General features: G+C 35.1%; 3 protein-coding genes across 3 annotated transcripts; 1 reads left to right on the top strand and 2 right to left on the bottom strand.

Moving 5' to 3' along the window:
* Nucleotides 1-1,596: 1,596 nt before the first annotated feature.
* On the top strand, nt 1,597-13,660 carry LOC132544472 (F-box/WD repeat-containing protein 5-like). Its single transcript, XM_060208067.1, has 8 exons — nt 1,597-1,683; nt 3,739-3,871; nt 5,195-5,440; nt 5,820-6,003; nt 7,369-7,508; nt 8,047-8,720; nt 9,083-9,295; nt 9,870-13,660. Exons 1-8 carry the CDS (start codon nt 1,655-1,657, stop codon nt 10,075-10,077), a joined length of 1,827 nt encoding a protein of 608 aa, XP_060064050.1. The 5' UTR covers nt 1,597-1,654; the 3' UTR covers nt 10,078-13,660.
* A 2,090-nt stretch (nt 13,661-15,750) lies between these two features.
* LOC132544497 (leucine-rich repeat serine/threonine-protein kinase 1-like) lies at nt 15,751-61,349 on the bottom strand. The gene is made up of 28 exons (XM_060208100.1): nt 61,154-61,349; nt 59,059-59,348; nt 58,194-58,374; nt 55,400-55,576; nt 54,763-54,923; nt 43,529-43,746; nt 43,064-43,224; nt 42,691-42,869; nt 40,230-40,365; nt 39,662-39,818; nt 39,272-39,433; nt 38,139-38,245; nt 37,594-37,694; nt 36,359-36,478; nt 31,418-31,585; nt 30,821-31,025; nt 29,725-29,979; nt 28,499-28,790; nt 27,916-28,194; nt 27,238-27,464; nt 26,304-26,851; nt 25,652-25,909; nt 24,305-24,529; nt 22,310-22,438; nt 20,514-20,708; nt 19,411-19,572; nt 18,631-18,756; nt 15,751-18,363 (listed from the first exon to the last, which is right to left on the bottom strand). The coding sequence occupies exons 1-28, from the start codon at nt 61,347-61,349 to the stop codon at nt 17,212-17,214; spliced, it is 6,567 nt and encodes a 2,188-aa protein (XP_060064083.1). The 3' UTR covers nt 15,751-17,211.
* Nucleotides 61,350-76,550: 15,201 nt separating this feature from the next.
* Nucleotides 76,551-139,884, bottom strand: LOC132544490 (deleted in malignant brain tumors 1 protein-like). The gene is made up of 33 exons (XM_060208096.1): nt 139,797-139,884; nt 120,010-120,164; nt 111,222-111,387; nt 107,871-108,203; nt 105,284-105,598; nt 103,452-103,775; nt 102,847-103,161; nt 102,376-102,528; nt 101,992-102,156; nt 101,590-101,746; nt 100,887-101,047; nt 99,069-99,395; nt 98,245-98,556; nt 96,224-96,547; nt 95,666-95,977; nt 94,434-94,751; nt 93,361-93,753; nt 92,331-92,648; nt 91,379-91,702; nt 89,610-89,912; nt 88,762-88,875; nt 88,277-88,483; nt 87,843-87,998; nt 87,281-87,454; nt 86,615-86,935; nt 85,379-85,717; nt 84,671-85,000; nt 83,711-84,052; nt 82,857-83,171; nt 82,269-82,598; nt 80,777-81,127; nt 79,967-80,281; nt 76,551-79,529 (listed from the first exon to the last, which is right to left on the bottom strand). Exons 1-33 carry the CDS (start codon nt 139,882-139,884, stop codon nt 79,105-79,107), a joined length of 8,982 nt encoding a protein of 2,993 aa, XP_060064079.1. The 3' UTR covers nt 76,551-79,104.
* Between the last annotated feature and the right edge of the window lie 4,295 nt (nt 139,885-144,179).

Here is a 144,179-nt window from a genome sequence, read left to right as displayed (position 1 = left end):
AGAATTTTCAATTGTTAATCTTCGAATTTTTATTGCTTCAGCAGTAATCAATTGTTATGTTCAAATGTATTTTCACATTCTAAATCTTCTCACAATTTTGTTTGTTTTAAACCAAATCCAGGGGGGAGGGGGTGTCTTTATCATGCACCCCTGACCAAATCAGAAGTTTCTTCGTATTTGACAAAAGTAATGTGTAAAATCGTATAGGACACAGAGTCAGACGATGAGAAATCAGCCCATGAAAGAGATGGCTATAGTGCACGAGTGTCCTTTAAACCACAGGGGTTCTCAGCTGGGGTTTTACTGACGCGCCCTTCGAAATAACTGACCGTATGCACTCATATAATAAATCATTACGTTTTTATTCATAAGATATTTTTTATCTAAATTGTAACACTATAAATCTTATAATAATAATTGGAGGTGGTTATTTTTTGTTCGTGATTTTGATTATGGATATTTATGTTATTTCACTAATTTAAATGCAAAATAAGACCGAGATGTTATGTACCATAGTATTACGAGCTAGTAGATGTGTAACCTCTATGTATAGGCTAAAACAGATACCTATATAACCATGGTTGCACGTGTCTCCGACTCTAAGTCTTATAAAATCACTCATCCATGACTGACCCCATTCTGCCTGTGTGCTCACGTGCCATATTTCAGATTGTTCGTGAAAATATTGCTACTTAATTTGTTAATTGAAACAAAAAATACCTCTCGACAGGTGGGTTTTATTACCTGCATTGTATGCATATAAGCATAAACCCACCCCGACGACTTTATGGAACCCATATAAACATACACAAAACAGAGAATGGTGGGTGTGTCTCTGTTCCAAAAGGAGGCCTTCAAACGTTACTATGTCCTTTAATGAAAAAAAAGGTTAGATTCAGTATAGCCAGATAATGAATTAAGCTTCTCTTTGCAACAGTTTCGTCCTTAATCTTCTCGGCAGTGATATTAAGGGGCTAAAATTTCAAAGTCCAAGAGGCGACTAAAACAAATCCAAAGTGATCAAAAGACACTGGGCAATTGTCCCTTGTGTTGAATCTCTACTGTAAATTCTATTAGCATAGATAATAAGATGAAGAGACAAACATGATCCATTTTCTATTTTGAAAGAAACTTTGACATTTCAAACTTGTGTCCCTGCTTCCGAATGAAGCAGAAAATGCTAAACCTAGCAGAACATCTTGTTTTATTCACCTTGTACATTTTCAACGGCTTCCGTGTACATATTTTTTATGCTCATACGTTGTTCTCTTTTAATCTATTGTGAGTTTGAATTGGATTTTAACATGTCGTCAACAGAAGTTTGGATATTTCTTGTTTTTGTTTTTTTCCATATCATGAGAAAAGGTTTGGGGATGTGGCACTCTTGTATCGACTGTCTCTTCTTATCATTAGATATAAATATAGATATAAGCGAGAATCGATAAATAAGAAACACAATTTAAATTATTTTATTCTTATTTTAAATCTTCCTTGTGATAATTCCGGATATTTCGTCCGGTCTCAGTATTACGTTCTACATATGTAAGCGTCTAAATAACTTGGATTTGTGTAAGTCTCAATGGCCGCCCTAGTTAATGGGCATTCTTGTACTTACGATGATTGAAGACGAAGAACTGACATCTACTTGAAGACGATGCCGCTGCACTGCATCGGCGAGAGGAGGTAAGCATGTATGCCACAATATAGCATATATGCATTAAAAAATGACGTAAGAAGAGTTTCACACTCTGATTCGTTCAAATGATCATGTCGACCACAAGCCTGCCTGTCAAAAATCTCTCTTCTGTAGATATTCGTCTAGAAATGAAATTACTGAGGTTGACAGAGAGTCGCCACTGAGATAACAAATTAGATATTTAAGCAGTCTTCGTATTTTGATTTCACACACTCGGTTGTGTTCAATTTTTTTCTGACCCCATCGCCATTTTTAGCTGTAGTTATCCTGTACTTCAGTACTGTTTTACGACCCAAGATACAAGAAATTTTATTTGTTGTCGTATGCAATTTATCTCAGAAGAGCTATTATTACAACAAATATATGAAAAATATAACACAAAGAATATCACAGAAGAAATAGCGAAATGAAATTCAACAAGCATACACAATGTGATAGACATGGTATCAACATAAAAATTAACACAGTGAGTTAATGGTACACAGCACAACTAAAACATGCTATAGCTTAATGAAAATACAAATTTTAAAACAGAACTAATTCATTTAGAGATTGATTTTCGGTAAAATCAGGAAACAATCAAAGTCTTCTTTTGGTAGTAAAAATATTTTTTTAGTAAGAAAAAGAAAAAAAAGTATTGTTAAAACACATGAAGCAAGAGAGATATAATAGCAAAAGCATATCCTAGTAAGACAACAGTATTACTGAAAGGTCAAAGAACAGGTAGTTGGGTCAGTACCTACCAACCTTATTCCTTGACCAGACTAAGAAATGTTAAAAGAAGAATAAAAAATTGTAACAAATAACAGCCAAAAGAGATCAGTCGATTCATCATTGCACAGACAGATGTACAAATGGGATTATTCCAGGTGTAGATCAGCCTCTGGAATTCTGGATATAGACCAAAGATAAATTGATCATTTGGTATTGAATTTTTAAGTCAAAGCAGACAGAGAAAAAAACGGAATGGCTAGAAAACAAGCACACTGGAAGCTCTGAAAAGGTTAGGGGAATAATATATTTTTTTGCATTAAAATGAAGCAAATATTTCTGGGTTGTTGTTGGAATAATTTATCAATTTACAGTAACCATGGAGGACACTTTTCTTCCACTTTGATGAACACCGTTCTATTTCTGAAAGTGACCATAATCAGTAAAAATGTAATATATATCAATATTGGTTTACCATTATCCCACATCCATGCATATGGCTATAAGCTAATAACCTGACTCTAGCTATTTGCAAGTGATACTGTCAGCATCCTACTGGTAGGAAATGGAAAGAAAGGACACTTATGTATTGATTAATGTTACACTTTACATCATTACTAAATAATTTTATATCCAAAAATATTTAACTAAGAGCTGCTGTATCCCTGTTAATATGCATGATTCACCTAATTATAGAAACATTTCTCTGGCACTGTTGATAGGGTGGTTGGTTATGTGTTTGTTTTTAATGATGAGGTCAAGATCTATTGCTTATTTGCACTTATATTAAAAAAACTTGTAAAAATGCAACTGATCATCATAGCCAGGAAATCAGTATATTTTGAGTAAACGCAATGATAGATGAAAGAGATTGATTTATATACAGTACATGTAACTATGCACTGAAAATATTAGGAATTGGTGCAATAGTGAACCTTTTGCAAACTTTGCATTGGGAATGCAATCTGACATTCTACCGCTTGACTAAAGAGAATTCCTAGTAGTTGAGAGTAACCAGATGACCAGCACTCTCAACTTCTGCTTGTATATGTAGGTGCATATGTAATATAAATAGGAAACAGAAATTATCCTGGTCATGGTTTGGCATTATCACACCGTCTACACAAACACCCTACCACTAGGCTAAAAGGAAAATTCCAATAGCCAAAGGTGATGATTATGAAACAATCATGAAGTCAAGTTTTTGCTTATGATGTTTTCTGTGATTGACTAAGTCAAAACTTCAAGTTTTGGAGTTAAGATCCTGGGGCTTCGCCTTGGATGTTTTATAGAAATTTTTATGTAACTTGGTAATTTTATTTCGTGTACAGGAGTCCCTCTGAGATCGATAATGATGAGGAGACATGTCCCAGTATTTGGCAGAAGTCACCAGATTCCATTTTACTGGACATTTTCTATTCTCTGAAAGCTTGTGATCTGGTACGAGCTGCACAGACCTGTAAGGTAAGCGATTAAGGATTGTGGTATTTCAAGAATGAAACATGTCATCATGTATTTTTTTTTTTGTGACATTCTCTGTTATAAGGTATTTCAGAATTTAAAAGAAAAATAGTCTGGCTCATTTAAAGTTATTTTGTTGTGTATTAACATTTCATTTATCAGCTTAAGCTTCAAACATCAATTAAACAAATCATACCCAGATTTCTTCTGTAAAAGCCAACAGAGTCTAAACATAATGAATTAGTTAAAGTAGAGGAGTGAACTCATTTCAGGACAAACGTTTTTACTCATTGATGATGTATTTATTGGGAAAAGATTACCACATGATCTAGACAGTGTGCCAGAATGTCACTTGCTTCATTACGCTGGTATTGAAAACTGTTTTGGGATACTGCCAGAGTGTTAAGAAAAGAGAGTGCAGAAAAAGACAAACTATCTAGACTGTTTAGAAATACATTTTAAGACTGGTAGTTTCCAGAATTCCTCCTTCGGTTTTCAGATTTTTCACGAAGATAGACATCTTTGGATGCTTGAAAATTTCAAAGGCTCAATGATTCTTGACTAAGCAGTGGTTTTTAGATCTGAATCATTCTGGTTATTTATGATTGTTAAAATGATGTTTCTGATTGTCTGTGTATACACTGTCAAAGGTCTAGGCTTGGTGGGCAATCAATGATTTACCATGTAAATGGTGTTGACTCTGATTACGGAGCCTTTTAAAAGATGATTTAGAGGTCTGACTTGGTGTTGACGTTAGTTAGGGCTTGGCATCAAAGATGCAGGTGAACTGTTTATTGATTAGATTCCCTTCTTTGTTTCAGCACAATATCACAAGTTCTGTTGGACCAATTGTGCTCAGACTTTACTCAATAGCTCTTTTAAGGGAGTGTTTACTGTTACTACAAATAGAATATCTCTTTCTGCAAAATGTCTTTATTTCTGTTTAGATGACTACACTCAGGCTTTCTCCATTGCCTTTTCTCAAGAAGTGTTAGCTTTCAATTGCTTTTCATGTTCAAAAGTCAGGGTCACATTTACTATAAATAGAAATGGGAATGAATACACAGCAAACAATTGTATATCTGAATGTTAATGGTAAATATGTATTGTTTATAATGATGCGTAATGAAATGAAATTGATATTTTTTGTGACATAACTCCGTGATATTGTCTGAAATCAAACAAGAAATTGACCACCCACAACAAGGAGCCCTTTCTAACATTTGTCTGTACTCTAGTTATTGAAGGTTAAAAGCAGTTGATCACATTAACTTGTAAAAGTGAAATGAATGAAATGATATCATGATCATGATATATGTTAAACAGGACTGGCACCGTGTCTGTCAGGATGAAAGTTTATGGAAGGGCTTGATGCAAAGTCAATGGGGTGTGAAAACAGTTTGCCTTCCACCAGGGAAGGAAAGTTGGCAGGCTGAGTATCGCCGTCTCCACTACCTAGCCCCTACTCAGCTCAGTGAGACATTAACAGACCATAATGATGAGGTGCTTCATGTCAGCTTCTCTCACCGTGGTGACATGTTTTCAACCACCTCCAAAGATGCCACCATCAAGGTAGGTTGACTTCTCTCACCATGATGACATGTTCTCAACCACCTCCTAATATAAAACCATAGGTAGGTCAGCTTCTCTCACAGTGGTGACATGTTCTCAACCACCTCCAAAGATGTCACCATCAAGGCAGGATTTACTTTCTCGGTAATATATTCCATAAAACCTGTAAAGAAAGGACATGGTAATATACATGTATATAAGATAAGTGAGCTTCAGATGATTTTTGTATAAATAGGAATTGATGTTTCTATCACTTAAGTCTATACATTTGTACATGCATACCTTGATAAAACAGTTCTCCTGATAAACATATGACATGTGGTCTGTTATTTGACTCCATTGATAAAGAGAATTATTTTTCTTTTAACACATTTTACAGGTGTGGAGTGTTGGTTACCCAACTACAATCAAATACTCCAAGGATTTTCGTAAATTACTTTCCTGGGATTTCACTCAGTTCTCCTGTTTTAACCAAAGTGATAGCATGTTGCTGGTGTCAAGTGTCAAGACGAGGGACTTCATTGATAGAAGGGGATTTGTAGCTATCCTCTCCATTCTTCACGGTAAATCAAACTAAAATTTTACTGTAATTATCCTTCAGTAAGCTTAGGGGTGACAAGGAAATGTAGGTAGGATTTAAGCCGAGATTATTTTAAAAGGTATTTGGATCTAAAAAAATTTGCACACATCGCCAGCCCAGGGCAGGTAAAATCATTTTGTTCACTAGCCCTGATGTTCTTTTCAAAAGCCCAGAACTTAAAACCTCCAGTTTGCTCCTTGCAATAACAGTCCAGCCATGTAAAGTAGCTAGCATATTAGATACATTTTATATGGTCATGTAAAACTTTGTTAATACTGTAAATCACCTCTATACAATGATAAGTATGATAAAGTCCAAAGCAATGACAACCATAACCAAATCACTTATACTACATATGTAGTTCAGTGAAATTAAACATTAATGGAAATTATCAAAAAAAATTCTTGAAATAAATAATGACTTGAATTACACAATCAAATAGTAATAATATAACAAAACATAAACAAGTGAATTTACAGTAACTCATGCGAGCAAAATTTTGGTAGATACAACACACGCTATTCTCTAACAAGGGATCCCGACTTGCTGACAGATTGCAATCAGGCACCTCAAGTCCTATGGGCATTATCAGCTGTGTTGTATTCATTGCTTATCAGTTCGATTAGTCTGGTGTTGAATTTGGCATGTTCTGTTATTGAAAACATGCTTTTTTCGTTTTTGAATTACTTTTTTGCATTTAGATACATCAGAGAGATTCTTGTATTGTGACAGAGTAACCTATATCAGTATAGATTTATTTTTAGAAAATGTGACTTGGAAGTAGCCAATCAAAATAGAGTATAATATTGAATCATGATTTCTAAAAGTAGACGGCAAGTTTTCCTTTTCCATGACTATGTTTCCACCATGGCCAGGACGCTTACAATAAACAGACTGACAATGCAGTAGGCCTATAAACAAAAGGGAAATACACGCAAATTACAACAAGGAAGCGTTAATGATTGAAGATTTTAATGCACAAGTTTGAGGCTAACTGATACCAATTTTCCACGAGCCTGATCTCAAGCTAGCACTACATGTCAATCTAGTAGTTTTTTACAGTCCTACGGGATGTTGACTCTATGAGAAATCATATTCAAAACTCTAAAAGTTAGGTGTGGGCCTATTATCGGGCATGAGTGTATTGCTTGATAAATGCTGCATTCCAAACTTATTACTGTGCTTGATCAAGTACACTTTGATTGGCATCGCAATTTTAAGAATAATTCCAGTTAGTAAAATTAGCCGTAGTTGAATGTGAATGCTGATATTCTTGAGTATAATACATTTTAGACATTTAAGATAAGGTCATGCTGTCATTTGCCTGATGTTTTTACCTGTGTTTTAGATTTCCATATACTACGGGTGGTGGCGATGGACCCCTCCCAACTATTTGGAGCTTGGCTTGATGACAGTACATTTCTGGGTGGTTGTTTAGAGATCAGCCTTGACCGTTTTGCAACCACAGTACAGATTGAATCATTTGAGGTAAACAACCATTGTAAAGATGGAATATTACAAGTTTCTTTTCATTGCTATTTTCAGAAATAGAAGAATAAAATTGCGAAGAAATAAACATGTCATTAAAATAAATAGTGAAATCCATTCTCCTGTGATTGGTGATTCAACTTACTGGTTATAAAGTGAACATTGTGGGTGAGACTCACAAGTTGCAACTATTGTGGATTTTGGGGTAAAATATGTATTCAAGGTTTGAAGTCTGCAACCTTAACCAAAGGCATGCACTTGAAGAAAACAGCCAGACATTACTATTGATATCCTAAAAATTAATCTAACAAAATTTAATTATTTACTGTCTGTAACGCTGAATACTGTTAACCTTCTCACTAGTGTGTTTGATATACTTTTGTAAATTATAAGATTAAACAAATATTTTTGAAAGTTAAGCACCTCTTTGATAGAAATGATAAGCAATAATTTTCGGTTGTGTAGAGTTCAATTGTAGTATATATGGAATATAAAGAATCTACAAAATAATCACCAATTATGTTATTTATTATCTTAGGTCCAGGCGTCTCAACTGGCTGAGTTGTTATCAGAGGGCTGTTCAGACATGTGTGTAGAGGAGGGAGGAGGCAACAGCCTATTTACATTCTGTAGTGAGACTGCCAGTCTCATAAAATTCCTCACTGTAGCCAATGTCCCGGTGCACCCTAATGACCCTGATGACCTCAGTGACCACTACTCAGACTCCGATATGGAGGCTGAGGGGCCTGGTGACAGAGCTGCAGATGAAAATATGGAAGGCAATTTTGGATATGAAAATGAGGCAGGTTGTTCTTCCTCTAGTGGAGTCAGGGCTTCGGGTTGCTGTGTGGACTATAGCAAATGTGGATCTGCATGTGGTTCTGTAACAAAGGACCAAACAGCAAGTACACAGAATATGATATTTGTGACTGGTGAGTTTGCTGTGGCATTGCATCAGGTCGGATTTAAAAACTTATCTCCCTCAATCTCACTTGACAATACAAAGGCAAAGCCATACCGTGACAGTGACCTCAGTTCTAACTCGGACCTAGATGAACTAGGATGTGAACCAAGCCAAGAGGAGAGTCACATGGTTGTCAACTTCAGCAATAATGATATACAGCTACGGCGAATAAGGAAATCTGACAAGCCAGATCACCTGATAGATCTCTATGGTCATGTTACAGGATTGTGTTTGTCAAATGATCACAGGTAAATAGCTTATGTGTTCAGCAATAAACCTTTCTAGATCTGTCAGTGACGATTTGCATCACAAACTAAACAAATTTCTATCAAGGCCATCCACAGATTTTTGAGGCAAGAAGTTATCAGCCCACTTGAACTTTTGCAGATGAATAACTCAAAAATGGTAAACCTCTCCCAATCCCCCCATCACACCCACCCCCATGAGGATGAAAAAAATGTCTTAGGGTCCACCTTACAGATACAAACTATTTCATGGTCCTAATAGACTTTTCTTGTTGTTTTTCCTGTTGTTTAATGGTATATTTTGATTGATTTCTATAAATGACATTGTGCTTGACCTATTCCGATACGTGAATGTCTTTTTTTAGATATTTGTTCCTCAATTGCCGGCCATGGATTGGGATGGTGGATCGTACCGACCCTTGGGCAACCCCTGACCTCTCACCATCAATAGAGGTCAGAGTAATTGACCTTTGTACATTGAAGGACACAAAACTGAGATACACTGGCCACAAAGGCTTTTCTCCTTCAACTATGTGTTGTTTTGTGTTCCTTGATGTCAGTCAGGATTATGTTGGCAGGTAATAAGTAATTTTAAACTTCAACAAGGAGTTAGGAAACATATTTTTTTCTCAATTATGATATTATATTAGAGTAAACAATATATGACTCCTGTAAAACCTCTCTTAAAGGTCATTTTGAAAGAAAAACCTGTTTATAAAGACCAATTGTCTGTTTTTCTTGTAATACAGTAATACAATAATTTGCTTTGTAACGTCTTTATAAAGACCACTTGTCTGTAAAGGCCACTTGTCCAATTGTATATTTGATAACAATGAGATAAAAGGATCATTGATTGGAACTTTAAGCGAGGTCTGAGAAAAGATGCAATTTACCTCTACCGTGACTATATAACAAAGAAATCTCAACACTTTGGACGAGATTCTTGAATATCTATTCTGAGACTTAGAATTCCACTTTGGCGAGATGTTCATTATATAGAGTACCTTTTCTGTATCCACCGAAGATATTTTAACATATATAAGAGGAATTTAATGTATTACTGTGTACTTACGTTTAATAGTGTCTTCATGAACAGATCATCCAATTATTCAAGTTTGGCTGAATATGATGTGATCCCTTTGTTAATTGTAGTGGAAGTGAGGATGCTAAAGGCTATATCTGGGACCGTCACTACGCCACTCTTCTGGCCACTTATCAACATGGGGAAGGTGTCGTCAACGCAATCGCCTTCTGTCCTAATAATCAGGAGTACCTTGTCACAGTTAGCGACGATAATACAATCAAGATCTGGAGATCAAAGCATTTAATGAAAGGTTTGGAAGTGACAGGACACAATTGAAATGTACTGAGGAAATGTACTTGTAAGCATGCATGGGTCTGCAGCTGTTGTCATGAAAATTATCTTTAAATGACGGAGAGTTGCTAGCCAGCTGTGCACTCCTTTAGAAAAATAGTTTTTGACTTCAGTATTATTTGCTGTTTGATTGATGGCTCCTTTTCACATGTATCAGCAAGAAGTGGTGCTGCAAAATCACAAAAAATAGGAAAAAAGATATGTGAATATTTCTGGTACTTGAGGTATTTACTGAAATAGAGATTTTACAATGATTTTTGTGAGAACTGGAACTTTTGAAGCATTGATTTAGCAAAAAGAGATTCAGACAGGATATGATTGTAAAATAGCTTTTCAATGAGGTATGAATGCATTTGCTTGCTTTGTATCTCGATTCAGAATTTTGCTGTAACAAATTCAGCTGCATTGATGCTTGTTTGATACAGCATTACCATATTCACTTTGTAGTAAGCTGAGTTACCAACACATGAACTGTGATTCTAAGTAGGGGACAATGTAATATTTACAGGACAATGTAATATAGTATTTGTGAGTAATTTTACAGATTTGCAATAAAGACGGGTTGACTTATTACCAGACCTAGGCAAGATAATATGTTGTATAGGATTCAGTAATAACAATAGACCTGGATTTTGTAAACACCAGATAGGTCTCAATCAATATAAAATGCTGCCAGCACTCAAGGTTCTTAAAAATCTCATTTTCATCATGATTTTTTCTTGAATATGGAAAGAAATAACTACCATGAAATCCATTAAGGGGCACATAGACCATTGGTTGTGAGAGTGCCATGTATTGATTTATCAAAAATATATCAGGAAAGTTGAAGTTTGTACTTGTGTTCTGTACATGATAAGGTCTTTCATATTGTCCCACCCTTTCTGTAAACATTATAAAGATTTATAGGCCTTTTAGGTTAAATTTGGTGTGTTCATTTAATGTTGTAAATATTATCTGTGTTGACGTACTAATTTATTATTTCTTGTGTTGTTTTTTTTCATCAATTTGATGGACTTGATATTAAGAATTCTGTATAAGAAATGAACATCATGTAATAGGAATATGTAATTGGTATGTATATTCGAGAGTAATATATAATGTATTTAATAGTTTGGGTAATCTATTTATAATATTAGATATCATTTATATATTATTTATTTATTCCATATCAGCATAGTGCTATATTTGACACATATAGCCGACATGGTTGATATCTTACAGTTTTGGTGAAAAGTTTACATAATTTTCATGTCTTTTACAGGAATTAATTACAGGATGTTTACTTATTTTTTATGAATTATAATTATATGATATGTTGAGTCTTTTATCCCTTTCACTGTGTCTCTGTAATATGGAATTTATCAAACTCAATAAATGATTTAATGTCACATTCCTGGTGGCTTGTGACGTATTAAATTAGGACTTGAGAATAAGTTCCATATAACAAATACCCATTTCGGATCCTCAATACTTCAGGTTTGAACTATAAGGGCATATTGTGTCTCTCTTTCAAATGAAGGGAAATGCATTAAAGCACTAGTTCTTCTTGCTCAGGTTGAAGATTTGAACTGTTAGAATTTTCTTGAGACATGTAATATACCTGCATCATTCAGAGGCATTGGGAAGTGCAGTGAAATTAGGTCATAGTGACCTTCACTTCGATTAAAGGTCAGATAAGTTTTTTTTAATCAATTTTTTGTGAAGACAACAATTTTCAAAAGTCAGTGTATACTGATAAAATTTGAAGGTCACCTGATCACCTGTCAGTGTCGTCAGGTCAAACGATAAGATCAAAGTAAAGTTTTCAATCTTTTACTGGCTTGTATTTCATTTGAATTTTCTCAAGCAAAGTTGAAAAAGGCAATTTACAGGTCATTCAGTTAATACATGTTGGTGAAACATCAAGATATGAAATATGTTCTTGTTAGTTGATGGTAGACATTTTTCTAGATTCATGATTGAGGAAACTAAAATAGTGAGAACCAACACTATGGACATTTAGGGAAGCGGTAAGTTCCTGAATGTGTGGTATTCAGTGGGCATTCAATAGAGATTCTTGATGTAATTAACATATGAGCACTGTTCCATGCTTGTTAAGTTGTTAAGAATTTTTGTTAAAATTTAAAACTCAAACTGCAGTATTTCTCTGAGAATTTCTGGGCTAATTCCTTTGTAGATAGAATTTCTGAAGGTATTGAATTGGAACCCCATAACATGTATTACATGTATTGATGTATTGTAGAACTGATGTAAAGACAACTGATATGGATATGTTAACTATGAATATATATACTATTTGGAAAGAATAGATATTCTTTACAGATCATATGAGATATTTCTTTAATATTGTTCACATTTATGATCTTGTAGCATTTAACACAAGTTACTCCCTGTTGATTTTATGCATTACAAAGTTTAATATAACCATGTTTGTACCAGTACAGTACTCTTATTTATACACATATCCTATTTAATTGGACACATATTATTTCTCTGATGTTAAATCAATTCAGGTTCTATTAATTTTAATAAAGATATTTTGTGTTTGATTTCATGTCCAGAATGACATAAATTATCTGCTGTGTATGTATATTGCTTTCAATATATTTTTACCGAATTTGCTGTCAGTTGCAGTGAAAAAGACTTCAATGACTACAGAAAGGACTAGATTCTTTCATTAAAAAAGGGAGTGTCAACAAAGCAAGGCTGAAATTGATACCCATCTTATTGGGGACCATTGAAAATGATATGAAGTATGATATGATAGGATTGATGTGAATAATATTAGATTTCACTGTGTGTAATATTATGCAAAACATGATTGAAAGACAATTTAGATACTTGGCTTCATGTAGCAAGAGTTGTAGATGCTTCTGTGTTGGTTATGGATTTATAGCACTTAACATGCATGAATGAAATAGTAGGTCATTTTGACACGGTTATATAATAAAATCTTCAGATATATTGTGATGTCATCAAATCATGTAAATGTGCATGGTCATCAACTCTTGTGTTGTGATGTCATCAAATCATGTGTATGGTCTTGATGTTTTGAAAGGTAGTAGTGATTCACACAGATCATGTTAGCGGTAAATGCTTCAATGCACCATAGCTACTGAAATTAAGAGAGAGTTATTATTTGATATAAATTTATAGGGTTGAAAAAACAGATGCAAATCACTTAGATACTTTATCCTGAAAGAAGTCTCAGAGGTGTTGGAGATGGAAGAGGGAACATCACCAGTCCTTGGAAGACTGGTGATTAAAATCAACAGCATGAAAAATGTTTGATGTGTTTTTCTACATAAATAAGGCATTGTAATAAGGGTAATTAGAATTTACTCTTGTTTTTATATGCTTAGTCAACTTACATCATAAAGTTCTTCAAACAAATTCAATACGCTAAACAGTATACACTATGTGATGGAGGTATGACATATTTGATGGGTTAAGTCATATGTCAGTGTTACAAACAGAACATACTTTAGTATTGAGTGTATTTTGTATATTCAGATAACACTTCAAACATAAACAGGGATGAACAATAAAGACATCTTTTAGCATATGACAGAGTATACTTTGTTTTTTTTTGGTCTTTTTTTTTAAGATTCAACCATGCAAGTAATTTCTTAAATTTCATCGGTCAGTCATTTCCTTCAAAACTTTTCTCCTGAAAGGCTAATACAGTTTTGAACAAATATGAAATGATGCATCATTGAGTTGATGAAACTAAGCATCAATTAAAGGAGTGTGTAACCACAATGAGGTTTGACATAGGCAAGAATGGGCAGATTTCAGTCCTCAAAAGACTACCTGGTATTGACATAGGCTAGAATGGGCAGATTTCAGTCCTCAAAAGACTACCTGGTATTGACATAGGCAAGAATGGGCAGATTTCAGTCCTCAAAAGACTACCTGGTATTGACATAGGCTAGAATGGGCAGATTTCAGTCCTCAAAAGACTACCTGGTATTGACATAGGCAAGAATGGGCAGATTTCAGTCCTCAAAAGACTACCTGGTATTGACATAGGCAAGAATGGGCAGATTTCAGTCCTCAAAAGACTACTTGGTATTGACATAGGCAACAATGGGCAGATTTCAGTCCTCAAAAGACTACCTGGTATTGACATAGGCAAGAATGGGCAGATTTCAGTCCTCAAAAGACTACCTGGTATTGACATAGGCAAGAATGGGCAGATTTCAGTCCTCAAAAGACTACTTGGTATTGACATAGGCAAGAATGGGCAGATTTCAGTCCTCAAAAGACTACTTGGTATTGACATAGGCAAGAATGGGCAGATTTCAGTCCTCAAAAGACTACTTGGTATTGACATAGGCTAGAATGGGCAGATTTCAGTCCTCAAAAGGCTACTTGGTATTGACATAGGCAAGAATGGGCAGATTTCAGTCCTCAAAAGACTACTTGGTATTGACATAGGCTAGAATGGGCAGATTTCAGTCCTCAAAAGGCTACTTGGTATTGACATAGGCAAGAATGGGCAGATTTCAGTCCTCAAAAGACTACTTGGTATTGACATAGGCTAGAATGGGCAGATTTCAGTCCTCAAAAGACTACTTGGTATTGACATAGGCTAGAATGGGCAGATTTCAGTCCTCAAAAGACTACCTGGTATTGACATAGGCTAGAATGGGCAGATTTCAGTCCTCAAAAGACTACTTGGTATTGACATAGGCTAGAATGGGCAGATTTCAGTCCTCAAAAGACTACCTGGTATTGACATAGGCTAGAATGGGCAGACACCTGACATAAAGATGCTGAGATAGACACCTGGCAAAGATTCTGAGATAGACACCTGGCAAAGATTCTGAGATAGACGCCTGGCAAAGATTCTTAGATAGACACCTGACATAAAGATGCTGAGATAGACACCTGGCAAAGATTCTGAGATAGACACCTGGCAAAGATTCTGAGATAGACACCTGGCAAAGATTCTGAGATAGACGCCTGGCAAAGATTCTGAGATAGACGCCTGGCAAAGATTCTTAGATAGACACCTGACATAAAGATGCTGAGATAGACACCTGGCAAAGATTCTGAGATAGACACCTGGCAAAGATTCTGAGATAGACGCCTGGCAAAGATTCTTAGATAGACACCTGACATAAAGATTCTGAGATAGACACCTGGCAAAGATTCTGAGATAGACGCCTGGCAAAGATTCTTAGATAGACACCTGACATAAAGATGCTGAGATAGACGCCTGACATAAAGATGCTGAGATAGACATCTGGCAAAGATTCTGAGATAGGTAGACACCTTATAAATGAGATTATAGGTTCAACACAGCACTTGTATGAAAGACCCTTTATCCCAGCATGCTGCTTGCCAAATATCATGATTCTGAGTCATTCAAAAATCATGTAAATGAATTAAGTGGATACCAAACAATTGAACAATGGATGTTTATTGCACCATTAGCTTACTGCAAAGACTAGAATCACACATTTGAAGTGCAGATCTTAATGAAGATTTTTTTGTTGTGATGAAGAATCCTGCACAAATAGCTATCATGACTAAAGATACAGTTTATAGTATCAATAAATACAAACAAATCGAGGAAAATAAAGGTTTTGATACACACAATGAGGAAAACAAAACAATGTGAAATCTTTTAATGTTCAATAATTGAGCAATAATATGAGATGATGATAAATCAGAATGCAGCTTCTATACTCCAGTATCTATGTATTTCTACATATAATATTTCGAGAAATTGTGAGACAAAAACTAAATGAGACTATCATGTAATTGAACTGTTCATAAACAAAATAAATTGGAATGGTTTAACTGCTGTATTTACACAGTGGTATGGTCATATCTTGTAGTAAATCTTTTTACACAATTTTAGCAGAAATGTAAAAAAATTCTGTCTCCTGTAAAAACCCATCCCATAGTTTTGAGTCTGAAGCTATATGTTATAATCAACAATCTACAATGTATGTCGCAATACACCCTAAGATAAATAGTTCTCTCAACAAATTATCACAGCTTTACAATATCAACCGTATGGAGCGGTGAGTCACATCAACTCCGCTGTTAATTAATAATGGTGGTAAGGCACAGAAACTCCACTGTACATTAACACAAATGTATAACCACGTGGAGCGGAAACTCCACTGTACATTAACACAAGGTTACAACCACACAGAGCGGTGTGGCACAGAAACTTCACTGTCCATTAATATAAAGTTAAAACCACACAGAGCGGTATGGCACAGAAACTCCACTGTACATTAACACAAAGTTACAACCACACAGAGCAGTGTGGCACAGAAACTCCACTGTCCATTAATATAAAGTTACAACCACACAGAGCAGTGTGGCACAGAAACTCCACTGTACATTAACACAAAGTTACAACCACACAGAGCAGTGTGGCACAGAAACTCCACTGTCCATTAATATAAAGTTACAACCACACAGAGCAGTGTGGCACAGAAACTTCACTGTCCATTAATATAAAGTTACACCCACACAGAGCAGTGTGGCACAGAAACTTCACTGTCTATTAATATAAAGTTACATCTTCACAGAGCGGTGTGGCACAGAAACTTCACTGTCCATTAATATAAAGTTACATCCACACAGAGCAGTGTGGCACAGAATCTCCACTGTACATTATTATGAAGGTACAACCTCATGGCACAGAGTGGTGTGGCACTAAAACTCAACAGTCCATTCTAACAGACAGTTACAACCACATGAATCGCTATGGCACAGAAACTACAAATTTTATACTAACACAAAGGTACATAAAACACACATGGGACATGTTACATGATGTAGCAAAAACAAAAACAATTTCTACAAGAAACTGTTCTAATGGAACAGTTAGATGCCTTGTGCATTGTTATATTACCTGGCACACTTTCACGTATGTATTGTATCTATTTGGCACCGAGGCCATGTCCAGGGATAAATCCATTGGCATCAATAGCAGAGCTATAGATTATAAGTCTGCCTCCTGGTCTTGTTGCGGGAATAATCAAGTAACACCTGATGGTCACAATAATATCTCTTCACTTCATCTTTCCTGAAAATCTGATATATATATATATATATATATATGTACCACAAAGAAAGCTAAACAATAATTCAAGAATTGCCTTCAGAAATTTGACTTGGTATTTGTAGTTTCTGAAGTCGTGATTTCCTCTTTACCATCTCTTCCCTTGCTCGTACCTTCCAGTATCTCCGAATATTAGCAATGTTTGTACAACTATAGGCTTCCCAGCCAACCAGATGTGAGCGTGTGAGATTGTCTCGAATCACAGTCACCACCAAATCATTGACACATAACAGAGATTCCACCACACAATGACCTGTTTGAGATTCCTGGACAGTTTCAACCTTTCCTTTAACTTGATAATGGTCATTTCTACAATTCAAAATGGCTATTACCTCCCCTTTCTTGAATGATTCGTAGTTTAATGTACAGATGATGAGGATATCACCACGGTTACGACTGATCCAGATTGTGTCACCAACAATACAAATTGAGTTGATGACAATGTTGCTGAGTGAATACCGTCGCGACATTGAGGGAAGCGTACCACCTTTTTTATCTGGTACTGTGTTCTTTTTTGGAAATGCTGGTATACTGGTCAGTCTAGGTCGTGGAGGGCGTTGTGGTGGCCCTTCAACAGTATTTGAAGGTGACCTTCGTGGCGGTACTTTGGGACGAAAATCAATGTCAATGGACAGAGAGCTGCCAGAAGAATCCTCATCATCATCTTCAGTGTCCTCATCTTTTCCAACTTTTTCAAGAATATCCATCGGCATCTTTTTAGCCATGTTCATACTGTGAGGATTGTCAAGATCACAGCTGTAGATATGTGTGGCTATGCCCATATCTGTATCTAGTTCTACAATAAAAGCTGTATCACACATCAAACACCACACACGGCCATCTCCCTGCACCAACATCTGTACACTCAGACAACTGGTGTAATCACATACATATTCTTGCAGCATTTTCCCGATATGGATTCTATTTTCAACCATTGATGTGGCTACACTGTACACGACTATGTCTGGGCCACAACCAACCCATAATTCTTCTCCGTTACAGGACATGACATGTACTGCACAACAAGCCTCTTTGTCAGAAATCTGCTGACTGTTACGCTGACAGGACCATCCACTTTCAGAAACTTCAGTCTGGAGTGAATCCTGATTGGATGGCAAGGTCATCGTGTATGTGCGTAACTTCCCATTATGAAGTGTCACATAAAGTTTATTTCCAGTCTGAAAGAAAAGACCAGTTTCTTTATGTAGCCTTTAATTAATCTTTGATTTTCATAGATAATGGAATATTCAATTTCATTTTTATTTCCAGATGTAAAGGTCCTAATTCACATGTGAAATGTCCACACTCACTAGCTATAATTGTGATGTACATTTAGACTGCCAGAAGAATTTATCATTATTGTATAGAAATGCATAGGTAGTGGCAGAATGTTTTGAAACATTTAGACTTTGAGGTAGAAATATATTAACTGAAGATTTGCTTACCTTTCTGCTACCTTTGAGGTAGATGATGTTTGTAGGAATACCATCACATGCAAAAGTGATCTGGCGTTGAAGCTGTCCAGAGGTCAATTGTTTCCATACTTCAACCATTCCCTCATCACTTCCTACCTGTTGTTTTTAGGAGTAAAAAGGAACATTTAGTTTTACATATAAATACCTTGCCTCATCCTCTGCCCTGCTACATACTAAAGAGACCCCATGTGACCTTGTATTAGAACAGTCCCTATGTCATCTGTAACTGGGCAAATCTGACATCTAATATCCTTTGCCTCATCCTCTGCCCTGCTACATACTAAAGAGGCCCCATACCTTGTATTAGAACAGTCCCTATGTCATCTGTAATGGGGCAAATCTGACATCTCATATCCCTTGCCTCATCCTCTGCCCTGACCGCATACTAAAGCGGGCCCATACCTTGTATTGGAGCAGGCCATATGTCATTTGTATAAGGGCAAAACTGACATCGTTTATCAAAATATTGGTAAGTATCCATACCTAGATTTGTAATTTAAAGTACTTCAATTGAAAAATAGTAAATACAGAAATGGGACTTCAGATATTTAGCAACAATTGTCGTACACTTTGTTCATGGTTTCTTTCAGGGACATGCTTATTTCACTGTAAAACTGTAGGGAGTCATTTTATCTGCAGTAATATTTAATCTTGACAGATTCATATCCATACAAGATATAAATTGTATGGCTTGAGAAGAAAACAAGTGAAGAAGAGGAATGTGTATGACATGGTACAATTATTACTTACATCTGTGCCAAGCCACACCTCCTGATCAACCTTACACATACAGGTGACTGTGGGGCCAGCCAAAGGCTTCTTTTCATGGTACATGCAGGTGGTCATGTCTACTATGGTGTAACTTCTGTCTGTATCTGTCCCTTCCCAAATCCAAACCAAACGCTTTTCACCCTGCAAAACAACGTTCTAACTAGAGATTCACACTGACCTAATGACTATGTACATAATGCTTTAAGTGATAAAGGTGTGAAAGGACTTTCATTAATTCATTTTCAACAGTTTGCCTGAACAATAATAAAACAAATTCACAGTTATTAAACTTCGACCTCGAGGTCAAGGTCACAGTGACCTAATTGGCTTTAGGTAAGTGATGTATCCTACAACTTTCATTAAGATACCTTTTATATATGAACCAGGTTAAGAACCAGAAGTACTAAATATATCTTCTTCCCTTCATTTCAAGGGAAGACATATTTACAATAGTGTAAGTACACATTTACAAAAACGTTGTTACTTTTTATTTCGTAATTATGATAAATTTCAGAGTCACATTACAACGTACAGTTTCTGTATTTTATGTTTTTTAGTGTAATATGTCATGTTCATTAGAATTTGAAATATTTGCTTTCTAATTAAGTTTGCATATGGGAACTTTTGCTTAATTCACCCTTTTGTTAATAAGGTGAAAAAAAATGGTGGGTCAAAATCTGAAGTTTAAGTTTAAATATATCTTTATTATTTTTTGGGTAAATTTAACACAAGTTTTATGTTTTATGTATAAAAGGAATACCATTCAGTAACTGATTAAGTTTAAAATCACAGCTGTTGTTTATCTTTATAATGAAGGTAGTGAACGTTTCTCTACTGTCTGTGATAATATCAGTGTTAGAGTCTTTAAATGTTAAATCTTATAATGGTCTCAATCTATACATTGTGGAAGAAAAGTTTAAATGGTGCCATTTTAATCTTTCATTCCTTGTCCTATTCAAGGTTTTTTTTATGTTTATATAAAATACAAAAATTTATATCCAAAGAAAGCTTTATTTTGTAACAGTTCCTCTAGCTGAAGATATTGAAATATGAAATGTTTGATAAAATGAAATATGACTTACATCTGTGACAGGTGTGATCAAGTCTATTTCCCCATGGCATTTGTCAAAGATTTTGTGTTTACAAAGGAACTGGACACTGCGCAGGTGGTCACCATCAACAATATCCATTGTACTGGGTCGGTCAGTCCCCTTGTCTCTCCAGCATTTTTCCATCAGCTGTTCTAATTGTGGAAAACGTGTGTCTAAGTTGAAACTCTGAAAGCAATGATGTGTATACATAATTGTTTGTTTCTTGTGATATACATAACCCTGGTATTAAATACTAATTATAGTATACCTCCTGGCACACCCAAGGAGAAATTCTTTCCTGATTGGAATTGTGTAACCCTGCATGTCGCCATATATTACTTGGTTAAATACTAATTCTCTCTAGCTCAACTGGTTGAGTGCACACCTAGGAAACCAGAAATCTAGGGTCTGATCCCCAGAGGAAGCACTGAAATAATGGCCTCTATTACCGTTTGGTTTGGTTAATTGTTGCTTTATGTTCTATTAACAGTCAGGGTCATTTAAAAACACGCCAGGTTCAGGTGTGGAGGAAAGCCAGGGCACTTAGGCCTTAATGGTCATCTGACTACAAAAACTTTCAGCAGGGAGAAAGGTTATTTTTTCTTCTTTGAATGAAAACTTACTAAGAAGCTCTTTTCAAAGATGCAGATGGTAGTTTTGGTGAGGAGTAGGTAACTGTAATGTGTGTTTTCTATTATTTGACAATAAAGTTGGAGCCAAATCTAACTGGTGAAACTTAAAATGTTTGAAATAGGTGTTGCACAGGAAAACCATGATTGTGCAATCATGTTACAACATGGCCTCCCTGACAGCCGTTTCAAAGTTTTGATGTTGAAAAATAACAACACTTTGTAAGCTACCTTTCCTTAACATTTTCACCAATTTTTAGCTCAATGGCACCAGTGAAACTGGAGAAGTTTAAAATGTGTTTTTCAAGATGGCGGTCATCTTAGACAGACGAGGCACAATGGCTGTAGGTCGTTATGACCCTTTGGGTCAGATGACCTAAAAAACCATCAACCTATGGCCAGTACTTGACCCTATGTAGGCCCCAAACCTTCGACCGAGAGGTGGAGGGCTACTGATAAAGACAGCCTGGCACTTTAACCACTTGGCTGCTGCGCCATTCCTGTCTCAGATGGCTATGTCAAGGTTCCTCAGAAAGCAGACTCAGATCTAAACAGGCTTATCCTACAGGACAATTCAATTACTTGAAAGCAGTGTAAGATGTTGATTCCAAATTCCTTTAGGTAGAGCAGAGACCATGGGCTGAAGACTTTGTATGAGAGAAACTTTTTACGAAGAGCTGACCTGAGATGTGAACCCCAACCTCCCGTACACTTGACATTTATAGAATCTAGTCCATTTTCCTAGACAGTTTGGCTACAGTGACAAGTATGTCTCTATCAATAAGGTTATTTCCCTTTAAGTAATGCACAGTTATTTCCCTTAGTAAAAAAAAATTCCCCTCCATGTTTAATATCTTTTCTATCTTTCTTCAAAAGGTTGACAGTGTATCTCTCTGCCATTGTAGTAATTAGTATTGGCAATATTGTGGCGATAGCTGGATGTAAGTATTTAGTTTTTAGAAGATACAACAGGTGATTCAGGAATATATGATGTCAAATTCAGCTTTTTATGTGAGAAAACATCAAGCAAGTCAGTAATTAAAACATATTACAAATATCATCATACTGATGGAGAAAGCGTCACTAGTGATATAGGGGTTCTGTGACTAAAACAGGGAAATTTTGCTCCATTTTTCAGCAATTTTGATAGTTACATACCTTAAGACTAGGACGCTTCCCTTCCTGTTTGATGGCTGTGGTAATTTGTCCAATATTACGAAGGTCTCCATACGGCCTTTCTCCCGAAACCACTTCATAGATGACCATCGCAAACGAAAAAATATCCACCTGAATTGCAGATTTTTATTTATAATTTTTTACAAATTAAATTAATTGTCAATTACCATATTCATCCAAAAACAAGCCCATGCCTGGTAATAAGTCCATCCCTTACTCTGAGTAAAAGCAGATGTTTTGGCCTCTTGGTCTTATTACAGGATAAATGTGGTAAATGAAATAATTTTGGAATGTGCTTCAGCCTACAACTAAAATTTGATCCCTTATGATACACTAAATCAAATGAGTGTTATGTACTGGTGAATATATTTGTATATATATGGTGTTTGGTATATTTGCTGAACCAGAAGCTGTGGCAGTCATGCCAAATCTTGTGGTTCCAGAAAACCATATCAATATTTGGGATATGCAGTCAGATGTCTTCAAAGAAAAAGATATCTGTTACATTTTTTACCTAAATGAATCTTGTTTGTATATAAAAATATATGACTGACTGAAAAACCTTAATGAAACAAGAGATCCCAGAGGGTTCTTGGGGCCAACCATTGTTTGATCTTTATTTGCCATTTTAAAGTTGGATCTTTTCTCTTCTTTTCTTTCTAATGTCTGTTTTTGCTCTTAATGATCAGACATTTTGAACATTCCTTTGCAGATATTGTGATGATAATCTTTACCTGCCAAATCCAAAATGGTTGCCTGGAAGTCATTTTGTGTCTTCTGATCAGTCCCAAAGTCAAAAGGGCATAATGAGAGACCAAATGGAGCATACATATGAAATTTAAGAGATATCCATTCAGTGCTTTTTAAGATATAAGGATCACAATCTTTACTATGCAAAATCCCACATGGATGCATGTTGGCCATCTTGTTCTTCTGATCAGTCCCAGACTCAAACAGGCACAACTAGGAACCAAGAGACACATATACATGAAATTTGAGAAAGATCTATACAGTACTTTTTAAGAAATAGTGATAACAAGCTTTCAAAGTCAAAATCCAAAATAGCTTCCTGGCCATTTTTTTTCTGATCAGTCCCAAAATTAGATGGCACAACTAGAGACCAAGAGGAACCTATGTATGAAGTTTAAAAGAGATCCATCCAATGCTTTTCAAAAAATAGCGATAACAATCTTCATTGCAAAAATTCCAAGATGGCCACCTGTTGGCCATTTTGTTTATTTGATCAGTCCCAAAAATTAAACAGACACAACTAGGGACAAAGCGGAACCTACATATGCAATTTGAGAAACATTCATCCAGAACTTCTCAAGAAATAGCAATAACAAAAATTATTCACTGATGGACGGACCACGGATGTAGGGCAAGTTCAATAGCCCACCATCTGATGATGGTAGTCTCAAAAAAAGAAAAGAAAAAAATCTGCCAGGTATTTACACTAAAAAGAACAGTGGAATCTCCAATTATAACAATACTATAATGATTACTGGCGATGGTCTACTGCAGAAGTATTTTGTCAGTCATCAGCACATTTTTTGGACATCCATTTTGAACCAGTTCAGTTTACAGTAGGAAGTAATACAATGACAGGCAATCTTCAGGCTGTTTTAATGACCCTTTATATATCTTTGAAGTTTGAGGTATTTTTTTATAATCTTACAGTACTTTTTTTTAAAAATATTTGACCTTAAACTTCAAAATTTTTCAAATTTCTACTTCAAATCTACAACATATTCAGAATTTTGCACTTTTTGAAATCTTTTGGAAGCAACTATGACATTTGAATCTATTTCCATGAATATTCCTTCTCTTAAAATCCTTAAAGAGAGTTTTAAGATTAAGGCACATTTATGACACCAGTGATGGAGAGACGTAAGTAAACTGATTTCAAAGAGACAGAAGGACAAAGTAATTACAAACAGAGGGACAGAAACTATTACCAAATGAAGAAATGTTTACTTTTTCGTCATAGAATTGAGCATCCATGATCTCTGGGGCCTGGTAACCAGGAGTTCCCACCATGCCTAGGGTTCCACCAGAGCTGTAGAACTTTGAGATTCCATAGTCAGACAACTTCAGATTCACCGGGGCAGTAAGGTCAAGCGTGGTGACCAGGATGTTGTCAGACTTGAGATCACGGTAGATAATTCCATGCTTGTGTAGATAGTCCAGACCAGTGGCAATCTGCAAGATTAAGGAGTTATCAAAGGTAAGGATTTTTTAAAGATTCAAATTAAGGATTTATCCAAATTAAAGATTTATAAAGATTAAAGATTTTACAAGATTAAGGATTAATGAGGATTAAGGATTTATCAAAAATAAGGATTTATCAAAATTGAAATTAAGGATAAATAAAGATTAAAGTTAAGGATTTATGGAAATTATTTCAATCATCTATAGTTATTATAGTAATAGTAAGTTATAACAATGGTTGGAAGTCATGGAGCAACCATTTCATGGTATCTCTCAAGAATTTCACATCATAGATCTTTGTTTTCTAGTCAAACAGACATTTCCTAAGATGTTGATTCTGACACTGTAAAAATATTTGCTGGGCTTTTTGGACCATGAATAAAGTGAAATTAAAGAAAATGAAAAAAAAAGTTATTTATTTTACAACCATTTCCAACCAAGTTATTTCAACTTCAATTAATCACTCTTGTTGGAACAGCCCAAATAGTCTTATTTCGGGTAGAAACTGGAGTACTCAGGGAAAACCAAAGTGGTCAAGTACCCAAACCTTTACATAAATGTTCAGGGAATTGAACTTAGGACACCTTGGTGAAATCAAGTGCGTTACCACAGCACCACTCAACCACTATAGTAAAATTAAATCCCCCACTATGGAGTATACAATTTCCTAATGGTCTTTTACCCTCGGCCTCAAAAATTGCAGAAAGTTCAAAAAGATTCTCCTACTAATATACCAAACATGCTATTAATAGGGAAGGTTTTGACACAGTTCAATCTTCACCTATAAAACCCTTTTATCAATAGGACTGATGTTTGATCTTAAAGCTCTGAAGATACATATGTATATTAGGACTATTCCACACTATGCTAAAATAATTGTATTAAAGGGCCGTTGTAGAATACTCTCCAAAATATACAATGTACCATAATGGTAATAACGTGGGTCAGATCAATAAAAATTTATACATAATAAGGAGTTTTGTAAGATTTCAAAGCTATTGTGCTCACAAAGTATGAATTTCAAAATAAGAAAAAAATAATTGCATTACACAATGTTCAATTGTTGATCAATTTTATTAAAGATCAGAAGTTAAATAAATAAATATGATTTACCTGAAACACCATCTTGTACGTCAGGTCCTTACTTAATATCATTCTGAATACCTTGTCCCGGTCACGATGTTTATTGAACGGTTTCCTGTTCACTTTTTCAGCATCCAGAACGTTCCTAAGACTGCCAAGGGCAGCGAACTCCAGACACATGAGAAGCTTTGGTTTGACACAGATACCAATAAATGAAATGACACAAGGGTGTTGAAGCTTGCTTGTAACTGCGACCTCTTGTCTCATCTCCATAAATGACTTCCATGCCTGAAACAGCAAACAATCATAAATAAACTTGAAAGTGTATATAAGACATGATTAACTTCTATAGAAACTAGAACATCTTATCAGGTATAGAACTTGATATTATGATTCTGTGACCTAGGTATAAACTCAATCTGTTGATAGGTTTTCCTGATATAGATAGTACCAGGTATACGCCTCCCCATAGATTAGTTAGAACACAATAACTACAATTATTGTACTGCATATCTTTTATATTTGAAAAATGAAAGCAGTTGTCTTGTGATGGTTTGCAACTCAAGTTCATCTCCTCATAAAAGTTGAATCAGTTGAACTGCACATTTTGGCAATCAACAAAAAAAAAAAAAAAAAAAGAAAATAACTCACCAAAGTATGTCACATAATAAAATCGACAAACCTTCAGACTATTGGCTTCGTCTGTATCTAAAGTGGTGATTTCTCTTAAGTCCTTATAGTTTCCATATGGGTTGGCTTCATCTTGGAAATCAGAGCTAGTTTTTTCTGATGAGTTATTTGCCATACCTTTGGGCCAGGATGCTTTCCCACTGTCCATGCTATCTATCCCCGAGGATTGAAGACCAGTGGGCATGCCATGATAATACTTGACTGCTACGTCAATGTTGCCATACCGACCTTTGAACACTGACCCACTAACACCTCGTCCAAGAATGGCATCAAGCTGGACCTCTAAATTGGTCTGATCCAAGTGGTACTCTTGAGGAATTTCCTTAACAAGAAGTTCTGGGACAAGCTGCTCCAGAGGAATAAGTGATCCTGTTTTACACAGCATTGTGTCGTCTGTACGGATAACCCGTGCGCAGTGTTCCACTGTGAAGTGATCATAGTCTGGTGGCAGTGATGAAGTGGAAATATCGTCATAGCAGCGCTGACATAAAGCATATCTCTGGACTCGCGGCTCACCAGAGTTATCCCATTCCAACAGACCTACAATTAAACACCCTGATACTTACACAACATTACATAAACATTCCAACACTAACATTACATAAACATTCCAACACAACATTACATAAACATCCAACACTTTCATTACATAAACTTATATTACATAAAAATTCCAAATACATAAACATTCAAAAACCAAAAGTTTATAAAAAAACGCAATCCTCTTCATCAAAGGATGCTTCTGACCAAATATGGGCAAAATCCAATCATTCCTACAGGAAGAGTAGTATTTTAAGGAATTTGCTCTATTTCCAATATTGGGTGTTGTCCCTCTCAAGATTAAACAACTATAAAGTAACAAATGAGAAATAGGCGACAAAGTGGTCAGGAATACCTTTATACCAAAGTAGTGTTTGGATCATTACCTGGATAGTGGTCAGTCAACAGATCATCAATCTCATCTACTATAGTGCCCAAAATAGAAAACTCATCCACCGTAGAATGGACCACAACTAGTATACCCATCTTAGAAGGTCTTTCTCTTCTCTGAGGTATACGGATTGTCTCTAGTTTGAAGTACCCTGTAGTGTGTCTCATACAAATGCCATCCTGCCAGTAGATCATATCCTTCTTCTTAATGTGTAGTCCATTTCTATCAAAGGTAAGAGAGTAAAGTTTGAATTGTATTGTGCAGGCCATTTCTATCAAAGGTAAGAGAGCAAAGGTCAAATTGTACTGTACAGGCCAATTCTATCAAAGATGAGAGAGTAAAGTTTAAGTTGTAATGTGCAGGCTAATTTCTATCAAAGAACAAATTTAAAGAACATTAGGAAATCACAGGTCACAGGTTTAATCCCAAGTGGAAACATTTCACTTTGTAGCCTCATGGCCATGGCACAATTTGTAATATGCTATACAAGGGCTGAAATTAGTGATCTTCAGCTTTCAAACATGACTTCTGAGTGAAAGGGAAAGAGTGAAAAGATGAGTGCCTTCCTATTTGTAAGTAAAACATGATATGTTTGTGATGATATGGAAATATAAGATAAATAAGATTTCTATAAAATTAATTTAATACAGAGATAAGTATATGAAATACACACAAATGTCCAGAGAACTGCCTTCCAATGACAGTGTGCTGCATACGGCTCTGACCAACAGTTCGTGTCCCTGTCTGCTTTGCTCCTAACATTGAGGACTGAAATTTCCAATTTGGCTGCTCCAGCAGTTGAAGGCGAGCCATTATACGCGACAGAAGACGACTCCAGAAACCCGTTGGTATGAAGGCCATCTGATAGAGTCGATACACATTAGTACCACTATACTCTTGAGAATGAAGCTGCAGGGCTGGACTTTGTGACAAACGACCCGGGATAAACAATCTGAAATATAGAAAATCAAGTTATAATAAACAATCTGAAATATAGAAAATCAAGTTATAATAATGTCCTGTCCTGACATAGACAGGAAACTCATGTCAACAGCTCATACTTACAAGTTGAATTCATTTATTGCATCAATCATCATTTTAAATCAAGGTTATTTTTTTTTAAATCCACAATTAAATAGTTAAAAAGTTAACTAAAAAATGATAAATAAAAGATAGTTATCAAGTAGCTGATAAATTAGATTAAAAACAAGCACAATAAATATCTCATTATCTCATATATCTGCTATAGTAACAACCTTCTCCCATCGTCCACTGACAGTGCAATTTCAAATCGCTCCAACAGCTGAAGGTATTGGCCAATGTATTCGTCAGGGAAACTTGGGTCATCCATGTATCGTTTTGTCACGTCTGCAACACTGATCTTTCCATCACGCCCAATTTGTCCATCAATACCATTGTAGTCATCAGTTAAAACTTTTGCCAGCAGGTCACACAGCCATGAAGGGTCGAGGATGTACAATGTACTTAGACCACGTAACTGGTCACTGTAGTGTAGCAGTGAGCCTGTCTCCACCAGAAACTGGGTCACTGTCACATGAAAGGGGTATATTTGTTAATATACTTAGGTTTGGGTTGATTAACAAATGTAAAATAAAAGATTAATTTTGTTGTCGTCTTTAACAATATTTGTGGAAAATGTAAACATGTACTGACACAAGCTCGTGTACAATCCAGTAAACAAAAACAATATTGTTTCTTCAGGAATGAAATTGGCCAAAAAAAAAGAGAACACACACACTCACACGAAGAAGTGACCTACGCAATGCTGGTCTCACTAGAAAATGTCTTGGAAAAATAATTTAACTACAATCCATATTCACCCACAATAATGTCCCAGAACTGGGTGTATTTGGCCAACAGCTAAGTGATTCTGAAGAGCAACAAATGCTTCACTTTTCAACATAAGAAATATTTTTGAAAATAATTAAGAATCAAGAAATAAAAATTGCAAATGTTTCTGTACAACAGAAACAATGTAAATAACATTTCAGAAAATCATTTTCTTCAGATAACAATGGTGACCTTGGTCTTTCAACTTTAAAGAAGATTATGGTTATTAGGAAAGGACACACAGCACAAATTTAAGTTTTAGTTTGGTTGGCCAAAAGAAACTCTAAAAAGTGTGTTGGCCTATTTTCTATCTAATGTAACCTTTGACCTAGAGACCTAAATCTACCTTCAGTAATAGTAACTGTAACCTTTGAACCTTTGACCTTTGTAATTCCAAACAAGCATTTTCAGCAAGGAGGCATAGTAGAAAGTTCCATGATCAGGAAAAATAAGGTTACTGCATAGAAATCAATATATTTCACTTAAAAATACTTTTAACCTTCAGACTTTGACCTTCAGACCTAAGCATAAGTTCAAAAGAAGACTTATATCATACACTTGGTAAGGTGATCAAAGTTATGAACATCAATTAAAATGAAAATTGTTCTTTTGAATTCCATCACACACTTACCAGCAGTGATGTCATCCTCGGTAGTGATGTCGTTGTTAGGAATTGATCTAATGAGCTCCTGGAATTCTTCCTCTTCCATGAAGGGTGGATCTCCCTGACTTAATTTTAAGGCTAGTTTCTGTTCTATAGCCTTCTCTACTGATAGGTAGGATAATGGTACTTTGCGATTGAGAAGTTTTCCGATACTAGACCCCTTCACAGGATCATACATATTCGAGACAATTTCAAACAGCTTCTGTTTCAGTAGAGGAATTCCTGAAGAGGAAACATATTTCTTTGATGTATCAGTCAAGATGTAAAGAAAACATTGCAGAATTTGAATATTCAGTTTAAAATACAGAGATTTTAAAACTGATAAGGAATTGAGTGAATACCATGGTTTGTTGATCTGGGTGTTCATAACCCTTCAGTTAGATACCTGAAGGTATGCAAGGTGATTTGATTATAGAAAATTTCAATTATTATAAATGTTTTTATTCATATGGTAACCACATCTAGATGAGACAAGCACCTACCAGAATTATAAGTCAAGGCTTACCTAATATCCTACCCCCTTCACTTATGATCTACAAATTTAAAAACTAATGGACAGATGGAAAGATGGATATGCAGACAGACAATGTGACTTGTGTAAGCCTATCAGGTACAATGTCAACAGTCTTATCATATTATATATGTAGTTCCATCAGATCTGCTATTGTCATTTTCTAAGTACAGTATAAAATGACACTAACTAACTCATGGAAGGATAGTTAAAATCACATTTATCAATAAATAAGTTCCAAAAATGATACTGAGGTAAACACAAGATACAAAGAAACTTTTACACTGAATACTACATTTCAGAACTAATTTTTGTTATCATTGTTTATTGCTTGGACCAGGTGGTCCAGGGTTGTTTGTTCAGGAAGCGACATACTGATCATGTAATTTGCTCTCTATCAAGCCTCACAATAACCTTTCAAGGCATTATGTAGTCATATTGTAAGATCCATCTAGATTTATGCTTGAACCATTACACATGAATGAACAAGTGTCAGAAGAATCTGGCCAAACATAGTTGTTGTAAATAATAGACCCTTAAAGGTTAACTAACCTTCCTTTGTAGTACAGGACACAGGTATGATGTTGTTGAGGTCAAGCTCACTACAAAGGGAACTCCTCGAACTTCCTGGTCCATAGCGTTCTATTACCAGGCTCAGAATACGGGACACTTTCTCATCACGCTGAGCATCGGTCAAGTGTTTGTTCTTGTCTAAGAAAGTTGTGACAAGAATGACCCTGGAGTTTGGTGTCCTTGCCTTGAATGCATCCAACAGTCAAAACTTATAATCATATCATGAGATTATTCTCAAATTTTAAACGCAGTGAATGTGTCACAAACTATCTTGTAGATCATATCCAATAGGCTGATTGGAAGGGCAAATTCTAACTTACCTTTACACTGTACAGCCAGTGTTCTAACTCTTGTTTGTACTGTACAACCAGTGTCCAAACTCACCTCTATACTGTACAGTCAGTGTCCAAACTCACCTCTATACTGTACAGCCAGTGTCCAAACTCACCTCTATACTGTACAGCCAGTGTCCAAACTCACCTCTATACTGTACAGCCAGTGTCCAAACTCACCTCTATACTGTACAGCCAATGTCCAAACTCACCTCTATACTGTACAGCCAGTGTCCAAACTCACCTCTATACTGTACAACCAGTGTCCTAGCAAGTCCAGTTCAGTATCAAGTGACCATATGTCCCACACCAGGATGTAGAGTGAGTTCTTAGTGAAGAAACATTGCTGAGCAGGGATGTATTGATCTGAGCATGCCATGTCCCAAACAGACAGAGTGATTTCAGGGCTACGCTGTAAGTGACAGAAAAAATACAATAGTAAGAAAAGTCAGGGCTGTGCTGAAAATTGTGACTTCGGGATTATCAGTAGCTATCAAACAGACAGTGTATGTCAAGACTATGCTGTAACTGACAAACAGTGGGACCTCAGTGCTATACTGTAACTGTGAAACAGACAGCATGATGTTATGACTGCTGTAACTGACAAACAGACAGTGGGAACTCAGTGCTATATTGTAATTGTGAAACAGACAGTAAGATGTTATGACTATGCTGTAACTGACAAATAGACAGTGGGACCTCAGTGCTATACTGTAACTGTGAAACAGACAGTAAGATGTTATGACTATGCTGTAACTGACAAACAGACAGTGGGACCTCAGTGCTCTACTGTAACTGTGAAACAGACAGCATGATGTTATGACTGCTGTAACTGACAAACAGACAGTGGGACCTCAGTGCTATACTGTAACTGACAAACAGACAGTATGATGTTATGACTGCTGTAACTGACAAACAGACAGTGGGACCTCAGTGCTATACTGTAACTGACAAACAGACAGTATGATGTTATGACTGCTGTAACTGACAAACAGACAGTGGGACCTCAGTGCTATACTGTAACTGTGAAATTGACAGTATGATGTTATGACTTTGCTGTAACAGACAAACAGACAGTGGGACCTCAGTGCTATACTGTAACTGTGAAACAGACAGTATGATGTTATGACTATGCTGTAACCGACAAACAGACAGTGGGACCTCAGTGCTATACTGTAACTATGAAACAGACAGTATGATGTTATGACTATGTTGTAACTGACAAACAGACAGTGGGACCTCAGTGCTATACTGTAACTGTGAAACAGACAGTATGATGTTATGACTATGCTGTAACCGACAAACAGACAGTGGGACCTCAGTGCTATACTGTAACTATGAAACAGACAGTATGATGTTATGACTATGTTGTAACTGACAAACAGACAGTGTGATGTTATGACTATGCTGTAACAATCATATATACAGTGTGACCTCAGAAATATGCTGTAACTGACAAACGGTGTGACTTTAAGTCTATGCTGTAAATGACAAATAGACATTGTGACTTCAAGACTATATTGTTAACAACAAACAGACAACATGATGTTAGGACTATCCTGTAACTGTGAAACAGACAACATGATGTTAGGACTATTCGTAACTGTGAAACAGACAACATGATGTTAGGACTATCCTGTAACTGTGAAACAGACAACATGATGTTAGGACTATTCGTAACTGTGAAACAGACAACATGATGTTAGGACTATTCGTAACTGTGAAACAGACAACATGATGTTAGGACTATTCGTAACTGTGAAACAGACAACATGATGTTAGGACTATCCTGTAACTGTGAAACAGACAACATGATGTTAGGACTATCCTGTAACTGTGAAACAGACAACATGATGTTAGGACTATCCTGTAACTGTGAAACAGACAACATGATGTTAGGACTATCCTGTAACTGTGAAACAGACAACATGATGTTAGGACTATCCTGTAACTGTGAAACAGACAACATGATGTTAGGACTATCCTGTAACTGTGAAACAAACAGACAACATGATGTTAGGACTATCCTGTAACTGTGAAACAGACAACATGATGTTAGGACTATCCTGTAACTGTGAAACAGACAACATGATGTTAGGACTATCCTGTAACTGTGAAACAGACAACATGATGTTAGGACTATCCTGTAACTGTGAAACAGACAACATGATGTTAGGACTATCCTGTAACTGTGAAACAGACAACATGATGTTAGGACTATTCGTAACTGTGAAACAGACAACATGATGTTAGGACTATGTTAGGACTGTAACTGTGAAACAGACAACATGATGTTAGGACTATCCTGTAACTGTGAAACAGACAACATGATGTTAGGACTATCCTGTAACTGTGAAACAGACAACATGATGTTAGGACTATCCTGTAACTGTGAAACAGACAACATGATGTTAGGACTATCCTGTAACTGTGAAACAGACAACATGATGTTAGGACTATCCTGTAACTGTGAAACAGACAACATGATGTTAGGACTATCCTGTAACTGTGAAACAGACAACATGATGTTAGGACTATCCTGTAACTGTGAAACAGACAACATGATGTTAGGACTATCCTGTAACTGTGAAACAGACAACATGATGTTAGGACTATCCTGTAACTGTGAAACAGACAACATGATGTTAGGACTATTCGTAAATGTTAAACAGACAACATGATGTTAGGACTATCCTGTAACTGTGAAACAGACAACATGATGTTAGGACTATCCTGTAACTGTGAAACAGACAACATGATGTTAGGACTATTCGTAACTGTGAAACAGACAACATGATGTTAGGACTATTCGTAACTGTGAAACAGACAACATGATGTTAGGACTATCCTGTAACTGTGAAACAGACAACATGATGTTAGGACTATCCTGTAACTGTGAAACAGACAACATGATGTTAGGACTATCCTGTAACTGTGAAACAGACAACATAATGTTAGGACTATCCTGTAACTATGAAACAGACAACATGATGTTAGGACTATTCGTAACTGTGAAACAGACAACATGATGTTAGGACTATCCTGTAACTGTGAAACAGACAACATGATGTTAGGACTATCCTGTAACTGTGAAACAGACAACATGATGTTAGGACTATCCTGTAACTGTGAAACAGACAACATGATGTTAGGACAACATGACTATAACTGTGAAACAGACAACATGATGTTAGGACTATCCTGTAACTGTGAAACAGACAACATGATGTTAGGACTATCCTGTAACTGTGAAACAGACAACATGATGTTAGGACTATCCTGTAACTGTGAAACAGACAACATGATGTTAGGACTATCCTGTAACTGTGAAACAGACAACATGATGTTAGGACTATCCTGTAACTGTGAAACAGACAACATGATGTTAGGACTATCCTGTAACTGTGAAACAGACAACATGATGTTAGGACTATCCTGTAACTGTGAAACAGACAACATGATGTTAGGACTATCCTGTAACTGTGAAACAGACAACATGATGTTAGGACTATCCTGTAACTGTGAAACAGACAACATGATGTTAGGACTATCCTGTAACTGTGAAACAGACAACATGATGTTAGGACTATCCTGTAACTGTGAAACAGACAACATGATGTTAGGACTATCCTGTAACTGTGAAACAGACAACATGATGTTAGGACTATCCTGTAACTGTGAACTACAGACAACATGATGTTAGGACTATTCGTAACTGTGAAACAGACAACATGATGTTAGGACTATCCTGTAACTGTGAAACAGACAACATGATGTTAGGACTATCCTGTAACTGTGAAACAGACAACATGATGTTAGGACTATCCTGTAACTGTGAAACAGACAACATGATGTTAGGACTATCCTGTAACTGTGAAACAGACAACATGATGTTAGGACTATCCTGTAACTGTGAAACAGTGACAACATGATGTTAGGACTATCCTGTAACTGTGAAACAGACAACATGATGTTAGGACTATCCTGTAACTGTGAAACAGACAACATGATGTTAGGACTATCCTGTAACTGTGAAACAGACAACATGATGTTAGGACTATCCTGTAACTGTGAAACAGACAACATGATGTTAGGACTATCCTGTAACTGTGAAACAGACAACATGATGTTAGGACTATCCTGTAACTGTGAAACAGACAACATGATGTTAGGACTATCCTGTAACTGTGAAACAGACAACATGATGTTAGGACTATCCTGTAACTGTGAAACAGACAACATGATGTTAGGACTATTCGTAACTGTGAAACAGACAACATGATGTTAGGACTATCCTGTAACTGTGAAACAGACAACATGATGTTAGGACTATCCTGTAACTGTGAAACAGACAACATGATGTTAGGACTATCCTGTAACTGTGAAACAGACAACATGATGTTAGGCCTGTAACCAACAAATAGTCAGTCATTGCTCCAAAATCTGATATCTGATGAGGATTTTGAAGGATGCAGAGACTAATTCTAAGTACATCCATTCGCAATAAAATCCTCAAAGATTCTTTTCATCCTTGAAATGATTTATCAGGAATTAATAAACTATTTGTTTGTTTAAGTTGTAATAAACTATTGATAAATGAAGTCAAATGCCATCAAAATTTTAGGTAAAAACTTTGAAACTTTAACAGCAGAAATATATGATTTCACAGCCTTCATTTTTATCAATTCAAGACATAAATCAATACGACTTTACGTGAAGTATTGAAAAAAATTGATACATTTTCTAATATTGATATTCTATGGAGGAAAGGAGGCAGAAGTGGTCAGTTTATGGAGACTAATTGTTCTTCAATACTTTATCAGGAGCATTACAATGTGATCCTTATCCTGCAGTCTGCTGTAAATGAAAATAAACCAACTCAACTACAGATCATGACTATGATACTGGGTTTCTTTCCCTTTTATTAATCTGACGGAAAAAGAAAAACACAGAATGTTAACAGCCAGTTAGTGGTCAAAGTATCCAGTTTATTTTTCTCATTCTTCCTAAAAATAAATGCCATTGACAGGATTTGATCAGGATACATTTTGCCAGTGGCTTCTTAAATCTTGATGACACAATCGTATACAAAAATGATTATTGAAACTTTTACGATCATTTCATGAAAAATTGTCAAAAACAAATTTATGTGAAGATGTGTCTATACCATAAAATTCTAAACAACCTTTAACAGCGAGATTCCTGAGGCACCCAACTTCATTTCCCATCTGTGTATTCCAGTCCCATGAAATGTAGCCATCTTATTTCCACGTAGCAGTCCTGCTAGAGTTGTCTTTCCTTTATCCTGGAAAATATACAGTGTCTTTATTTTATTTTTTTTTTTTTGGAAACATCAAGCAAGTTCAATATATAATTCTGGTATTTATTAGCTAGGACTCTTTCATAATGTGCTTGATTAGCATATCAGCATACAAGAAGTCCAGGGGGGAATCATAATCACATCATTAATTGAAATTGTAATCATCAACACATGACCACTGATCATTGTCTCCTAATAATTGACTCCTAATAATTGAACTGTAATCATTGACTTGTAATCACTGACTCACTACATTGGCTTATATTATTTGACTCCTATTAATTGACTCATAATAATAGATGACTCATAATCACTGACTCATTACAATGGCTTATAATAATTGACTCCTAATCATTGACTCCTAATCACGGACTCATTATATTGGCTTATAATAATTGACTTGTGATTATTGACTCCTAATCACCGACTCATTACAATGGCTCATAAGAATTGACTCATAATCACTGACTCATTACAATGGCTTATAATAATTGACTCCTAATCATTGACTCCTAATCACTGACTTAGTTTATACAAATGAATCTGCTTTTTCATCTTGATAAGTAACATAATGTTTACAAACATATTTTAAGCAATAAGCCCACAGACGGTCATCTCATTATCACAAAGACTAATGTTATAGCTTGTGGGTATAACAAATTCCCTGAGTAGGTTAAATACAATAAAACTTCAAACATGGAAAAGTGTTCAACGTCACTTTAACATCAATCTCCTAGCATCTTGTACCATATAGCGTGTCTTGGTATTTCACATTTATGAATTTTTTTTTGTTCAAACAGAAATTATAATGACCTGGCTGATATTTTGATAATCAATACAAAAAGACATTTTTTTTTGTTTAACAGAGTGATAAACATTGCTATATATTTTTCTCTCTCCATAAATCAATCTTTTATGATTATATTGATAAACTTAATACTGCAGGAATCAAATATACACTTCCTTCAAGTAAGTATGATTTCCTTTTGAACAACAATATCTCTGGTTACTAAAATGGCTATAATTGTGAAAATAAAATAATACTTTATATCATCCATAAATGACAAAGTGAGTTGAGTATGAGAGCTGGACAGCTGTACCTTCTTTCCCAATATGACAAGCTTGATTTTGTTATATGGTTTACACTTCCTGAATTGATGTTGTAAATTTAGGATTTTGTCCTTGGTCCACTGGTACAGATCTGTAAACAACATTTGTACATGAACTAAAGGAATTATGGATCATACACAATGATAATTCTTACAACTAGTTAGTAAACCTCACAAATGTTGGCATTGATTCTTCTACAACCTGTTAAGAAATTTTGGATTTAGTATCCAGGAGCGTTTAATTAGAAAAAATACATGGTTTCTTTGTAACGTTTTTCCCCTTCCATTTTTACATCAAATGACTATCACAGACAGGAGAATTTCAACAAACTTTACTTCTACTTCTTTCTTTTTAATAAAAGAAATTACCAGGCATAGATTGATAAAAAAAAAACCCTGAATAATGAATTTGTTTAACTATCCACCAACTGATGGACATATGAATTAATGGAAGACAAAATCAATGTAAATAAAGCACCACAAATATTCCTAAATGATTTTTCAATATTTTAATTGACACAAATATGTTGACTTACCATCAGACTGGACACACATGTGCTTGACTGAAGTTTCTTCCAAATGTAAACTAGTAAGTGATGTTAGCCCACCCATCTCATCTGGCAGGATTTTAATGCCTGGGTTTCTGAATAAAATCATCACCATTTACAGCAGTTGTCCATAAAACATCGCGACTTGACAATCATTCAAAGTTTTCTTGTGACAGTCTTTGTGGCATGAAATCTTATACTTTCAAAACTGGTTATTCGAAAGACTGCTATTTCTAAAAGTCAGTTTAAGATATCAGCAGCGTTCTGTATGATGTAATAGACTCATAAAAAGCTGAGTGGCCACTCAGTGATAAGATTGATTTTCACAGAAAGACACTGCAGAGTAAGCTGCATATTCTGATATTTTAAACATCACACAAAGTGGAAAGTGAGGTGATGGAATAATCAATCTTTTGTTGTATAAGTTCTTACAAACTGACTACTAGTTTGACAGAGTTTGATAGGTTGAGATACATGAGTGAGTGTGACCTACTTTGGTAGATAGAGATATGTGAGTGAGTGTGACCTACTTTGGTAGATAGAGATATGTGAGTGAGTGTGACCTACTTTGGTAGATAGAGATATGTGAGTGAGTGTGACCTACTTTACTTTGGTAGATAGAGATATGTGAGTGAGTGTGATAGAGATATGTGAGTGAGTGTGACCTATTTTACTTTGGTAGACAGAGATATGTGAGTGAGTGTGACCTACTTTGGTAGATAGAGATATGTGAGTGAGTGTGACCTACTTTGGTAGATAGAGATATGTGAGTATGTGAGTGAGTGTGACCTACTTTGGTAGATAGAGATATGTGAGTGAGTGTGACCTACTTTGGTAGATAGAGATATGTGAGTGAGTGTGACCTACTTTGGTAGATAGAGATATGTGAGTGAGTGTGACCTACATTGGTAGATAGAGATATGTGAGTGTGACCTACTTTGGTAGATAGAGATATGTGAGTGAGTGTGACCTACTTTGGTAGATAGAAATATGTGAGTGAGTTTGACCTACTTTGGTAGATAGAGATATGTGAGTGTGACTATTTTGATAGAAGAAATATGTGAGTGCGTATAACATACTTTCATAGACTGAGAGTAAAAACATCAGTAAGCATGACCTACTTTGACAAATTGAGGTTAGTTAGCAAGGATAGATGACAGATGCCCTCTGGCACACAATCTAAGTGATTATCTCCGAGGTTCAGGTCGTGTAGACAGTAACAGAGAAATTTTGGGAGTACTATTCTAGTGGCACTGGCAGATGGAATTCGCTGTAGTCTCGGCCTGTTAAAAAAAAACAAAACATATATAACATTCATGTCTCCTATGTCTGAACAAAATATCTGAAAACTATTGAGGTCAGAACTACTTATGTGAAAAAATATTGTTGCTTAAGTGTTTCTGAGCTTTAATTTTATGACAAAATAATTGAAAACCACAGTTGGTAACTTGGCTGCATTTCTTTTTAGGACAACTGACCTTTCATAAACCCATTTGTTTGAGAAAAGCTACCTGAATCTGGTTCCTGGTGCCCCTGGAGACAACCCTTGGGCCTGACCCAGTTGGTTGCCATAGAGATTGAGCAAGTAGAGTTGTGGACAATCCCACATTTCAGGTTTGGGGAGCATTGATAACCGATTGTTGGACACGATCAGGTCAGTCAGTGCACCTGGATTTATCATCGTCATGGAAACAGATTAAAAATAGTGTTACAGAAAACAATATACATTTCAAAAAGTCTTAACTTATACAGTGATGTCAACAATGATAATGTACAATATAATATACAGTTTAATATATAACAAAAATAAAAAACCATTAGATCTAATGACATCAGCATTTACTTCTCATTACATCTTGACAATCTTTAACCAATTCTAACAAGGGAAGGAAACCATGTATCATCAAGAACTCATATGACAATCTCCACAACTAAATTTGTATCAGTGATTATGAAAACCTATCAAAATATAACACTGAAATCTGTCCTGCCTCATTTATATAACTTTGGCCATTGTAAGATAGGGACCTGGCAAGAGAGTGAAAGACAGACACATTTTGTAGACCATGAGAGACTTACAAAGTTTAACAATGCTCCCTGCCAGGAATTCCAGTTGATTGTGATCAAGGTTTAGAAATTGGAGACTTCCACACCAGAACATCTCAATGTCTTCAGGAAACCGCTCAAGCTCATTGAATGATAAGTTCAAGTGACCCTGAAACATTAGCATAAATAACAGGGCTTGAATAAAGAAACTGGTCTGATGACCAAAAACATGTCTCATATTTCTCATAATTATTCTAATTAAAATTCTCTATAGACTCAGTTGGTACAGGTATAATTACATGTATTTATCAAACAATAATTAATGCATAGGACTTACCAATTACCTCTGACTTAATGTCAGGGGCAGTCTTATTATAGTGAAGGGAAACAGCATTGGTTAGCCATTTTTTACCCAACAACAATATGTATATATAGAGGTGGGCTTATTGATAGTTCATGGGCATATTACCAGAGAGAAACTGTAACAGACATCTATAAAACAATAATAGATTCACATTTATCCAAACATGTCAGTGTTTTTTTTCTCCCTTAACTGTACAGCAGCTTGTGCCTTTAAAAATTGGGGAAAACTTTGCTCCACTTTGAGAAAATAACACATATTTTCGCTGGGGAAACATACAAAAGACAAAATATCACTGCTTATGCATCTTGTAGATTTTAAATTAAAGCATTCCCATCGATAATGACCTTTATCATTCATTGTCTTTAAATATAGCAATACACAAGTTATGGCTGTAAGTCAAGGGAATGTTACATTTGACTTAAAGATAGGGGTTCGACTTATTACAAAACAACAAAATACAGTTGTGGGATTGCACAATGTTACACAATGTCTGCATGATGTATGTATAATATGTGGATAACAAGAAAACTGGATGAAATTAGCTTCTGCACATTTGTGTGGCTTTATTGCACAGATGCGGGATGCTATCAGGGTTGATATAAATTTAGAAATGACTTACAGGTAAGTATAGGGTGGAGTTTATTTATTTTCTAAATATATAAGAGTGAAACTATATATACTTCCTAATCAAGCCATTAATACATTAATGTGTATAGGTTGGGCACTAATAGATCTATCAGATACAGGCTAAATAGTTATATAAACTCGCATTTTAAAGTATTTTGTCTACAAAGAGCCAAACGTGACTAGCCTTAGTGTACAGAAACTCAGTATATAAACATTATATATGTAAACATTAAATGGACGTCTCATTATTATCTCTATCATGAATCATCTAAAATCTTGTACTGTCATAAAAGTAAATTTTATTTTCATTACTTTTGTATTACTCTCATTTTCTGTCATTGTGTAAACAAAACGTATATACTCAGGTAAATCTGAAGTGTTGTGTTTGTTACAAGCGTGACTTAGCCAGTATAGATCCAGACTTGTAACATTAATACCCATATACAGGTAAATCTGAAATGTTGTGTTTGTTACAAGCGTGACTTAGTCAGTATAGATCCAGACTTGTAACATTAATACCCATACACAGGTAAATCTGAAGTGTTGTGTTTGTTACAAACGTGACAGTATAGATCCAGACTTGTAACATTAATACCCATATACAGGTAAATCTGAAGTGTTGTGTTTGTTACAAGCGTGACTTAGCCAGTATAGATTCAGACTTGTAACATTAATACCCATATACAGGTAAATCTGAAGTGTTGTGTTTGTTACAAACGTGACAGTATAGATCCAGACTTGTAACATTAATACCCATATACAGGTAAATCTGAAGTGTTGTGTTTGTTACAAACGTGACAGTATAGATCCAGACTTGTAACATTAATACCCATATACAGGTAAATCTGAAGTGTTGTGTTTGTTACAAGCGTGACTTAACCAGTATAGATCCAGACTTGTAACATTAATACCCATATACAGGTAAATCTGAAATGTTGTGTTTGTTACAAGCGTGACTTAGCCAGTATAGATCCAGACTTGTAACATTAATACCCATATACAGGTAAATCTGAAGTGTTGTGTTTGTTACAAGCGTGACTTAGCCAGTATAGATCCAGACTTGTAACATTAATACCCATATACAGGTAAATTTTGTTGGCACACTGCTAGTCACTCTCTGAGGTGTGAAATTATACATACGATAAAACTAATCAACGCAGGATCCTGTGTTATTTCGAAAAAATGTGGAACTGAAATTTTTTTTAATTACCAATCAATTTTAATGTTTCTGTGATCCATATTAAGACATTACTACACATGCAGTCTGTTTAATATTCCATTCCTAATATTAGCCAACCATTTTCACCAAACCGTACAAAATGTACAATTCTATTGCACAGTTGTGCACATGACATGATACTTTATAGTTTGTGTGTATGTACACGACGTCCACACTTTTTGGTACATTGTGTGATACCACAACTGTAGCATTACTTTATAATTGAACTCAAAAGCAAATATAATGACTAGGTCTGAAAATTCTAGCAGCTTCAGATTTATTACCAAGTTACAATCCCAGCCTCCACAGAATGCAGTCATACAGTTGTGGCTGGCGTCTAATGCCACAAGTCCAGAGCACTGTTTGATGGCACCAGGTAGCATCTTCAGCTGGTTGTGGGACACAACAAGGCGTGTTAGCTTATCACATGACCAATCCCTACTTTTGGGACTAACCGATGACACTGTAACAAATATGGGTTGGAAACATGTAATGTACAATGTATGATATAAAGGTTGCTATTGTCTGTGGCTCAAAAGTTTGCCAAAGTCATACAAAGTGGAAATTATGATGTATCACGGTTTTTATATCAGTGGATTAAATATTTGAAGAAAAAAACACTTAATTCTGAGAGAAGGAAACAACTTTACATATTACCATCCTCACTGACGGAAACCCTGGAGAAAATGAACTGGTGCTCCCGTACTAAATACTGTAGTTTGTTGTGGCTGAGATATAGCTCCTCAAGTCCTGCGATCTGGAACAACTCAGTACACACGGTTTCCAACTCATTGTGGCTTAACTGAATCCACTTTAAACTGTCCAGGAAAGAAAATATGATCAACAAAATCAGTGCTGCTAATACTATAGTCAACATATCTTCATTTATTGTGTACAGTTGCTTATGTTAGTTTTTGATGAAAACACCAGGAAATTCAGAAGTAATTAAAAGAAGTAATAAAAAATTTAATCATCAATTAAAATGTCATTTGTCTCTTTATATTTCATTATTTTTACTGTTTATTTGTAGCATTTACCAGGGACGTATATAACATATTATATATCCCTGAATTTTTCAGCAACATAGAGGGGAGACAATCCATAATCCTGTCACAACATTACCATTGACACACAGGGCGTGCCGAACCACATGTGAGGTGTACGAGGGAGTTGTGTGAGGCATTGAACCGCTGGAGATTTGGGAAAGACCATGGTATTTCTCTAGGTAGCTCCTCCAGACAGTTCTCACTGATATTTATAGATACTAAAGTCTCAGTGTACACTCTCAGCCAGTCACCATGAAAAGCTCTCAACTGAATTTTTTTGTAATCTGCAACATGCTGAAATGTAAAACAAGGAGGTGGTGATTATTTTATGCATAACAATTCAACTGTTTATTGATATCACACAATGGGGAATTCACTCTTATAACATTTATGCAATATCTGTTACTATTTTTGTATCCTTGAGCATTTTCCAATGGCTGCAGCAGTCAGAAATTTATTATGATGTTATGATATGGACAATAATGCTTCGACATGAAATGAACATGGCACAACAAAACTGCTGCCCTCGTTTGCCTTTTTCCTCACATTTTGATTTCAAAACCTATGAAAATTTGAAATAAACATTTTTGGGTTATGTGAGAAAAAGTATTTTAAATTCATTTTTTTTCAGTAATATCTAACAATAACGATGACATATATAATGATACATTAATACATAATTATCTAAGATTGTGATGACATTAAAGAATTCATTACATTATGAACTATACAAGACAACAATTACACACCATATACATTTTCAACAGGGTTATCATAGCCTTTGTTGGAAGAAAATGCCATTCATCCCTCCTGATCCACTATCTGATGTTCCATCCCTGTCGCTGCCATTCCACCCCTCCTGATCCACTATCTGATGTTCCACCCCCTGTGACTGCCATTCCACCCTCCTGATCCACTATCTGATATTCCACCCCCTGTGGCTGTCATTCCACCCCTCCTGATACACTATCTGATGTTCCACCCCCTGTGGCTGCCATTCCACCCTCCTGATACACTATCTCATGTTCCACCCCTTGTGGCTGCCATTCCACCGTTCCACCCCCTGTGGCTGCCATTCCACCCCTCCTGATCCACTATCTGATGTTCCACCCCCTGTGACTGCCATTCCACCCCTCCTGATCCACTATCTGATGTTCCACCCCCTGTGGCTGCCATTCCACCGTTCCACCTCCTTTGGCTGCCATTCCACCCTCCTGATACACTATCTCATGTTCCACCCCTGTGACTGCCATTCCACCCTCCTGATCCACTATCTGATGTTCCACCCCCTGTGACTGCCATTCCACCCCTCCTGATCCACTATCTGTTGTTCCACCCCTGTTGCTGGCATTCCCTGATCCACTATCTGATGTTCCACCCCCTGTGGCTGCATTCCACCCTCCTGATCCACTATCTGATGTTCCACCCCTGTGACTGCCATTCCACCCCTCCTGATCCACTATCTGATGTTCCACCCCTTGTGGCTGCCATTCCAACCCTCCTGATCTACTATCTGATGTTCCACCCCCTGTGGCTGCCATTCCACCGTTCCACCCCCTGTGGCTGCCATTCCACCCCTCCTGATCCACTATCTGATGTTCCACTCCCTGTAACTGCCATTCCACCCTCCTCATCCACTACCTGATGTTCCACCCCCTGTGACTGCCATTCCACCCTCCTGATCAACTATCTGATGTTCCACCCCCTGTGACTGCCATTCCACCCCTCCTGATCCACTATCTGTTGTTCCACCCCTGTGGCTGCCATTCCCTGATCCACTATCTGATGTTCTACCCCCTGTGGCTGCCATTCCACTCTCCTGATCCACTATCTGATGTTCCACCCCTGTGACTGCCATTCCACCCTCCTGATCCACTATCTGATGTTCCACCCCTGTGGCTGCCATTCCATCCCTCCTGATCCACTATCTGATGTTCCACCCCTGTTGCTGCCATTCCACCCCTCCTGATACACTATCTGATGTTCCACCCCTTTTGGCTGCCATTCCACCCCTCCTGATCCACTCTCTGATGTTCCACCCCCTGTGGCTGCATTCCACCGTTCCACCCCCTGTGGCTGCCATTCCACCCCTCCTGATCCACTATCTGATGTTCCACCCCCTGTGACTGCCATTCCACCCTCTTGATCCACTATCTGATGTTCTACCCCTTCTGGCTGCCATTCCACCCCTCCTGATCCACTATCTGATGTTCCACCCCTGTGGCTACCATTCCATCCCTCCTGATCCACTATCTGATGTTCCACCCTGTTGCTGCCATTCCACCCCTCCTGATACACTATCTGATGTTCCACCCCTTTTGGCTGCCATTCCACCCCTCCTGATCCACTATCTGATGTTCCACCCCCTGTGGCTGCCATTGGTTCACAAATTCCATGTTACACACATTTTAAGTTTTGCTCACCAAGGTTCACAAAAATAAAAACTTCAAAATATGCTTTATAAAATCTCATATCAGCTAATATCCAAGTTAATATATACAAATTCTGTCACTGTACTGCTTTTAAAGAGAAGTGGTAAACAGTGATTTGTAGTGGTGTCAAGATTAATTAATTTGCATTTGATGTCAAAAAGAAACTTTAAGATACTTTATCTTGCATAAAAAAACCAAAACATAAATACCCCAAACAAAACACAAAATGCAATCATACTATTTCAATAACAGTTTAACCCAGTACATATACATAACAGGAAATTATAACCTAGACATATAGATTCCTTGTACCAGTATGAACATATGACAGAGATCAAAGAACACACCGTCAGAACATCAACAATGCCACATGACACACTATTCTGCTTACCAATGGGGATATTCAATACAAATATATATCTTAATGTAGGGTTAGCTGTGTATATCTTACTGAAGGGTTAGCTGTGTATATCTTACTGAAGGGTTAGCTGTGTATATCTTACTGTAGGGTTAGCTGTGTATATCTTACTGTAGGGTTAGCTGTGTATATCTTACTGTAGGGTTAGCTGTGTATATCTTACTATAGGGTTAGCTGTGCATATCTTACTATAGGGTTAGCTGTGTATGACTTACTGTAGGGTTAGCTGTGTATATCTTGCTGTAGGGTTTACTGTGTATATCTTACTGAAGGGTTAGCTGTGTATATCTTACTGAAGGGTTAGCTGTGTATATCTTACTATAGGGTTAGCTGTGTATATCTTACTATAGGGTTAGCTGTGTATGACTTACTGTAGGGTTAGCTGTGTATATCTTACTGTAGGGTTAACTGTTTATATCTTAATGTAGGGTTAGCTGTGTATGACTTACTGTAGGGTTAGCTGTATATATCTTACTGAAGGGTTAGATGTGTATATCTTACTGTAGGGTTAGCTGTGTATATCTTATTGTAGTGTTAGCTGTGTATATCTTACTGTAGGGTTAGCTGTGTATATCTTACTGAAGGGTTAACTGTGTATATCTTACTGTAGGATTAGCTGTGTATATCTTACTGTAGGGCTAGCTGTGTATGTCTTACTGTAGGGTTAGCTGTGTATGTCTTACTGTAGGGCTAGCTGTGTATATCTTACTGAGGTGTTAGCTGTGGATATCTTACTGTAGGGTTTACTGTGTATATCTTACTGAAGGGTTAGCTGTGTATATCTTACTGTAGGGTTTACTGTGTATATCTTACTGTAGGGTAAGCTGTGTATATCTTACTGTAGGGTTTACTGTGTATATCTTACTGAAGGGTTAGCTGTGTATATCTTACTGAAGGGTTAGATGTGTATATCTTACTGTAGGGTTAGCTGTGTATATCTTACTGTAGGATTAGCTGTGTATATCTTACTGTAGGGTTAGCTATGTATATCTTACTGTAGGGTTAGCTGTGTATACCTTACTGTAGGGTTAGCTGTGTATATCTTACTGTAGGGTAAGCTGTGTATATCTTACTGTAGGATTAGCTGTGTATATCTTACTGTAGGGTTAGCTGTGTATATCTTACTGTAGGGTTAGCTGTGTATACCTTACTGTAGGGTTAGCTGTGTATATCTTACTGTAGGTTAGCTGTGTATATCTTAATGTAGGGTTAGCTGTGTATGTCTTACTGTAGGGTTAGCTGTGTATATCTTACTGAAGGGTTAGCTGTGAATATCTTACTGTAGGGTTAGCTGTGTATATCTTACTGTAGGTTAGCTGTGAATATCTTACTGTAGAGTTAGCTGTGTATATCTTACTGAAGGGTTAGCTGTGTATATCTTACTGTAGGGTTAGCTGTGTATATCTTACTGAAGGGTTAGCTGTGTATATCTTACTGTAGAGTTAGCTGTGTATATCTTACTGAAGGGTTAGATGTGTATATCTTACTGTAGGGTTAGCTGTGTATATCTTACTGTAGGGTTAGATGTGTATATCTTACTGAAGGGTTAGATGTGTATATCTTACTGTAGGGTTAGCTGTGTATATCTTACTGAAGGGTTAGCTGTGTATATCTTACTGTAGAGTTAGCTGTGTATATCTTACTGAAGGGTTAGATGTGTATATCTTACTGTAGGATTAGCTGTGTATATCTTACTGTAGGGTTAGCTGTGGATATCATACTGAAGGGCTAACTGTGTAGATCTTAAAGTAAGGTATAATCTTACTGAAACATACAAATATGGTATAGTGGTATTCCTATTGTAGCTGAAAGTGTTGTTTTTAAAGATGATTGGACTAATTTCAGTTTGTATATGCTGTTAATAATATGGAATTGATCATCACACTAATTTACCAAAAAATGATCATTCCCCCAAGTTTGACTTTGCCAAATTGTTTACTCTATTCCTGAATTTCTCTAGAAAGACTATTACATGACCAGTTAGTTTTACAAGGAGCAGCCATTATTTACCACTATATTAAGTGCAATGATAAGATAAATATGTAGATACTGACGTTAATAAATAAATCAAGTTTCTTTGATGTATCAAATGTTGTGAGTTTTGATCAAACACAAGTGAGAGGAGTGAGGAAGATTTAATCCTATCTGATACTTCATGTATGATAGATATAAACAATACAGGTCACACCTCCAATATTTTACAACAGCCATGTTGATTAGACCAGGCATCACCTACCACTGCTCGCTCTTACTGAAAGGTAAAGTTACAAGGTGTTTAACAGTGATTCAAGCCCACGTCTGGTAAATGGGATGTCTTGTAATAAGCCCATCCCTGCCTGTGAGTCGGAAGTAAATTTTGGCCGATAGGGCTCATTGCAGAGTAAAATAGGTAGTCTATAATCACACAAACAAATACTGGGAAATAAGTAAACAAATAAATCCCCCAGAATAATAAATTGTTTAAGATAGATCAAGTTTAGCAGACACTGTTGTAGTAATTGGAGAACAGACCATACATGTGACTCCATAAATTTTCATCTGAAAAATTGCGTCATCATACTTGTACAAACTTCCTAAATTTTAAGACTGATCGATTAAAAACAACTAACGATATTGAGAGGACACTTTTGATAATTCAATAAAGGGCCATAACTCCATAAATTATTGTCCAAAACATGACATCAATCATTCTTGTCCAAGTGATCATGGTAATGAACCTTCCTATGAATTTGAAGTTGACCTGTTGAAAACTACTTTCAAAATTTGACTTGACACTGTTTCTGTAAATAAACCAAGGGCTATAACTCACTGAATCACAGTCTGAACATTATGGTAATCAAACTTAAGCAAGCTATCATGGTAATGAATCTCCCTATGAAGTTTGAACTTGATCCTTTTAAAAACACTACTCAACTTATCAAATGAACACCACATGTGCCCACCCGCCTGCCTGCCTCCTGCCCACATGATAACAAAACATGAGAGATGAATAATAAAATCTATCATTTGAAGCTAGAATTTCAAATATGATTAATCCGTAGTTCAAAAATCATCAGTGGTATGTAGAAAGTACAAATATTGGTATAGATTCAAAGTTTCTAATAAACGCTTATTAAAAAAAAATTCAATATTTTCAATTCAAGATACATCCAGTTGTATACGATTTAATTCGCAGTTAATGCATGATACCTATTATAACGGATATTTGATTATATGTATTCAACAACTGATTATAAAACTATAACTCAATGACTAAAACACAAGCTGTCATATATGCCAGATTTCAGAACAGAAAACAGTCTGAGAAAATTCAGTTGGGAAATTATAAAATTGAAAAAGCTTAAAACATACAATGAGCTAACATTACAAAGAGTACATCAGTAAATTTCATTGATTTAAGCTGATTTAAGAAAGTAAGATAAATGTGTTCTCAGGCTTTCAACAAATGATCAACAGAATCATTCCTCCTTATCAACAAAGTGTGTACCACTTGTATGTCAGTAATTGAGCACAGATTCATTTACAATGAGTACCACTTGAGGATAAAGTTGTGTGACCCTCAAAAACTACTGGTCTAATTAGTCCTAGTTTCTCAGAAAACATTCTAGAAATTGTTCAGGAAACACAAACCTCCCAAGAAATTGATTTTTCCAGAAAAATAGTACTTCTGTGAAATAAATTTATAAATACAAGTGACAATTTCAAAATCTAAAACATTGATTTGTCCAACTTCATATGCTGTATATAATGCAAATTAGACGAAAAAAAAAGGTGAGAGATAATCTTTTAGAATCTTCACACACGTTTATTTATTTTCATTTCAATTCACTATTGGTTGTGTTGACTGAATTCAAACTTAATATTAAAGCTTATTGGACCAAGGATTTTTTTGGTTGCCAGAACACTGATGTTCATTGGTGAGACAATGCCTAGAGACAGGATGAGTAAAGGCGACGGAAAACCTACAACCAATCAACCAAGGTTTTTTTAATATTCAATGCATCTGACCTTTACAACCTTGAAAGTGAGTCAAGGTAATTTATTTGAGCAGAACTGACAAACCCTGTACCTCAGACTTGTTAAAGATATTTTAGTGCTTTAAAGTGAAGTATGTTTGATGAAAATCCCTCAAGAACTAAGCCCAAAAAATTATTTTATAGACTTGACCCAATAACCCTTAAACTGTTGAAGTTTGATTAAAATTGTGTGAAGAATGAAATGACAGTGCTTACAAATTTTGATCTTATAAACATACCGGTACATACAAATACATGTATGTAGAACAGACCACCCATACATACAAATACATGTATGTTGAACAGACAGTTCATATATACAAATACATGTATGTAGAACAGACCACCCATACATACAAATACATGTATTAAGAACAGACCACCCATACATACAAATACATGTAAGTAGAACAGACAGTTCATATATACAAATACATGTATGTAGAACAGACCACCCATACATACAAATACATGTATGTAGAACAGACCACCCATACATACAAATACATGTAAGTAGAACAGACCACCCATACATACAAATACATGTATGTAGAACAGACAGTTCATATATACAAATACATGTATGTAGAACAGACCACCCATACATACAAATATATGTATGTAGAACAGACCACCCATACATACAAATACATGTATGTAGAGCAGACAGTCCATACATACAAATACATGTATGTAGAACAGACTACCCATACATACAAATACATGTATGTAGAACAGACAGTTCATATATACAAAGACATGTATGCAGAACAGACAGTTCATACATACAAATACATGTATGTAGAACAGACCACCCATACATACAAATACATGTATGTAGAACAGACCACCCATACATACAAATACATGTACGTAGAACAGACAGTCCATACATACAAATACATGTATGCAGAATAGACAGTTCATATATACAAAGACATGTATGCAGAACAGACAGTTCATACATACAAATACATGTATGTAGAACAGACCACCCATACATACAAATATATGTATGTAGAACAGACCACCCATACATACAAATACATGTATGTAGAACAGACCACCCATACATACAAATACATGTATGTAGAACAGACCACCCATACATACAAATACATGTATGTAGAACAGACAGTCCATACATACAAATACATGTATGCAGAACAGACAGTTCATACATACAAAGACATGTATGTAGAACAGACCACCCATACATACAAATACATGTATGTAGAACAGACCACCCATACATACAAATACATGTATGTAGAACAGACAGTCCATACATACAAATACATGTATGTAGAACAGACCACCCATACATACAAATATATGTATGTAGAACAGACAGTCCATACATACAAATACATGTATTAAGAACAGACCACCCATACATACAAATACATGTATGTAGAACAGACAGTCCATACATACAAATACATGTATGTAGAACAGACCACCCATACATACAAATACATGTATGTAGAACAGACCACCCATACATACAAATACATGTATGTAGAACAGACAGTCCATACATACAAATACATGTATTAAGAACAGACCACCCATACATACAAATACATGTATGTAGAACAGACCACCCATACATACAAATACATGTATGTAGAACAGACAGTCCATACATACAAATACATGTATTAAGAACAGACCACCCATACATACAAATATATGTATGTAGAATAGACCACCCATACATACAAATACATGAATGTAGAACAGACAGCCCATACATACAAATACATGTATGTAGAACAGACAGCCCATACATACAAATACATGTATGTAGAACAGACAGTTCATACATAAAAATACATGTATGTAGAACAGACAGTCCATACATAAAAATACATGTATGTAGAACATACAGTCCATACATAAAAATACATGTATGTAGAACAGACAGTCCATACATAAAAATACATGTATGTAGAACAGACAGTCCATACATAAAAATACATGTATGTAGAACAGACAGTCCATACATAAAAATACATGTATGTAGAACAGACAGCCTGTACAGAAATAAAAATAATAGTCTCTCTAAAGTTTCAGTAGAAGGGGACTAAAAATCCATGATATCTCTGGCATGCATCCAAGCAGGTTACATCTCAAATATGATAATGAATTAAATCTTCATGATTCTAAAGAATCTAAACATACCGACTCCTGTAACCTTAATATAATTGTTTTTTAACAAAAACAACAATGATTTACCCATTTAAAAAAAAGTCAGGGCCAAAGAAACAGATATACAATGTGCATTAATCCATCTAAGTGTAAGCTTAAAGGTTGAGATAAATTTGGATATTTTTTTGTGTACATGCTGTGAAATTGTTAGCATGACAAGCAAAATCTTATTTACATGTTATATACAACCTTTGCTTTTCAATGAAAGTATGATTTTCCTGGAAAGACAGCCTTTCTATAAATAAGCTTTTCAGAGAATTTATACCGTAAAAACCCACGTACTAAGGAGGGGAGACGTACACAGACAACACATCTCCAACAATAAACATGTTATTTAAGTAATCACAATTCTCAATTTTCAGTGACAAGGATAAAAAATAATTTGAAAAATTTTTTTTTTCAGAAATACCACAGGATCTTTTCTAATGTTATATAGTTTGAACTTAAAGTAGTATTCACAACAGATATGATTTTGATGTATAGATACTGACTTTTTAAAAAAGGGTTTGTAAGTGAAAATTCCCCAAATGTCATCACAGAGTAGTATTACTGATCACATGATCAAGTTTGAGATACGGCAAAATTATTGGATTTTGTGTGCCTTCATCTTATCAAATCGTGTTGTAAAATGGCCACACTCTGTGTACTAAACACTTGAGAACCTCTTTAGTCATATCTGGATTGTCACTAAACAGGAAGAAACAGCTCTGTGATTACATCAACATTTATATACACTTTTGTTTACTGTTACAACACGAAGGTTTATTGATCTTTTATACCCGTTCTTCATTCAAAAGAGATTTAATAAGAAAATTAAATAACTTGATAATAAGGATTTTTTTTGTAAGTATTTCACACTCCACTTTATTTGGGAGAATATATATCACACGCAAGGATCTATGGTGATAACTGGCAAATACACACAAAAATGTACTCATGATAACCACCGACACGACACGTTCTCATACAGACTCCCTGTAATTAACATGATTCCACAGGGATCCTGGCATCCACCATATATATTGTAATGGTTCTTAGTATAAGCTGGGTCTTTTCATTCTTTTATGATCTTTCATCTTAATTTGTCTTTTCTCTAATTTAATCTTAATTTGTCTTTTCTCTAATTTAATCTTAATTTGTCTTTTCTCTAATTTAATCTTAATTTGTCTTTTCTCTAATTTAATCTTAATTTGTCTTTTCTCTAATTTAATCTTAATTTGTCTTTTCTCTAATTTAATCTTAATTTGTCTTTTCTCTAATTTAATCTTAATTTGTCTTTTCTCTAATTTAATCTTAATTTGTCTTTTCTCTAATTTAATCTTAATTTGTCTTTTCTCTAATTTAATCTTAATTTGTCTTTTCTCTAATTTAATCTTAATTTGTCTTTTCTCTAATTTAATCTTAATTTGTCTTTTCTCTAATTTAATCTTAATTTGTCTTTTCTCTAATTTAATCTTAATTTGTCTTTTCTCTAATTTAATCTTAAATTGTCTTTTCTCTAATTTAATCTTAATTTGTCTTTTCTCTAATTTAATCTTAATTTGTCTTTTCTCTAATTTAATCTTAATTTGTCTTTTCTCTAATTTAATCTTAATTTTCCTTTTCTCTGCTTTTCTCTAAATTGCCTACATATCAGCAATCTAGTGTTTTTTCCCAATCAATAAAACAGAATCAGAGACCACGAGGAATCTACATGTAAGCGAGATCCATCAAGCACTTTTCAAGAGGTGTTGACAACAATCTTTAATGGCAAAATATGGTGACCTCAGTGATTCCTTTCCTTTTTCAAGGTGCTACAAATAATTTGGCTGTACATGTAGATAACATGTCAGTTTTTACATGTATTCCCAATAATATGAATAGCAAGTGGTACAGAGTTTTTATACAAACTGTATATACAATTGTATCAGAATTTTTGGTAAGATTTTTTTCAGTCAGATCCAGAATGCCAAAATTTGAATGACTTCTGTGGGACATTAACTAGGAAAGATAATGATTTCTTAAAATTTTGGTGAATATCAGAAGAAAAGCATAAGTATAGGATTCAAATGCATATATGAGTTCTGAAAACCATGTACATGTCATATTACTGGAACATATTAAGATGTTAAAATGAAATTAAAATTTATATACAAATATACAACAATCAGTAACTTTTAAACAACAATGAGTCTTTACATAAAAGACACGAGGGAATTAAAGTCACATCATAACTCAAATGTTTACATACTATTATTTTTGTGACATCCGAGTCCAATATGTCTTCCGATGTTGCCTGCTGAACACACTCTGATAAAATTCTGCCAGTAATCACCGGAAAATCGGTACACACTCTATGTGTGAGACGTGCTCCCATCTCAACCAGGAGCTGAACCACCTCAAAATGACCACCTGAAAGACCCAAGAGATACAATTGAGGATTTCATTTCATTTTCAGTATTCATTAAAAAGATTTCCGATTCTCTTGAGATACAACACCGGAATCTGCTCATATTGTATGTCATATTCTGTTGACATCAAACTCTTATTTATTTATCTATTTACCAAATTGTTTGATGTGTTTTACAAACTCCAAAGGAGGAGTGCCAATTTGGGCCTTCTGGTGGCCATGACGAATACATTTTATTTTTTTAAGATTCCAAATAAAACATGTACTATCTTGTATCCTGTCAGATCATTCAAATTGCAAGAACAACATCAGATGAAAAGGGAAGTAACTCTGCTCAGTTTTTGAATATTTACATAGATTTTATCATTTTCAAGCTTCACATTTCTTTGAATTTTATTGCAAATCACTTATCATCAATTATGTAATTTATACAGATATGCTAAACTAAAAAGATAGGGAGAGTAATAACTTTTTGTACCTGCACAAGCTGCAAATATAGGAGTGTTGTCTCCTGAGTTGTCTAGGGACTGAATGTATGGCTTTGGTTGGTTTATATCCATCCCTGGACAATACCACTTACTCACAATATCCTTGTTACCACCTGCACATGCTGCATACAGCAGACAACTTCGGACATCTTGTTCACGAATTAATCCTGAAAAGTTTAATGTTTCAGATCTTCATGTTTTCTTATTAAGCAAATATTTCTTGTACCTATGCGTCATAATACCAAAAGGAAATAATTTTCTTTGAAGTAAAATAAATTCTAGCAAAATAGAGATTTTCATGGTAAAAATGAAGTTGTAATTAAATTAAGAACTCTTTTATACAAAACAAAGTGTTTAAGATTTTAATATAATAATTTTTTTATTTTATGATGATTTTGGAAATTAAATTTCATTTTTATTGACATTTCTTTAATCAAATGACCAAAAAATTAACCTAAAATATTTCTATAGTAAAGAAATTTTGAAAATGATAAAATTACTACATTAAATTTCAGTTTTACAATCAACATTTTAAAATTCTTGTATTTTATTTTTCTTTATTTTCAAAAACACTCTGTTCATCCTTTGATCCATCACTTTTAGGACAGGCATTTTCAACCCAAACTTAAACATGTGCATCAGTCACAATAGAGGAGATCCAAGTGGAGACATCCTAAAAGACTATATGATATGTGAGATTTCATTATAAGTTATTAATCTATAATTATTGTATGAATACATATCTTTCCATTGTGCCGAAACAGATCCCAGAGGGAACATGACCCTGCCATGTTTTTATCTTCATATGTTCTTTTAAGTTTTAAGTTTTTTCCTTCTTTTCTCTTCTTTCCTTTTATTTGCTCTTATTTAGAAAACTCCTCTCAAGAAATAGCAATAATAATCTTGGTTGCTTGTCTGTATTGTGTTTTTCTGACATTACCAAAATCAAATGGACAACTCCTATGAAAAGAGAGGACCCTACATATGAAGACTAAGACAAATCCTTCCAATACTTCTCAAGAAATAGTAATAACAAGCATTCAATTTCAAAATCCAAGACAGTCTCCTGTCAGTGATTTTGTTTTCCTGATCACACTCAGAATTAAATGTGCATAAGTAGAGATAAAGGAAAAGCTGAAATTTGAGACTGATCGGTCGTGTATTTCCCAAGGAATTGTTTTCTGATTAAAATGGACTATGCCCAAATAAGGACCAAGTTAAGTCTATATAGGAGGTTTGAACATCATACATTGGTTACTTCTCCAGAGACAGTGTAAACAAACTATTACCGTCAAAATCCAAGATGGCCACCTGACTACCATATTGTTTCCATGATCAGTCCGAAAATGGGGCAATGCATAATTAGGGACCAAGGGTCCATATATATGGAATTTGAAAAAGATCCATTCAGTGTTTCTCCAGACAAAATGATAGCAAAGTTTTATTGTCAAAATCCAAGACGGCCACCTGTTGGCCATCTTGTTTTTTGCAAACAGTCTGAAAATGTGACATTGCACAACTAGGGACCAAGGGGAACCTACTCAAGTGTATAACCCATTGAGTACTTCTTTAGAAATAGCAATAACACGCTTTTACCATAAAAATCCAAAATTGATACTTAAATGTAAATACACAACAAGGGACTAAGGGGAACCTACATAAAAAAAATATCCATCAAGTTCTTTTCAAGAAACAGCAATAACAAGAATTGTTTAAGGACTAACAGATGGACTATAAAGGATGAACTACAGAGGATAGCCTATGGACTACGGACCGAAGACCAGACGCAGAGCCATTTGAACAGCTAACCTGCTGCTGCTGCTGCTGATGATGATGATGATGATGATGATGAAATTGGGTAAATTTGATAGAGAAATAAAAAGAAGAGGCCTAACATGCCTGTAGCATTCACCTATCTGTATTTAATGATCAAACCAAAAATTGATAATCTGAAAAAAATTCTGAAAGCTCAAGTCTATGCATGGTGGCCATGTTCGATTTTCAAGCTTGAGAATTACAGTGAGAAAAAATATTATATAAACGCATTAACAATAACATTTGTATTAAATATGGGAAACAATAGCTTTTTAAAAAATTTTGAAAGTTTCTCTATTACAGAACAAGGAAAGTCATGCATAGTTGATTATGAGAGAAAAATTTGTTATCAGATGTAACATATTACAGTACTGTATTATCTTGCAATAAACCCAATTCCATAATAAACCCAAACTTACATTTGCATTTCAATGCTTTCTTATTGATATGCGAAAAGTCCATCTACAGTTTCTTTGTCTGTTGGCCTTAGTGTGTGATACAAGTCAGGAAAGTAATTCAAATAGAGTCAGTTAAAAAACTTATTAGAAATTAGAACTAATTAGAAAGTTTTTTGTCACACTGCCATCTGGGATTTCTTTGGATCTTAGTAAATACTGTGATGGACTCATTTCTTTTATTTCATATGACTGGAAAGATGAAAGAATCATATGCAAGGTCATGGCATATTCTCTGTCAGTCCTGTTAATTAGCCATGTGAAAAAAGAAATATTTGAAAATTTGTCTTAAATAATAATTGCCATGGTAATTAAACACATGTATTGACTTTTGCAAGTGAGATAAATTTTCACTTTCAAATTTGACTTTTACCAACCGTAATCAGAAATCTAGATTTATAAGAAATCTGAGTGTTAGTTTGTGAGAGATGAGTTTTCCGCCACAGTTGCAGTGCTCAGAAACCATTTGTAAAACATTCTCACCAAGTTGTGGAAGAGATTCATTGTTACATACTTGGTTGGTATGAGAACAGGATACTGATAATTTCAAAATGCCCACAGAGTGAGGACACATAAAATGGTGAGTTTTCCTCCCAAGCTTGTTCTCCCGCCTCCAGAATTTTGGCACCATACTCCAGCAACACCTTTAAATTTTCAGGACAGTTTCTAGAACAAACAATGTGAATAGGTCTGCCCTGGAACAGAAAACAACATGAATTCAATTAACGACTGAAAAAAGTGAAATGAAGTGAAAAAAAAGCAAACTCTCCAAAAGTAATTGTATGTATGTATACAGGGCACATCAGGAAACCTTGGGAACAAAGCCCTAAACTCTGACCTTAAAGGTGGGGCAAAAGGGTCAGCATGTCCAAGGTTTCAATAGATGTTCTAAGGCTTCATCTGTTTAAAATCCTAACAACTTGAGACATCTTTATCACGCATATAATCTGCTTCTCCTTCGGTAATACATTGTCACAAATATCACCCACAGATAACCATCCATCCACCATATTTTATAAATAATAAATAACCGTAATTAGCTCCCCTGCTTCTATAAACTCCTTTTACAAGGATATATATATGGATAAGCTCCCCTTGCTCACCCTAAAAACATCAGGTCAATACAGTTTATAAAAGAACATAAATTACATCACATTTTACACATCAACAACCTTTACGTGAGTTGTTCAGTCCATGGTGCTTTGAAAATAGTAATGAACAATCTCTTAGTCTTTTATCTCTTATGTCAAGACAAATAAAAAAATCAAAGCTGTTTTGTTATCCTATACAAAGTTCTCCTACTGACTGAGTCAGAATTGAATGACTGGTCCTGGGCTTGTAATACGCAGTATTAGATATGGCAACAGAGTTTAACTTACATGTTGAGGACAAGAAAGGTTGATATCGATGTTTTTGTGCAGAAGGGCTTTGATAAATGTCTTATCAATATCTTGTATACTGCAGAGAAAGTGAAGTAATGGCATGCCGTCACCAAAAACAGCATCATTCAGGGCCTGAAGGGAATTTCCCTCTTCCTGCACTGGATTTTCCTCATCAAATGGCCCTGCGGCTGGTCCAGTCATCCCCTCCAACGCATTGAGCAAGATTAGAAACAAGTCTATGTTACCATCTTCTACAGCCCTAGTGAAAGCACCTGGGTCAAATATCTCTGAAAATTTCAATAAATTTGACATCAACCAATCCATTTATGTTTGTTTTGAGAAGTTGATATTACAAGAGATTGGAGATTGGTGGGTGTATAGGGGAGTCATAATTTAAACTAAATTACATTAAATTATAAAATTTTTATACCACTACTACAATCATTATTAAACGTCATTTTGAAATTAAATTATGTTATGAATTTTAAATCCAATAAAACAATCATGATACTACACCTGATGCAACGTCCATGTTGGCTGGCTGAATTTAAGGATTTTCCATCACTAGAGATAAAGGGACAGGCTTGGTTTTAACCAATACTTGGTAATGTTTATCTGTAAATTCGGAGAACAGATTATATAGATGAGAAGTTATCACACCTCTATTTAGGCAGGTGTACTTATACATGTAGGTAATAAACATGACATTTACTAAGCTGTAATGATTCATTATATTTGGACGCGCAAACATTCAAGTTTACACACAGGTATATTTACATAAACATCATTAAACAAAAATGACTCTTGACCTCATTATGACTGATATCATTACAGAGTTGTTGTGAGACTAAATTGTATACCCGGTATATAGATTTTAAGAATCACACATATATAATAAATATAAATTTATTTTATATAGCTCTACAAAGAATTTAGTCATCATATACATTATCTTATAATGGTAATTTTTAAAATGTTGCGATGTTTGCACAAACTCAGGTATGATTTTAATGTTATCTTGTTCACACTTCTAATCTTCACAGTTTGTTCATGTAGTATCTCTGCCCTCGTAGCTGTTAAGCCACTCTTGTTATCAGAACATATTTAAAATTACAGGCAATGTCTCAATATAAACCAACTAGAACAAAGTGTGATTTAAGGTATGACTAATGCCATCCATCATGTGACCATTCCAATATCACAAATATTCACACAGCAATGACTTGGAATCAAAATGCCGTTTATTAATTATTATTCACATAAGACAATGCCATGTGAAAGAAACGTAAACATAAAGATTAAACTATCTTGAGATAGCATTAAAGGTTTGATATAAGCGACACAGCTGTGCAGCCAAACACACCATATTGTGCTAACCAGCAAACAGTAAATGCTTAACAAATCAAAGATGTTGTTATATTTGAAAACTGGGAAATTAGATTGAAGTGACAAACTTATGATATTAAGCAAACCAGCAAATAGTTAATGATCAAACAATCAAAGATTTTGATATAATTGAAAACTATAATATTGAATGTGATTTTAGGTCTTACATTTGAACTAAACCATATGTCTTTTTGTGTCAATCTTCATGCCTCTTGTCATTTTATCATGACGGTCAATTTTAAGAGGTTGCTGAACATTCTAAAACATCTGACCTCTGTGGACCTGAAAGTAAGGTATTTATTGCATGCTGTTGCCCTTCTTGGGTTTAAGAAGAAGTTGTGAGGGGTGCATGAATACATTTTCTCCGTTTCTTTAACATCATGTTGATGGAAAATTCAATCACTGAGTCAGTCATATACCCAATAGTCACCTTGGGGGAAACCACATGCTGGTTGCTAGTTGCCCAAGCTAGCTTGGAAAATAAGAAATAAATACAAGAACAATCAAATGACTTAACTCTGGTGAAAAGGTTATAAGCACTCACATCAGAATATATAACTGTGTTTGCAGTGATGTAAGGTTATACAATACCTAATATATGCAAAATATTTCATGAATATAAAATTTTAAACTTTTACTTAGAAGAAATGGCACATAAATTGTGTCGGTGACAAAAGTATCAAGGGCTATAATGCTGGCATCTCACTGTTCCGAAATTGAGCAAAGATGGATACACAATAAATGAAATGTTGAAACTTGGCTCCGACTGTAAAATCGTTGAGCCATTTGTAAAGACATCTCCAGCCGTTGTATAACCACTGGTGGAGGTTCTCAGACCTCGGCAATAACCATGTTAGCAGTGGCATCTTTTCTGGTGTGCCAAAATCATTTGTGGAAGACATTGCAAATTTTTAAATCAGATATTAAAGATGTTCCAACTACATTGAACTCAATTTACTGTTCTTGCATTTCTGAATGTAAATGTTCAACAGGACAATTATTTATCAAGGGTGCGGCTGACTAGTGTATCACCATTTCTCATTCCTATCTCTATACAACTGGTATGTCACTCACTCACAGTGACATTGTTAGTATTCACTTCTGATGTCAAAATGGTTATAGAGAGTAGTTCCATGTACTAAATATTGTGTCATCGAAGAAAAATTCACACTTTGAAAAAATGGTAAAGTAATGTGTTGCATTCATGAGAGAATTACTAGAGTGAAATGCTTATCTCATGGTTTGTCCGACATTGATCAATTACCAGTACATATCTCTCATGGTGGTTTTTCTATCTGAAATATTTACATACTGATCTTTATTGTCAATACGTAAGATTCTTGATACTAATTCATTTATCACATAAGAATCACTAGGTTAATTTGTTAATGAAAAACTCTTTTTAAAACCAGCAGATGTACAATGTACTAACCTATGTAATATCAGTTCTGTACAGTATGGATCAGAATGTAAATGTTTAGCTGAAATCTAATACTGGTCTAAGAGAGAAAACACAATGTTGTACATCTAAATACATTGACTTCATTTTCTGTCTGGCATTGATATAGTATCATCCTCTGGCAGAACTGCCATCATGTTTCTTCAAATCTGGTATTTTTCTTTCATAGCATAAATATCTTTTCAAATTCAGGTACATATGAGTCTACAGTTTTACAGATTGATAAAATTAATAATCAAATACTGGTTCTGACTTCTGTCTATGTTATGATGTCTATTTTACAAGGACAACCCTGGAAAGACAAGGACCCTGAACTCCACAAAACAGATTAATAATTTTTAACATTTTCTTTGAATTTAGATATGCAAATTGCTCTCAGCTCTCTGGAAATTTCCTGTCTTACCAGAACACATCATCAATTTTTCTTCATATTTCTCAGCTCTCTGTTAATGTGGAAATAACTGATATCCAATTTTTGTTTTGTTTTGTTTTCTTTTTTATTTGAGTTTGATGGCAAGAAATCATAAAGTTTAAAACGAAAAAGCAAATCAAACTAATATGAAAAGTGTTACCTATAGTAATAATGCTAAATTTACACAATTGGCACAGAATCTAGGCCGTTGTTTTACTGCAATGATAATTAGGTGAGACACAGTATCATTGTGGGACCTGTCCATCTCAGACCATCAAATTTTCATTACTTGCAGTAGTGACAAGTTTTCAAAGGAAAAATTTATTTATTCAGAAAACTGAGTTAGGAAGGTAGTTATGTTGATGTATGTGAAATGATATCAAGTGCATCGCCATTACGCTGCATTACTACTGTGTTGTTGTGGAAATGAACAGAATGCTGATTAAGGTGACGATTACGGTATATTTCCCAATATTCTAACAAATTCTGATATCTGATTTCAGACTTAAATAGTTTTATCACTTATTTTTAACAAGCGAATTCCCGTCCCAGTTTGAACAAAAAGTGCATGTGTAAGGTAATGGAAGTATCTCTGTTCTGCCATCTTGGATCCCAGTTGGTACTCTTCACCAAGCAATCCACCTGAACTGGTTCGGTTCACGAGATATGGTGCATTCCATTATGAGTACAGTAGATTTGTTAATTGAAGGTCAAAGGTTGTTTACTAAAGGCAGGTCATGTGATGCCTTCATGAACCTATTTCCAATGTCATGTACTCTCAATACATCATTTAGTCATTGTGTGACTTTCAAGTGTCTTCCTCGGTCTATTTCGCATGAAATTAAAATTTTCATATTCATTTGACTATCTGATGTCAATATGGAACAGTCTGATGACCACATTACAAAACGACATTCAAAATGGCATTGGAGTTACAACATTCCATTTACAGACAGACTAGCTGATTCTCTGGATATCAGGCACTTATAAGTACTGCAGCTGTGACAATTGACATCTGACCACATGACACTCAAAATGTTGTCACTGTGTATGTTTCACCAATGCCTTCAATACTTTAATGTATCTTTGTATACAAAATACCTATCATTTCCAAGAACTTTAAACATCTCAATATTGCAACACATCTGTGACCTTTGAACTTAATCATATGACCTAAAAGGTTTCTCAAAGAAAAGCTTGCATCAATTCTTACAGTAATCTAATGCGCTGTTGTGTATACAACACATATCCTTTGTGAAATAAGTGACCATTTCAGAACTGTGACCTGTGACCTTCGACCTGATGACCTGATATTTGTTATTGTGTACCTTGCATCAATGCCTATAATTCTCTAATGTATAATGTATACAAATAAAAATCATTTTTGAGATAATTAGCCATTAGTGCAAGAACTGTTCCACTTAGCGGCGTCAAAGGTCATAGCTCTCGTAAAGAACTGACAGAATCTATTGGCATTCAGCAAGACACAGAACATGTCATGTTTAACAAACGTGTGCAAAGTTTTGTCAAAAAACCATGCGCAATCCTGGAATGAGTAAGCAGTACAAGATTATGTTCATGCACGCCTGCCCATCCTACAGAAAGACAGACAGACAGACAGACTGATTCTAGTATACCATCCATCCCAACCCCACTCACTTCGTTGTGGGGAACATAAATATATAATTGCTAACAAACTTTTGGCAGTTGATAAGTAATACAAGCTATAAATCAGTATATCAAAGATTCAGATTGAATTCCTAGTATATTCACAAGGAATATGGTATTCTCTATTCTTTCACAACAGTATGGGGAAAATGTTCTTCCTGGTGCAAGTGGGATGATAAATCTATTGGTACACTGAACCTCATTTTTTGTGTCTCTTTCACACAGATGACCTGATACTGTTATCTGGATTTCAGTATATCTGTTATCTAATTCTCTGTAATACACATGCTAAGCTGATATTGAAGTCAAGTCTAGTTTAACAATAAACATTTTTAACAGTAGACACAAAACTTCCGTCTTAGTAACATTCAACACCTACTTAAAGAACAATGCAGATGTCTTTAATATAACATCTACAAGACTTAATAATATATTGTAACGCTAGTGAAATATTCTCATCTGTGACTGTGTATATACTTAAGTTACATCTCGCTATAGTTTGTTGTGGTCTAGTGTGGATTTTGGATCTCTGTGCACATTTTTTCATTTAGTTTTCTGCTTTGATGCGGGTAGTAAAAATTCTGTTGCCTTGATGCAATTGCCTATGGATACGTGGCCGAGTAGCAAATCTTCCTCTTCATCAATCAAGCTTCTTTCGTCCTGATATGCAAGTTGAACCGTTCTTCAACGATGCATATCTGGATTGTGCCAGCATAGATCTGTATTTTTCTAGCTAGCTCTTCCCGCAGTTTACTTATCTCTTTGCTTATACATCTTTGGGCACTAGTCATCGATTTAGACGATGACAGTTTCAAAGCGGCATGTCATTCCTGGGCCTTTGTTGATTCCATACGGTGACTTTCTAGAGATTTAAACTGGACATAGTTCTTGTCTTGGTTTTTCCTACATGTTACATTCATCATCCACGAGTGTAACAAATGCACACACATAAGTAAAATGTGTAATTTGAAATAACCGCCACTTCCGATGTAATGCCGAACCCAAAGAAACACAAACATGATAGTGTGTCGTACAGTTATTTTCATTTCACAATTTCCATTCAACAATTACAAAAAATAAAAATCACATATGTTCAACCTCAAACTATAGCAAATGAGGCTATAGAACAATTACCTATATGTCCGCTTCTCGCGTTAGAACTGTGAGGAAGACAGTGCATTATCTAAAACCTACAGGTAAGTTAAGGGGAGAACCTAAATTCACCAATGAAATAGTGGCAGCTCATGCCAAGTAAACACATGACTGTTATCGATAGAATTAATTTGATCACTGTTTCGGACACTAACAAATGAAATACAACTAAAGAGTACAGTCACCGCCTTGAATATTTCACAAGCATTAAATATTTTTCAGTAGTGTGGTTCATATTAAAATATTCAATGATAAGCCCTTTCTGATAATACCATTGTAAAATATTGTACCTAATTTCATTGACAAAACATTTACATTATCTTAGTTTCTACCTTCAGAGCCTTCTTCACAGAATTCTTCTTTCACGTTTGAAAATAATGATGATATTTTTTACTTGAGCACCTACGTGTTAACCAGGGAAATATTTGGAACAATACCTAGCCTAACAGTACAAGTAGTTTAGCTCCAAGTCCTAGGTATTTTGTGGTTTATAATGGCTGTTGCTAGATAAATACATATCCCACAAAGCTATAATGTACTCAGTAAGTTAAAGTTATCACTCAATATGGTTTTCCATTAAGGAGATAAAATGATGGCAAGATCTTCCAGATGGCTAACCATGTTGTATGTGACATGTGTCAAATTCTCATTCAGGACCAATTCTGAACCATGTCCTTCCTATACACTAGTGAAGGTCATGTCTCATTTATATTCATCCACATTTAGGGAGAAGTTTAGAACTATATAAAAGATTTTCAAGGTAACTACCAGAATGGCCATCTTAAATGACACTGAAATATTTCAGAACAAATCTTAATTACCACCAATGACAAGTCATGCCCTACTCACTTGAAATTTGCCTTCATGTGATTTTCCATTAAGAAGATCTAGAGGAAAATACTGTCTTGATAAGAATTTCTGGTCAAAAGTTCCCTTAACATGTTCTAGATGGTGGTCATCTCGGATACCAAACTATGGTGGGCTTATCTCTGTCCCTATCCTGTGAAATATATACAGTCAAAGCACCTTCACATTACTACTTTATTAATGTCAAACCAAGACAAGAGGCCCACAGGCCTTAAAGGTCACCTGACTACATACCTAGTTTATATGATTGGGTTAAATAGGCCTTAGATAAACTGTTTGACTACTCTACAGCTTCCAATGAAGGCATTGTTGGTTCATAAAGACATTTTCTACAAACTTGAAATAATATTCTTTATACATGCAATACACAAATGCCATTACTCCAGACATGTAGCTTGCTGAAAAAGCATCCTGCAGGCTGAATATCAAGACATTTGGCCTTTTGGTTATAAGGAAAACGCTGCTTAAGCATTGCAAAACATTACACCCCTGTGACCTTGAAAGCTGGTCTAAGTATTCATTTAAAAATATTTGAAAGTACTTCGTCCACAGGATCAATATCAGCACTCTGGGCCTTTTGGTTATTGAGGGAAAGTTGTTCAAAGATTTAACTTATTTGACCCCTGTGACCTTGAAAGTAAGTCACCTTGAAAGTAAGTAATGGTGGTTAATTTTAACAAACTTGGTAGCCCTTCACCGATTTGAGAAAGTTGAGTCTGGTAAGATTCACACTGTTATCAATAAACAACTGAATGTTTTATCAAAATAAAAAAAAATCCCGTAAATTATAGCCTAAATTTGTGCTTATTTTCTTGCAGGAAATATCTATTCACATGACTATCACTTTTAAACATGAATCTTTACCTAGTTCAAGTGTATTGCCCTAACTCTTATATACATATATCTGTATCTGACATGCTTCTTCAGCTTAAATTTGTATGTCTCATTTTTCAAACAATCATTTCAATGAAAAAATGTCTTGAAATTATTTAAATAAATTTGTGTATATTAGTTATCTAACGATTTCAAATCTATGAAAATAATTATTAATTTATTTTTTTAATTATGTCATAGATACCACAGAGTTTTGCTAACCTTACTGTATCATTAAGCTAACAAGTCTATACAGCTGAACATCCTGTTTTGCTGTGTAGATAAATAGATTTAATAACTTTAATTATCAAACAGGAATAAGAATGTACCAAAAAGGACATCACGATCACGATAACTGAAATTTACAAGTGTACAAAAGTGAATACAATATTTCTAAGTCTGGGACCCAGTTAATTTTTGTATCTTAGAAATTCACAATCCAACATGTACAGCTTATATAGAAAGAAAAACACAGACTTGTATAAACTCATATTGGCTATGATATCTTTCATCAGATTAAATTCTATCAATCTATACCTGGATATCATTACATGTTTCTGTTTTATAGGTGATATGATAAACATACACATGTATACAGAATTACCAGGTGTATATACCAGCAAAGGGATTTGACACTCTGTGTGGTTTCTTTATATTAAAAACCATGTAAAATTAAAGAACAAGTTTTTGTCACGCACCTGCACTAGATATTAAACACTTTTATGTGGACAAACATTTTGCTTCCATAATCGTCCATTAAAATCATTTACATCTGGTGCAGGAGACGAAGGAAACTTGAGCTACCGTTACTAGTTAGGGTAGAATATTCTACACATTTTGTACTGTTAAGGAGGGCTAAAAATATATTATCTCAGCATATTTTTGTATAAATTGTATATTTACATTCGGAGATGTAAGGGTTGTGGGCAGCAGTAATAGTAGGCAAGTTGTTAAATGATTAAAGCAAGTTCAGAATGTATTAACTGTAATTCAAAGCAAAAAAGAAAACAAAAAACACCTTCATTTCACTTTTTCAACATCCCCACAAAATTTCAGCTCAATGGCACCAGTGAACCTGGAGAAGACGTTTGTTTGAAATTTTGTTTTTGAGGATGGAGATCATGATGGTGGAAAAATAACAACACTTTGTCAGCTTCTTGTCAGCTTCCTGTCCTTATAATCTCCACCATCTTTCACCTCAATGGCACTAATGGACGTTGGGATGAAGTTTAAAATGTACTTTCAAAGATGAAGACTATGGCGACCATATCAGATTTTGAACTGACTTAAAATGTAACACTTTGTAAGGACCATCGCACGATCATTTCATTCAAGTTTGGACTGAATTCCATACATAGAACTTTAGAAAAAAATTAAACTATAGGTGTTCTTCAAGGAAGACATGATAGCACAATCATGCCATGCTGAACTTTTAGCAAAACCTTGTCAGTTTCCTTTTCTTAACATCTCCATCAGATTTCAACCTACCAATACCGATCGAAGTTGAAAAGAAGCTTCCAATGTGTTTTTCTAGATATATCTTATGGCAGTCATTTCAGCCATATTGGATTTTGGACTGATCCAAAAAAAATAAAAAAAAAACACTTGGATTGTCCCAGAATCATTTCAGGCATGTGTCAGATAAATAACACAGATGGAATTTGAAAAGAAGTTTAAAATAGGTATTCTTCAGAGAAATCATGATTGCATAGTTATGTTACAAAACAGCAATCTGGCTGCCATGTCAAACTTTTGATGATGCAGAAAAATAATACTTTATCAGCTTCCTTTCCATAAAATACCAACAAATTTTAAGCTCAATGTCACCAATTGAACTATTGTGTCTTGTCAATGCATACCAAAGCAACATATTTGTCATCTACCATAAAAGCTGCTAGATTTTCCCCTGTACTTTTTTGTCAATTTCTAGTTGGTCTTTAGTTCCTTTTATCAACTTTGTAGGAAACATCTTACAAAACTGTGTTACACTTCAGAATATATAAGTGCATGGGCCTCGTGCATGTGATAGCATTAACGATATTTTTATCAAAGGAAGCAATATCAAGTGTTGATTTTGTTTTATTTTTTTTTGAGAAATGAATTTTTTTTTGTTTTACAAATGTTTCAGTCACAAACATATTGAAAATATTCAGATCACTTTTGTCATTTAATTGAATGTAAATAAAATGATAGTTTCTTACGGATGGGCTATTGTCATGTCAGCTGTAAATAATTGATAGTTCCTTATGGATGGACTATTGTCATGTCAGCTGTAAATAAATTGATAGTTCCTTACGGATGGACTATTGTCATGTCAGCTGTAAATAAATTGATAGTTCCTTATGGATGGACTATTGTCATGTCAGCTGTAAATAAATTGATAGTTCCTTATGGATGGACTATTGTCATGTCAGCTGTAAATAAATTGATAGTTCCTTACGGATGGACTATTGTCATGTCAGCTGTAAATAAATTGATAGTTCCTTACGGATGGACTATTGTCATGTCAGCTGTAAATAAATTGATAGTTCCTTATGGATGGACTATTGTCATGTCAGCTGTAAATAAATTGATAGTTCCTTACGAATGGACTATTGTCAAATCAGCTGTAAATAAATTGATAGTTCCTTACAGATGGACTATTGTCATGTCAGCTTTAGATAAAAAGAATTCTTTGCTGGAGATATAACAGTCAGTGGCCAGTATGTTCATCTTTATAAAAAAAATAATTCAAAATATTATCATTTGAGGTAGAATTCTACATTGAGTATTATTTTGTAAATCAATGTTAAAATACCTTAATCGAAAAAAAATCGTTAAATTTTTAATTTGATTTGTGTTCCAGCTGAACGTCGAATCCCCTTAGCTGGTTCTGTAATTGTCACGGCCCATATAAAGGTGTTACTCCCTTTGTGTAGAACCATTGATTCTACATACATTGCAATACTAGTTTTCACATTAGGCGGTGAGTTTGATCTCTCTAGGAAGTCACTCTTCTCAGATGATTGATTTCTTGAGAGTCAATTTGTTTATCCGAAATTTCAACTTCCACACGTGTGTAGGACAAAATTGTAAACAAAACTAATGTCAACTTACCTTTAGTTTGGAAACTTGCCGTTGACGATTGATTTCATCACATCTCCGCATTAAAATTGTGTGTTAATTGTAAAATAAAGCTCTAATTTATATCACTGACCTTAAGATATTCAATTGTACACCAGGAAACGAAAGGAGAACCTCTTATCTGAAGTTAACCCGGAAGTATAAGTGGTCACAGTCCAATGAATACTGCTACACGAAGCTTGCGTGGGGAACGACATGTAATATACTTAAATAACTTATTAATGTTTTCACATGGCTCAAAACACATTTTATAATGTCAATATATGCACGTGACATTAATTCAACACTACAGTGTAATTTTGGTCGTAAGAAAGTATAGTACAACACGGACTTGGATATATAGTCAAGTAATATTCCTAATATATGAAACTGGATGGGATTTTGGGGCCGTCGCCAAACGCCGTTCTCCTTTTTCTTAAGGTTATTAAGTGGTCAGTTTCTCGATTGACATAGGTCATTATCTTATCTTACTGCATCCACTGGAATTCGAACCCGGAACCCCAAACTTACCAGTCTAATTCTCTTCTCGGTTGAGTGTCAGACTACACACATATATTGGTAGCTAGTAAGCCAGATGATTTTCTGATATCAATATATTGATTCTAATATAAAAAAAAAATCGCTTATAATAGAAAAACAGGAAACAAACAGTGAAACATCCCATAGTTTGGATGAAAACTAACTAAAAGAAAATGCTCATGCAAATAAATTAATATTTATCTCTTACTATTATTTTTGGACCTAATGATTATCTCTTACTATTATTTTTGGACCTAATGATTATCTCTTACTATTATTTTTGGACCTAATGATTATCTCTTACTATTATTTTTGGACCTAATGATAATCAGTAACTTAACAAAACAGTGCAATCTCACAGACTAGTTTAAACATTATCTCGAACCATATGTTTCACATTCAATATCGACTCTGTACCCAGATATGAAGTTTACGATATATGTAAGCATAGCAGAGTTATGGTTCTTGGTTTAACACCCAATATTCGAGGCAAGTCGATAACATGACACGAGTTTTACTGCGCCCTGGTGTGATGCACGTGTTCGCCCAGGAATCTGGAATATATCCTTCTATTTGGTCAATAGGTAATATTGTACCAATATATAAGAAAGGAGATACAAACGATACTAATAACTACAGAGGAATTACCCTGGTAAGTTGTCTAGCCAAAATATTTTCTGCAACCTTAAATAATCGATTGATGGAATTCGATACCGCTTACTCAAAAATATCTGATGCCCAATTCGGTTTTAGAAAAAAATATGTCTACAACAGATGCTATATTTGTTTTACAATCATTAATTAGTAGAACTTTGAAAAATAAAAGGAAACTATGCTGTTGTTTTATAGATTATAAGAAAGCGTTTGATTATGTAAATAGGCAAAATTTATGGTACAAGCTTATTAAAGAAGGTGTGGAGGGTAAAATGTTAAATATTATAAGTGCCTTGTACAATGATATAAAATGTTGTGTTAAATCGATTTCTTCAGTTGTAAGAACGGATTGTTCCAAGGCGAAATAATGTCGCCGATTTTATTTTCCTTATATATTAACGATTGTGAGATGCATTTTTTAACAGAAAATTGTCCTTCAATTGAACTTCAAACTATTAATCTATTTTTATTAATGTATGCAGATGATATGATATTATTAGCTGAATCGGCAGAAGGACTGCAAAAAATGTTGGATTCATTGTTACAATATACTTTAATAAATGGAATTTAACTGTAAATGTTGACAAAACTAAAGTGATGGTTTTCAGAAATGGTGGTAAGTTGAAGGACAGATAAATGATTTTATAATGGTAGTTTGTTAGAAACTGTTGATAGTTTTAATTATCTTGGAATAATGATGAAAAATGGTAAATTCAATTTGACGCAACAGAAAATAGCTGAGCAAGGAAGGAAGGCGTTATTTGGTATAAAAAACATTAGTAAGAAAAATTATTTCAATATTGAAACTCAACTTAGCGTTTTTGACACTTTCGTATGTAGCATACTGAACTATGGATCTGAAGTTTGGGGTTTCCATAAGGCGTCAGATATAAAAAAGTTACATGTAAATTTTTGTAAGAGAATCTTAGGGGTTAAGAAAAGTACACCAAACGTAATGATATATCAAGAATTGGGCATGTTACCTTTAAGTATAATTCGAAAATTTAGATTGTTTAAATATTGGATTAAACTAAGAAATTCAGAAAATTGTATTCTTAAGTCTTGTTATAAAGAAATGCTTGATAGGGGAAGTGAATGGACAAATAGTGTAAAGGACGAGTTATTTAAAATGGGATTAGGATATTTGTGGGACAGTAATTATTTTAGTAATGAAGCTTTTATTCTGAATGTAATTAAATGTAGGATGTGTGATGTTTTTCAGCAAGAATGTATGGGTTTGATTGAGTTGTCTTCAAAGTGTTCATTGTATAAATTTATCAGTGGTAAATTTTGTCTTAAACAGTATTTAACAAAATCTATTGGTTCACAAAATATCAAAGAAATTGCAAAAATTAGATTATCATCGCACAAATTGTATATTGAAACCGGTAGATACAATAACGTTGAAAGAATTGATAGAGTTTGCAACTTTTGTACGAGTGGCGATATTGAAGATGAGTATCACTTTATTTTAAAATGCGAACATTATAGAGATATAAGGAAACGTTTTATTAAAAAGTATTACTATATGAAACCAAGTATGGCAAAATTTATACAACTTTTGGAAACAAAAAGTACTAAAGATCTGTCGAATTTAGGAAAATTTATAAGTATTAGTAACAAAAGGAGAATAAATACTGTTTAAGACATTAATTTAATTTATATGTGTAGAGATAGATATATGGACTTATTCTCTACACTTTGATCCTGTGTACGTGGTCTGTGTGTGCTGTGCGCTATGTATTTCCTATGTTTGTTGTTGTGTTTGTACTTGCACTGTAAATATATGCACTGTACTGATAAACCGTAAGGTTTAAAGTAAATAAACTGAACTGAACTGAACTGAGCCATGAAAATTTATTTTGATAAGATATTTTTGTCAGGGCAAGGTGCTTACACATGGTCCAAACTCCAGTTGCATGACCTTGTTCGATTTTTCATCGATAGGGCTCCGCTGTTACGCAAGGATGCCGTGAATTTTTAGTTACTCGCGCTGAGACAGACGAATGAGTAATATTTCTTTTTAAAATTTCCATGTAAAACCGAAACAAAAGCTGCATGTAAAATATTTTACTAAAACTGTATGTGCAATATTTTACTATCCAGCAGCATGACTTTGAAATTAATTACAAGACAGTTCTGACTTCATTTTGCAAGGTGGTGCATGATAAACATCCAGATAACGTTCTCTCGACCGAAATAAAATAAAAAAAGTACTATTTTGTCGCACTTGTTACTATACTGGTAGCGTCTGTACACAGATTACACGTATTGCAATGAAATATCATGAAAATAGACATTATTGTTGTGATTTACAGAAGGTTTTGACTTACTCCACTGTCAAAGTAAATATAACAAATTTGGATTTTGTAATAACAGCTAACTGATAGAAACTCAGTCTTTAGAGGAGACAATACAGAGACCGATACACCTAGGTCTTATCATTGATTCTACCAACGGTTAGGACAAGGGACTGAATATGTGCTAATTTGTACAAAGATTTCTGTGTAGTCTGTCGCAGACAGATTTATCCTCTGACTGTATGACATTAGAAAAGGGGTAAAATGGAAAAATTTTCCCTTTTTTTTCTCCAGAACATATCATACTCTCATCGTGACGTGACGGCCATAAACGGTGACAAGTTCCTGCAAATATTCAGGAGCTGTTCCATTTATTGCCTTGTATGTATACAATCAAAATCTTGTACTGTAACTGCCTACGAAGACAGTTTGGTGTTACACAGAAATATAAGGCACCCCTTAATTACTTAATGTAATGCATTATTAAACGACAATGGTGGCAGCAGGTGTGGTATTAGATATCATATATTTGTCGATATTATCTAGATAATGACTTTTGACAGTTGCTTGTCTCCTCGATATCAGTTAATCTGTTTTAGATTTTCAAAAACGGGGTTTATATTTGTAATAAAATAACAAGCAGATTCTTATATGAGGTTCCATTTGTTAAACTTATGAAACCTTTTGAGTATTTTTTTCATTTTAGCGAGCTTCTGGCAAACTATAAAAAATACATATCTAATTACTTAGATATGAAACTAAAAACGACTAAGACCATTTTATCAAATGATCATGTGTCCATTATTTTGGGAAATACATATTTTTCTGTCTCTATCACAATAATATAGTCGACAGATTTGTGAAGTCATTCTCTAATCCTGACGTAACAATCATATGAGTTGAGATAACACGACAATCACGTCCTTCCGTTCACGACCTCCCTGCCTTCCGATACACAGGAATTTAAATTTGTCAGAGAACAAAGGAGATCAACAGTAAACAAGTTGTTTACAGTAAACTTGTTGTTTACAGTAAACTTGTGAAATAACTTTCTGTCTCTAAGTTTGATTTGTAGATCACAGATGAGTTGAAATGCTGTGAAGTGGGCCGAGGTGGTGCTTGAAAAAAAGAACAATTATTGAATATGGAGAGCTAAAGCTCCTCTATAACTCGGAAATGATTTTGAATAAATTATATCGAAGAATTAGCTTTCGTGTACCGTGTTGGTAAAAATGTGTCCATGCTATATTTGTTCATACCATTTAATACGTTCAATTGAGATGTATAACGAAGTTCGTTTATGGTCTTAGTTAGTTGTTGGATCAAAAGAAGATGGCAACTTTTGTCAAAGGTATTAATGTAGTTCAAGTAAACCATTAGCATCAAAGATTTTGCAATACAGTCCGTGTCTCTATGGCTGCGAAAAAAGGGATATAAAAATTTCTGGTGGCAGGCTGGCTGTTGACACAAAATCAGGCCATGCGAATTACATGTAGTAACATTTCTAGTCTTGTGTTTAAGACGTAAGGAATCTGGGATTTGACGCGACACGGACAGTGCATTATAGACGTCACTGCACAAGCGAAGTATTTTTTATTGGTCTAGAGCGGGTTTCAGAAGAAAAAAAAGGACCAATCACAGACAGAGTGACAATCAACTTCAAAGGCAGTACAACATACCATTATGTGACTTCGAGATCAGTTTGATGTACACCAACGAGAGTTTTCTCGTCAAGGTGTCGCACACTGCACCTACAGTTTTGCTGTAAGTTCCAGCAGGGATGTATAATATATATAAGTCCCTGGTTCCAGCTACCCTTTGAGTATCGAGAATGTGGACAGATTGAAATAGATAAAAAAAATAATGACAACATCGTTTGTTGCTTTTGCATTTAGCTTCCATCCAGAATGCCGTCCTGTGTCTTTATTATGTGCCCAGGCAATTAATTAATAAAAATTTTCAAATACACCGTTTTGCATCTGTATTTTGTTGTCAAAATAATGCACGTGTAGTCGGCTTTGTATCTCATTATATATGATGTATGTGTCACACTGCTAAATGTTTATGAAGAAGACCATTATTTGTTCAGTTAATAATTTCTGTGGCACTGTGACCTGCTGCACTTACGAATGCTTCAGGCAAAATGTTGACTAAATCACAAGAAGAAAACTTTCAAGAATTTGCTAAATATCCCATATTCAGGCCGAAGTAGGGTCAGATCCAATTCATTTCCACCAAGGATGCTTCTCACCAAATTTGGGCCAAAATCCACTCTGTCTTTCATGATCAATGGTGATTTTTAGGCAAAGTTGATGGATGACAGATGCTGCAGTATCCCATAAGCTCATCTGGCCATTTGGGCCCAAAGAGCTAAAGAAATACATCTATCAAAGTCACTTTGTGTACTTTACAAATCACATGTTTGTCAGGTGATCAATTTTTATCTGTTGTTGCTATTAAAGCAGACCTCTTAATAAGGAATGGGAATATATTTGAACATCATCTCTTCTGAATCACACAATGTAGTTTGTGAATACCATTGTCGACCACGAAGAGCAATGAAGGATTCTTCATGTGAATTTATGACCCAACTACCTAATTACCTTTAAATGTTCTGTATAGTTGGTTATATTTTGTAGGGAATTTAATTTAGCGGATATGAAAGCTTTATACCTTGAAATTAAATACCAAGCAATGCATCTGATACAAATTGATAAGAAAATATGGCATTAAATATCTGTGAACTAGTCCAAACTGAACCACTGTGAAATATATGTCCTACCAAATATACAGGAAGATCAACAGATGCAATGTAACAAAACTTGTGTATTCAATTAATTTAACATTAAGGCTACTTTGTCAAAGAATGTCGAACAGTATCATTAATATAAAAAAAATTACGGTTTGTAATGTGAGGAAACCTTTTTTTGTATGATCATGATTCTAATATATTTCGGCTAAAATATATTTTGTACATCCACAGAATAGTTTAATTCCCTTCATTGGTTTCAGGTGTTCCCAAACAGGATGTGAACCTTTCACAAACAAAATACACAGAAACAAAAATATAGTCAAGTATTTATTATGATATAAAACATACATATTTAATGAAGGAATGTTTCGTTGTGTCAAGTACATATTGAGAGAATGTACATATAGCATGTTTTATGATTTCTTGAAAGTAAAATAAATTGACCCGGTGGCCATATGTCAATACATCCTGTTTCGCCTCTGTCAGCAGTTTTTTATGCCTCTACATTACCATATTTCCACAAATCACCATGACATGTATTTTAATATCTTTCCTTCTTTGATCAAATGTATTGCATAAAGAAGTTGACCTGTCACTCTATAGGTAAATCATACAACCACTATTTAAACCTATGTATTTCCTAGTTTTACAAATCGTGTTTATCTATAATTTGATGTATCATAAACATTACACTTCCCAAGTTAAGTCTTGGTGACTAAAGTTCAAGTTCAAGGTAATATATTTTCTTCCTTAAAACTACATGTATTCATGAAGTTATAAACAACTAGTTGGAAAAAATGACTTTCTCATTTTAATTGATCTAACATAAATTATTCTGAGCCTGAAACTGAAATCAAAATAAACTTCCTCATGTATATTTGTTTTGAGCATGGGTCTACTGTCTTTCAATCAAGAAATTTAAATGTTTTTTAATTCAATAATTTCTTGGTGAATCCACATATATCATTACAAAATTAACCAACTTTGTGGTTATTCAAATTTTGTTATTAACATTCCTGTAATCAAATTGCTTCACAGACTCACAACATGATTAGTACTAGATGTGAGGTATAGATAAGAAATAAAGCTAGGTAGTAACAGTTTTTAATTATGTGTCATCTTAAATCTTTCTAATAACAAAAACTTGTGATAGTTACATTTAATTAAGGAAAACAAATCTCAGCTTCTGACCTACAAACAGATTTTATTCTCAATCATTTGAAGAATGAAAACATGGGTTTTGTTGGAGGGCAGTAGTGATTTAATAAAATCATAAGATATCACAGTATTGATATATATAAATGTAAGTTTGGACACCACCTTGATTATTATAGTTATGAAAATTGGAAAGTTTTATGAAATATTTGAGACTTTTAAAATCTCTGAAATTCTGAAATTTGTAAATTGAATGAAAGTTACCAAGCAATTAATATTGGAATTAAAATATCTGTATCTTATTGAAACTGATCACAGTAACAGACTATATATACGGGTAAGCACCATTTCAGAAAACAAAACCATAGTCTGTTGTGATGATTATTAAGGCACATCAAACCTTTAGACCGAGACTATTTCTTAAATGTTATCAAATATAAAATATGTACAAGACTGGAATGGTATTAATTTTACAGACCAGGAAACGATATATAGATTATTCAGAAATAAAATTGACACTAAAAAAGCAAGAGAATAGAATGGAAGAGAATGAAACATACTACACTACGGCTGGATTATAGCCCAAACTTTCTACAGTATCACAGCAGTAGAGTATAAAACACATCTTCCACAATTAACATACATTTAATCCTGATGATAAAAATCCATTCATAAACATCCAGCACAATCATCTTTTACACTGTTTTACACAACCTTTACTGTCAACACAGGGTAAAAGTAGACATTTTCTGTGTTCAAAACACTTCACAATAAACGGTCTGTATCATGGCACTATGCCCCATACAATAGGAGAAGGAGGCGGGGTTTGTTAAAAAAATTACAAGCTGATTAATACAAATGCTTACAGCCACATTTGATGACCAGTTCCAAGACTAGATACAACATTCAAAGTCATTACGAGATCCATGCAGTTTGTATTTTACTCACTTGAATACTGAGCATATAGACATTTGTAGAAATGTGAGACAATATAATTCATTTGGACAGAAATGATGGACCTTCATATCAGCAAGCTTCAGGCCAAACACAATCATTTTATCACTTAATCATTATAGGGTGACTGAAGATTTTAACAGTCCATCTGATCCCTAAAAGCACAAATAGTATTAGTTCACATGATAATGAATGGATAAATGGGTGATGACATCACATACTTATCATACTGTAGACTTGGTAAAGTTCGCACCAATTAAAGCTAGTTTTTTTCACTAAATCAGGAAAAATTTTTGGCCATTAATTATTGTGGATTGAATGCTTCCCTTGAACAACAGAAGAAATTAATATTAGTGAAAATTATGTTTCCACTTAGTGGTTGTGTAATTGATCTTATTATAATGAAGTATGTTCACACATAAAATGATCAACTTTTACAGAACTGACAGATAAGGTCGTCGTAAACTGACATATAATTAACGTTCGGCTATCAATTGACGAAAAATAAATTGTTCTTTGAAATACAAAAATAGAATATAGCTCTAATCAATCTTTGTGATCAATGTACCTAGCCTAGCAATAGCCTGTTACTAATAAGGCAGCTTTGGACTGTCTACATATCTGTAGACCTTTGATCACTGACCATTGTAGGACCTTTGATCACTGACCATTGCAGGACCTTTGACCACCGTATATCATGGACTGAGGTATCTGCTGAACATGGTGGGCTTATGATATGTAACATATGTGTAGTAATAAAATCTGACACCTACATCACTGACTCGCCACCTCCTTGATGTTCTATAGAAATGTCACCCATGTTTGCATAATCCGGCATGTTATCATAATTTGGATTACTCATACCCTTCACAGGTGTGGCACTTTTCTCCTTGCTACCATTTTGTATGGATGGCTTCGCTTTTGTAAAACGGGCTTTTAGTTTTGAAAATGTCACATGACCTTCGGCTGACGCTGATGCTGAAGAACTTGCCGCAGCCTGAGATCCAGGCTCCATTGTTTCATTGTCTACAAGGACTTTTTTTATTTCTCCACGAGGTTGGACTTGTCTATAAAAAAAGAATCCTAAGCCTGCCACAAACAGAAGGAGTAACACGATCACAGGTATGGTCACCGCTAAAGCCAAGTTCTCGTCAGATGACAGCACATTCACAAGTGGTTTACTAGTCAAAGAACCTGCAACACAAAAAAACAAGTAGGCAACAAAACTCATTTTGGAAAATAAACTTTTTGGTCAATGAGCATGAGAATAAATGAATGTACAGTCTGATCATAAATGATATATGATTTATGGTAAAAATGAATTTTCATGATGTTTAAACAAAAAATATGATATATTTGACCCAGCTCTCTTATGAGTCTAGTTCCATCTTGCATCACCATTGAGTTTTGCAAGGGTTTAGGCGGTTTTTACTGACTTCAATTACCCCTGATAACAAAATTAAATTAATTGTAGTTTTTATTTTACCAAACAGCAGCAACAAATCCTGTGACAGAACAGGTCACTGGATGGCAATATACTATTGAACGTTACTCTGCTACAGAGATCTATCAACACCATCTACAACAATCTTCTACTTGCTGACTACCATTAACAACCAAACAAGACTTACCGTTACAGATAACACTGGCATCCTCTGCATGGTTACAGTTCTCAACATTAAATCCATTGTGTTTACAATCTGTAATTTTAGATTCGTTTCCAAAACATCCAAGGTTGTCCATCCAAATGGGTCCATCTCCACGACCAAAGTTTGCCATTTTCTTGGCATATCCTTGTGCAAATCCAAGTTGACGACATATGACAGTAGCATCTTTGTCATCAAAGTAATCATCACACACAGTACCCCACTGTTCTGGTCCAGTGAGGTACACTTCTACACGTCCATAGTTGTCCCCTCCATCAGCCAATCGTATTGCTGTCACATCTGTGTGTAAATCATTCAAATTTTATCAATAATTAATCATGTTTATCAATATCAATGCAATTACATTTGTACTACCAATTATGCAAAAGAAATTACGAAGTAAGACACAGTGCAGAAATTCATCAAATCTTGTCATGAGAACCAGTATCACTCAAAAACAAGTAACTACAGTACAGTTTTGTCTACTTAAACGTCTCAGTTCCAATAAATTTGTATTTCAACATCTTGTTTAATCTGTCCTGTCCTACAAAGCATCAGATTACTGTAAACATGCTAAATTTAGCAATGAAATTTTAGTTCAGTATCAGTTTTTGGTAAATTATCGGTACCTGTAATGCAACGATGAAATTGTGTGTATACAATGAGCTAATATGAAAAAAATAAGGAAACTACAATTGATGCAATACTTTCAGCATGAAACAGTATCACACAAAATATGATAAGCATTAAAATTGTATTGTTTCTTCACAAATTTAATACTTATCAGACACTCACCTACATCTTTGTTGTAACACTGAGCAGCAGCGTCATGGGATCTACGCCTACATAGCCGTTCATATGTGCTTTCAGTCTTCCCTGACACATTGAATCCAGAATGATTACAGGTGAAGAGACTGTTTTCTTTACCAGTACAGGAAACACGTGTGAACCAGACGGGTCCTTCACTACGGCCATATCGGCCACCAGCTACTTCTATGCCACTTCGGAATGACATACTACGACAGAGTACGTTGGCATCATGCGTGTCCCACAGGAAGTTACACACACCACCCCATTCTCCCTCGTACTGGATCTCCACTCGTCCTTGACTCCTGTCCTTGCCACCATTTAGTCGGTACTTGATGCCTGTCCATCATTTAAAAACAATATGATTATATGTATGCTTATATTATATTATTAGTAGTAGCAACAAGCCGCTTACCTGAGACTTTTGAAATTAATTACTGATTTTCATTACATGTACACAATCAAATCAAAAGACAAAGACAAATTAGAACAAAATAGATAATTGTACAATGTATATGAGTTATCTCCCTTTTTTAAATCAACAGAAGATACTGTAAGATCATATCATGTCAGATGACCTAAAAAATAAATATTTTCTTGACACCTGATTTCGTGAATAAATAAAGCTTTATAAATTTCTCAGTTGATTAAGAGTAACCACAGAATCAACAGAAATAATTCTCCTCTGAAAATGATTTAACAGAAGTCACTAATAGAACAAATCAGAAGGTAATAGCTAATAGATTGAAACAATCTACTCTGATACTCTTGTGATGGATATCATCAAGAACTCTTCCTTTTACTCAGAGATGTATTGTACAGCAAAAACATTCACCTTTCACTAGTAAAATCCCTAAACTCTTAAGTATTGATATAGGAAATACATGTAAATTCAATATAAAATAATGTAGATATGACAAATAAAACAAATATTGGTTTAAATCACGCCTGTATTAGAGATACTCCTGTAGGTTGATAGTTGGCAGATCTATTGTAGGATAACATTATACCTGTAAATGTTTCTGTTCATGTTTATTGTTTGATATTGTACAAGTAGAACTTGAGAAGATGCCACAAGCAGCAACACTGTAGGCTTTAACTGCCAACAGAAGGTAAATCTAACTTATCATCAGATGCCTGTCCTTTATTGTTTGTTTTCATGTTTTTATACAAGTTCTACTGATCAAAGCTGAACACAGAGTTTATTACATATCATATAGAATATTGAAACTGTAAGGGAAAAAAAGGACAATTCTGAATCGAAAGTAAAAATAGTAACATGTAATTCTGCTGTTTTCACCTAGATATTATTACACTTTGTGGATTTTTTTTCACAGCTGTTTCAGTCTTTGTTACATTTAATTTGCATCTTTAATGTCAGTCTTATAATTGCAACTGCAGAAAAAGACATGCTATGGAATCCAACATTTTAGTGATTAATAGGCCTGAATTCTACACAATAAAACAAGCTCTAACTTACCTTCCTCTGATTTAAAACAAAGCACCCCAGCTTTATTACTGTCGTAGTTGCAGCTGTTCTTCTGTCCAACCTTCACAAATTTGCACTGATCCAGGCTTTCCTCATCCCCTTTACACTGCAGCTCACTCATCAGTATTGGATATTTTGTTTTACTTGCCTTGGCCAAGTATGGCTTACCACCTTTGAAGTTTAATTTTTGACAGATCATGTTTGCCTCCATCTCATCAAATTCTTTCAAACAAACACTGCCCCAAATTCCATTTAATTTAACAAGAATTTCTCCATGTTGCTTACTGAACTCATGATCAGAAGATATCATCACTTCAAAATCTGAAAAATATATTAAAAAAAAGCATTGAAGTCTGGTTTAGATAATTTCAAACAACATGTTTTTCACCATACTATAATACTGATATGATGCTTCTGATGAAATATTTTTTTATATCAAAAGTTTCAAGAACGAATGTGTACTTTTAATATTTCATTATATAAATGTATAGAGAAAATATAGATGCATCACATTTTGCCAATTTAAATGATCCATATACTCTGTCAAATATCAAGTGATAGAATGAAACACAATATTACCTGTGTTAACAATAGACTGGTTGCTACAGTATACAGATGCATAAGTTTTCTTCTGACATCGCTCGGTTGGTATAAAACTACAGTCAAAGAAACTGCCTTCACGACCCTCACAGTTAACGTTTGAGATGCCGATAGGATCAGATACATTTCCAAAGGAAGATCCTGGTACAGAAACCCCATCTCTGTAGCCTAGAGTTCTACATACAACCTGAGCATCGTCATTGTCGAACGTGTCATCACAGATGTGGAGCCATTTCTTGTTGCTGTATATCTGAACTGCCCCCATGGACGCGTTCACTCCTAAATTTAGACGAACTGAAAGGAACAAAATAACACAATGTTGATTTAGCATAAATCCCAGGGACTAGAACCAACACCGTGGTTCTTGGTGTTGGGTGGTCCTGCTGATATCCCTCACTCACATACCACTCGGTATGAAGGACAATTGAGGAATAGGAACTAACATCACAAGTATCAACCGCAACAAGCTCAGAATAAGTTGGTTATAGGTTAATTAATCTCGTCTACCAGTTTCGCCCAAACTATGTGGGCTTCATCAGCTTTTGATTTAAAACAAATTATTCATCTTAAGAAAATAAATTGAGGTAAAGCTGAAATATGAAAACATTCTGTATACATCATTGTTACAAAATAGTGCTTCACTTCCAGATTTTAATTTAAAGAGTTTCAGATTAAGAATGTGGTTAGGACTTTAGTTTCACAAAAAATTCAAATTGTAAATTCATTCAAGAGTCAGTGTCTAACCAGTTGATATTTCAAAAGTCTTTGTACTGTTCAACATGAAAAATGATTTGACTTGCAAAGCGTGACAATATTTATATCTAATAACTTACTCTTATCTACACAAAATACTGATGCATCATCTTTGTGTGAACTGCAAGTTTTCCAATCAGAGGTGGACGTCACAATATCTTCACTGAAGCCCTGATGTGGACAGGTATGTAAATTGTCCTCACTGCCATCACAACGTAAGTGGCTAATCCAGATAGGTCCCTTGCCCATCCCGTAATGAGCATTACCAACAGCATAACCATCCGAGAAGTTCATGGCACGACAGAATACTGCTGCTTCACGATCATCCCATGATGCATCACACACTGTCCCCCATAAGCCATTGAAGGCCATCTCTACCCGACCTTGTCCTGGTTTTGGTCCAACGATTCTGTATTTTATGCCTTTTAAGAAATTTAAAACGATTTACTTTGACAACACTTTATATATACCAGGAATCTTTATTAAACATATATTAAGGACACCAAAATTTCTCAGCAGGAACCCTTTATTCTTTATTATTTTTGGAAAAAATGTTCTCATTTGATAATTTAACTCACTAACTAGAATGAAGGAAACACAAAATTTGACTTCAAATTTTAACACAATACCTTTACCTTTGGTCACCAGTTTGATTCCTTAAAACTTTGCTTTACAATGTCATGAAATATGAAATTTAAAGAAACAAAATTTGACTTTGATCCTTTACTTGAAGACCTCAATCCTTGACCCAACAGGTCAATTAATTTCTTGTTTGATTCTGACCAACTTGGCTTCATATTATCTGACCAAAATGGTTAACACTATCATATAAACAAAGAGCATGAAAACTCCTAGCTCAAACTTTTGTCAATCAACGTTATAGAAGTGAGCTAACTCTAACATTCTTTGTGAATTTGTACTATCTGAACTTTTCCTTTCTCTAATATATGGCCAGAAAAATTCAATCATAGTCACAATTGTTTCAATGATTTTGTGTTTGATTAAAGCTGCTTGTTTGAAATAAAATCCTGGACACTTACCACTGTCATTGTAACAGACAACAGCAGCCATGTGTTCCTTTGTCCCATTTGACATGGAAAGACGACTTTCATATGGACATTCTAACAGGGATTTTTCATTGCCAGTACAGTTAAAACTACTCAGGAAAAATGGTGATACAGTTTCAAACCGACTTTTGGCATACGGATGAGCAAAACCATATCTGAAGCCAGCAGAACGACAAAAAACTCGTGCCTCCATATCGTCCCAGAGTGAGGCCATAATGCGACCTTCTCTTCCAAACTGGTGGACAGCAATTTGTCCTCGGTGAACTGCTCCATTTTCTGTCTTGGCAAGATTGATTTTCATATCTGGGACAAAAGAATAATAGCATTTATTTTACTGACATGCTGCAAAAACCAACATGTAAATTTAATGATCAATCATTAATTCAAATAGAATATCTTTCATTTTACATGCCTGTACTTACATTTCTGCAAGTGCATCTAAAATAAACAAAAATGCTCTCACTCCAGCATTGATGGAAATGGAGCTAAACAAAGTCTAAAGCTAACTAAAAATGTAGGTCACAATGACTCTCATGTCTAAAAGTAGGTGCAATTATAAGATATATTGACTTGGGGTCAGCAACATCAGAGGCATCAAATTTATGGCAAAACTTTATATTATCAGAATTATAAATTTCTCCCATATGTTAAAATTGTAAATTCCAAGTTCTATATTTGTACCTCCTCTACGGATTGATGAGTTGTTGAAGTCGGTCTGATTAAGACATATGACTGAGGCATACATGTCATAGGGACCACATGAAGATGGTTTCAAACAGTCCTCAATGGAGTTCTCCTTGCCGTTACAAGACAATGAATAATTGACGAGGATTTTCTGATATCCAGTGACATAGGCAGAGCAGCAAACAGCTCGTCCATCTACAAACCCAAGCTCTTGGCAAACTTTGCGTGCAGAGATATCAGTAAAACCCTTGTCACAGATGAACTTCCATGTGTTGTTGTGATAATACAGAACAGGTCCATCCTTGACATCAGTGCCGACACCAGAATCCAATTTAACTGCAACCAAATATGGTAAATGTATCAATTAAAACAATTACTGTATCTGTAAGATAATAAATACCCCAACTTCTATTTCTGTAAATATCAATGTTTGACAAATTTTATAAATGTTGCTAATCTCATTTGAGATGCATTTATTTCATTGCAGTTGACCTTTGTACAAAGTTAGATTATAGAAATCCCTAAAGAAAAGAAATTCTATCCCATTAAAACCGCAAGAAGAATAACAAAACATAACACCTTCTTTAGCTCTGTCAAAGTAAACATCTATTTGGTATATCATGCACAGTTCCTGCACCGCAGTTGATCATCACAAATCAGTTTTTTCAAAGACATTTTTGTTTTGTGTATAGGACACTCTAATGGTCAATACAGATTTAGTTATTTCCATATCAAATATGTACTGACAGCTATGCGCATAAAAAAGTAAATAAAATACAGATGATTTACGATTGACAGACTGCAGTGTATCTTATTTTAAGTTTGGTTGCCTAGTTCTGTATGAATTCTTACTTTCAACTTGTAGAAACGCAGGGATTAAACTTCTAGAGAAAATTAAAACAAACCTCGTTAACACAGATTTGGACCAAAACCAAGAAATTTTTACTTGAGACAAGGTGATGACTGAATGCTCAACACAAAAAAGGAAATTTTGGTAGAATTTAGAAGGGTTGGTCTATAAAATATATATTTGACACAAACACAGTATTCAACTCAACAGTGTTCAAAGTTACTATGATAAAGAAGAAAAAAATTGGAACCAAACAAAACATTCAGCACATTACTATATGATATAACATATGATAATCATCTATCAGCACCAAGATGCCAGTGTTTCTCTCTCGTCTTATGAGAAATCATAATTGTACAATCTGTCATTGCTGTAACATTTACCAGTATTATAACAGTGTACCACTGCATCTTTATCATGTGACATGCAGCTTCCCGATTCTGCTACTTTCCAACCCTCATGAGCACACTCGAGGGGAGATTTCTCGTTCCCATTACAGTGCATGTCCGGTTCATACACCCTGCCTTCTTTTATACGGTACTTATCAGTGTTGTATGGAAATCCAGCAGCAAATCCAAAATAGCGACAGAATGCTGTGGCATCTGCTTTGTCCCAGTAGCGGTCACACATTGTTCCCCACACTCCATCAACAGAAATCTCCACACGGCCTGCCGACCTTGAACCATTGATACGGAAATTCACACCTGTAACAAAATGAAACAACTTAATAAGTATTGCAATAAAGATCACCTAAGAAAACAAGAATGTTGTCAGATCATGGAAAACATCTATTCCACTAATATTTAGCTTGACTAGTGATAAAATGGAATCCAAATTTAACAAATGCTGAATACAAGATTTAAATCTAATGACCTTCAAGAACATTAAATGGAAATCAATTTGCAATGGTTGAATCATCAATTATAAAAAATGCTTTACATACATCCAACAAGTGCTCATTGCCTAATTAACCAATTAGAACTGACCCTATCTTGTACAGAAATATTTCTTACATAGAAATTCCCACTTTTGCAATAGATCTTTTTTACCTCTGTTGGAGTAGCAGAGAATTCCGGCTTCCTTTCTAGAGTTACATTGTTTGACCTGTCCCAGTGAGAAATTAGCACAGTCTTTGAGAAAGTACTCAGATCCATTACAGCTGACGGAGGAAGCCCAGATAGGATTGCCTTTTCCAAACAGCACCTTGTGTTGGTATGCTATACCTGTATCAACAAACAGGAACACAAGCTGTAAATGCAGGTCAATATTATCTACACATAGAAATTGAAAGCTATCTAACAGCTGTTTATTTCCGTAAAGCGAAACCAGATGTCAAGTGATACTCTACTGAAATGAAAAAAAAAATCTCTTTGTCTAGTTTCATAAATCTCAAATGAACTGAAGTACAACTTTTTTTCCATCTGACAATAAGCCAATGCCTAGTAATAAACCCACTGTTTAAAGTATATCTAGCAAATTCTATGCATTGTCCTGTAATAAGCCCATCATCCTGAAATTTGAGTCAAGGGTAAGTGTTCGTCCCTTGGGTTTATAGCAAAACAAATGCAGTAAGATGCTTTAAGTCCTCCTGTGTAATAATTATTAAATCACCTTTACTATATCCCAGCTCTCTACATACTACAGTGGCATCATTGTTGTCCCAGTCATCAGCACATATACGACCACTGATGTTGAGGAATTTCAGCTCCACAGAGCCTGAATTAGTAGAACTGTCTTTGGTTGAACCTTGAATGCCAAGACTGTAGTCTATGGAAAAAAAGAACAAAAAATTAAGAATTTAGTATTTTGCTGAAAATTAATTCAAATTTTAATCAAAATTAGAGGGGTGGGGGGGGACTTTACACAACACTTTTTACATTGTTCATGCAAGTAAAATATGTTTACTAATACAGGTACATATATAGAAAACATGCCATGTGCTTGATATCAAAAGAATATTCAATCATTATTCCTACACTTTATGTATACTAATAGTTTTGAAAATAAAAGTTTAGGTAGCAATCTCATCTGCTTTGTAAACTTACTAGAGGATAAGGAGCCATTATAACAGGCAACAGCAGCATAGTCCACAGAACAGGAACCATATGGATTGTCGGATCTACAATCCTGGAGTTTGGTTTCATTTCCAAAACACTGGATTCGCTCAGCCAGACTCTGTGAGTAAAGATATCCATAGGCTCCACAACAGATGGACAGTCCATTCTCAAATCCTAGTTGTTGGCAGGTCACACCTAAGAATTTTCATATTATATTCAATATCATAAACTAATTACACAACATCACATACTAATCATACAAATACCAACTGTTGGCTTGAGACACTGAAAAAAAGTTGTATACCGATTGTGTAACATCCCATATGGGTCATAACAATTCTAACCCTTGGCCTTCAAACTCATCAACAATTTTCAAAATAAATGACAGGAATTATACTAAAACATCAAACTTTGGCAAATTTAAAGATTCCACTGCCTTCTCTGACAAGCAATAAGCAACCATGTGGACTTACGGAGGTTTGCTGGCCTGTCCCAGTCATGATTACATACAACACCCCATTTATCAATCTTGTCCATGTACACTTGTACGATACCATGACTCAACATGTCTCCTTTCTCTAACCGCACTGAAATAAAGAAAAATAAATATTTAATCTTCAATAATGTATATATCTCTCATGTCTAGGGCAAGTGGGAAAAATAACAGTAATGAATATATCTGGCAAACTTGTCACAAAGAATGAAGTACACCTGGCGTGGAAAGTAAGATGCGAAATCTTGACTTTTCGATTACTTTAGTTTTTTCTTAGTCACCTGTTAGGCTTAAAAATTTAGGCCCTTAGCATCACTGACGAGTCCTAGAAGGAAGAACAGCTGTATGATGCAGTTTAATTCATTGTTTGGCTGTATCAAACTTAATTTGTATTAAAACGTGCTATTCAGTTGTGTGTTTTTTGTACAATCTGGAGAAAGATGAAGTGATTACAAAGGCGATATATATTTCTACCATAAAAGGTGGGCGTTATTCAACTCCCAAGGACTTGTTTATCATCATTATATTATTATTATTGTTGTTGTAAATGTATTGTTGTATTATTTAGGGGATATGGTTGTTTTTATGTATATGCTGGAGATAAGATCATGATATTGGTTTTAACACAAGATGAATGAGAGTTAAAAGGACAAAATTCATTACCTAATCTCCAGTATGTGCATAAAGAAAATCTGAGCCTATAGTGATGTAATTATCGCAATATCAAGGAAATTCAACTTAAACATAGAACTGCACAATTTCAATTTCTGGTTGAGCACAGTAAAAGGATACTCTCACTACAGTCTGGATGAAGAAGAAACCACTTACCTGAATCTGTACATAGGACAGTGGCATCATAACAGGAAGCGTAGTTCGGGTCCCAGTTTACTTTACACTCTAGCAGAGACTTCTCATCTCCGTTACAGCTCACATAATCCATCCAGACATGTCCCTCTCCTTTCTCTGTCTTGCTTTTTCCTACCTTTCCATCGACAAATTTCATTTGCTTACAGAAGACAGAAGCATCCCTGTCACTCCAGCCCCTCCCACAGACTCGTCCCCATTCCCCGTTGTATTTCACCATTACTGAGCCACGATTCTTCTTACCCTTGATACGGAAGGACACACCCTCTGCAAGATGAGAAATTCTTAACATTTGGATAGTGACTCTGATTCTGAAAAATAATACATTTCCAGGTGCTTGAATTTCATGATTTTCAAATAAACCGAAAAAACCACACACAACAAAACAAGAGGCCTAGGGGCTTAAACTGTTACCTAAGTGAACTCACAAATGAAAGTGATCACAACGAATGTGTATTACAGAGACAGAAGAATTCAACCTGAAGACTCTTCCATCCTTGAAAAGTATTTGATTCTACCATAGAAGAGATTTTTAATGGAGTAATCCATGGTCAATATCTTCATATGACATCAAACTGTCAGCCTATACTTACAATTCTAAGCAAGTAAGATCTATTTCCATAATTTCTCAAAAATGCAATTTTCCCAAATAAACTATAGTAAACTCTACACTCTCCGCAGGGGAAATATGAAACCTTTTGAGTCATGAAATTTACGATTACCAAAACGCACCTTAAGACTCTTCCATCCATGAAGAGCATTTGAATCTACTGTACCATGTGTGGGTATTGAGAAGAAAATTGTTTAAATTTCAGTCAATTTGACTCTTTTTGACCCTGTCCCTCAGGTGCCTGGGAGGTGGGGACTTCATCAATTTACAGTTTTGGTTAATCTTTGGTCAAGACTGATTTCTGCCAAATTTCATTGAAATCAGTTCAGGACTTTTCAAGAAGTCAAAAATGTAAAAAGATTAAAGATGCTCAACAGACGATAGATGACGGATGCAAGACGATGGATACTGGACGACAGACTAAGGGGTATTGCAATAGGTCATCACAAGACTTTGTTTCAGGTGTCCTTAAAACCCATTTCACCAGCACCTGACTTTCGGGATTAATTGAAGTCACAAAATCTTCAAATGACTTAAATTCACCTAAATTTTTAGCTTTTCATTAACTGGACATATGAACTGGAAGAGTAAAAAGAAAATTGATGACAACGAAAACCTCAAGAAAATGACTGGCTTTGCAGTAATTGTAAATAATGCCACCATCCTCCCTAAATATAGATGATTACTCCCTTATCACTACATAGATCCATGAATAGCAAGGAAACAAAGTAATTCATGTGCATTTGTAAGTTTTTGAAGGAGGTTTTACTCCCTGTAACCTTTCTGATACTGTGTTAATGTTTCCATTATAGGGCAGGAAGTTGCCAATTATAGGATAAAGAAAGAGTTTCCTAAATTTAGAATAAAATGGAAATAGCCTTTTGTGTCCTTTTTCATATTCACGAGATAAAACACATATTTTCTCTCATCAAAGTTCTGTATCATCTTTCATTATTACCACTGATACTTAATGCTTTTGTTGGATGTGGTACTATGTGGATATATGGCATAAAACAATAGACACTTAACAAAACTGTTACTTATACAGAATCCACCAACAACAAAAATCCTAGCTATCACCAAAAATGTCACACCTATAAATTCCTATAATATTTATACATACCTTTGTTGCTGTAACACAAGACTCCAGCAGTCTCCCTGTAGAAAACAATTTTAGATGAACATCCTAAATCATCACCAAGGAGTTTGTATTGGCAGTGATCGAGTCTTTCCTCTTTGCCGGTACAGTTAAAACGCCCTACAGCCACAGGTGTTTTCAGGATGGTAGTGCCACGGTAAGAAACGCCTCCAGTAAACCCAAGCTGGTTACAAGTTACATTAGCATCTTTATCATCCCAGTCCTTGCGACAAATTGGCCCCCAGAAGCCATACAGGTTAGCTTCTAGAGAACCGTAGTATTTGCTTGAACTTATTCTAATCTGCATAGCTGAAATTTCAGAAAATATAAAGTTTGATCATGGAGTTTTATTTATCGATAACTGACCTGTTTGGCCATGAAAAAGGCCCATGTCATAAATACCAAAGGCAGGCAAATAATAAAACTACTGTGATCCTATAAATTAATGATATGTCATTGAGATGTTTCAGCAGTGAAAAAAGTTTCATTTGGGTCGAAATTTCAACATCTTAGAGAGAATAAATTGAGATTTTTGGGAAACTTATTAATAATGATGATAACTAAATTCAACATTCAGAATGGATCAATTCAAATACATTATGCAATTTATTCTTTCAGTTACGTTATTTTTCCTCTTTGTCTTCCTGGGTATATTGCCCAATGAACAGCCAGGATCACGCAGAGGCAGTGTCACCTAGTATTAGCTGGTTGCTATCTAACTGAACAACATGCAGAAGGTCAAATAAAATTCCATCCAAAATAAATGGATAAAGATGTCTTATCGAAAGTCACAACCAAGACTGTGAGTGAAAGACCAATCATTACCTCTGACTCCTCAGAAAAAACAAACTGTCGTAAGTAGGGATCAGAACACACACCATGTAACTTTACCTGAGGTTTAAACAGAAACAATAATATTTATCTAAGAAATCCTTACCTGTTGATGGGATTATGGCCTTTGCTGAGCAGTATACAGACACATAGTTCTTGGATGGGCATTCGCTTATTTCATAGTCACAGTTGTCAAGCTTGGACTCATGACCCTTACATTGGACGTTACTGATCGTTATGTTTGAAGCTGCGATAGAACCAAGTGCAGAACAACACTGCTTGCGACCAAATTTATATCCCAACTGTCGACACACAATGGTGGCCGATACATCCGTAAAACCATCATCACACACACTGCGGAAAGATTTATTGGCATAGAGTTCTAGTCGTCCATAGAATACATCATGGGAATCCACAAGTCGTACTGGAATATCAATCAACATATTAAGTCAGAAAAACAAGAATCACAATAAGTTTTATATCATGCCATCTAATTAAATCCTCGGAATATATATATGACATCTCTTATTAATCTTTTCTAGTCACAGATGCTAATACATGTTATGATGTATGTATACAATACATGAAACTAGATATATTGTATATGCTCACTGATCCTCTAGACAACTGCATGTATATGTGCCTTGTACATTCATCAACAATGAGATATACCCTATATTCCCTCAGGAAAAGAAATAGTATATGTAATTTCTTGAAATACAAGCTTTCTATTTCAAAACTGGTCAACTATGACCTTTGACCCTTCAAACTTGAGTAATGATCACCAAAATCTCATAAAACATAGACGTTATTGTTATAATACTACAGAGTGAATATTACCAGGCAGACAAAGATACACACATGCATACATATAAAGATGAATTCACAGTTTGACACACTCCGTGATTACTTTGCACCCCCTAAAATGGAAGTGTTATAATGGAGAACACCCCATCTGAAGCATCAACACGAAGTCAGATACATGTATATGGATAATTTCCTGTGTGAAATAGAAAACAAGTTCTACACTAAGCAGAAAATATCCCAACCTATAGCCTTAAATTTACTATCCTGATACATGTTGTGGTGTCTTTAATTTATTCTAATTTGTAGGGATAAACTACATCATACATTACCTGTATCATAACACTGGACGCCTGCATCTGTGTGATGTGATGTACAGCCAAATTGTCTGATCACCAGTGATCTACTGACCAATGATCTGCGATAGAAAGGATCAGAATTTTCTCCTCGAGTGTAACGGCTATTGAAGTTCATTGGGCAATGGAATATAGAGTCCTCATCCCCCTTACACCTCATATGTCCTATCCAGATAGGCCCTTTGCCACTGCCATAGTGACCATAGTTAAGTGCACGACCACTAGAGTGATTCATCATGCGGCAAAGGACAGAGGCATCCTTATCATCCCAGTAGGAGGCTCCACAGACTGAACCCCATTCTCCATTGATGGCAATCTCCACTCTACCAGACAAACTGTTGGAGCCATTCACAAGGCGAATAGGCACATCTGTTTATACAAAAAAGTTTGTATTACAGTTGAAACATATAACAAAAAAAAGTTATTTAATATTTTACAGAGAAATCACAATAAGGATATTCATTTCAGACAATGTATGGGTTACTTCTTGGTAGTTCAAATTTTCCTGGATTTACCAAATGCTTCAAGCCAACAAAAAGTATTTTTTACGGAATTGATAAAAAAGCCTACAGTTTTCTTTATTGATTTAGTATAATTTCTATGTTTGCGATTCTTTTTCAACCTCCTTGACAGTAAGTAGGAAAAGTGACTTGAAAATAACCATTAACATTGCAATTTTTATCTATTGCTAAAACTAATCTGAAATTTATGCTGACACTTTGTATAGTTAGCAATCGTAGTAGAGACTGAATTCTTTTTCAACCTCCTTGACAGTAAGTGGGAAAGGTAACTTGAAAATAACCTTTAAAATAGCTGACACAAAAGATGAAATCTGTTATATCCACACTCTAGATTTCTTTTTATGATGATATCACGTTGCATACAACACAATGAAGTTATGACATCACAAAAAAAATCAAGTGATCCTTCAGCCAATCACAGCTCTGGTAAGTCATATTACACACGAGTCATAACGCAATTTATATAATGATGTCATTACACTGAAAATGGGGTATTTATGTGATAATAATAAATGAAAGTTGACTTACTGGAATCCGATGTACAGTACACTGCTGCTTTGGTATTGAGTGAACAGTTTCGAACATCTCCCCAGCGGAGATTACCACATCGGGCGAGATATCCCTCTGAACTAGAGCAGTTAAGATTGGACAGCCAGGGCAGGCTCTTCCTAGGTCCAGAATTAAACTCATGTCTATAGTAGGAAAATCCATCCCTATAGTTCAATTCACGACACAAAACTTTTGCATCACGGTCATCAAATCCTTCAGGACATATTGTCCCCCAAACGTCTAGATGACGGACTTCGACTGCCCCCATGACTCCTTCAGTAAGACGCAAGTCATACTCTGTTGAAGAATTCAATACATTTAGCAATGAAACACTAAACAGTAGGTTATTATTTTGTGAAGTGAGTTTAAGTGGAAAGACTGTCACCAAAACAAAGATGGAACAATCTCTTAATCAGGTCTATACACAATTTTCAAATTAACACACACTATCTTCCTACCTGCAGTATTTTCTGGATTATAAGCTGCAACTTTTTTCTCATGACTTGGTATGCCTATTGCACCTTGGGATTGATAGGTCATCAGGTGATAGGTCAACTCCATGCTTGTTTATGATATGAATGGCTTTGTGTAAATTACAAGAAATAAAATTGGACTATAAGAATTTTGTCAGCATGCATGGGCCTTCGTTAACAGTACAGACCCAGATGGAGAGATTGTTCAGTAAATGTAGGTAACATCAGGCCCTATATATGTGTGTAGACAATCTTTGTAGGTCCCAAGCCAAACAAATTTGATATTTGCTATTTAATGTATTTTGAAAGATCAGAATAATTCTTAAAATACATCAATAAGATAAAGGGTTATTTATGTATAAATAATTTGCAAACTGTATTAAATGTACGACTAACAACCTTGATAAATTGTCTTCCACTTTCTGTTATATTTACAAAACTTGGTCAACATAATGGTTACATTGCAAGAAAGGGTGCAGCTTATATTCTGGTGTGGCTAATATATAGATCAAATTGAAAAAATTGATAAAAATAGGTGGTGCAACTTATAACCTGGAAAATACAGTAGAATTTTTCAAGAGCTTGTATTTACCTTTATTAGAGCAAGTCTGATATTTTCACAAGAAAATTTTTTTATGATTTTATGAAACTTGTTTATTCAGTTTTTTCTAAGAATAACTTTTTTTATTGATTATTACTGAAGCATTGCTTATCATCAGACCAGAGACCAAATTATACCTCCACTAGATGCTGTGTTGGAGCAGGCAACTGAGGCATATTTCCCACTTGGACACACGTCAAGACGATAGCTGTATTTACACTGAAGAATGGATGCCTCTTGACCATTACACTGGACGTTGTTGATGGCTATTTTGTATTTGCTCATGTTTCCAAATACAGAACAACAGATACTGATACCGTTTTGGTAACCAAGCATTCGACAGGTAACTTGAGCATCAACATCATCAAAGTCGTCGGCACATACCAAGACATACTCGTTATCCTGCCACACTTCCACTGCACCGAAGGTTATGTTTGGCTCCAGTCGTACTGTCAGACATACAGATATAAGAGACTAAACAAACATAGACAGAAAAAATAGCTACTACGATAGATCACATATAGAATTCCTGTAAAATCTGTCATAAATAGCAGATTTGTTCAACTACAGAAAAAACCTTTGTGTGAATTATCAGGCCTTATTTTTCTGCATATCACAAAAAGCAGTTAAAAAATTTCAATACCATCTTAGTTTTGGAATTCATTTAGTAAACTGGAAGTTGCTGACGAGAATACCTTTTCCTGTACAATAGACGCTGGCATCATATCTGTGTGTACGACATGATGTATGTGTGACGTTCCATCCCGTACTTCCACAACCCCAGACAGCTTTCTCATCCCCAGTACAATGAACATAGTACAGCCATGACCTCCCGGTTCCAGGGGGAAATGTTCCTGATGACAGAGCCACACCATCCACAAAACCAAGCTGGCGACACACCACCTTTGCATTGTCGTTGTTCCAGAAAGAGTCACAGATTGTACCCCATTCACCATTGTAGGCCATCTCCACACGACCACTGTACTCGTTGTCAGAGCCTCCCAAACGAATCTGAAAACCTGTATAAGGAGAACAGGAAATTTGTATCAATGTTTATGTGCTGGAAAAACAAGTGATTTCAGTGATTTTTGTTATGACATTTTTTTCTTTAAAAGTTTTAAGTTTAGTGTTTTGTAATAAAATATACAGTGAAACCTCACTATTAAGACCACTTTGGGGACTGGACAAAAGTGGTCTTAATAGTGAAGTGGATCAGATTGACCACAAAGAACCATAACTCTGTTTAAAATAAAGACTACATATATCATTAAGTAATGTACATGTATATTATTCAACAATAATAAACTGTATTTAAAATAATGAATTTTATTAAATGCATGTAAAAAAAGATGAAATTGGTGAATTGACAAAAGAATATATATATATGTATAAATTCCTTCGATAGTTTATATCATAATATACATGTATATTTACTACGGTAAACATTGAAGTTATTATTATTATCATATTACGCTCAACAGGAACTTAACATTAATTTTCATTTTTTCATGAAAACAATCAATTTTAAGTTCAACAGGAATTTAACTTTAATTTTTCAATTTTACTCTTTATTTGTAACAACATTAATGAAGTCACTATAAAGTCTTTCAACGTTTCATTTTTCACATGAATTCACACACACATTAACTCAGTCAGTGTATCACTCAGTACAACACATTTGTCTTTTTACTTAAAATGAAGTCCAGTGCACAATGTTGCAAAGAGCTATGGATCTGGACAGCCTATTCTTCCATAAGTCCTTTTTAGCAATCGCGATAGCTCGTTTCGTTTACATGATTTTGCCATTGATTGATAAAATTCATCTGAGTTTTGTGACAGTGAAAATATGTCGTAAAAAATTTGGAACATGTACATGGTTTTTTATTGTTAAAATGATGTCGAGAGTGTAATATCGCTACAAAAACAGTTAAAAACCGTCAACAATGAGTGCGTGTGAGAGCAAAGGAATATCACCTTTGGGTATGCAGGGATTCTAAGGTGTTGAACAGCATACCTACCGATCTATCAATATGTAATTAACCAACAATAGATCGCTACTAAAACGTGTATGGCATGTAGTTTCACACAAGTTAATCCAACAATGATGTTTACTTTGTGTAATGCCACCTGGTGACATGGTCGGTAACCCGTGATGAAAACAATGGTCGAGAACGACACACATGCTCGTGGCTCACTGCCCATCAGGTAATCACTGGTCAGAACTTTTGTCGTAATTGTGAGGTCACTTATCGTTAATTAGTGGTCGTTGGGACTGTAAGAAGTGGTCGTAATACGGAATAGCGGGGTGGTTGTAATACTGAAGCGACCAATACAAAGATATATAGTGGAAAAAAACGGGACTGAAAAAAAAATGCCCGTAATAGCGGGGTGGTCGAAATTTTGAGGTGGTCGTTAGCTGAGGTTTCACTGTACGCTGAAAGTAACCACTTGAGATGTTTGCAAGAAATACAAAGAGAAGCAAATAAAGTGTCCTTCCCAAGTACATGTTTGAAATATTAATTGACTATGGTCATGATAGTTCAAATTTTCATGATACATGCAGTGTTAATGAAATGAAATATTTTCAAACCCTATTTCTAAATGATGTAAAACCATGAGGAGAAATTTGACCTTAATGTCATGCGATGATTGATTAATTATACATTACTATCATACATGTGATGTTTGACATGATTTTTCGTCGGAGAAAACTTACCAGAACTTCTGTAACAGAAGACTCGAGCTGCCAGACGGTTTGACCGACAAGAGGTCTGAGCAGCAGTCTCGTTGTAAGGACATTGATTAATGTTGGTTTCATTGCCAAGGCAGTTGACATTGGACATCCAAATAGGTGTTCGTGAGCTGTAGTACCTGGACCCAAACATGGCACCGCCCTGGTAACCCATCTGTCTACATACCACCATGGCATCTTTTTCTGTCCAACCATCAGCACAAATAGTGCCATTGATACCATGTTTTTCTACTAATACTGTCGCAGGGAAGTCACCAGCAGGGATAATCCTGACTTCTGTCATAAAGAAATAGAATTACCATACTTATAGTTTGTAGTAGAGCCAGGGGAAAACACATAAACTCTGACTTATTGTGGGGAGACAACTCCAGGATCATGAAACATAATTGAATAAAACATTGCCTATGTTTTGACTTAGCCAATCCTAAATACTGTCACAAAAATTCTATATGATTGGCTAAGTTAAAGCTTAAGTCTTGGAGCTTGGTGGGTTTATTATTGAACAAAGACTACTAAAAGTGGGCGATTTATTCCCAGACATGGTCTTTATAATTGTCAGACATTACAATTTGCATAAAATATTTTCTTACAATACTCTGTAAACCATACACACAAGTATACTTGTTTAATTAAATGTTCCAAAAATTTCCATGTAAAAGGAAATATTGAGAAAAAATATCAATGAAAATAGAAGTAGATATGGAGATGTGGATGCCAAAAGGAAAGTAAAACAAGGGGCATTTTTAAAACATTTAGCGTTAAACATCTGCTCTTGTCAAAATATTTACCATTGTTATCGACTGGGTTTTTGGAACAAAGGACACTGGCATAGTTATAGGACCTCTTCGGACATGTGCCCTCTGAGAAAGGACATTTGGATATGGTCTGTTCGTCACCAGTACAGTTGAGCTGTAGGATGGAGTTCAGATAATACTTAGAGCCAAAAGCCCCAGGCATGAGAGGCTTGCTGTATGGGAAACCAAGCTCTTTACACACAACCTTGGCGTCATTCTTGTCAAACTGGTCAGCACAAACCGTGATCCATTTGCCATCGTTGTACATTTCTACCCGTCCAGTGGTAGCATGATCCTGACTCTCGCCGTTACTGATTCTCACTAAAAGATAAAGAAATAACAATTATCATTTCACACCTAATTATATATGAAGCAACACTTATGTGGCCCTATTTACCTGCCTTTATGCCCATGCCTAGTAATAAGCCCACCCATATCTATTGCTGCTCAGTATTAAAACTATCCACAAATGTTATTTCATTGTCCCATAATAAGCCTATCCCTCAATGTTTGCCTACTGTTGAAGTGTTGTCTCCCTGGGTCCATTGCAGGAAGAAAATATGTTATAACACATTCTGATTTCGACAGCATGAAAATATACAGCTTTGTTTTTATATTTTACAGGTCATGATTTAGCGCTTGTGGTTATTTAAGTATCAGATAGTGACCTTGGAACATAAGAATCACTAGTGTGATCGGGTTAACTCCCAGTAGACTAGTTTGACGACAATAACGTAAATCACACATGTTTGCTGATGAAATGTTTACAAGATGCTAAGAAATGTTCATAAATACTTTCCATCACAGTGAAAGGCAAGACAAAGTCAGTGAGATAGGAATGCATTTCATCACAGTAAAAGGCAAGACAAAGTCAGTGAAATTGGAATACTTTTCATTATAGTAAAATGCTAGACAATGTCAGTGAGATAGGGATGCTTTTCATCACAGTAAAAGGCAAGACAAAGTCAGTGAGATAGGAATGCATTTCATCACAGTAAAAGGCAAGACAAAGTCAGTGAGATTGGAATGCTTTTCATCACAATAAAAAGCTAGACAATGTCAGTGAGATAGGGATGCTTTTCATCACAGTGAAAGGCAAGACAAAGTCAGTGAGATAGGGATGCTTTTCATCACAGTGAAAGGCAAGACAAAGTCAGTGAGATAGGAATGCTTTTCATCACAATAAAAGGCTAGACAATGTCAGTGAGATAGGAATGCTTTTCATTATAGTAAAGGGCTAGACAATGTCAGTGAGATTGGAATGCTTTTCATCATAGTAAAGGGCTAGACAATATCAGTGAGATAGGAATGCTTTTCATCACAGTAAAGGGCTAGACAATGTCAGTGAGATTGGAATGCTTTTCATCACAGTAAATGGCTAGACAATGTCAGTGAGATAGGAATGCTTTTCATTATAGTAAAGGGCTAGACAATGTCAGTGAGATTGGAATGCTTTTCATCACAGTAAATGGCTAGACAATGTCAGTGAGATAGGAATGCTTTTCATTATAGTAAAGGGCTAGACAATGTCAGTGAGATTGGAATGCTTTTCATCACAATAAAAGGCTAGACAATGTCAGTGAGATAGGAATGCTTTTCATTATAGTAAAGGGCTAGACAATAGCACAAGAAAGATATAGACCGATATCTAGTAAAACCTAAAGTACAAATATATCAGAGAAATGAATTCTTGTGACCTGAGAGGCAAAGGACAATGTTTAAAATTTTATGTGATTTTTTTAGAAAATTTTGTTGACCTAAATGTTGAATTTTGATTGGCTAATATTTTGTTTACAAGGTTTCATTACTTACCATTGTTGTAACAGAAAACACCAGCATTGTGGTTGGGATTATTACAACGAGATTCTATTCCTCGTTTCCAGCCAGGATTCTTACACATGAATATACTCTTTTCAGCACCAAAACAGTTCATTGATGTCAGAAACTTTGGCATAGGTGGTCCAGCTAAACCTCTAAGAAAAATTAAACAACTCTTTCATCACTTTTGAAAATTAAAACATAATTTAAGTATTTACAAATTCAAGTCCTGAATCAATATGGTTCAAATTTACACAGTAAAATATCCAGACATATCCAAGAGCATTGCAATGAGGTTTCAAAGAACACTGAAACCAAAGTCACTGATTCTGTAATGACAAAGGTTTCAGCTTACTAGTGTCAAGTAACAATTCTAATGTACAAACAAACCATAGACTGGTTAGTTTCTACGTACAGGCAATCATATTGTCTAGAGCAGTTATTCTAAGTGTATTAACAAATCAAAGTTTTTAGACGAACAGCTTTGGTGTACAAACAAGCTAATATGTTCAAAAAGTAGAAAAAAGTTTCTGCATACACAAACCTACGTATTCAGATTAGCAGTTTCAACATAAATTGAAGTGTTCAGACTTACAGTTCCATTATTCAAACACACTAAGTTACAGTTTCAGTATCCAATCTGATTCTATACAAAAGATATTTTAACGTAGAAAATATATGATGTAAATAACTCTACCTCCTGTATTCACCATCCCTAAATCCTAGTTGCTTGCAGGCCACCGTAGCATCATATCGTGACCAACCTATGTCACAAATGGACCCCCGCTGATCATCCATCACAATCTCCAATCGCCCAAAGTTGTCCAGTCCCCCAACCAAGTGTAACTTAGGAGCTGTGTATAATATTCATAAAGCATAACCAATACAAAAAATATACAGAACACTGTACTGTTATCATTATGTCAATCAAAGAAAAAATTTGCTACAAATGAAGTGATGAGGTGATAACTGTTATCAACAATATTTCAATGTTTTGTATTGATGACATGGTTTTTTAGATCACATTCAATAAAACATAGTTATATAATGCACTGACAGAGTTTAAACTGTGAAATACCATATTCAAACTCTGACTTACCTGTGTTTTTGTAACACAATACACCAGCAGCACCAGAATACTGGGAGTCACATTCATCCCCTCCCATAGAACAGTTAAACAATGATGACTCATTTCCATGACAGTTAACCTGTCCCATGAAGAAAGGTCCGCTTCCTGATGGAGTTTCCTGGAATGCCACGCCCCCTAAAATGTTCAGGAAAGATCAAATGGTAATGGTGTCTGTATTGCTTCTCCAGGATGCACATCATTAAGTTTTTAGGTAAGACATTTTATGTTACACACCAATGAATATCAAAAATCAATATAAGTGATTTTTAATTTCAAGTACTTGTATTTTCCATTAAGTCCTTTCGGTAACTTTTTCATTGCAAAAAAAAATTATCTTGCTGTTAATGGGTATACCTCTGAACTTGAGTGAACGACAAACAACGTCAGCATCTTTATCATCCCACGAGGTAGGACAGATACGTCCCCAGATGCCATACTGTTTTATGCCAACGCGACCTGATTGTGATGGTGCACTCCCAGAACTGTTCTCTAGACGCATCTCACTGGCTGTAACAGAGTACATGGCATTAAAACATCAATAAAATCTTTTAACATCAAGGAAAAGGATTTCAAAGTGAGTATCTGTATAAAAAACAAAAACGTGGTTGTATTTTATCAAGCATTTTCATTAATAATTAATGTCAGAAGTTCACAATTACATAAATTAAATCATTAAAACAAATAAGTTGAGAAAATCTAAATTATTTCTCGTCTGATTCTAAAAATGAAAAACCGATCGTAATATCTGACAATTTCTTCAACATGACAACAAATGCAGTATTTTATTGAAAATAATCCTATTTGAAATTTGTGACTTTCACATACAGATACTTAAGGATCCATTATAACAGGACACAGCAGCATATCCTAGATAGTTGTCTCTTTGACATCCTCGGAACCGGTCATATCCACAATCTTCAATCTGTGTCTCGTTTCCTGTACAGTTCAGGTTTGGCCATGTGTAACGTCCGTAAAATGTACCAAATGAACCTGGTGGAAGGGCTCGTCCATTTGTAAAGCCTAATTGCCTACAGATGACCATTGCATCCTTGGAGTCAAATCCTTCTCCACATAAAACAGACCAGAACTGATCCATGACCTTAACTACTCCGTAAGAATGATCTCCTCGTGACAGCCTCACTGTGGGTAAGATTTTAATAAGATGTAGACTAAGCATTTTTTCTCAATGAATTCCAGAGAAACATGTCAATTTTTTTGCCCCATTTTCAAAGCCTAAAATAAAAACTGTGTTTCAACATGTCAACATTATTCATCAACTTTTGTGTAATTCTTGCCCTATTGGCAAACCAAGCAAAAATGATACTGTTGTGAAAATGTCCACAAATACAGCTTATAACTTAGTGTAGGTAAAGATGTTATGATACACAGGCATTGGGTTATTTACAAAATCCTTAAGTGTGACTTATTACCATTTTTGTAGCAGATGACAGAAGCATCACGAGAATGATCTGCACAGTCACTGTTGTTGTAGACATTCCAGCCATGGTTTCTACACTGCAGTATAGATTTCTCTTGTCCGTAACATCCTAATCCACTCATCATGATTGGGCCAGTGCCTTTCCCATAGTAAGATTCAGATATTGGTTCGCCATCTGCAAAGTTCATAGACTTGCACAACACCCTGGCATCACTAGATGACCAGGACTTATCACACACTGTTCCTGTAACTCCATCATATGTGATCTCTACACGTCCAAAATAGCTTCCACCTCCAGCCAAACTCACCGACACACCTGGGATGACACAAATTGAACATTAAACATAAAATCAAACATTTAATATGATGTCATTGAAATGCTGACATGATACTGAATAAGGTGAACTATTCATGTGTGTTTCTTCTTGTGATCTTAAGTCTTTGTAAGGTAAACATTTTGATGGTTACCCCATATATAACACTGAAGTGGAGTATTTAAACTTAACTGTTGTAGCTGATTTATAGTTCTCTATCAACAATAAAAACAGGGAATATCTATTCTCAACAAACTATGTTGTACAGTGTCCTCCAACTGTTGATGTATTAAGTTAATGCAACAGGGACCCTAATGGATGAAAAATCCCCTCACTCAACCCTTGAATAAGACAGAGAATTCTCCGAGACAGGATAAAACTGTCAGGACAACATGACATCACAGCGACAATGAGTTGATGTCACATCACAAAAACATGTACGAGTATCTAATAAAGCTAGCAGGGTAAGAGAAAAATAATCATTAACCCCCTTGTTGGTGAGATAGGGAGATCTCAACCCTTCAGAAAAGATGTTTAAGTTCCAAATACTCAGCAAGCCTCATGTTTGCTAACTTAATCATCTTTTGTCTCCGATTAAGATCCACCTATCTCACCTCCAAGAGAGTGAAAGTTCTATTAATCTCAAATCTATAAAGGTGTGGATATACTTGTTAGTGATCCTTTAGGTAAAAATGGAGTTATTAAATATTCAGAAACAGACTATATGACATCAAGTCAACAATGCATTGTTGTAACATCAAAACCACATCCATCATGAATTAAGCCTAGTGGGGCAATTACACCAGGTCAGCCTGAAAGTCAGGGGGTGGGCTTCACTGAACAGCAATAGTTTTGTGTGGGACCAACAATAGGCTTATTCCAAGATAAATGCAGGCAACACTAAAAATATAATGCTTCTTTCATATATCCTTACATAAATACTGTGTTAGTAATGAAGATGTCATATTTCTGTCACATACGTGTATGTAACATCCAGAGTTTGCATTGAAGCTGTCTCTATATACTGGATAGAGTTTTGAAATATTGGAATTAAATATGGATCCCATATTTTCAAAAGGACTCCCATTTAAATGGGGAAGGATTTATAAACTACCCTAAGCAAACCCTGTTGTAGAAAAAAAAATCATGACCTTTGACCTGTGACATCAGAAGAGGCTATGATGCACTGTTTAAGAGTCATATGGGATTAATTAGACATGTTCCTTAAATTTTCATTCCTTATTTTGCAAGAAGCCTTTTTATCAAATGAAAACTTTTTCTTTTTTTCTTTTTTAAATAACATGGCAAATTTAAAAACTACCAAAAAGTTGAAAAACTTACACAACAATTATAATTATAAATTTACATGATTAACTATTTGCTGTCACCTCATAGATATACACACATAGATAAATACAAAAATAACTTTACATATTAAACAGCTATAGATAAATCTATAAGAAAAAATTGAATTAACTTAATGGCACTGACATGATGACACATGACTCACTTTTATTAAAACAAAGGGCATATGCTGCACGACATGAATGCACTGGGCGACCCCATGAGTCTGAGTCGCTCACACAAGATTCTAGACTGGATTCCTTCCCACTACAGTTAAGCTTTCTAATCCATATGGGACGCAGAGTCTCATTGACAGTTCCGTAGGCTTTTCCGTCAAGAAATCCTCGCTCACGACACACAACCCTTGCAGCAAGGTCATTCCATTCAGTTCCTGTGGAACACACTTGACCCCAAATACCATGTTTGCGAACATTCACCTCTCCCCAATGCTGAGAACCATTCAACAGATCTACCCGGAACGCTGAAAAAAATTTTGCAGGATTATTAAACAGTTGTTTCATTACTTACTAAAATTACTACGGGTTACTGTTATAATGACATCTTGTACAAACATCAAGTCAAATTAATAACATAGTTTAATAACATATATAGGGTTAATGCATGTTCAACCTGAGAAGAAAGCATGTATAGGCAATGACTTAATTGGTACAACACTGAGATAATGATTTATCAAACATATAAAACAATTCTATTAAACCCCAAGGAACTTAAGGAATTAGAATAGTCTTACTACTCAAAATACCTGGGAAATAAGAACTAATTTGCAAAAAAACACATTTCAGTGGACTTCAAGAATTAGTTTACTTTTGACATATATATGTATTTGTAATTCATAGCACAGTTCTATGTGCCAAAGGGAAAATAAAGACCTGCCTTTACAATTATCTAGATCAATTCACAATAAAATGTGTACCTACATGAAACATTCCTAATAACGCAAGTTTTTTTTTTTCAAAATTCTGCTACACTGTGACAAAGAATAGCAACAAAGATTTTAAGGATAGTTTGACTGGTGCTAGATGGACTACAAAATAATGTGTATGAAACAGTGAATTTTCGAGTTTTCAAAACAAATAAAACAGAAGATGAAGAAAAATTAATTCAAGATTCTTAATACCATGAGCAACGATTGGAGACAGTGTTAGGTTAACACAATTGATATTGATGAAGAAAGCAATGATTGGTTACAAGTCAGGCTAAAGTCCAGGAGGATCACTTTTTACACTTTCTTACCAACATAATTGTGTCATAATACATGGTTCTGTCTGGATCTAATAAACTACAATGTATTACTGTGTTCCTGATCAATACCTTCAAATGCCACAACTATACTGGGTGTTGTACTCTTTCTTCAACATCAGTCATTTGTTGGCTTCAGTAAGCGATGCTCATTATATTACCATGACATGTGTTCAACAAAATACCGAATGTATTAGTATGCGATATACAGTCAAAATCTGTATATGAAGACTTTCAAAGAAACGAAAACGCATTTGTTCTAATTAGATCTAATAACTACATCAGGGTTGTGTTGAATTTGGCAGACATTACAATAGGTAAAGACATCCATGCTATAAGTAGACAGATAGTAATTATTCACAGGACTGGCTTGGCTACTGGTCAAAAAAAGTCTTTTGTATAATTTGCTATGGCAAAATAAATGCTAAAATAAGTCACTTACCTACAGCAAATTTTACTTATATATGTGAATGTGTAAAACTCAGAATGACAAAGTTAAGAGTCATTATGATATTGTTACAAATCAGGCTTACATTTACCAAAGAAGAAACCCTCATTAAAGCTGTTGGAATTTCATTTCCTTCTTGCCTTTAAAAATTATACTATTATAGTTCATAGTTATGGATATGTGGGTCCAGGTTTTTTTCTGACAGGCAGTTCCCACTGCGAAAAATGCTAATTAATACCATTTTTTAGGGGGGAGGTGTGTGTAACAATTGTAATAAAAATTTAGTCACATGTCTAGATTGTGGAATCAATCTCATTAGGCCTAAATTTTGTTGAAAATGGTTGATCCACAGTGTCTCTGCACCAGCAGCCTACTGTCTAATACGTTGTCAGAATCTTGACACAAAAAGCTCTATAGTACTTTTGTGTGCCAGGATTAAGTTTACCCCTTCTAAGAAATCAATATGCATACCCTTGCTGATGCTTACATGAATGCTACCTAACCAATCAAATGCATGTGTAAAACAAAGTCACGTTACATTTGAATATCATTACATTCCTTTTCAACAATTCTGTCAATTTTGATTTAATATTCCTTTTGAGAATCTTTCAATATAAATCCAAGCATTATAAACACAGTAAATGACACCATATTGTAGAGTCATTCATCACTCACACTCCATTAATATAAAGATGATGAGTACCAGTTCATCAAACCAACACAAACATTATTTTATTAAAAGTTACCCTTCGTAATTCCTACAAATTAAAGGAATACAAATATTGAAGTATTTAATAATTGAAATAAAAAAATAAAACCTCAGAAATGACAAATGTGGATTGCAACAACATATTAAAAAGGTCAGCAATTAATTGTTAATTTGGGTAAACAATTAGGCAATGCTGTTTTTAACCATATACTGGATAGTCATGAATGACAATGAAATATCACCCTTTTTGGGTATAAAAATTTCATCCTTGGTTAGTGGATAAAAACCTGACTTAGTCAATAAATACTAGGATTGTGAGACCAACTTTATACTTACACATATCAACATCACTTTTGGATTTATTATAACATATCGCCGATGCTCTGTTCATGGTGCCACATTTTGTTGTGGTTGGGGCATGTGTGCAGTTGATAAGCTTTTTCTCATTACGACATTTAAATCGGGTTAATGCCTTATTTGCTAAAGAGTCTGTGGACATCTTGCCGAGCTTGGAACCTCTGAGGTACATGGCATCTTTGTATCCAAGTTGTCTACATACAACTTTGGCATCATTATAATCCCATTCATCATCACACACCTGAACCCAGCCATCATCCAGACGAACTTCAACAGTGCCGACATCAGTTCGGCCCCGTGACTGTAACCTTACTGTAATAGATCATATTAAATACATATTAACAAAAACAAGAGTATTTACAAAATATCGTATGAAATAACAGACATTTTCCAGTAACATGTCAAAACTATTGTATTTCATTTGATTCACTTGATTTTTTTCTCTATGTCCATTTTTTACAATTTTTCTAAATATGACAGGATTATGAAGATTTTAAAAAATCTGGTCATGCTACTCTGCTAAATTTATTTTATCAAACTGATTAAATGTATCCTAATGATAGTCTGTACATGAAAAAGTCAATAAGAAATTGACAACCATAATATTTATCATAAAATGTCTCTGATGGTTTTTTTTCTTTTCTTCTTCTTTTAATGAAACACCACTTACATAATACTTCTTTTCTGTAAACTTTAATGAATTTAAAATAGATTGTAATTTATGTGAATAATCATTTCTCTTGTCACCTATCTTCCCTGGATTTTCATTCATTAAGATGTACCTCAATAATTTTAAATAGCAATGACATTTTGTTTAGTACAGTTCAAAGAGTACTAGTGTATAAACACAATGACATCATAAACTCTAGTTTCTCTAATTTACTTCAGGACATTGCACAAAAAAATACGCAGAGTACCTCATGTAAGTCTATTGATGCAGCAAAATTGGACGAAATTTTTATGTTCCGACCACTTTAAGCTGTGCCTCATCTTGTATCCTGTTGTGTTATGTTCCTAATCAAGGTCTTCACTCAAGATCTAGCACCTCCATTTCTAAAAGGATTTCTATCAAATTTAGGGCAAATGCTTTGAAAACCCATCTGATGAGTTTCTGTTGCAGGGTTCAAAGGTCAAGGTCACTGTTACTTTATCAAACATTGATAATTTATTGCTTGGAAGCAAGGGTATTCATGCCTTATAGACAATTCTAAGTTTACTTGCTTCTTGTTTTCTATTTCACCAGATGTGTAGATAAGAGGATATCTACAAAGTGTTGGACCAGCTTTTGTCTCTATGGCTCTACAAGACCTATTATACACTCTTCATTGGCATATCATCAATCCTATTCCATCTAAAGTAAACAAGCAATAGAGGATATCATTGTATGCCTGGAAGAATATAAACAAATCTCAGCATTACATGTCAGTACAAAAGGTCACAGAATTTGAAAGTCTCCTGCTTTTCTTCCTTGTTCTATTTGACAGGTGTACTTTTGTGCAGACATGCGGTAGTATTTCTCTAACAACAAACAAATATCAAAGGGACTGATCCTTGTGTTGAGCATGTTCCAACACGCGTTAGTGTGTCAATAACTGTCAGACAACGGCCCATCAGACAGACCACATGTCAGAATATTGTATCTGATGTTCATATATAATATGCCTTACATTTCCATGTGATTGTTGTGTAACGGTAAGTCAGCCAGGTTTGATTACTAGCTTAAACTGTCAGCTTATTGATTTCAAATCAAAGAAGAAAAGGAATGAATGTGTGAAATTTGTGCTAGAGGGGTTAAATGCTTGTCAAAACCATCTAAATTAGCTGGTGTTTTTCCATCAATAGTAATTGTACCTTTGACCTTTGAACTCTTGATACCTGATTCCAATACCTTATCCTGTGTATGCTACTGATCAGGATCACTCAAGAATTGAAGTCCCTAGTCAAGAGTGATGACAATCTTTGGGTGAACAATACTCTCAACCATTCCCTATAAATCTAATGGCATGACCTTGCATTTAACTTCCTTCATTTTGTGCTTCATATGTTTTTGACTCGTTTTAAGATACTGTTGTACATATATGGCCACATTGACTCACCAGATAGATACTGTTCTACATATGTGGCCACATTGACTCACTACATAGATACTGTTCTACATATGTGGCCACCTTGACTCCCTAAATAGATACTGTTCTACATATGTGGCCACCTTGACTCCCTAAATAGATACTGTTCTACATATGTGGCCACATTGACTCCCCAATTAGATACTGTTCTACATATGTGGCCACCTTGACTCACTAGATAGATACTGTTCTACATATGTGGCCACATTGACTCCCCAATTAGATACTGTTCTACATATGTGGCCACCTTGACTCACTAATTAGATACTGTTCTACATATGTGGCCACCTTGACTCACTAGATAGATACTGTTCTACATATGTGGCCACATTGACTCACTAGATAGATACTGTTCTACATATGTGGCCACATTGACTCACTAATTAGATACAATTAGATACTGTTCTACATATGTGGCCACCCTGACTCACTAGATAGATACTGTTCTACATATGTGGCCACATTGACTCACTAATTAGATACTGTTCTACATATGTGGCCACATTGACTCACTAGATAGATACTGTTCTACATATGTGGCCACATTGACTCACTAGATAGATACTGTTCTACATATGTGGCCACATTGACTCACTAATCAGATACTGTTCTACATATGTGGCCACATTGACTCACTAGATAAATACTTTACTTCATGTGTGTAGCTGCCTTGACTCAAATGGTAGACATTATGTTACACCTGCAAGGCTAACTTGATTTATATGATACTGCGGTACACATCAGAAGCCACCTTGACTCAAATGATAATTAATTGTACATACTATGCATGTAAGGCTCCTGATATGCATACTAAATCTTTACTGTCATAAAAAGGAGATGTCTGACTCACTTTGTCTTCCTTTTAATTACTTTTATCTTTAGCCTGGCTGAAAGTCCATTATGTGTACAATTATTTGTAAGTTAAATGTTTTGCATGAGAAAATATATAATATATGTTGTCCCCACCTACAAACAGAAAGACATAACACACACACATACACATCTATATACATATATATATTGTGTTTCATGAGAATTTTTTATGACAAGTTTTCCTAAAACAATTTCCATGTACTAAATATTTTGCACCATAAAAGAGAAAATTAAGGTCACAAGCCAATTCTTATTTAGCTACTACTGGATTTGTTAAAAAAAAAAACCAATATGTTCACGTCAGCTTTAATTGTTAGCCTTCGACTCTCACCTGACTTGTCATAACAGGAGACACCAGCGTCTTCATAGTGCCGACAATTGTTAATGCCCCAGCCGTTGTGCTGACAGTCAGCAAGGGTTCTCTCTGACCCTGTACACTGCACATTGTCAAGATAGATGGCACCTGTGCCCTCTCCGAACGGGGAATTGGAATGTGACTACAATTACAATCATGTAAAATCCTGTTTTTATTGAACACACATTGTAAGATAGCAAAGAAAGAAAGATAGGTCAGAGTGAACAATTCATCAAAATCACTTTTCAGGAAAAAGCAGCCAATTTAGATAGTGGAAACCTTTTGCAATGCCATCAGAATCTTTGTTACATGAAGAAATACTTTTCTCAAAGGTATGGGGACACATCTGCTTTGTACAAACTGACTAATTGAACATGTTTACTATAAATAAAATAAACCAATTATTTCGAACACTAGAAAGAAATGTAATGCATACCATTGTATCTATGCACACAGCATCTATTTAAGAAAGGGTACAAAAAGTACCAAATTACCAGGTACAACAAACAATTATGATAGAATTGTAAAATTTGATGTCCTGTTAAGAAAAAATATCTGCTTGTTGTATTGTTCTGGGAACAATGACAGACTCGGAGGAAATATTCAAGGATATTTTAAATCAATGACATCTATCTAGCAATAAGACCGTCCTAAGTAACAATCCCATCTACTTTTAATGCAGTTTCAGCAAAAATGCCAACAAATACTCTGTTTCATTTATCCTGTAAGTAAATAGCCATAGGCCTACCTTGATACTTTTGTTCACAAGGACTTTTATTACTGGAGAAATATATATACAATTCATATAGCTGTTTGAATGTTATTTGTTTATTCTTATTTATTCTCTCGTTCTTTTTGCACGAGAGTGCCATATATAAAAGTTGGACCCAAAAGGACCTTCAATTTGAAATACCGTATATGACCTAATAAGGGCACAGGGTATGGGTAATTGTAGGTGAAGGTGCCCTTAATAAGACTTAAAATTCGGAAGTTTTATAACACGGTATATAGGTGATATGTATGCACCAGACAGTTTCCAGTTCAACTGAGAGTAAGAAGAAATTTGAAACTGACCATAGTGGAATGCCCGCGAAACCATTTGGTGTTGTTTATAGACTAAGTCTAGACAGAATATTGGCACGTGAAAGTGATTTTCAATGTCCAGCGCTATTGGCGTGGACAGTGATATGGACTAGCCCTGGACATTGAAAATCAGGCCTGCATTCAATGTCCACAGTTCAGTCATAAAAATCCTCAGTATAGGCTTATTTATATATTCTGGATAAAAAGGAAGGTGTAGTATTTTATATCAGTTCAGAAAGCAACTTGACACTCGACAAAGAAATTTTCCTGAAAAAGGGCAAGGGTGCCCTTATTGAGGCAAGCTCCCTAAAAAGGTCAGAGATCTGAACCTGAAATCCAAACTTTTGGTGCAAGTGAGTCTCATTAACAAAAAATATAGTAGGTTCTTAAAATCTGGGCAAGACCCACAGGAAAAGCATAAGTCAAACATTCAAATATCTGGTTCCCAAATATCACTGAACATTCGAAACTTGTACCCAAAGCTTTGCCCTTGTAATTGAGATATGGTCGGTGCTAGTTGAGATATATTAACCCCGATGGTTGAAGCAAACAAACTACAACTAAATACGTTTTAGGTTGACAACAATTTATTGTACAAACATCAATCTGGTTTTAGAGGGCAATATTCTACAGATACGGCCCTGATAGATCTATTTGATTACTTAAAGTGTCAATCGTCAAAAGGCTTATATACTGGCATGATACTTTTGGATTTACAAAAGGCCTTTGACACTGTGGACCACCAGATACTATGTGAGAAACTAAAGTCCATGGGGGTCGAGTGTACATCGTGGTTTTCTTCATATCTATCATCTAGAGATCAAGTTGTCTCAATAAAAAATGCAATGTCTTCATCTCAAAAAGTAACATGTGGGGTACCCCAGGGGAGCATTCTTGGCCCCCTTCTGTTTCTTTGTTATGTAAATGACATGGAGCTTTCAATTAGTAAAGATTCTAAATTACTTTTATACGCAGATGATAGCACGATTCTATTTTCAAGCAAAAATCCTAATGAAATCAAGGCAAAACTATCGGAGAAGTTATCTAATTGTCACACTTGGCCAGTAAATAATAAATTGTCTTTGCACCTTGGAAAAACAGAAGTCATTCTTTTTGTTACAAAGAAAAACCTAGCAAAATAGACTCTTTTGAAGTAACTATTAATGACCAACCTATTCAAACATCAGATCGAGTGCGCTATCTCGGTATCGATATAGATAAGTGCTTAACAGGTGAACATATTGTTGATAACATAATAAAGAAAGTTAATTCTAGACTCCACTTCCTTTATAGGCAATGTAAAGATCTCCCATTGGGTATTAGGAAAACACTTTGTAATTCTCTTGTTCTGTGTCACTTTGATTATTGTTGTACAGCCTGGTACCACGGTCTGAGCCAAAAAATGAAACAACTGCTACAAGTTGCACAAAATAGATGTGTGCGTTTTATTTGTAACCTTAGTCCTAGAGATAGTATAAATAAAAATGTGTTATCACAGTTAAATATCTTAAACGTGGAAAATAGAGCAAAACAATTATGTCTCAATCATATGTACAATATATTCCATGGAACATGTCCTAGTTACTTTTTGTCCAGATTTACAAAATTTTGTGACCAACACTATTATAGTACAAGGAATTCTAGTCTGAATTTTTGTTGTGCCTTCTTGTAAAGGTCAAATTTCAAAAATGTTTTATTTTAATGGAGTAAAGGCCTGGAACTCTCTTCCCGTGGAAATATGTTTGTCTAGCGGGAAACAAAGTTTTAAAAAAGCTGTTCGGGATTTTTTACAAAATACCTCATAATTGGATACATTTTCTGTGATACAATGATATTCCTGCCAAACTTTTAGTTTAAATAGTTTTAGGTTCTTTACAAAATATATATTTTATATCAATAATATTTGTGCATTTTGTATTATGTAAGGTCACTGTATTTTATGTTGTATTGTAATGTTTTTTATGTAAAGGGACCACAGCGGAAATAAGTCTTCGGACTTTACTGTGTTATCCTGGTTCAACAAAATTGTTACTTTACATGTTTGTATGTATTTTAATATTGTGTTTTACCAAATAAAAACATCTAAAATCTAAAAATCTAAAGATGAAATGTGTGTATTGTTTTCATAAGGATCACCTCTACATCTAAGGAATGTGAAGGTGTGTCATTTAATACAAGACACCAGTGAATCTCACCATCATTCCTCATATTAATGACACTTGTTAATGATAGATTAATGACATTTTAATTATATGTACATTTGAAAATGTGGGCAATAATTTTTCATATGTTGTTGATCACTATCATATGGCATGAGACAAGAAATTTGATATTCATGATATTTGATTAGAGTGACAAATTTATCAGAAGTAATGTAATAATAAAATGTCAGACCTGAGTCATTTATGAATGAGTTAGGAAACATTGTAGTCTTCAAGTCTCATAATACTTAGATATTTCTAATGCTTCTAATGGATCACATCTCTTTTCCACCAGTAAAGCTGAATCAATAAAAAAATAACAATCTATTTTACAGTTAGCTGGCACATAATATGTAGGATGTCAGCATATAATCTCTGGGGTGTAAGCACATCTCTGGGGTGTCAGCACATAATCCCTGGGGTGTAAGCACATAATCTCTGGGGTGTCAGCACATAATCCCTGGTGTGTAAGCACATAATCTCTGGGGTGTCAGCACATAATATGTAGGATGTCAGCATATAATCTCTGGGGTGTAAGCACATCTCTGGGGTGTCAGCACATAATCCCTGGGGTGTCAGCACATAATCTCTGGGGTGTCAGCACATAATCTCTGGTGTGTCAGCACACAACCCCTGGGGCATCAGCACACACTCTCTTGGGTGTCAGCACATAATCTTTGAGGTGTAAGCACATAATCTCTGGTGTGTCAGCACTTAATCTCTGGTGTGTCAGCACATAATCTCTGGGGTGTCAGCACATAATCCCTGGTGTGTCAGCACATAATCTCTGGGGTGTCAGCACATAATCTCTGGGGTGTCAGCACATAATCTCTGGGGTGTCAGCACATAATCCCTGGGGCATCAGCACACACTCTCTTGGGTGTCAGCACATAATCTCTGGTGTGTCAGCACATAATCTCTGGGGTGTCAGCACATAATCTCTGGGGTGTCAGCACATAATCTCTGGGGTGTCAGCACATAATCTCTGGGGTGTCAGCACATAATCTCTGGTGTGTCAGCACATAATCTCTGGGGTGTCAGCACATAATCTCTGGGGTGTCAGCACATAATCTCTGGGGTGTCAGCACATAATCTCTGGGGTGTCAGCACATAATCTCTGGGGTGTCAGCACATAATCTCTGGTGTGTAAGCACATAATCCCTGGTGTGTAAGCACATAATGTCTGGGGTGTCAGCAGATAATCTCTCAGGTGTAAGCACATAATCTCTTGGGTGTCAGCACATAACCCCTGGGGCATCAGCACACACTCTCTTGGGTGTCAGAACGTAATAACTGGGGTGTCAGCACATAACCTCTTGGGTGTCAGCACATAATCTCTGGGGTGTCAGCACATGATACCTGGGCATCAGCATAAAATCCCTTGGGTGTCAGCACATACTCTCTGAATCGTAAGCACATAATCTCTGGTGTGTCAGCACATAATCTTTGAGGTGTAAGCACATAATCTCTGGTGTGTCAGCACATAATCCCTGGTGTGTCAGCACATAATCCCTGGGGTGTCAGCACATAATCTCTGAATCGTAAGCACATAATCTCTGGGGTGTCAGCACATAATCTTTGAGGTGTAAGCACATAATCTCTGGGGTGTCAGCACATAATCTCTGGTGTGTCAGCACATAATCTCTGGGGCATCAGCACACACTCTCTTGGGTGTCAGCACATAATCTCTGGGGTGTCAGCACATAATCTCTGGGGTGTCAGCACATAATCTCTGGGGTGTCAGCACATAATCTCTGGGGTGTCAGCACATAATCTCTGGGGTGTCAGCACATAATCTCTGGGGTGTCAGCACATAATCTCTGGGGTGTCAGCACATAATCCCTGGTGTGTCAGCACATAATCTCTGGGGTGTCAGCACATAATCCCTGGTGTGTCAGCACATAATCTCTGGGGTGTCAGCACATAATCTCTGGGGTGTAAGCACATAATCTCTGGGGTGTCAGCACATAATCTCTGGGGTGTCAGCACATAACCCCTGGGGCATCAGCACACACTCTCTTGGGTGTCAGAACGTAATAACTGGGGTGTCAGCACATAATCTCTGGGGTGTCAGCACATAATCTCTGGGGTGTCAGCACATAATCTCTGGGGTGTCAGCACATAATCTCTGGGGTGTCAGCACATAATCTCTGGGGTGTCAGCACATAATCTCTGAGGTGTAAGCACATAATCTCTGGGGTGTCAGCACATAATCTCTGGGGTGTCAGCACATAATCTCTGGGGTGTCAGCACATAATCCCTGGGGTGTAAGCACATAATCTCTGGTGTGTCAGCACATAATCTCTGGGGTGTCAGCACATAATCTCTGGGGTGTAAGCACATAATCTCTGGTGTGTCAGCACATAATCTCTGGTGTGTCAGCACATAATCTCTGGGGTGTAAGCACATAATCTCTGGGGTGTCAGCACATAATCTCTGGTGTGTCAGCACATAATCTCTGGGGTGTCAGCATATAATCTCTGGTGTGTCAGCACATAATCTTTGAGGTGTAAGCACATAATCTCTGGTGTGTCAGCACATAATCTCTGGGGTGTCAGCATATAATCTCTGGTGTGTCAGCACATAATCTCTGGGGTGTAAGCACATAATCTTTGAGGTGTAAGCACATAATCTCTGGTGTGTCAGCACATAATCTTTGAGGTGTAAGCACATAATCTCTGGTGTGTCAGCACATAATCTCTGGGGTGTCAGCACATAATCTCTGGTGTGTCAGCACATAATCTTTGAGGTGTAAGCACATAATCTCTGGGGTGTCAGCACATAATCTCTGGTGTGTCAGCACATAATCTCTGGTGTGTCAGCACATAATCCCTGGGGTGTCAGCACATAATCCCTGGTGTGTAAGCACATAATCTCTGGTGTGTCAGCACATAATCTCTGGTGTGTCAGCACATAATCTCTGGGGTGTCAGCACATAGTCCCTGGGGTGTCAGCACATAACCTCTGGGGTGTCAGCACATAATCCCTTTGGTGTCAGCATATAATTCCTTGGGTGTCAGCACAAAACAGTAATCCTTTGGGTATCAGCAAACACACTCTCTAGGGTGTCAGCATATAACCCATTGGATATCAGCACATTATCTCTGGGGTGTCAACACATAATATCTGAGGTGTCAACACATAATATCTGGGGTGCCAGCATATAATCCCTTTGGTGCCAGCACAAATCAGCAATCCTTTGGGAATCAGCACATAATCTCTAGGGTGTTAGCACATAATCTCTTGGTGTCAGCACATATTCTTATTTATTTTACAGGATAATCCCATGGTTGTTAGGTATAACATAACTCTATCTCACATAAAAATGGAAAGATAGTTAGAACACACTTTGATGCTACGAACAAATTAATGTAACTTAACCATGCTGCATAATGATACCATTATCAATTTTGATGATGGCACAATTAATAGATTTCACAACCCTTACACTTTGTTACTGTTTTTTCAAAATATGAATGAAAAATAATCAAATAATTTAGTCTGTTCCATGGACAGGTTTATCTCCACTCTAATGAGTGGCTGGTCAGAACTCAGTGACCATTGTACAGACCAATCAAACTCTTATACCGAAACTGCAATAAAATAGGAAAATAGAATGGGCTTATTACCAGGAAGGGGTTTATTGTAGAGTAAATATGGTATTGATCATCAAACTGTAAACAATGTGAACCTGATGAAAACCTCACTTTTGTTATATTCAACTCTGAAAGACAAGCAAATTTTCCAAAAGCAAACGCTTACTGCCAAGCAGTTATAATTGAAATGGAAAGAATAGCAGACAAACAGGTTGAACAGAGGCACCATAGTTGTGTCTTGAACAAAAAAAGTGAACTGAAAAGTGAGATAAAATTCTTGACAGTCATGGAGTCTGGAGGAAGCAAATGAATTCTGGAGTCAAGCATTGCAGCAAAAAACAACAGAGAAAATGGATTTTGGCTTGAAATTGATTGAAAAACTTTACATACGATGAAAAACTCATCCTAAATTGAATTTGTAATTGATTTATACTCACAAATGTCAAACTATCGCAAGAATCATTTTCAACATAATATGAAAAATGGAAAATCCTGTCTGTGAGGACATGAAATCAATTTGTATAAGCCTTGGTATTTCAAAGCCAATTGTATATGATTGGAACAAATATTGCCCGTTTCCTTCACAAGGAAATGAAATATTGGAATGGTAAGTTACTTATCATATGGTAAAAAGAAAAAAAAATTTCCTACATATGCTGGTGAGAACTGTAAAGAAGATCCATATTTTCACACCATAGATGCATACAAAGGGAACATGAAATTTTTTTAAATACGAGAAAATATTTAAAAATTGATTTGCTTGGTTTATAACAGCCAGGGTCATTTCCTTGTAGTAGGTGGTGGCTACCTCACTAATCAACATACAAGAAGTCTGTCACATGCCATCTAAAGCAACAGAGGTAAGGTATCTTGCCCACGACACAACCACAACAGCACGGATCAGTTTACTACTCAGCACATATCTCACTACACAACATGGATCTTCACTTGAGATAATGGCTACAAGCTAACGTTATAACTGACAGAGCTATCATAGCTTCAAATATTGTTGGATATTTTTTTCCCTTTTTTTTAAAATCAGTAATTTTTCTAGTTCAGAATTTTAAGAGATGAGGTTTCCAGAGCAAAATTAATCTAAAAACTATGTTCTACTTTCAAATATTCAAACCATACATATTACAAGAATTGCATTTTTTCTATGATGTTAATTTTATCAAACTATGTGTGGCTAAGACATGATGGGATTGACATATTTCCAAAATCATTTATTTTTTCATTTTTATTATGAGCCAAGTGTTTGACATTATGCATTTTTAGGAACAACACACAAATACAGATCAAGTACTTTGATCTACCATTCCACAAAGGTATCCAAGTTTTGGAGATACCAGTACTTCAGATAAAATGAAGCTAGAAGCTCATTCTTACAGCACCTATTCAGTAGCCTTTAAAAACAAATGCTATTTCATTGCCCCGCAATAAGTCATTCAGACTCCCATAACTTTGAGTCAGAATTTGTGTTGGTCAGAATTTGTGTTGGTCTGTTGACTTTGAGTAAGAATTTGTATTGGTCTGTTGACTTTGAGTCAGAATTTGTATTGGTCTGTTGACTTTGAGTCAGATTTTGTGTTGGTCTCTTGACTTTGAGTCAGAATTTGTATTGGTCTCTTGACTTTAAGTCAGAATTTGTGTTGGTCTGTTGACTTTGAGTCAGAATTTGTATTGGTCTCTTGACTTTAAGTCAGAATTTTTTGTTGGTCTCTTGACTTTGAGTCAGAATTTGTGTTGGACTTCTGACTTTGAGTCAGAATTTGTGTTGGACTTCTGACTTTGAGTCAGAATTTGTGTTGGACTTCTGACTTTGAGTCAGTATTTGGATGTTTGTTCCTTGGACTTATTGCAAGATAGAAAGGATATACTTACCGTTCCCCACTGAAATCCAAGCTGACGACACACAACCTGTGCATCCTGGTCTGACCACAAGTCATCACATACAGTACCCCAATCAGTTTTATTGCGAGATACTTCAACACGGCCAGTTGTTATTCCATCCCCGCCCTGCAGTCTCACAAAGATCTCTGAAAACAAGTACAATGGTGTCAAAATATGCACATTAGATTATTTTAAAAGAAAATAAATTTTAAAAATATGATATCTATCATGAAGTGTTCGTTTACACTGAACGATCATCTGAATTGGGATGAAATTTTAATGAGGAAATCTTAAAATATTGAAAAACAAACTATGTCAGTGTGTGCACCTTTTAAGAAAAGGCAGGGGTGAAGATTTTATTCTATTATTTTCAAATATGACAATTTTAGACAAGATATTTTTCATGATCAACTTGTTCAAACGGTTTTTATTTCATTGTATACAGAGGAGTAACTCACTACTAACAACAATATTAAATGGCAGAAATGAGTCATATAATAATTTGAAATATCAGATTTGCAAGTTTGAGTAACTTTTAGGAAAGCTTTGCCAGGAGGCATGATTTATTATATATGGTCTTTATTTATTCTATTGATGGATGACAATAATTAAACCACTGGCATCTGATCGCTAAATGTTAAAACATGTTTTAAGAAAAAGTACAAAAAATTGTTTTATGACCATATTACCTATGAAAACATTTTGTTAGCATTCTGAAAAAGTTATGTGTCCCAGCAAAATAAATCAAAGTGGGCATGAGGCAGTGGGTTAATAGTTAAACTGATTCAGCTAAACAAAATGACCAGGACAGGTATTAATTACGTTATCTAAGTCACAAATAGATTCTACATCTGCCAATGGAGCAAAAGCAAGTGTTCAGTCTAAAAGATAATGTATAAATTAACATAAACAAGGCGAAAATACTCTGCAACACAATAAATGACAACTGAATGAATTCATATTCATACAGTGTAGAAGTTGAGAGTACAGGTCGCCTTACTAGCCCCAGTTAGTAGAAATTTCCCTTCAGTCGCTATTTCGAACCCCATCGGTGGCGGGTTAATTACTCCTTTCTATTACACATTAACATGTTTGGCCTACTTTTCTATGAACATATCCAGGTAAGGGTTTCCATCATGGTGGTCAATTCAATCAGTACGACTTCAGAGTATTGCACATGTTTAGTAATTATCACACAAATATGTAACAGTGTTAGTATATAATTCGACATCTTTCCTTGTCTACAAGGACAAAATTCATTCTCGTATGCTGCCGCTTCCACGTCTTTTCCGAACCGGAACCTGAAATCTATTGCGTAAATTAGGTCCCGGTTATGATTTTTTTCCGGAATATTGGCAGATTTATCTGAAAATTTCAGTTTCCATTGCCGATTCATTTTAAGTGACATGATATACTTATAACAAATTAATTCTAGTTGATTTTCATTCGTTTCAATTGACGTGTATATATAATAACACACACACATACATATATCAAGCCGTTCTCTATACAGTACATCATGTAGGGTGCTTAAGGTTAACTAGATATGATGACAAGCCAAAGAGTAGATAGAAAATGTCTTTCTCTAAAATGATAATCTCATGTCAATATTCACATTTTGTATGTTGTTTCATACAATGTAAACATCAATAACAGATTAATAAGTGTGAGTACCGACATTTTCAGAGACAGATATTTTCGGTCTGGCCAAACAGGGATACTATCTGTAAGTTATCCGATTTACGGAATTTAAAGTTAACCGTCTTTACAACTGTAGTAGGTTGATTGATATTCAGTACTTAAAAAAAATCTTTTGTCTGACTTTTTCTATCTATGGAGATTTATGCATTGTCGCATTCCTTGTTATTATTCTCACTAATCTGTACTGTTTAATATTCATAAATCATTTGTAAACATTAATAAATTTTCTATCACTTTATAAGGAGAAAACATGTGCATTTTGTATTGTTTAATATCATAAATCAATTGTTATTATTCTCACTAACTTTATAAGGAGAAAACTGTACATTTTGTTTAATATTCATAAATCATTTGTAAACATTAATAAATAACAGGTCCCCTTCTCTACGTACACTTTATAAGGAGAAAACATGTGCATTTTGTATTGTTTAATATTCATAAATCAATTGTAAACATTAATAAATAACAGGTCCCCTTCTCTACGTACACTTTATAAGGAGAAAACATGTGCATTTTGTATTGTTTAATATTCATAAATCAATTGTAAACATTAATAAATAACAGGTCCCCTTCTCTGCGTACACTTTATAAGGAGAAAACATGTGCATGGATTTATCAAGATTACATGGTGTTTTATATCAAGGACCTATGATGCCCACATACATATATTACCAGCCCGCCTCAATTACAGACACCATTGATTAAAAGTACTGGAAAGTTTTTGTATATCGCAGATATGTGTATTGAATTATATCTAGACTCAACGAAAATAATTAGTTGTACACACTGTACGTTTTCATAACGTGATATGATAAGGTGGGAAGCCGAGCGAATTTGTGAATGGGATGTCTGGTCGAGACTGATAATTATCTACCTACATACCTACAGTGTATATGAAATATATATATCCTGATTTGGACCTATGTGCTAAATAAAGTGTTAATGAGCATCGTTACTGACTCCTCTGTAAATTTTATAAACGTTGTGGCACATAGTAACTGGGATATCATCTTGACTCATATGATACCACATCATCATCTATGTGCACAAAGAAAAGACCACTTTTGATCTTTGTGATATGGTCATGTGACATTTTTTCTTACGTCATCACTGACTATGAACTTATTTGAAAATCCTACATAAAGTTAGGTAACATTTAAAAAAAAAACTACATTATGTAACCACAAACCATGCTTATGTGATTGGAAGGAGCAATGAAACACCCTGTCACCACTGGAGTTCGAACTAGCGACCATTCGTTCTCTAGCCGGACACTATCGCTCGACTAAAGGGAAATTCCCTCTAGCCGAGGCTAGTAAAGCAACATGTACTCTCAACTCCTAGACTACTCACTCTACCAACAACTCATGTTCGATATCTTCAAGAAAGCATCTCAATCTCCTATAGATTCTCCCCCTTGGAGTGGTCAATGGAACCAAAATTAAGAAGCAGGAGTAATGAAAACACCCGCTCCCGCTGGGGTTTGGACTAACGACCTTTCGGTCCCAGCCGGACATTCTAGTGCTCGTTCGACTACAGGGAAATCCACGTGTACTCACAAAGTCATTAATCCCGAAGACAACAACGACCCAGATTCAGTATCTCCAAGGCAGCATCTTCTTTTCCTTTAGCTCTATGAGCTGAGTCGTCTCATTCTCTCTTGTTTACTATTTAGGTGAGTGTTTCACTGGTGTGTGGATCATAGTCCCTATGTCTTGTCTATGTTGCCTGTGTTCAGGGAAAAGCCAGGAGCTCACCCTTTCAACGTATATGTTGTGTGTCCCAGTGGTGGCCTTAGGTAACGGGCCTCGTCATGTATTAATGTATTTTGTTGATTATAACTAAGCAGCCACGTGGAAGTCTAGACTAGAAGCTTGATAGCTTTCTACATGAGATCATTCCTCCTACACTCAGAGTTGTCGTTCTGGGCAATTACCATGTCATGGTTTACAAACCCATATTGATAATCTGACCCAAGAAATGCAAACTTAGGGAGGTTCGTGTTTCCAAAAAAGTTAAAATCACGGGATTGCCAGCTGTGATTTCGTGTTCTGGCCTTCCGCATTGTGGTTAGCGAGGTAGTTAAGCTACTGCCAAGAGACTCGCTTCAAAATGGCAACAGAAAGGAAAAAAAGTAGGATTGAATATATATGGCCGTTTCCAAATTGGGCCATATACGAGGCATGCATGTTACCTTAGCATTGGCTAAACTCGGCAGCAGAGACGAATTTATTTTAATGTAATTTTCTCATTTCGGTACGTAACAGCGCTATCATGGTTAATGCAATGAGGAGATATACATTGGAATGTTTGTTTCGATTAGATAGATATATGCGTGCTTTCGGAATAACGCTTTGTCAGAAGACATTCAACCCACATTAATCAATTTTCACAAAGCTCATTGCCAATTGTTTGTTAATCTGCCAACGGTGCAAGTACATGTAAGCACTGAAAGAAACTAAACATTGTCGTTTTGAAATTATAGAAAGAGCTTGTCTGTTATAAATATGTTTAGTTATGGACCGAAATGTTATTTAAATAACAGCTACCAGTCAAACAGAGAAGAAATAAATGCAGACTGTCAAAGATATCAGGGACCCATCATTTTACATTTTTAACTTTAAATTAAAACACAGCTCTCATTCAATCGTTGAATCTCTTTTAGTTATTCCACACGAGTTTTCCCATTTTACTGTTTATATATGAGATATGGATCTTTTTCGGAACATTTTCTGCGGGTCGGTAATGTCAATAGCATAAATGTTCTCATAACACATCGGTAGAACTGCCTCACTATGCCATTTGTCTGATTAAGGAGACCGTGTAGTCATCGAAACGTTACACGCAAATCTTTTACAGCTTGTGTTATAAAAAACTTTTATTCTTGAAATAAGGATCTCGTAAAGCAGGATATATCATAAATAATATATATTTTATTACACTACATGTACTTTCATATGATGCGAACGAAATAATAGTGTAAACTTTATATTAAATTAATTTTATCACAAAGATCTGTATATATGTAGTTGAAATAAGAACATTGTGCCATATTGACGATCCGTCAATCGATACTAATTATGGCATATTCTTTCGGTATGAGGATTTCTGGGACAAAGAATGGTTATGTGAGCTCCGTAAATCCTCACGTTGATTGAAACAAAGTGCTATAAGTGTTTTAGTACATTTCGGTATCCAACCATAGCACCGAATGCTCGAAATATGAACCCGTGATATTTGAATCTTATCCCATAATATTCGACGCATCTTTGATAGACAACGCATTGCACTCTTGTGCAATATGTAGGATACTTGCCCGACATCTGAAATTCCGCGACGTCACAGAACATTTATCTATAAATTGAATATCATGCGAACGGATGTAGACAAATCCGTAGCTAGAAACTTTATAAGTCGTAAATGAATGAGATTTGTACGTTATATCGTTCAGATCTATATTTGTATTAGTGAGATCTCTACGCCGTAGTGATAATATCTACATTTCGTATCAAACAGATCTGTACGTCGTATTTATCATATCTACATTTCATATTAATGCGGTATTTATGCATATCAACAAGATCTATATTCGTATTAATAATATCTGCACGCCGTATGGACGAGATCTAAATTTTGTACAAATAAGATATGTACGCGTATGTATGAGATCTAAATTCCGTATTAATAAGTTATGTACGCGTATTGACGAGATCTTTATTTCGTATCTTTATTTTGTATTAATGAGATATGGCCGCGAGATATGAATGTATTAACGAGAACTATAGACCTTATTACCGAGATCTGTAAGACGGTATTCGTAAGTCGTAGTAATTCATACCCCTATAATCATCATCATCATCATCATCATCATCATCATCGTGTTTATGCTATTTTATGCGATTTCATGACAACCTTAGATAAATTGTTCCCACCTCCGATTGATCCATACACCAGTGAAAGGTGGTACTGCTAAGCATTACCCCTTTTGGATAAAAGCTTTCTAGCTTGGTAGGGAACAAAGAGTTGGAATCCAGTCAAAAGTGGTGTTTTGTAAGGATCAATGTTAGGACAGTTTTTGTTCCGCCACAAGCACAGGAACGTCAACCTTTCCTTTTCGCTCATGACACGAAAGCTCTCAGATCGATAGAAGTTGAACAGGATGGTGCAGTAAAGCATACCTAGCAGCTACACTTCCACCCAGACAAATGAAGAACTTGAGAATACATGAACGTATTTAGTTTTAAACAATTATCTATTTCGTTAAACAGATATCATATTTGATGTGCAAATCAAATTAGTGAAAATATTCAACGTCCAACGACAAAACAACTCAAATTTCCGTAAAGGGAACGTTTGCAGAAATTGGAATTATCAAAATCAGCATCTCTTTGAGCTATGATAGATGTATATAAAATCTCTCTCATCTGTAAAATATGTCAGAGAAGGTACAGACCTATTTATGGTGATTAAACTTCAAGCACAGAAGGCTTCAACCGCAAAATATTCAGCACAAACAGTTTTCGAGGTTAGATATCAGAAAGTGTTCGTTCACAAAAAGAAGTGTTGACATTTGAAACAGGATTTCTTCGATTGTAGTAGAGGCAATGCTAAACAACTGGAGAATGAAATATCTGCACTTTGGAAAAATCAATTGCAAAAATATTGTTTTGAGTAAAATATTGAACTATAAATCACAACATTACATTTAAGATAACCATATTTAACTATCTGACTGTCAAAGGAGCGGAAATCCTGTATCTATGTTACATTAAAAGCATTAATCTGTGCATCATCATCATCATCATCATGATGACTGGATTACATCCCTTTGTATTCCATAAATGTAAATGTATAAAGAAAATGAAACAACAATATTTATAAATAAGTGTACACGGATTTTTTTTATCTAATTTTGTAAACAGAACTTATAAACGTTTTGTTTACATTTTTAGTCGTCAGTTTCATAAGTCACGAGTTATACTTCGTAAGCATGATCAATCCGTTCAAGGCCTTCCTAGTCGTAAACCCTCGAACGACATCACTGTCCCTTCAAAACGTTCGTAGACGGATGAAAACGGTTCATTATGAGTAAATCATTGATAAACTTTCTTATAGAATTTATTACTAGTGCAACCTGTTTAAAATTAGTAGTAATCTACATTTTCAGTTTCATCAATGCGGGTTTTTAAAAAAAATTGTTTCCGGTTTAAGCAAGATTTGCTCGCCGAGAATGATGGACAAAGAACTAAGATGTGAATCCTACCATTACATAAGGATCATTAATCTTCATTGTGACACAGGTACCGTGTTACCACTGTGTCTAGGGAACAGACACTTGATCTTTTCTATCTAATCTAAACTTCTTTAATGCAAACGATAAATCTTCTGACGAAAACATCGCTAAAAGTTCGATTTATTAATGCCATGAGGGATTAATTTCTGACATTTACCGTAAAATGCATCACCAAAGTATAATGCGTTCAACAAACGAAAACCTCATAGCTATATAGCAATGAGATGAAATACATTGATTGACATTAGTTTTGACATCCAAATATGGCGTTATGCCAAACTGACAATTCGCATGCGTAAACATCTGCTATAAAGACAATCTATTGAACCTTAAATGTGTAAATGTGTGAGTTGTATCAGGTTTAAAATATTTTTACATGTTGCTGCATTTTACGCACAATATCTCCGGATTTATGGACACGGAATCATTTATAGATTTATAATTCTGTAACGGCACAGCGTTTCATTGTTTGCAACAGTTTCTGTACTGACAGCAATGAATCACATTACAGCTAGCAATGATAACACACGCTCTAGGGTTTCGCGGAAGTAGCGCTATTATACACCATCTACCAACGTAAATTATGAATGAATTTCAAAGAGTCAGACTTTTGCGTAACGGTACATTGAGAAAATGACCAGGATCTTCGCTTGCTACTATTGATTAGGTACAAAGTCGTAGGGGAAAACAAGGGTTTTGTGCTATATATTTAACGCAAAATTCCGCTTAATACTGGATGTTTCGCATTATTGCAAAAACTAGCACGTGAGTTTAGTGTTAGGCCTATTGGAAAAAGTTTCGCGTGATAACGCGGAGAAAAGTTTTTCTCTTACGTAATCGAACTCAACCGTCGTTAGTACGAAACACAGTATCGCCATACAGTATCGTCATTTGAATTTTAGTATCTAATATTTCAAATTTATCTTTGTACTCATTTTTTAATTTATTTATTATTGATATTTCGTTTTAATATTTGAATACTTATTTCACGTGTAATTTGACCTTAGTATCAGAACCGTTAAATACCCCAAAGCACAGATGCCTGGGTTCTAGAACAAACACAAAGTTAGATAACAAATTCCACTAAATTCCAAATATAGCGGGGATTTTTATTTTCAAACATAAGTTCTAGAACCCTGTGTTATCGCAGAGTTAAATATATAGTCATTTCAACTAATTTATTAGTAATATGCGCATAAAATACTCCGACAGCTACATGTGTAACAAAAGCCATCCGTCTTCGTTAGTAATGTAATGAGAGCAGTCAGGGCGGCTTTAGGCAATCGTTAAACATTGTGTTAACTACAAGAACGATTATTACCGACCAATATTAATCCTAGCTGTATTGGCGCTGTATGCAAGAAGACGTTTACAAAAAACGCTGACCATGAACTTACAATGGTCATAATAAAGCCACGCAACAACAACTCATAAACTTAGCTCCATGTCATCGTAAAAATCAATATCTTGTACCTTTACTAATAAACTAACTTTCTTTTTCTTTCCTTCTGCGTCATCATAATTTCAAAGTCGTGCAAGGATTTTTTTTCTGAAAAGGTCACAGAAAATAACAATGCGAACACTTCCTTGGATACGAACTTTTTGGACCACCATCTACTGAAATGATGATCAATATGGGGTTTCGTGGTTTTATACTCATCCAACGAACTTTTAAACAATTTGAAAGCAATCACTTGAAGCATGTCTAGATTTTGTTCAATCTGTTGGTATATGCCATAGTTGCATCTTTATCTTAATTCTTAGTATCTATATCAACATTCCGAATATTTTTTTTGTTTCAGATATTCATTTTTGCACGATCATGTGACAATATTATATATATTCTTTCAGTAAAAGTTGAAATCTTCGACACCTAATATAGGGGTCCCGACAATCAGTGTTGTTGCCCTATAAATATTGTATTTGATGTCCCCGTGGTGTGACTCGTCAGTGGCGACCAGATTTCGTATCTAACTTGCTTAATACCTTTGTGTTTCAGCCCAAGCGAGGAACTTCGGTTTTAAAAAAATAATAAGATTTGTAGTTTCAATGCATCCAGCATACGACATGTAGTGTGTGACGACATTGCAAAAGCGCCATCGTCCGTGAACTATGTCGTAAAGCAAGTTACATAGGGCTCTATTGCAGGGACATACATGCCCTCTCCACCACCCTTAAAAAATGTTGCCTTTATGTTGACGTCAAACGTACATATATGTGACTGGTACAGCGAAACCGATTGCACGTGCTTACCAGACTCGTTTATCACAACTAGGATGTACTGCATGGGGAAAGTAAAGATGTGCATACAGTTGAAAGCCACATCTGATATATAGATAGGTTAGAGCTGACATTTGCCATTATTAGTCATCTCCTGGTAAGAGCATGTGGTGTTGTCACGTGGCTTCATTTACGTCACATCTTTTTCTCAGTTTGCTGATACGAATGAGCATCCAAATCCACGGCATCTTTTGAAACACCAGTATGTACTGAATGACTCCCTGACTTATTGCTATAATACTGTCCAATGTATGTACACACATTTCCATTAGATTTATTACGATTGTGTCCAGTTTACGATTTCTTGTTAAAATTTCATATAATGTGAATTATCCCACAACATTGCAGATTTATCCTAAAACGTATATTCTAAATTACAGTCAACTCGTAATCGGTTGTACGCCTTTAAAAGATGATAAAAAACTGCAAGACAACAAAAACCTTTCCTGTAAACGTTTGTAAACTAACTATACTTATTTTCAGCCTTGGTGTTACAAATATCACAGCGCCTCACGTTATAAAACACAGGTGAAATATCTGTCAACGGTACCAGGATGTTACAGGTAAAATACAGGTAAATTACAAATGTTTTGGAAAAAGCAAACATGATGATCGCTTTGTCACCGAACTTGACGTCTGTACAATAGCACGTTTGGAGGGAAACAGAGCTTTCACTTTGTAACACCTTCCGAGTAAAGACAAACTTCTATACAGTTAGAATTCCTCTATTCCAGCGTTACGATAATATAGTGTAATTACCATGCAATGTCGTGCACGTGTTTCAATAAAAACAAAGGAAAAGACACGATCAATGGAAAGAGTGGGAAATTCCAGCTACTTCCCGTTAACATTAAGTATCATTTCCTCCATAACAATTTTCGATTTGTTTCCAAATGACAAAGGAAGATAGTCGATATTTTAGATAAGTAAAGTCAAGTCTCGTTATACACAAGGAGGTATGATAATAAGAAAGCAGCCCCTTATCTGCTGATACCAGTGGTTCTGTCATGGCAGAAATATCACAGCGATTAAAGTCTGTAATACTTTTAATCTTTTCCAGACATTGCTGGGTTATCGTATTGTAAAGTACATTCAAATTTTGATGCATTTCCATAGAAACATCTCTTGTTTTGTAGGAAGGAATATGGATGCGTGATACATCTCACTTTAGTAGCAATTAGATAGAGACAAGACAAGGCTGTGCGTGCTTTTGTTTTGCCCTCGGTACAAAGTACGAAACACTGTTTTCGTAGAATCATGGTGCAGGGTATTCTTATCATTTTGAAACAAAATCACGGAGCAGTCTATATACATGTTTTACCTTTCAAAAATATCGCAGAGTTATGATTATTTCTTGAAATAATTGCAGTTTGTTTTACAACCGCAATTCCTTAAAATACCAATAGGGAATGCACAGTCACATGACACCCTGCAAGATATGATGTAGTCATGTGACACCTGCAAGATATGATATAGTCACATAAATACCCCACGAGATATGATATAGTCACTAAATACCCTACGAGATATGATATAGTCACTAAATACCCTACGAGATATGATATAGTCACATAAATACCCCACGAGATATGATATAGTCACTAAATACCCTACGAGATATGATATAGTCACTAAATACCCTACGAGATATGATATAGTCACATAAAAACCCCACGATGTAAACGTAAATAGCCCTTGAGATATGACATAGTCACATAAATACCCCACGAGATATGATATAGTCACTAAATACCCTACGAGATATGATATAGTCACTAAATACCCTACGAGATATGATATAGTCACATAAATACCCCACGAGATATGATATAGTCACTAAATACCCTACGAGATATGACATAGTCACATAAATACCCCACGAGATATGATATAGTCACATAAATATCCCAGGAGATATGACATAGTCACTAAATACCTTACGAGATATGATATAGTCACATAAATACCCCACGAGATATGATATAGTCACTTAATAACCTACGAGATATGATATAGTCACGTAAATAGCCCTTGAGATATGACATAGTCACATAAATACCCCACGAGATATGATATAGTCACTAAATACCCCACGAGATATGATATAGTCACTAAATACCCCACGAGATATGATATAGTCACATAAAAACCCCACGAGATATGATATAGTCACGTAAATAGCCCTTGAGATATGACATAGTCACATAAATACCCCACGAGATATGATATAGTCACTAAATACCCCACGAGATATGATATAGTCACGTAAATAGCCCTTGAGATATGATATAGTAAAATGATTATCATATAACCTTCCTTGTTTAAATTAAGTTTTTATTGAACACAATCGCTGCATGACTCTCCTATATGTTTTATGTTGTATAACAACCTAAAGATTAGATTTTGTAGAACAAGTAATAATTGTACCTGAGAATACATTCTGATGTTTTAACACAGGGTAACTACCACATCTGTAAATCACAATGTAACACAAAACATAATCAATTAGGAAGCTTAACAAGGGTATGGCGATAAACTACCATATACTTTTATGAAGGTGGCCAAGAAAAAACCTATTATCAATAATTATCAAAACTTTAAACTCAAATATTAGTACAAAGGTTTTTATAGATTTTTTGAGTGAAGATAATGCCTTAAAAGCGCCATAAAAACTCCATATGGAAGTTAACTGATAATTAATATGAAACTGCTGACACCTTGTGAAACATACATTGATATAACGTGTTAATTTTTTGTCAGTCTCGAATGGCTTTTGCACAGATTGCAAGGCTGAAGCGTGGTCATGTACAGAAAGTAGCCAATCGGAATAATGAAGTCATGTAAAATGTAGACCAACAACTTAATATTTGATGTCTGACCAGTGTATTTATGCATATTTCCAACCATATAAATTACTTAAAGTTTTGATTTTTTTTTGTCTTTACAAAAAAAAATAATAATAAATAAATAAAAATAATGGTGTATAAGAGACCCCGTGAGATATGTTTAAGTCAACTGTTGCACCGTGAGATGTGACATAATCACATGATACCCATTTGTAATAAAATGTGCTTTTCACTTGTCTTTTGTACAATATTACATGTATTCGATGTTCGTTAGTATGCCTGGAGGTTCATTTATCCTTAATCTCGTTCTTATTTGGGAACGTATTGACCAAGATTCAGATGGTGAGTGTCGCCGATGAAATTGAAGACGCTTACTTTCCCGGATCACCTGGTCTTAATATCCTGGTACTTTATTCAATTATCTCGTGTAATTATTTCTCTTGTTCATGTTTGCCATCATTTCATTAACTAAGTTTTAATCTAGAGTTTGTCTCTTTTCTTCCCTAACACCTTACGTGTCATTGGCAATGATATTCACTATGCTGTGCAGTTCCCAGACTTCTTCAGACTTCTTTCTCTCCTTGAAGTTTATCTTCAAATGAAATGCCAGTGATGACTTGCTAGCCTATGATTAGTATAATACTGGAGGTCACGATGCTGTGATATACAGCCAATAGGTCTTCATGATTAATGCGCAGTTGAGTGGTCCAATTATCCGTGGATGACGTCTACATAATTTTGTGGCTGTTGCGAAGACGTAAAACCTTTACAACAAGCTGTTTTGATTATGATTTCAGGAATTAACTATCAGGAGTGTTTGCATATCTCAAGTTTACTGATTTTCTGACAAATGTACGCTTTACGTTCCAAGAAATCGGACGACAATGTTATTGAGTGTAATTATGTCATGCCAGGGAATGAGTAAAGAATTCGACATGGATAAGTCACGAGCTATCTCTCGATGGATACCACACGGTTACTGTGTAAGTAATCGGACATTGCCTCGGGCCCTCATGTCATACATACTACAAAATAAATCCATCTTAGATAACCCATTCAAACCGTTTGTTTTATAAAAACACAATAAACCCTTCAGTATGATGCATTATCAAATTAAATAGCACTTCCTCCTAAGATCTAGGTATACTAGTAAACACATATTTCTCAGAGGCGTTGATAATTTTTGTGCCTAAATTCTCTGTTGACAGATATCCTTTTTTTGTTTTGTTTATTTTTTTCTACCTTCAAGGCCTAACTCAAGTTACATATCTTATACAAATGCAAATAAACAGAAAACGTTGTCGGAAATAAATTTATGGAAACACTTACTTTCGCCGGATAGCTAGTTATACTTTCTCAAGAATATACATGTAAATTGTTTTATTTTTATAATTGACATTAATTAATTAATTTTTAGTGTAATTTATGATTTCGTTGTTTTGATATGCTAATATTTTATGTTCTATTTACTACGATCATTTATTTGTTTACAATCTTAAAGACACGTGTTAAATTTTTTTTTTCTAGATGGTTCTCAAACTCAAGTTTATGCAAACCATTTAAAATTCATAAATTGATACATGATGTATTAGATAACTATTGGTCATAATGACCAGATTGTTTTAAATAGTCGTATAACACCACAAATCAGACACTTTCATTTGAAATGAAGTTTGTATGATTGATATTACTGACTAATTTCAAGAAGTTCCGGTTCCTGTCCCATGTCCACCTCTTTTCCAAGAACATTTACACAACGGTTAATCTTCACGGAATTGAAACATTGGTTTCATCTATCAAAATACTCTGAGTGTTTAGATGACTTGCATTCTGAGTGACAAGATAGTGACAATGTACAAGTATTATAGATCCGCCTCGGTATCACCCGTGTAGTACTTCCGGTTACCAAGTACATTTGTATGTACAATCCTCATGGTGATTGGAGAAACAATTAGCAAATCAGATCAAGACTTGGAATGGTTACAGTTGGTCATCTGATAATGAAAATAATTATTTGTTTTTAAAATTGTGCTTGTAATCTCTCTACATTAAAAAGATGAATACCATTTCCAAATGAAAAATAAAAAATGGGGCCAAAATAATGAATCCTACAGCTGTTATATATCCCAACAATATCCATGTAAATCTCGTAAAGACATAAAGTGCATTATCAAAAGGTTTGCAATACTGATATAGTTTATACAATAATAAAAATTTTGTATGCAATACTGATATATTGTATGCAAGTATACAGCCAATAGAAAGACTGATTCTACTTCAGAGAACAGATTCATGCGGAATGAGTTTGATGGTAACAATTCATTGGCTCATTGTGTGCTTTACTGTACAGTTTGTAACCGTATAAGAACATACTTAGCAAGCAACACAAAGACTTAACAAAACTATTTCTGTTCTGCCTTCACAAGACATTAACTAAACCACACAAACTATTTCTAAAAAAAAAACTTTTCTAGACAAAAACAATTTGTTAAGTCAAACATTATCTGATCTGCCTTCACAATACCTTTACTAGGTGAAACTATTTCTGGTCTTCCTTAACAAGACCTTTGCTGGGTCAAGCAAGTTATTTCTGGTCTGCCTTCACAGGACCTTCGTTAAGTCAAACACTATCTGATCTGCCTTCATTATAGCTTTGCTAGGTTAAACTATTTCTGGTGTTCCATAATCTCTTAATTTTCCCCTGGAACATATTTTTCTGTCATGGTGCCTGTACATCAAACTGAAACAAAGCACAGTCTATCTGACTTCCTTAACGGTTATGAACCCTATACTTCTATAGCTGAACATTAATTTGTTTGAAAATGAATTTATGACATGTCTGCGTTCTGCGAGGCTGATCATACTACTTGGCCTGGATGTCTGGAGACTGACTAAATTACCATGCAGTGTTGACATGATGATTAAAGTGAAATGAGCGTGTTGTGTAGCAATCAATATCTATATCGTTTCAAACTAAAGGATAAGGAAACAAAACAAGAGAGAAAAAACTGTCGATACTTTTTAGTATATTTGGGTCAAGTGTCTTACACATAGTCACATTCTTAAACTAACCCTTCAAATAACAACCGTATTTCATATCAGAAAGCATCCTTTGATGAATCTTTTATATGTTCTAAATAATCAACTATATTAAAGACAGATAAATCGTTTTGTCTTTTTTATCCATTAAAAAATTCATTCGAATGAATTTTCAGTGTTAGCTAGACCTAAAGCAACACATCATGGTGCATCAGAACAAATGGAAAGATAAAAAATACATTTGAACAAAAACTGAATGTTTTTAGTGTCAACCTTGTCGTATATATCATCTGTCATCTGTAAAAGGCTGTAGTCACTGCAGTACCACCCAATCTTTATAAATAGGCCGATCTTAGCAATAGATCATGATGAAGTCCATAACCCCACCATTCTGGAGAGAGTTATCAGATAGAAAGCTGTTAATTGAAAAATGGATCTTACAAGTGTTGGATCTGGAATTAAAACGTGAAGATTGTTATGGAATTACTGAGAAAAGGGGATGAAAAACTTCATGTAAAGTTTAAATTGTCATAATATTATCAGCGAGTTTGGTAAATCACCACATTGATATTAATGTTAAATAATGGGGGAAAAAATCAAGTTTTTAGACATTATTTCCTATGGATGGCTGTCCTCTGAAGACGGGGTACAAGTTGGAAACATATCTCGACCTGATTGTGTGATATTTTGGGACCATTTGATAGCTGATGAAAATTGATTACGTTCTAAAATGGTACAGTGATGCAGGCATATACGAATGTAACCGAAATGCATATTCAAATGAATATCTTATCCAACCATGCTGGATGTTTCGTTACTACTGTGTACATAATAAATAATTGCTTTATCAAATTTTTAATCCCATATTACAATAAAGATATTTTTGTGGCAACATTTTTATCAGATTACGAATTAGACACGGTAGGCACTCGTGAGTATTCACTTCAATTATAAAAGTGTTATTTGATACCATGCCTTTCTTACGAAATCTGGGCCACTGCAATCACACAAGGAAAGCGTTTGTGAGATACATTTTGCAAATGCCTCTTGATTTCATTGAAAAAAACCTTAGTGACATGTTTTCCTATGTTTATCAAACGTAGCTTTTTGGCTGATTGTTACTGCCCTGGAGCTAAATCCGGATCACTACAGTTTCGCTATGAGAGGTTAGCGTGTTAATATATATGAAAGTACAAATATCTCGGTGCTCTCATTTTCATTGAAAAAAAAACATTTGTGGCGAACAGGTCTACAATAACTGGCCTTCTAATCGTTTTGATGACATGACGTTATTTCTTGCTTATTTTTTATCTAATCTGCGTCAAGTCGTTCTTATCTTCATACTTTGCCTTAGTTTTATAGAATTTGAATTATCATATTTTTCGTTTAAAAGTCTTAACCTAAACCACTCTAATTTTTTTATACTTTGGATCGATTCTGTATATACATGTATTGTATTTAAACTGTTCTATTTTTATTCTTAAATCACTTTTCAAATCTCTCATTATGATGGTCATACCTTGTCATTATTTAATTGATTGTTTGTTGGCAATTTTTTTGGTTTGACATCAGGCATTTCTTTCCACTAATCTGTGTGGACAATGTTGAATAATATACGGTGTTATTCACTTACCTCTTCAATGAAAAGATATTCGTCACAACTGCCATAACTAGTCTCGTGTATAGGAAAATTAAAGCAAATCAAAGACGTGATATATCATTTGTGTACATTAACCGGTTTATTTTGGTATTATATTTGGATATAGGTACATCAAATGCCCATAATGATGACAACATAATGATTTATATACATTTATTTGTGTACAAAAAAGACACCAAGTTCGATCACATTTCATGCTGGTGGGCGGCCACATTTCTGTTAATAATTCAGGCAAACGCTTCCATTTTAGTTTCAAACGATGTTGTAACATATGTAAATCTTAACATCGACATGTAATTATATCAATTTGGTATTCAATAATATCAGGGACGTAAAATACAAATCTGTATTATACGTCCCTGATAATATGTATTGTTTTTTTCAATTTGACAAACTAAAGTTTTGAAGAAAGATGTACCGTATATCATATTATGAATTACCAACATTTAAGATTATTATAACATTTGTCATATCTTCCATAACAATTTGTAAAGTAGTCATTTTTATAAATTTGTTTTGTTTTGAAAATGTCTATTTGAGAATTATACATGAAAAGGGAACGCTAAGAGATAAGTACACACACAAGACTGTAGACATGATAAACTTTGTTCATGGCCTTTCAGAACATTACTTACGTCGATTCTTTTTTAATAGTCTCCAAGTCATCGTGTACAGTAATAAAATTTCACCCAATTTTTGAGTTTGTAAATATTTCAAGTATGTATTTAAAGGCACATAATCTTTATCCATTATACTAAAAGATAGATAAATAAATCAGTTACATGCGTGATTCATGAATTAATATCATCGGTTATTTTTTATACATACATAATTCTTGATTATGATGATAGACTACACAAATTACAAAAAAGCACTCAAAAGAAAAGAATAATGATAAGCTCTCTTGACGTTATGACGTCACAATAAAAAACAACAATACAAATTGGAGAGATAAATAATTCCTATCATCCCGCTGGTTTGATCTTTGACATTGTTTACTTATGAGCCCTTAAAACATCCGTCATTTCTTAAAATTCAAAGATGCTACAAAGCGACCTTAACGAGGGACAAATTGATATATTGCTCTGAGCTTGGCTATGGACGGCAGCCCAAGCCAGACGGTTTAAATGGCCGACGGCGCTTTGGATTTGACAGTCTGAAGTAAGACGTCGATCACAGCTTACTGTTTGTAAGGTCTCTCACGTGGCTTTATAACGGAAGACGTTTTGTGTAAGGACATGAACTTCTATCTATAACGCTATATCTAGTTTGTTTTGAAGTTTGTTAAATTGATATTTTAGATAGAAGTACGTTGCAAGAATATTAATCAACACATATGTATATTAATTATTTAACCATTGTATGATAGTCTGTAACGTGGTACACATTCAGACCAGCTATTACACACGATCCAGTAGCAATCGCTATAAAATAGATACATATCAGACGTTAAATTATGTAGACCTATCTTACGTTAAGACTATGTTTCGATTTGTTTTTGGGCCAATTTACCATTTTACCTACATCAATATAATAAACAATGATATAGTTACCTTATTTACAATATGTAAAACGCACGTGCTGGTGATAATTGAATTCATTACAGCTACAGCTACATAGAAGCATGATAGAACTAACACATTAAAATGATTCAGGCAATAGGGGGTATGAATAACGTAGATCATGTAGTCATTCATCTTAATTAATTTACATTTTAATATGTAAGATATCAACAACACTGTTAACAGTCACTACATCATAATTCTATCATGTAGCATTTTCCAAGCCACATATACAGTAGCTGACAACTTGTACATGATTCACTATGAAATGAAATAATAATATAACGTATGTCAAAACAATACAACGGAACCATCTTTGTATTGCTTCCAGATATTTTGGTAGTCCATCAGCTGTATACATGAACTACACAAGCAACTCATTGTTATCTTTTAGTGTATTGATTTTTAATAAGAAAACTTTATTATGCACAGAAACGAAAATGTTCTCCATAAATATTTTATCAAACCATAAAATTCGATATTCTTAGGAATATCAAGGTTAAACATTGTATTCCACTTCAACAATGACAGTAGAAATGACAACTTGAGAGTCTGATTACTAATACACGTGTCAACAAACTATGGTGCTGGTAAGACAAAATCTTGACCTCGTTGTGAGGTCATCACCGGTCTAGAGAAACAGCCCTATTATATCTATAGACATGTAGCTATTAGATATGCAATAAATGTGTACTTTTCCCAAAGATTATCTGTTTATTATACATATTGTCATACAAATTACTGATTTTTTTACTTTATACTGCCGAACCAAAATTCTCTAGCCAATTTACATTTTACCCATGATCTGTGCAAACAGTAAAGTACTAAAATAGAACTTGAGGAATGTATTTCAGCGACATTTCTAGCAGCCAGTTCTGTCGTAGAGGCGTCAGAAATTACCATGCAGCACGCTATTGCTGCAGCTGCAATTCCCAAGACAAAGATACAACATGTGAAGATTTTCAAATCCCCCGATTTTCCTAAAAACATACTGATACGAGTGTACTTTCTTTATAATGTTGCACTTCCTTAGAGCGAACTGCAACCACCATCACAAGACCTCTGGCATTTTAATTACACAGTGGAGTTTCAGAACAGACATTTCGTTGCTTCGCCTGTCGCTACTAAACCTAGCAGGATAAAAAACATTATTCGGCAAACATGCTTAAGTAGATTAGTGGCTTATACTTTTGTTTCAAGAAGCATTACGGCAATATGTAACAATATGTAATCCTTTCAACAACATGCTTTATGGTAAACATTCCCGATCAACGTGTTAACGGGACGTAAAGCCATACTTCACATTCATCAATCCAAATACAATCGTATCTATACATTTCTGTTTAAAACACAATTAAAAAACATGAAGCAGATGATATATGTTAAAAGGTACTTACTATCTGCTGCCCAAGTCTGCTCTAGGATTCCAAGATTTAAGATGAAAATCAATCCTAGGTCGACAAGATGCCGGTCGACCTTCCACATAGTGAGGCTTGAATGTGAAACTTACACAACCCCAACTGCGCAAACAATTAACTTCAAACTTCTATTCTATATACATATCACACAATCGAATATTAATGAAAAGTCGATATTTTCTGTCAATTTAACGTTCAGTAACGTAATCCAACCTTCTGAAAGAATGAATGTAAAGTTTATCGAGGCAATTAGAATTAAAACGTCGCCGCCCCTTGTCCCAATCGTCCTGCGACACGCTGCTGGGACTATCACTTACTACGGAGGGCGGCCCACGTTGTCGTTGTGTGTAGGATAACGTAGAATGTATATACATAAAAAACACTTGTCCGCAGCGAAGATTGGAGTATGTCCGTATCTGTTACTCAGAAAAACAAATAATTAGACAGTACCACAAATTAGGAGTTCATTAAACAGATCCGGTTCAGACAAACAAATGAAATCATATTTAAAAAGTACATATGACGTGGGTTAATTAAACAACAGACGAAACGACACGCCGTTACGGTAAATAGCCCTGTAGAATCCTAGACATATACCACGCATTGCATGTTATCGTGCTCACATTTGTGTCAAGTCCAATACCACTTTCCAATTATTGAATTTCTTTCATAATTTGGAAACACATCCTCCGACAGTGTCGTACACATACATTTAGCATCTCTGGGAACAACGTCTTCAATTTTTGATGCATAGAAAGCTTATGTAATTTACCATATATCATGCGTATCGACTATTTGGAATAAAATGAATGGCCATGTCCTAGATATATATAAAGCCACTAAACCTCATGATTGGATGATTAATGATGACAATTGATTTTATAAATGATGATAAACATTATTGACAAATTTAACCTTCGGCATATGTGGTTATAATGATTTTTATAAAAGCAAATATGAGAATATTTATGGCAGGTCTAAAGCTATGAAATGTCACATATTAATCACGTCGGTCGGGCATTTTATAGGCCAACGCTTCAGGTGTATTTCCCGGTATTCCAGTATATATACGTATATATACAGTCACCACCAACATAGTGAAGGCAGGATGCGCGCGCATCCACAAGGCCAACAGAGAAGTCAATGTTGCGTAAAACAGTCGTTCTGCTGGTTGATTGATTACCTAGAGCAGATAGTGGTCGAGGTGACAGGTTTGCAACGACGTTTCCTCGTCAAATTGTGATACGTATGTTAATAGTCTACAACACAATCATTCCTGGCGCTATCGATATGTTTTGATAAATATTATCATTGATTCCAAGAGCGATTTTTTTCTTCCAACGAAACAATGTTATTACAAATCTCAAATGTTAAGGGAAAACAAAACAAAAAAAAAAAAAAAAACGTTCTCATATTAAAATAACAAAATTAAACAAAAACAATTTCAAAAGCATGACAAACTTTTAAAAAAATTAGATGTCGCATTAATACAAAATATAATTCGTGTAAAACTTGCTACAGTGGCCACACACCATATATATAGCTTATATAAATCATCAATTAAACAGCCCCTAAATTAATAGACAAAACCTGTTAATGGGGAATCATAACAACAAACGTTTCTCTAGTTTTCGTAATGTTAAAAAAAGGTCGGAAGTGAAATTCCATCCCGATTTCTTCATCAATAGCTTTCACAAGACGTTTACTTATTGAGCCTGTTTGTATTGACGTTACTATCCAGAGAATGTAAATTCACAATATGGAAATTAAACCCACCACACATATAGTACAGCTTGGTAGAAAGCTGTTCATGTTGGTTGCATTGTTGGAAAATATCGAGATAAGCGGCTGAGGTAGAAGGGCGGGTTTCATTGATTTCCAATTCTGGTGGGTTTATACGACAAGACAAGATGTCATGGATATATATGAAAGTGAAACTGAATGTATTTGCAATTTATTTGTGATCTGTTTATACGACAAGACAAGATGTCATGGATATATATGAAAGTGAAATTGAATGTATTTGCAATTTATTTGTGATCTGTATTGATAAGCTCTTCAATAAATTAAAACAAAAAATGCAATCATATTGCCTTGTATCATTAACTCTGCATCACAAGGAATAATATTTGAACTTTAGGATATAATTTACATACATTGAAAGGGTTTGATTACAATTTGGTAAAATAGGTAAATAATTTATGCTGATAGCTAGGCTAAATCGTAATTGCACTGCCCGAGCCTTTCCAGCAGTGGCTCCGTTATCCATCATTATGGATTTAGCTTTCCCAACAAATGGATGATACGGAGAAATATACAAATGAAATACAATGCCGTTTCAAAGGTACAGATAGGTTGGGACTTTATTTTGGTCATTGTATGCCGATAATCATAAGGAACGAGACATTCAACAGATCCAGCTTTACTTTTTTAAAAAAACAAATTTAAGTTTCCGAGACATTCTCCAGATCGGGACTAAGTAACTATGTTGAACTAAGGATTGCAACGCATGGAATATACATTGACTGAACTTGATATTTTTTAGAGAATTTTTTAAACATTGTCTGAGATAACTGATATTATTGACGTATTTACATGGTGCATTTCCATTCACGATGCCGAACCTATGTATCTATGTTACTTCCCAGTACCAGTCTACGATGTACAAAACTGGCATCTACCGATAGAAATGTCTTGGTGAAAATAAAAATAAGAAACGGACATTCATCAAACTGCTCGAAAATACAAAATCATCGAAATATTGCCCACAATTCAAGTCGTTCACTGAAAAAAAAGTAAAATTTCATCCCGATTTCTTCATCAATAGCATTCACAAGACCTTTTACTTACTGAGCTCATTTGTATCGATGGGTAGCAGAATTGGTGTATAAAATAAATATAGAAAATTTCTCGATAATGAAAGCATGCGATAGGATTCATATTAAATATGAATCTGCCCTTCTTACAAGTTTTCATAAAAAGTGTGCTTATGTCAACAAACAATCCACAGTTTCAGATTTTCTCTTGATTATACAAGTATATTAAAACAAATCTTCCTATTGCAAAAGGTGTTCTGGAAAGTTTACATTATATTTGGATTCAAGTTAATTTCATAATATTCAAGGGCTAGTTAGAAAAGATTATGGTGCTTGTAGGATTCCCTAATTCTACATAATGATGTTTATCTCAAGGTGAATGATGAGAGATATTATCTATCAAGGTAAAGGTGTCTATCTTTATTGTTACCTTCACCTCGATATAAAAGTAAAGGTGTCTATCTTTATTGTTGCCTTCACCTCGATATAAAAGTAAAGGTGTCTATCTTTATTGTTGCCTTCACCTCGATATAAAGGTAAATGTGTCTATCTTTATTGTTACCTTCACCTCGATATAAAAGTAAAGGTGTCTATCTTTATTGTTACATTCACCTCGATATAAAAGTAAAGGTGTCTATCTTTATTGTTACCTTCACCTCGATATAAAAGTAAAGGTGTCTATCTTTATTGTAACCTTCACCTCGATATCAAAGTAAAGGTGTCTATCTTTATTGTCACATTCACCTCGATATAAAAGTAAAGGTGTCTATCTTTATTGTTACCTACACCTCGATATAAAAGTAAAGGTGTCTATCTTTATTGTTACCTACACCTCGATATAAAAGTAAAGGTGTCTATCTTTATTGATACCTGCTAGTTACCTTCACCTCGATATAAAAGTAAAGGTGTCTATCTTTATTGTTACCTCCACCTCGACAAAAATTAAAAGTGTCTATCTTTATTGATACCTGCTAGTTACCTTCACCTCGATATAAAAGTAAAGGTGTCTATCTTTATTGTTACCTCGATATAAAAGTAAAGTTCTATCTTTATTGACCTCGATATAAAAGTAAAGGTGTCTATCTTTATTGTTACCTTCACCTCGATATAAAAGTAAAGGTGTCTACCCTTATGGTTACCTGCTAGTTACCTTCGCCTCGATATAAAAGTAAAGGTGTCTATCTTTATTGTTACCTTCACCTCGATATAAAAGTAAAGGTGTCTATCTTTATTGTTACCTGCTAGTTACCTTCACCTCGATATAAAAGTAAAGGTGTCTATCTTTATTGTTACCTTCACCTCGATATGAAAGTAAAGATGTCTATCTTTATTGTTACATACACCTCGATATAAAAGTTAAGGTGTCTATCTTTATTGTTGCCTGCTAGTTACCTTCACCTCGATATAAAAGTAAAGGTGTCTATCTTTATTGTTACCTTCACCTCGATATAAAAGTAAAGGTGTCTATCTTTATTGTTACCTTCACCTCGATATAAAGTAAAGGTGTCTATCTTTATTGTTACCTTCACCTCGATATAAAAGTAAA

The sequence above is a fragment of the Ylistrum balloti genome, unplaced genomic scaffold, assembly GCF_031769215.1.
Source record: "Ylistrum balloti isolate Yb309-2 unplaced genomic scaffold, AGI_CSIRO_Ybal_v1 Utg369800, whole genome shotgun sequence".
NCBI lineage: Eukaryota > Metazoa > Mollusca > Bivalvia > Pectinida > Pectinidae > Ylistrum > Ylistrum balloti.
The sequence above is the reverse complement of the archived record's forward strand: the minus strand, read 5'-3'. Positions and strand labels throughout refer to the sequence as shown.

What these genes read in the sequence shown, in the direction of transcription:
- LOC132544490 (XM_060208096.1), bottom strand. Translation starts at nt 139,884, where the DNA reads ATGTGGAAGGTCGACCGGCATCTTGTCGACCTAGGATTGATTTTCATC. An exon ending in CGTCCAGTGTTATGATACAG is followed by an intron (nt 92,649 to 93,360) that starts GTAATGTATGAT and finishes TTGATATTCCAG; the next exon opens with TACGACTTGTGGATTCCCAT. An exon ending in AGAGCTGGGATATAGTAAAG is followed by an intron (nt 87,455 to 87,842) that starts GTGATTTAATAA and finishes TTGTTGATACAG; the next exon opens with GTATAGCATACCAACACAAG.
- LOC132544472 (XM_060208067.1), top strand. Translation starts at nt 1,655, where the DNA reads ATGCCGCTGCACTGCATCGGCGAGAGGAG. An exon ending in CACTGCATCGGCGAGAGGAG is followed by an intron (nt 1,684 to 3,738) that starts GTAAGCATGTAT and finishes TTTCGTGTACAG; the next exon opens with GAGTCCCTCTGAGATCGATA. An exon ending in CCAAAGATGCCACCATCAAG is followed by an intron (nt 5,441 to 5,819) that starts GTAGGTTGACTT and finishes CACATTTTACAG; the next exon opens with GTGTGGAGTGTTGGTTACCC.
- LOC132544497 (XM_060208100.1), bottom strand. Translation starts at nt 61,349, where the DNA reads ATGTCTTCCACAAATGATTTTGGCACACCAGAAAAGATGCCACTGCTA. An exon ending in GCACGCCCTGTGTGTCAATG is followed by an intron (nt 43,225 to 43,528) that starts GTAATGTTGTGA and finishes TTTCCTGGACAG; the next exon opens with TTTAAAGTGGATTCAGTTAA. An exon ending in CGAGGATGACATCACTGCTG is followed by an intron (nt 28,791 to 29,724) that starts GTAAGTGTGTGA and finishes TTCATGTGACAG; the next exon opens with TGACCCAGTTTCTGGTGGAG.